Below are 144,179 nucleotides of genomic sequence, written 5' to 3'. Positions count from 1 at the left end.
GTGGATATCCTCATCCTTAATTCAAACTTGATAGTACCCAAACCTCAAATTTATTTTCAAATTATCATAACACCTCTCAACTAGTTCAACAAGTCATCGATTCTAGCTAGAGGGTACTTGTTCTTTATTGTGGCTTATTTAGTTGCCTCTAGTCACTACACAGCTGCAGTGTGCCATCTTTCTTCTTCACTTATGTCATTGGGGCTCGCCAAGTAAACACATTGGGTGTGATATACCCTTTGTACAATATTTATTTCAGATGTAACTTTAGCTCCACTAGCTTTAGTGTACTCATGTGATATGGGGCTTTTGAATTTGGTACTGATCTTGGCAATGATGCTATAAAAAAAAAATCTCCCTTGGGCAATGACCCTAGTATTTTGTTTATAAATACATCACCAAGTTGTTTTAACACTAGGTTCTATTCCATTTTGTCCCTATTATTTTTTGATTCACTCGTCACCTAGACCACATACAACACACAGCCCTTCCTGTTGCACCTTTTTACTTGTAGCATTGTTATTTTCCTAATGGTGACGAGTTTCTTTATCCCTTGCAACATCACCTTCAGTCCTTCATCGTTGAGATATTCCAGTGACTTTCCATAGCAGTCGATTTTAGTTTTATGGGTTGCTAGCCAATCCATGTCGACTAGCACATCGTAAGAACCCAACGATAATTGATTGAGATCAACTGATGTGAGCATATCGCTTACGATCACTGGGCATGATTTCACCAGTATGACACTCACTTTTTACTTCTCATGGTAACTGAACCAACCACGATTTTTGATGGGTTCTCTTATGTAGAGCGCACTTCTTTACAACTTTTAGGTTGACAGAGTTGAAATTAGAACGTGGGTCAATAAAATCGAAATAGGTTGGTTAACAACCACACCTTCCATCTAAATCATTGGAGCTTGATGGGCATCCTACCTATTGTCCAATGAGGCATAAATTTGTGGCACGTTTTGAGCCATGCCATTCATTATTTCTGCTTCTTATACATTATACAATCTTGGGCTAGTCTACTGTTGTTAAGGACAATATTTTCGTAAGTGGTTTTCTCCACACATCCAACATTGTATGGGCCCAAGACCAAGACCAAGATTGCCACAAAGACCCCAAGCCAACCCTCCTTCAAGTCTCCTCAACAAGTCAAAGTCAACAAAAGTCATCGTTGGTCAAGCCTCTAAAATCTGGTCAACTCCTGAAAATTTGGGCCTGCAATACCTTAGAAAAAATAGTAGAACTAGGGAAGAAAACTCGTTTTCTTCTCCTCTCTCTCCTTTGACTTTGGTTGTCTGCTTCTCTTTGTTTTGCACATAAATTGAGTTGATGATGTGAGTGAATGAATGAGCTCTGAATATATAGATATATATATATATATTATATATATATATATATATATATATATATATATCTTCTCCTCTCTCTTCTTTGACTTTGGTTATATCTGTCTAAGAGGTCAAATAAGTGGCTTTTGGAGCCCAAGCCGACTTGGTCTTGTGGATGACAAAATTTACTTTTTGACTCAAATAAAATGATTTTTGTTTTTCTTACAAATAGTCCAAATGGGACTTTGACTCAATAATATTTGTTTGACTCATGACAAATTTTCTTTTGACTCAAATAACCCTACAAGCATGAATAACATGCTTTGACTTGAAAATAAAATAACAATAACAATAATAATTTGTTTTTCTTATTTTTGCTTATTTATGAAATACATATTGATACAAGTACAATGATAATTATGAAGACCGAAACTAGTTACATTTCCAACAATGGATTATCTCCTTACTCTGTGAAATAGTTTACAGTCTTAACAAGGCAGTGGACTATCATATTCATAACATATTAGATAATTGAAATCACATGTTATAGCAGACTAATTGAGGGTCTTTAAGCAACCATGCATATTCATGTAAATACATATGTAGTTCAATATGATAATGACAATACATAGATCCATAAGTTTAACATAATTATGAAGATGCATAAAGCAAAGCATTCACCATGAACACACATAAATCTCAACATCCCTCCATAGGTAGTGCTAACCCATACACTTACATATCACATATCAAAAAAATTTCATTATCCGTAGTGAAAAAAGATACACATAATTATATTTATCTGTTTAACTTGAATGGTTGGCATCTAAAGGAGAGACTTCAACTCTCCACCCAACCATAGGCCAACTACGTTGCAATCATTCTTGTAGCTGACCACCCCCAACTAGTTTTAGAGTCTAAGGAGTTATTTGCTTAAGGGATTTTCACACCAATATTTAGTCAAACAGAAAAGAGGACGAGTCCACTGTCGAAGTGGTTTATCAATTGTTCTTTGGCAGTGAGCACCATAGTGACTCTCTACCTCTCTAAAATGAATCATGGGGATTCACCCAAGGCTTAGTTGAAGCACTTCTCGGTTCTAGGAGATTGAATGCACTATATAGGTAGTTTATCAGTTGGATTTTCAAGGAAAGCACTACAGGATTCTATAGTCCACTGTCCAGGTGGCTTATCAACTTACTTGGCTAGCACTAAGTGGTTTATCAACTTCCTTAGAAATCACTTAGTGGTTTATCAACACTTTTCAGCAAGCACCATAGTGGCTCAACTCACCTTCCTAGTGGTTTATCAACCTTCCAACAAGCACCCAAGTGGTTTATCAGTCCATTCAACAAGCACTAAGTGGTTTATAAGATTATCCAGTAAGCAGTTAATGGTTTATTAGCTTACTCAACAAGCACTAAGTGATTTAAATCTCCATTGAGCCTTCACTAGCCAATCAAACATAGGCACATGACCCATATCTCAATAAAATCACAAGGAATGTCTTCCAATCATAAAACACTATCTCATGGATACATTTCTTATTTTTCTACTGCTTTTCAAGCGCCTTTATCCTTTGCATTTTTCTCCCAGTTGTGTCTTGCTTCTCCTGCATGTTTTTCTTCCTTGCATTTTGCTCTTACGTTCTACGTGTTCTAGGTATTTTGTGTGTTCTCTCTTTTTTTCCTTCTTGTGTTTTTCCCTTCACATTATTTGCGTGTTGACTTCCTCTTTGATGGAAAATCGTCCTCTTTTCCTCACATCTAGCAAGGAAGGGGACAATATGGGCGCCACCCTCTACTCAGGTTGCCCATACCAAGACTTTACTATCCGCGGTGTAATTTGTCAGGGAGATAGGTAAAGGGAAGTACATGATCTGGATGTGGCTTGGCTTAAACACATCACAAGCAACATTTCCTCTTCAAATCTATAAATCCATGTCCTCTCCTTCAACCCTATCATAATTTGCATTTTTACATAAATTACATAAACAAATTTACATAGTAACAATTACATGGGGCGTAACAAAAAGTGTTGTTACACATTGAGGGAGAGAAGCGAACTCTTTCTGGAGAAACAAGGTTTGTGAGAGACAAGTTAGAAAGAGAAAATAAGAAAGGTGGTTAGGAAGATAATTAGAAAGCAACTGAGATATTATTGGGCCGAGATAATAATAATAATAATAATAAAAAGGTTCCCCCCAAAATTAACAATCCCAAAAAAAAAAGTCCCCCCAAAATTAACAATCCCAACAAAGGGAGATAAAACTAGTAACAAAAAATTCCAATGTCTGAGCTCAAAGTTTTTGTTGAGAAATTTACATTTGAAACACAATTCCAAATTGGAATGATAAGAAAACCAAACCTAAATTGACTATGATTGTTGTGAATTTCTATAATGGTGGAGATTCCTTATTTTCCTAACTTCCAACTAAGGAGCACTACGCTCCCAACGTGCCTAAAAGCCTCCATGAGTGTTACATGGAATTTGCATCTACGGATAAACACATCTTCCCTTGTTGGGTGACTACACCTAGAACAACAGAAAGAAAGTAGTTTAACCTTTTCTTATAGAAGATATATGAGATGGAGGAACGTACTTGTATTCTTTCACTTCCTAGATCTCTTTTGAATCGCTCTCGTCGCTCCCACTTGAACTCAATCTGGTCAAAAGGTACCTGAATCAAGAGAAACAAAAACAAGAAACAATCAAAGCATACATAATCTATCAACTATAAAACAATGGAATTGAAGACATTGAAACACAAAATCATCACAGATATGAACAATCATATGAGAAAAGGAATAAGCTCTTTATTAATGTAGAAGGAAGAATATCACCCAATACAAGTTTGATCATGTGCCACTCCTCCAACTTCAGTTCAAACCTCACCACATCAAAAGCACACAAATCCAATAGCATAACATTGTTTAACATAAACACAATCCTCAAACCAACAAAATTTCCTTACAAACTTCAGATTCTAGCCCCTTGATCACTATGATGAGTGCTGAATTTATAGGAAATGGAGGTGGTTTTGTCATAAATGAGGGTATTGAATGGCCTTCCAAACTTGGAGTTAGTTTCCTTGGAGAAAGTGATAAGAGGATATGAGGTGAATGGATCCTTAGCCTATCCAATTTCGAGCTCATAGGAGGGGATAAGAGATGGGAACCTTCTAGAATAATCTAGAATCAAGGAATATTCCTAGAACCCTCTGCAAATTTCACCCAATCTCGTCAAGCACAGGCTAAAGAGGGCTTAAGTACATTGTAGTGCAGGCCATAGTGGGCATACCTGCTCTGCAGTGCAATGTCTCAAGGCTTGGGCTGCGCTGGTGTCCCAGGAGGCATTTCAGGAAGGCTTCAGGCCATGAAACTTTCATAGAAGGAGGCATTCAATGAGTTGACTTCTCTAGGGCATGTAACAACTAAATTAGGGTTTGATAAGCCCTAAAAGTATTGATCTGAATGTCGGGAGTGATGTGCCCAAATAGACCTGTAACATTTGCCCCCTAAAGCATGAAGTCGAAAATGATAATGTCGAGTGATATGCTTTACGATGTGATGGAGAGGAACTGAAGCGAACGGTGACCTGCATCGATTACAATACATAACATCATGATATTTTGGAACTTTTCATGAATTGTTGAGGGAAGGAATACCCATACTCAACATATAAACTTTCATTACATGTACATAGATAGTTGTCTACATATATAGACCCATGATGGGATGACCATCAGTGTAAAGCCATCATATAGATGATTTAGTACTCTCCTGAAATCGCAGCCCAGATGGATGAAACTAGATTCGAGGTCTTCTATATCATTCAATAATTCGCTCAAGTATGAGTCTAACCATGTGAATATGTGATATGAAGTCATCATGGGAAGACACCATCTGATTACCAGCCAATGATGTAAGTCGTTAACAAACGTGAAAGAGATCACCGATAATGATAATGATTCTCAAGGTACTGCAGTACATTCTACATGGTGTGAATAGATGTTTTGATGTCGAACACCATACAAATTCTTTCAGTCGAAGGCCAGTGATATCAACCTATCGCCGGAAGTGAGAAACTTTCCATTGATGTATGCAAGCCTCAAGGTACTGAAAGGGTGTTTCTAAGTCAACTTCTTGGATAATGTGCTGATGTTGACAAGAAGCGACTCATTGCAGGAGGGCCTTGATGTATCCCACACCAACAACACAAAACAAGTGTAATGATTTTGGAGACAGAATGTGACTAACGACACAAGGTTCAAGAATGGCGGTCATGAAAATGAAGGTTTATGAGTATTGCAAAGGATGAGTTTTACTGAGTGACTTCTCTTGAACATGTCGGCGACACTGAATGAATTGGCAGCATTGACCCAAAACCAAAGTGATGGATGGTGTGATAGACCATAGGTATGATAATCATCAAGCAGATAACCCAACCCAAATAGTCACAGAGATAAAGTGAAAGTGTCATGTTCAAGAGCGACTTGCTACCATAAAGTGATTTATCCCTTTTCCCATTTTCCCCAGTCATTGCTGACCAATACCTCTTTATTTTTTAGCAATCTTGAGGAGGATAACATATGCTTGTAGTATAATTCCACCCTTCAGGTGAATCCATCACTATGTGATGTTTTAATGAGCCTAGTGAAGGTGAAACTCGATCTTGTCATGATGGACAAGTTTGTCACTATTTGATGTTTTAACGAGTTTAACAACAATGAGAACTCGATCCTTTTCATGTTTAGAGAGTTTGAAAAGGGACAAAAAGAAAACTCCACAAGTTCTTTTTCATAAGTTGTCTCTCAAGTCTGAAAAAGCGTAAAATAATACAAGAGAGAACCTATTGACCATGTTCGATCAATGTATTCCTTTTTCGTAAATAATCTATCTCAGCCCGGAAAAGGGTTAAAGTTATACTGAGTAGATGTTGTTTCCAATCCGTTAACGAGTTGAAAAGGATAAGCGCTCGACAATCTTTTCATATTTCGAGAGTCTGAAAAGAGCTTAAAGAGGACTCTAGGGGGGTTCCTTTTTCGATGTTTAACAGAGCTCGAAAAAGCGATAAAAGTGTGTTGTGTGGTCAAAAGTACAATTCATGATCGTACATGTCAAATTCACTGTATCAGTTGTAAATCTGTTCAAAGAAATACCAAACGGATTAAACGTACCCGTTTCATTGGTAAAAATGAGTAAAAAACTATAGTTTATTCATTAAATGACATGAAATAACCATAAAACAAGAATTTACCAAGTCATTTTCACCATTTGATATTTACCATTCAATTTTGTGCTCTGAACTAGTTTTTTACCTCGAACTTCAGCAGCTAATTGCGAGAGATTCTATGGATCATTTGTTGCGCCGTTAGGACCAAGTAGGAGATCTACCTTTTCTCTTCCCTTTAAGTTCATTCTTTTGTAGTTTCAAGCAATTTTTTAAGGTTTTTGGGGTCCCTAGGGTAAATATACTTCGCCCTGGGATCAGCACAACTTATCACATCGAAAACTGTGCTGCATTGCACCCAAACATAAGGGTATCTGCTCTGCAGCGCACTATCTCTAGGCCTGGGCTGCGCTGGGCGCAGTTGATGAATTTGTTTCTCTTGTTTTACCCAAAAATCCTTCAATTTTTTGCATGAAATGGATCCTAACTAAGCTTATGGTTTAATTTCAGGCTTTGATCAGATTAGAATGACTATTACTTGGTGAGAAAGAGAGCATGAAGAACAAGATATGGTTGCCCTTAATGATTTGGGTATAGTTGAGGCCCTCAAAGACTGTGGGTTACTCAAATACTTCATGTTGTCTGGGATGAGGCAACAACTAGAACTATTGCAGTTCCTAGTTCATTCATGGGATCTAGCGGATCAGGCTTTTCACATAGGAGGCAAAGTGCTTCCTATATTGATTGATGGGTTTTACTTCCTTACAAGGTTGTCGAGATGTGGTGCCCCCATATCTCTTTTAGGTTCTACGCGTGGGGGTGAATCAATGAGGGACTGCATTCGACAGTTCTATCAGCCAGGTACACAGCCTAGCAAGGATGGGAAGATCAATATCAGGAATGTTCGTGATTTGCCTTTATGAACAATCCTTTTCACTAACACAAAGTTGGCAGGTAGTGCGACACTTCATCTGGCGAACAAATCATATATGCAATTTGCACTTGAGTGCCTTGAGCCAACTACATTCAACTAGAGTGAGGCAGTTCTCTCTTTGATAAAAGAGCAGCTGAACAAGGTAAAGAACGGTAAGACGAAGAATTTTAGCTATGGTTCGATCTTGATTTCCTTTACCGTAGAGATAATTCCATTGATACAACCTCAGTATGTCACACTGAGTTTGGCTGGTCCTAGAGATCCATGGATGCGGAGATGGGTTGAGTTGATGGCTTGACATGCTGGTCAATCATCAATCTTATTTCCTCCTACATTCTACAATTGGCTCAGCCGACAACACCTTGTCATTGAGGAGCATCCGTATGCAAGGATGGACTTTCGTGGAGATCCAGATATGAGGTTACCAGTGTGTGCCCAATGGGGTGTTATAGGTAAATTGTTTTGACCAAGTGTTTTTAATTTTTAAGTTTCTACATGTTTTTGTGTTTTTGATGTTTCCAAGACTAAACTAAAAATGTACTCATGCATGCAAAAGTTGGTATTGTTCAACCTATGGGTCATCAACAGGAAGTGGGTGAACCAGTGCGGAGAAATGTTGGAAGAGCAATTCTCCAGGATTTGGATTTGATCGAGACACTGGTAGAGTTACAGGATCATATAAAGGGGTTGACTCTCGATATTCCAGATATCCAGATCGAGGAGTTACCGATGAGGCTACAACGCCATACTATTGGTGTACCTAGCCGTTGGATGAGGCTATTGCGCATGATAGCTCAAGTTGTGACCTGTTATCATGAGCATCATTAGGTCTACTTAGGATGTTTTTCTATATGCATTTTTAGTTTCGAGGTCAGATGACCAACATGTCTTGGACACAAATTTTGTAAAAACTTTAAAAACATCTATCTATTTTTTTGTTAGTGTTTTTATATATGGTTATGTGCAATCCTATTCAACTATTGATGTGAATTGAAAAATTTACTTTTACATGTGTCGCAAATGTCTGTTTAACACATAGTTCGCTAATGAATTAGTTAATGTGTTAAAGTTCCTGGAAATGTGTTGATATTGCATGCAATCAAAATGTCTTTCCAAGATATGAACTCTGAGGAACATGTGATAAATTGTTGGATTTCGAACGGTATAAACATTTGTTAGTTGCAGTATGACAAGTTGTGAGTCCAGCCTAATGATGATTCGGCGAATTCCAAGTGAAATGGCATCAGAGAGGAGTTTGATCAATGCGCTATACTCAGCGATATTGTTCGTAGAACGACTGATACAAATCCCTTGAAAACTCACTAACTTGCCACTTGGAGCGAATATGGCCCATGCTGCAGAAGATAGGTTCTGTGTACTACAACTAGCACCATCGACATAACCAACAAATGGTTCCAAAGATTCTGACATCTACAACAAATGAAAAGTGGATACTAAACCACATAAACACTCTAAAAGTCACACTGTAACACACACACACACACACACACTCAAAGTATATATATAATGCTTATTACTACGCAAAATCAAGCATAGTAACGTTTCAAATACAACCCATTATGGGGTTGCGACAATGGAATTCCATCATAATCAACTAACTCATAAGCACCTTTTTCCAAAACATGCTTGACAATATAGGGGCCCATCCATAATGGTTCAAATTTCCCTGCTCCTAGTTTATCAGCTTCCTGATCATAAAGCAAGACCAGGTCTCCTTCTGAGAAAATGTGAGGCTTGACATTTCAGTCATATTGCGCCTTTATTCATTTCTTATGTGCTTCGTTAGCCAATGCAGCTTCACGACGAGTTTCATCTAGATGGATGAGCTCTAAGAAACATGATTCTTCTTCAAAAGTGTCGGGTAACAGGTCAATCGCGAGTTTTAATGATGAAATTTCACATTGTACAGGCAAGATTGCCTCCAGACCATACACCAATTGAAAAGGTGTGAATCCAGTTGCATTTCTCACTGAGGTTCGGTAAGCCCACAAAGCCGAGTACAGGATTAAATGCCAGTTTCGTTTATGAACTCCTATCATACGTTGGAGCATTCGCTTAAGGATTTTGTTGATGGCCTCAACTTGTCCATTAGCTTCCGAATAATAAGGAGTATAACTATCATGTGAAAGTCTTAACTTGGCAGTGAATTCAGTCATCATCTGGTTGCAAAAATGCGACCCATGATCTATAACTATAGCTTGTGCCACACCAAACCATGCAACCACATGGTTGAAGAAAAAAAGAGCAGTTGTCTCACCGCTGTTGTTTAATGTAGGCATGGCCTCGACCCATTTCGTAAAATAGTCCATAGTGACAATTATATACCCATGCCCCCCGGCCGAGGTAGGGTTACATGTCATAAAATCAATGCCCCATTTTGCAAATGGTCCAACAACGATGATAGGATGCAGTGGTGCAGGTGGTAATCATGTTTTGCGGTCAAAAATCTGGCATGCATGACAACTTCTGACAGCAATAATGCAATCATTGAATATAGTTGGCCAGAAGTAACCAGCATGGAGAATCTTCTGTGCAGTAGCATAACCAGATAAATGTCCACCACAAGCACCATAATGGCAATCATTCAAAACTTTCTTGGCTTCCTCATGAGTGAGGCACCTCCGTGAAATCATATCGATACCGCGACAGTAAAGGGTGTCACCAATGATCAGACAATCTTTGGCTTGGTAACGAATATGTCGTTATTGCGAGCGAGAGGTATCAGGCCGGAAAGTTTGGGTCTAGAGATAGATCAGTATATCTCCATACCACGGGTCAGATGACGAAATCAGGAACAGAGACTCATCCGGAATTGATGGTTCCGTTGTTGAATCGATGTCAGTAGAGGGAAGGTCGCAAAGAAGCTCGACGAAGACTAGAGATTTCTTTGATTTGGATTTGATGAATTCCAAATCAAACTCCTGCAAAATGACGTTCCATTTCGAATATTTGCCCCCCAAAAATTGATGTGACATAATGCATGTCATAGGGAAATCTGAAATGACAGTGGTCTTTCGGAGCAGGATATAGTGGCAAAATCTCTGTACAACTTGTACTGTAGCTAAAGCTAACTTTTCAACATAAGAGTACTTAACTTCTGTATCATTAAGATTGCGAATCAAGTAATAGATTAGATGTTCATTCCCATCTTCTTCTTGGACTAAAACCATAGCAATGGTTGTATATGCAGTGACGAGATACAAGAAATAGTCGTTTTGATAATTAGGGGCATACATTAATGATGCTCGAATCAAGGTATCTTTGAGAGCATCAAAGGAAGCTTGCGCAACCTAATCCCAATGGAAGGGTATTCCCTTTTTCAAAAGACGAGTAAATCCTTTAGCCATTTCAACATAGTTGGGAATGAACCTCCTTATAAAGTTAGCCTTCCCTTGGAGTCTTTGTAACTGTAGTAAATTAGAAGGTGGAGGCAGATCAAGAATTGACTTAACCTTCAAAGGGTCGATTCAAATTCCTTCTTTAGACACTACGAAACCAAGCAAATGACCATAACCAACACAAAACACACATTTATGTGGATTGAGTCGAATTTTGTAGTGTCGGCACTGTAAAAATATAGCTCTCAAATGTTGCGGGTGATCGACCTGTTTCCATGAATGAGCAAGTAAATCATCTAGATAGGGTTGAAAAATGTGTTTGATGTCATGGAAGGCATAATTCATTACCCTCTGAAAAGTTTCCCCAACGTTCTTCAAACCAAAAGGGAGTTTCTTATACGCGAATGTGCCCTAGGGACAAATAAAAGCAGTTTTATATTGGTCTTCTGGGCGGATATTGATCTGATTATAGCCTGAAAAGCCATCCATAAATGAGAATATTTCACATCCGACATAGTCTTCGATTATCTAGTCAATAAAGGGAATGGGATAGTTGTCTTTTGGACAAGTGTTATGTTAGAGAATTATATATTACAGAGCAATGGAATACATAAAATATTGCAGAAATATAAACGCATAAAACAAGAGAGACACAGATATACGCGGTTCACCTAGTTTGGGCTATGTCCACGGAGAAACAGCCAGTCCTTCTTTTTATATTATCCAACAAACTGAAGAGATACAACCTACAGTAGATCCGTTGTAATTCCCTCTTCGCTCTCAATCTCCTCTCTCTTCCTCACTCAGAATACAAATATACATAGATATAGCGAGGGGTTGCCTTCTAGGGCAAAAAACCCTAAATTAAACATAGCTTCTACCATCAGATCTCCGCCTAATGAACGACCCAAATTGACTACAAAATTACAACATTTTACAAGGCAATTTTACATCTATTCTTAGCTTCGGCCCCCTCGGACCCCCCTGTAGCAAATATTTTACGGGCGGCTACAAACTGGGGTCCAATGCAGCGATACCTTTGAATACAAAAGATAATCAGCCTCCACACCCAACACATTATTAACATCCCTATAATCAACGCACACTCGTATTGTTCCTTGTTTGTTCATGACAGGAACAATATTGGAAACCCAATCGGTAAGAGGAACAGGGTAAATGAAACCAACATGCAAAAGTTTTTCAATTTCTACTTTAATGGCAACAGCCTTATTTGGATGAATAGGACGAAGGCGTTGTCGTACCGGTTTGACATCAGGATACATTTTAATTTCATGTTCAACTATACTAGAATCAATTCTTGGAATTTCCTCATATGACCAGGCAAATATGTCGCGGAATTCACGAAAAAGAGCACAAGAAGTTTGAAGTTCAAACAGAGAACAAGATTTGCCAACATGGATGTTCTCTACAATTCTAGGTTTGGTTGAAATGTCGATAGAAATGGTTTCTTCGATATTTGACAAGTTTCGTTCGGAATCGACTATGTCTATAAATACAGAATTCGAAAGGAAATCAACAATTGAAAGGTGATTTGGTTCATTTGAAACATCTTCTCTGTGATCTGGAAGATGGGATCGATGATGATAATCTTCCCATGGTTCTTCTTCTGTCATCATTGATTGGATGATTCCTTCATTAGTAGAAAATGTACATGAAAAAGTGTTATGAAACCAGCTTAAGAAAAGATAGAAAAGAAAGATCAACGCCTTAGAATTCAGCTTCTTCGAGGGGCCAACCTCCTTTACATTACATAAATGAACAATTCTTGGATGATACAAATGACAAAACCTCCTTTCTATATATAGGAGTCTAAGGAGTCACAATATAATCCAGCCGACCTAAAAATAATAATATAAAGCCACAAAAATAACAATAGAGGGATTCTATGGGGCACAGAAATAACAATATGGGGGTAATAGGGGCACAACAATATAAATAAGGGGTATAACTACAATAGTAATGGGGTAATCACTAGTATTATAGGGACCCAACATGCCCCTCTCCTTCAAAAAAGTGTTGTCCTCAACGCTTGAGTAGTTCTGGATACTTCTGCATAAAATTCTCATCCTCCCATGTGGAATCTTCAGCGGATAAGTTCTTCCACTTGATAAGATACTCTGAAATTGATCGATTTCGTAGCTGTCGAGTTCTTGTTTCTGTGACTGCTTCCGGTTCCAATATAATTTTTCCTTCCTCGTCAAGTTCTGGCAATATTGTTTGAATTGGGAGCTTGTCACCTATAACCTTCTTTAAACATGAAACATGGAAAACTGGGTGCAATCGAGAAGCTGCAGGAAGCTCCAATTTGTATGCCATAGTACCAATCTTTTGCAACACCTTGTACGGACCATAATACTTTGGTGATAATTTATTATCCTTCTTAGCTTGCTTTAGGGACATTTGCTTATATGGTTGTAGCCGTAGGAATACCCAATCACCTACATCAAAACTTCTTTCACTGCGATGTTGATCTGCCTGTTGTTTCATTCTATTTTGTGCCAACACGAGGTTATCCTTTAAGAGTTGGAGGACTTGTTGTTGATGTTCGATGTGATGTTCCACTGCCTGAACCTTAGAATTTTCTCTTAAATATGATGTGATGGATGGTGGTTGATACCCATAAAGTGCCATAAATGGGGTCATTTTTGTTGCTGTATGGAAGGAAGTGTTATACCACCATTCAGCCAGAGGCAACCATTTGACCCATTGTGTCTGTTTATCAGATACAAAGCAACGAAGATATCCTTCCAAACATTTGTTTACTATCTCAGTTTGCCCATCAGATTGAGGATGATAAGATGAGCTATGAGCTAACTGAGTACCAAGACAAGAAAATAATTCTGTCCAAAAATTTCCAGTGAAAATGGGATCTCTGTCACTTACAATAATCTTTGGGTTTCCATGTAGCTTTTGAACTGTTTCCATAAATGCAGTAGAAACTGTACTGGCTTTAAATGGATGTGATAATGCACAAAAGTGTGCATACTTGGTAAGTCTGTCAACTACCACCATGATGACACTCTTTCCCTCAGACTTGGGTAAACCTGTGATAAAATCCATTGAAACCTCCTCCCAACGTTGGCTTGGAATGGATAAAGGTTGTAATAGACCTGGTGTCTTAATTGTTTCAACTTTATTTTGTTGGCAAACCAAACATTCCGCCACAAACTTTTGAATATCTGATTTAAGGCCATCCCAAAAAAATTCCTTCTTAACCCTGTGGTAAGTTTTTAAAAATCCTGAGTGCCCTCCTAAGGGAGAAGTGTGCAATTCCATAAGAATCTTTTGTTTTAGCTGGGAATTCTTACAGAGGTATAAGCGATCTTTGTACCATAACGAATCATTTTTCCAGCTAAATGTATCAGAAGTACTGGAATCTTGTTGTAGCTTTCGAATAAGTGCCCACACTTCTTCGTCATTCTTCCATTCCTCCCTTGCTTCGTTTATCCAATCTGGTTGGATAATAGAAATGGCACACAACAATGCTTCCACATCCTCATCCTTTCTTGAGAGTGCATCTGCCACCACATTTTGCTTCCCTTTTTTGTAGATGATTTCAAAGTCATAACCCAACATCTTTGTGACCCACTTTTGTTGCTCTTCAGAGGATAATCTTTGTTCTAAAAAGTATTTAAGGCTATCATGATCCGTTTTTACCTTGAAGTGTCTTCCCATTAGGTAGGGTCGCCATTTCTTAAGTGCATGGAGTATTGCCAACATTTCCTTCTCATAAATAGCTTTGCTTAAAAACTTTCCCTTGATTGGACGACTTTCAAAAGCAATGGGTCTTTCATCTTGCATTAGAACAGCACCAATTCCATTTCCTGAAGCATCACATTCCACAATAAAGGTTTTTGTGAAGTCCGGTGTAGCTAAGACCGGTGCTTGGCACATTGCCTCTTTAAGATGTTCAAAGGCCTTTGTTGCTTCCGGAGTCCATGAAAATGAATCTTTCTTCAATAATGTTGTTAGAGGTGCTGCTATTCTCCCATAATTCTTAACAAACTTGCGATAATACCCTGTCAACCCAAGAAATCCTCGCAGATGCTTTATGGATGTGGGGATTTTCCATTCCTTAATGGCTTTAATTTTGCTAGGGTCTACCTTAACTCCTTCATGAGATACAATATGACCCAAATATTCCACCTCCTGGACTCCAAAGAAACATTTGGATCTTTTTGCATATAATTGTTTCTCCTCCAATAGTTGTAGCACCCTGTCAACATGTTCAACATGATCCTTCCAAGACTTGCTGTAGATTAGTATATCATCAAAAAATACTAACACAAATTTTCTAAGGAATGGTTTGAAAATTGAATTCATCAAACCTTGAAATGTTGAAGGTGCATTGGTAAGGCCAAAAGGCATGACCAAAAATTCATAATGACCCTCATGAGTTCTAAATGCCGTTTTCGGAATGTCTTCAATCTTCATTCTGATTTGATGATATCCCGAACGAAGATCCAACTTGGTGAAGTAAATTGATCCATGCAATTCATCCAGTAATTCATCAATAACAGGAATGGGGAACTTATCTTTAATAGTGAGCTTGTTGAGCTCCCTATAATCCGGACACATGCGCCATGATCCATCCTTCTTGTGCACCAATACTACTGGAGCTGAGAAAGAACTTTGACTCGGTTGAATTATACCAGCCTCTAGCATTTCTGCAACCATACGTTCAATTTCACTTTTTTGGACATAGGGATATCTGTACGGCCTGATGTTTGGAGGAACACTTCCTGGAATCAGATGAATAGCATGATCATGATCACGCATAGGTGGGAGACCTTTGGGAGTCTCAAATACCTTGGAATGATTGTCCAGGACTTTTTGGAGATCTGGAGAAATAGATGATTCCAATGTGGAAACATCTAGCGAACATAATTGTGCAATTACACCTCTTTGCTCCTTTTTTAGAAGCTTTGTCATGCCATTAGAGCTGATTATCTTTCCTGGTTTCCCTGCAATACCCCTTAATTCAACTTCCTTTCCTTCCGTAGAAAATTTGATGAAAAGTTCTTGAAAATTAAAAGCTATTGTACCCAAGGATTGTAGCCATTGGACTCCTAGTACAACATCAGCACCTCCCATTGGAATGGAAAGCATTGGGCTAGTCAATACATATTCTCCCATGGATAGCTTGATATTATGGCACTTTCCAGAGCAATTTATTGTTCCTCCATTTGCAATCATCACTTGACACTCTGGTGCTGGATATAGGAAGCAATTCAATTCTTTTGCTACCCTACAATGAATAAAATTGTGGGTGCTTCCTGAATCAATCAACACTATTACCTTTTTCTTCTTGATTTGTCCTTCTATCTTGATGGTTTGAGGAGTGGTAATTCCCGCCAATGCATTACAAGATATGGTCGGATTTATTTGTTCTTCATCTAGGCTTTGTTCCTGGAGTATATCTTCTTCTTTTGACCTTTCTTGCTCCTTTTCTTCTTCCTCTTCACAATCTATGTAGAATAATTTCTTCTCAGCACACTTATGACCTTTAGTGTATTTGCTATCACAACTGTAACAAAGCCCTTTTGCTCTTTTTTCTTCCAATTGTTGTGGTGTCAACCTTATAGGTTGTGGAAGACTAGGGGCAACAACACTTCCGTCTTTATAGTTGTGAGTGGTATGCTTCCTGGTTGCCATAATTTTGCTTTCCATTTTTCTTGCTAACCTGAATGCCTTCTCTAATGAATCAGGTTCCCAAAGGCGAACATCATGTTGGATATTATCCTTTAAAGACCCTATGAACACATCAATCCTATGCTCCTCTGGAATATCTTTTACCCTTATGTTCAATTTTTGGAACTCCTCAATGTGCTCCATTATTGAACCCTTTTGTTTGAGACTTATCAATTGGCTAAAAAAAGTGTTGCTTTTTGTATCTTCATAATGTGCTATCAATTCTTCCGTAAAAATTGCCCAAGTGATAAATTGTTTACGAGAGCAAAGCCATTGATACCATACAAACTGATTTGGTTCCAAATATACAGTTGCCATACGTACCTTTTGTGTGTTTTGCACATTATTGAGATCGAAGAATTGCTCCATCTGTAATATCCATGTGGCGGGATCCTTGCCATCAAACTTCCTCATATCGATTTTTGGAATATGGTGATTCTTCGATCCAACATTAGCATCTATGGAATCATGATTAACATTTCTTTTGTTCTCATCATGAGTTTCCTTTACTACCTTTTCACCATTAGTGACCCTTTCTTGTAGAAACTTCTTCAATTCTTCCATGTCTGTCTTCAAATCTATCTTCAAATTTGCCATCGAATCCTCCATCTTAGCTTCCATGCCCTTGATCTTAGATTCCACACCATTTATCTTAGATTCCACGCCATTTATCTTAGATTCCACGCCACTTATCTTAGCTTTTGTGAGCGTGACATTTGTTGCACTTGTTCTTGTAATTTTGATATATCATGTAGCATTTCTTCCTCTTCTTCATGAGTCATGCTAGAGCTTTCAGGTTCCTTACTAGGTGTTTGCATTTTCTTTCCTCGGGGCATCAGTTACCGATAATAATGCTTTACTATGCCCTTTGAATTCCGTTAAACCAAGCTTACACAAAAATTTAAAAAAAAACTACACACCTTTTTTCACTTTATAGAAGCCTGATATTGAATCTGATGTATCTCTGTAATTTCGGATCATCCAGTTCTGAAATTGCTACCTGTAGTAGCCTTCTGCGTCCTCTTTCCAATGCCACAAGTCTGAGCCAAATTGGATTCTCCAAGGAAGAGTTATGTGAAATCTCCCACAGTGACTTGCTTTTAGACTGGTTCAGTAGAGCGAACTTGTACAACGTGCCACGAGTCACTGTTTCAACCTTTGAATCTGAAACACCCACACAAGAAACTACAGTCCGTCCTCTTTCTGTACCTTCTTACGAAATTTCAATCTGATCCCCAGAGAGAAAGTTATGACGATTTTCCCCAGGTCACCTGTTTTGAATGTAATTCAGGAGTCTGCAAAAAGACCAACTTCCTCAGATCATATCTCCGCAAATATAGCGCAAAAAGCTCTGAAATTCGGACCCAAGGTTCAGCACGATTTCTTCTCAAATGGGTTTTTTTTGCAACTTCTGAAACGTCACAGGAAAAAAAGTTATAGCGAAAATGCCACGATGACCTGTTTGGAGCAGCGAAACCCTAGAATCCAAAGCTCTGATACCAAATGTTATGAAACCAGCTCAAGAAAAGATAGAAAAGAAAGATCAACGCCTTAGAATTCAGCTTCTTCGAGGGACCAACCTCCTTTACATTACATAAATGAACAATTCTTGGATGATACAAATGACAAAACCTCCTTTCTATATATAGGAGTCTAAGGAGTCACAATATAATCCAGCCGACCTAACAATAATAATATAAACCCACACAAATAACAATAGAGGGATTCTATGGGGCACAGAAATAACAATATGGGGGTAATAGGGGCACAACAATATGAATAAGGGGTATAACTACAATAGTAATGGGGTAATCACTAGTATTATAGGGACCCAACAAAAAGGATCATAGGAAGTACCATATTCTAACGAACGATCAACCCATACAATTGGTGATGATGGATTTGGGTTTGCCACACAAGCCAAAAAGATTGATTGGTATGCAAGCTCAATGGGGCTTAACAACATGATTTCATTACTCATATCATCTTCAGAATTATTGGGAATCTTCCATGAATCAGATGAAGTGGAAGATATCATGTTGCAAGTCTCAACTTTTGCCACTTCCGCCATTTGTGATGGTGATGGTAGCGAAAAAGTACCCATTAGGGAAGGATCTTTAAAGAGACATACTCCAATGTTCTAAAGAGATATCGGGGGTCTGTGAACTAACGGAATGCTTCCAATAGCCTGTGAACTAGAGGCAAAGAAGCCAAGTTGATCAATTACTGTGATTCCACCTTTATGAGGGAAAGTGATCATATGAAAGTATGTCGAAACCACAACAACCATAGCATAAAACCAAGGTCTTCCTAGCGAAATGTTGTAGTCAAGGGGCCCATCAACGACTTCAACTTCAATAGTTACAGTTTATCCCCCTAGTTCAATCTGCAGGTTACTCAAAATTCCACAAGGTGTATATGTGCGACCGTCAAAAGCTTTTAAAGTTGTAGGTGACCATGACAAAGGCGGGGAGCCAAGTGTTTTCTAGCAACTCATCGACATGATACAAGTAGAAGCACCCTCGTCAATGATGGTTTGATGAATGAGTTTATTCAAAGCCTTTACTTGGATTAGGAAAGCTAATTGAGCTGGTAATTGTGGCGTATATCCCGCATGGTTAAAAACCACAAGATTAGAATCCGTTGGATCAATTCCACCAATTGCTGACAATAAAGCCTGCTTTTGGGAGGGACAGTTTTGAAGCACCTCAAGCGTCGACATAGCAGAAGGTGACTGAGCCAAATCTTCTACTATGTTATATTTTTGCGCTGCTTGAGCTCGAGGGTTGAATGTAGACTTATGTACAACTCCTTTAGGCAGTTTTATTGTTAACTCTGGTGCAATAGGTGGTGGAATAGGATCAGACGAAGTCGAAGTCGAAGGATTTGGTTGATCTGAAGCCTGGTTATTCGACGACAATGATGGATTACCATAATATTTACTTCGTGTAGACACCAAAACATCAATTTTAGGCTTAGAGGCAGATAGCATAAGCACTTGTGAAGTGGAAGCATGATTTGTAGCAACCAAATGAGTCTCTGGATTCGGAAAAGGGTCTGTCAACACAGCGGATGCATTAGAAGTCTTAAGAAGTTTTGAGACTTCGGAGCGGTGAGGATAGTCTCACGTAAAATGCTCCTCGTTACAGTTCAAACATGGATAATGAGGTTGCCTAGCCGGAGAATAGGAATCAGATGATTTATCTTAAGGGGGAGGGTTTTGTTTCCTTTTAGTTTTCCCCTTTTTCTTGCTTCCAGGTTGCTTTTCATTCTTGCCTTTGTCAGATGACATGACATTTATTTCGAAAGCAAGAGTATTATCAGATGCAGTAGAAGTTTGATTGGAAATAGCAAGTGTTTGACCAGATGGTCTACCTGCTATTTGTGTGCTCGAAGAACCAATCACACCGTCATCGGCATGAGATTCCTTACTCGATGGGGGTGGAGGAACAGTAAAAGCTGGTCTGGGTGCATTTGGAATTTTGTCATAGAGTGTGCCAGACTGGGTGTAAATCAAGTCTAAGTATTGGGCATGAGAAATTACTTGCTCTTCAGTGACAACTCCTCCTTTAGCCACATCCTCGGTGATAGATGGAAACAACGATTTTATAAACCACTCAACTAAAAGCTGATCAAGAACACCATTCGATAACGACGACACCACTCATGAATATGATCAGAGATGTGAGTAATAGTAGTCTATTTAAAGTTGGTCAATAGTTCCGTTCCAGTTTCATATCATATGGGTAACTAGAAGTGGGTTAAAAATGTGGTAGCTAAGGATGTAAATTTATCAAAGGAAGCTCGTGGTAACTCAATATACCACTTTGCAGTCGGACTAGTAAGTGTTTTCCGGAAAAGGCGTAGTCTAACTGAATCATCATTAAGGGAGTTTGATGAACGCCATAAATGAAAAGTCATAACATGGTTGGACGGGTCTTCTCCAGGGTTTCCATTGAATTTCATAATATTAGAAGGCAATTTATGAGGAATCACCAGCCACCAAGGTGCATAAAGAATTGGGTCATTGGTAAGCCAATTTAAATATGGTAATTCAAGTGTTGCAAAAAATGGAATTGTCTATTGAGGTCAGGTTGAGCATAACGAGGGTAAGATGGAATTGCTTGGGCAATGGGCCTTTGCATACCAGCATAAGGCATCTGCTGCTGGTAACCTTGATAGGGGTAAGTTAGTTGAACAAATCTGGTATAAGGTGGTTGTTGGGCACCAGGATAAATTTGTTATTGTCCAAACCCAACATAGGCTTGTTGACCAAGTCCAAGATAAGTTTGGTATTGCTGGAATTGTTGCTGTTGATATTGTGACTACCATGGTTGTTGATTTAACGGTTGTTGTCCACCAATATAAGTTTGACCAGGTTGTGAATAAACTAAACCAGTGTAAGTTTAAGTCATTCCAGTAAATGGTAAACTGGCCTGAGGTTGTTGGATTCCAGGCACAAACGGTTGTTGTAAAATGGTATGAGAAGACTAAATCTGTAAACCTGAAACTTGGGGGTCAGAGGTTGAAGGACCAACTTGCAAAGGTTGAGATACAACTAACTGAGCTTGTGACTGTGGTAAAGTCATAACGACAAGCGTAGTAGGTATGGATGAGACAGATTGCATTGGTTGCGATGGATACACAAGCCTTGGTTGAATAGGCATTGTTGGCTGCCACTGACAAACAGTCATTCCAGGTTGACCTAAAGATGATGGCATACTGCCATATGGTTTCCCCCCAGAAAATGGAGGATAAGGAGATTGTGCATATTGTTCTCCATATGGGGGTAATCCAGTGTAAAGCGGATACATTGGATGGTAACCAGATGAACCAGCTTGATATTGACTTGATGGATCAAGCTATTCAGTATCCGTAAGTGAAGAACCAGGTAAAATTCCTGTAGAGGACATGGGTGAAGACCATGGACTAGAAGCAACACCTGAGTGGGTTCCAGATAAAGATTGGTAACCTGGTGGGACGGATGGAACACCATATAAATGTGACTCAGGTGTCGTGGTAAACATCGAAGAAGTAGCAACAGAGGATTCTGCCACAGCTGTAACAGATGGTATAGTTTGGGATGTTGATTTTTCCATAGTCAAATGTCCTAATAAATTTCTTAACGAATCAACGGGAGTCTAAAAGTAATCAGGATCAAAAGGAGCAGTAAAATGAGGAGTATGAGGATAAAGATAAAGTCCAGGTCCAAAGCGAACTGGAGTTCTAGGTTTTTCTTCCTCAAGTTCCTCTTCAATCGAAATCAAACTAGGTGGAAGGATTTCACCGTCGGGTCCATAATAGATTTTCGGTATTTGTTCCTGCAGTAAAGGGGAAGTCTCAACAGTCATAGATGTTTGAGGATAAACCAGTCGATCATCTTCCGGTATGGTAACAACTTCTGATTGTTCAACTTCAAGATCCAAGTGTTTTGGTAAAAGAACAACAAGTTCAAGTTGGGCTTCTTGAACAACTTCTGGTTCAGAAGTAACTTCTTATTGAATAATGATAGGTTCAGGATCAACTTCTAGTTGAACAGATTCAGGTTCAGAAGTAATTTCTTGTTGAACAAATTTGGGTTGAGAATCAACTTCTTGTTGGAAAACTTGGGTTACCATTTCACTAGGCTCACTTTTAGTGTCCTCAAATAATTGTGAAGATTCCACTTCAATAACAGATGTACCAGTAATTGTAGGAGTAATTGGAGTCACAATACTTACCGTTATAGGTGACTCTGGTAATTCAGATGAAGAACCAAAAGTTTGTGATGTACTGGATTCAGTCAAACAAGACTACTTTTGCAGGCTAGTTGTAGCTTTAGAAGGTAAAGGCGATTTACTTGTTGTCCTCCGCGAACGACGGGGTAAGGGTTGATGTTCCTCCATGATTACTGATTGATTTTATTACAAAAAGAAATAAACAAAATGAGGGTAATCTAAGCAAAAGGATTACCAAGAAACTGAGCTGCAATATACTGCCTCAGTAAACCAACGACTTAACATACGTGCAGGAAATCTCCCGAATGCTGTGTTCGGTGTATCACAGTGTACAAGGCCGCTAACTCGGTTACCTATGGATGGATAGCAACCTAATGTAGTCCTCCCATATATACCCGAAAGTACGTGGAGGCCTAATCTGTGTTAGCGTTGTCTAATTCGAAACTGCACAGTGAGAGCATTCCTTTATACTTTTCGTACTATAACACTGCCTTGTATACTCGAAGGTACGTGGATGAGCTACGATATACTTACGTACGTGGAATGAGGTATCACACTCAGAATGTATCACAGAAAATTAATGACAACTGCTATGTTTTACGATGCCGGAACTCGTCTCTAGCCTAGAACCTATAAATGTTATTCGTTAGGTGACAATGCTCCATTAGGTTAATTGTGATAACTTTTAAGTTGATCTTGATTAAGAGTTTGTCTTTCAGGTTCACTGCGCAATGTCTTTGAGATTCCTAAAATGCAACTATGATGAGAAAAATTCTTTCATTTTATTTTGAACAATGAAAACCTTAACTACAATGGATAGAGCAATCAGAATATTTAATCAAAGAGAAAAGAGCACATCTAATGCAATTTCCATATACTATTCCTATAAGCACACACAAACTTCTAATTGCATAATGCAAGTTTTTCTTTTCAATTCCCTTAATGTTTAGATGAACAAAAAGGAAACTAATGCACATACAATCAATCAATATTTTTTCAAGAAACGAAGACTTTATGACAGTTCCTATTCGAAAGAAATGAAGATTTTACGAAACTTCCTTTTTAGAAAATATTAATCGACCATAAGCTAACTTTGAAAATGAATTGATAATGATAAAGAAATCATTTAAGAAACACTAAACAATCAAGGACAAAGTAGGGCTAGGAAGAGAAATACAACTTGATTTCAGAACCACAAGAATCATTGATCTTTCAGCAAACAACAAGAGAAGCAACTTTGGAAAAATCAAACCAAAGGTGGGTTTTTTAGCCTAAAAGGAATCAGCGCAGGCCAGAGAGGGAGACAATGCGCTGCAATGCATTGTCTCTAAGGCAGGGGCTGCTCTACAACGCACTGTGTCAAGACAAACACTGCGCTAGTGCCAGAGAGTCAATTCAAGAGACATTCAAGAACAATTTTTGACTAAAAACACTTCAAAAGATTGAAATAAGATCAATAAAGCTAAGCAAAGTCTACTAGGGTGTAATATGATGAAGGTAATCCACCAAGAATGATAGTCGTTCCCCAGTATGGTCACCAATTTGTTACATGGAATTTGCATCTACGGATAAACACATCTTCCCTAGGTGGGTGACTACACCTAGAACAACAGAAAGAAAGTAGTTTAACCTTTTCTTATAGAAGATAGATGAGATGGAGGAACTTACTTGTAGTCTTTCGCTTCCTAGATCTCTTTTGAATCGCTCCCGTCGCTCCCACTTGAACTCGATCCACTCAAAAGGTACCTGAATCAAGAGAAACAGAAACAAGAAACGATCAAAGCATACATAATCTATCGACTATAAAACAATGGAATCGAAGACATTGAAACACATAATCATCACAGATATGAACAATCATATGAGAAAAGGAATAAGCTCTTTATTAATGTAGAAGGAAGAATATCACCTAATACAGTTCGATCCTGTGCCACTCCTCCAGCTTCAGTTCAACCCTTGCCACATCAAAAGCACACAACTCCAGTAGCATAACATTGCTTAACATAAACTCAATCCTCAAACCAATAGAATTTCCTTACAAACTTCAGATTCTAGCCCCTTGATCACTATGATGAGTGCTCAATTTATAGGAAATGGAGGTGGTTTTGTCATAAATGAGGGTATTGAATGGCCTTACAAACTTGGAGTTAGTTTCCATGGAGCAAAGGATGAGAGGATATGAGGTTAATGGATCCTTAGCCTATCCAATTTCGAGCTCATAGGAGGGGATAAGATATGGGAACCTTCTAGAATCATCTAGAATGAAGGAATATTCCCAGAAACCTATGCAAATTTCACTCAATCTCGCCCAGCGCAGGCTAAAGAGGGCCTAGGTGCATTGCAGTGTAGGCCACAGTGGGCCTGCCTGCTTTGCAGTGCACTATCTTAAGGCTTGGGCTGCACTGGTGTACCTAGGAGGCATTTCAAGAAGGCTTCAGGCCATGAAACTTTCATAGAAGGAGGCATTCAATGAGTTGACTTCTCTAGGGCATATAACAACTGAATTAGGGTTTGATGAGCCCTAAAAGTACTGATCTGAATGTCGGGAGTGATGTGCCCAAATAGACCTGTAACAATGAGTTAGCCTGTCAGGCCAAGCAACTCTACAAAAAATCTCTTGGTGGCCCATGGATGGTAGATTAGCCTCATGCAATCACTGATTAATAAGGTGTATTTAATATCAACGTGTCATCCTGAGTCATTATGCCATCTCAATTTTCCATACATTGCCATTATATCACTTGAAATTCCCTTGTAGGTCAATCTCTGGACTAGTTTTCCTTCCCTTGAGATCTACACATTCGAAACCAAGTATACTGCAAGTTCTCTTAAACTAGATTTAATGTTTTCCAAGGTGTGGTGTACGAGTGGCCATGTAGGTGACCATTTGGAGGGCATACTCCCCCCTTCATTTATGCCATTGACTCTCATCATGAGCAGAGAAGGAAAACCCCTCACATGGACACCCACTGTCACGCGGAATAAGTTGATCTTGCGGACAAGATAGACCTTCCTAGAATCTAAAGAAGACCTAATGACAAGCAAACAAACCAGACACTATCTTTCTCTAAATATACTTTGATAAACAATAACAAACAAGTGTTTTTAGGGCCTACCTTGGGTCCAACGCAAGCTTGTGGATGCCCTCGCTTCTTCGATCCAAATGAGCTCCTTTTCGCGAATCTGCAAACACAAACAAGGCAAACAAATTAAATAGCACCTGAAAAGCCAATTGCAAAAAACATATTTAACATGAAAGTCAAGAGTCCATGAAACAATAACATAAGATACTTGTTGAGAAAAATGAGTTTGATTGTATTAATTCAAAAGAAGAAGAACTTTACAACCTTTGCCTTGACGCTGTACAAGCTCCTCCCAGGGTCCAGCAAGAAGTCTCCTCTACTTTGACAAGTTTCACTCACTCCCCAATGAATCCAAAAAGATGTGTGATCTCTCCTCTTAAGCTCAACTAGGAAGTCTTGATTTCACTATCATTTACCCTAAAAAATGTTCAGCTTCTAACCTCCCTAGCAACCAGCCCAATGCCTGTATTTATAGTGCAATGGAGGGAGGTTACTAGGTCCTCCTTCAAAGGGATAAAGCCCTCCTTCAAAGGGATAGCTCCTCTCATCAAGGGATTAGCTCCTTCTCTTTTGGGATGCATGAACCACCTCAGAGCGAACAATCCACGTCAAAATTCCTTCTAGAAACCTCTAGAATTAACCCAAAGTGAGTTTTTTAAGATAAAACTTGCGCCTTTTGACTTTCACAGGGATCCGCACCTACACCGTTAGGGACAGAGCGGGCAGGTCCGCAGTTTTTGTACACAGAAGGTGCGGGACCGCAGGTGACCATGAGAGAAAGTGCGAAACTAGAGTTACATTGATTTTTAAAGTCTTTCTCTCATTTCCAAAGCTTGATTTGAAGAACTGAGGTCTGAGACTTGCTTAGGAGGACAGTACAAGTGATGATAGACCCATACTGACTGCAAATAATCATGGTGACGATATTTTTGTGTAACACCCACTATGGGGAAAAGTCAACTAAAAGTATTGAAAGTGTTGACTGAAATTTGATTCTATATTCCCTGCATTAGCAAGGATTAATAATAACATTAAATAAGAGTTATGACTTTTCAAAGGAAGAGAAAAAAACTATTTTTTATATTGTACTTTTGACTTATCTCCTTATCGATTTACTCAAATATCAAGTGTAGGTAGTTGTTGGAAGAATGATTAAATTTTACATTAATAAGTATCCACTTTCCATACTTTGGATAAACACACAGTGAGAGCATCTCGAAATATATCGAAAAAGATGTTTCCAATTGATCTCACTATGGGGTCTATAAAATGTATACAAAGTGGTTATTCGTTGGATGCAAAATTTAATTATGTGTCCAATAAGTGCTTACAACTAAAATTTGAGTAAATTTGTAAGGAGATAAGTTGAAAATATAATTTCAAGAAACATGTTTTTTTATGTTTTTTCAATTTATCTCACCATGGGTCTATCAAAAGTACGTAAAGTAGATACTTGTTGCAAGTGGAATGTAATAAATTTCAGATTCAATGAGTGCCTACACTTGACATTTGAGTAAACTTATAAGGAGATGAGAAGATAAGTAAAAAATGAAATTAATCTGTGTGTGCACGTGCACGCATATATATGTGCATATGCATATGCATATGCATATACACATACATATACATATACATATACATATACATACAGATACCTTGAAAACTATTTACTTTTATGGTTGAAATCATCATCTCGACTCTTATTGGGTCTTTTAAATTTGATGTTCAAAGCACATTAGGTCAATTTTTAACCTCAAAATTTCTCCAATGAACGTTGCTCCTACCCACGAGGAAAATCAACATTTAGGCAATTTTCATAAGAGTTTTGATATTTCGTTATTATTCACACCAATTTGAATAGTTGCAAGGGGTACTGAGTAGAAGGACAATATGTATATAAGTGGTTTATAGAGTTATGAGTTAATGAGGCACAACAAGTTGGACCTTGAAACCCTTGCATACATTCTTCAAAATAAAAATTATGCACCAAACATAACTTATAGATTCCTAGTCATTCAAGCACAATGACATAAACCTTAAAACCAAGTTAGGAAGTAAATCCCAAGATCTTGCTCCCACCCACAAGGAGAAAGAACACTTAGACAAGTTTGGTAAGAATATTTTGATATCCTATAGTTATAAATTGTTTTCCCTCACAACAATTTGAACACACTACATAAGGACATAATGTAAATAAATGGTTTATAGATTATGAGTCATTCAAGCTCAAAGAGATGGACCTTGAAGCCTTTGCTTGCACATTTCTCCCAAGAAAAAATGTTGTGCCAAGCATCATCTATAGATTATTAGTGATTCTAGCACAATGAGATGGACCTTGAAATGGAGCGAGGAAGTAGACACCACAATCTTGCTCCTACCTACGTGAAGAAGGAATGATTAAGCCATTTAGTAAGAGTGTTTAGTGATTTATAGATTACAAATCATTCAAGCACAATGAGATGGACCTTGAACCCTTCCTTGCATATATTCTCCCAAGTAAAATTTCCATGCCACACATGGTTTATAGGCTACTAATCATTCAAACACAAGTAGATGAGATCTTAAAACAAAACTAGGAGGTACACCCCACAATCTTTTGCCTACACATGAGGAGAATGAACACTTAAGCCATTTCTTTAAGAATGTTTTGATATCTCATTGTAATGGAATATTTTCCCTCAATATACATCCGTAGTGTGAGAGGTATTGAGCATAATAACTCAACACAAATAAATGGTTTATAGATTATGAGTTAATTGAATATAATGAGATGGAACTTAAAACCTTTGTTTACATAAGACATATTTAACTCAAGTATGCATTCATGTCACCAACCACAAAAACAACAAATTCAACTATTGAATATATTACTTGAGGGTCCACTTAATGACATTTCAAAATATGACACATTCAACCATGCATAGTGAGTTTACATTTGAAAATTATATTTTTATTCCCCATAAAATTACCATGCCAAAAATATGATTTAAAATGAAATGAAATTTTAACGTCCACAAGACTAGATATAGTATATGAGACCATTAGCTTCCTTGCTTTTCGCCTTTTGCAATTCAATCCATTTATTATTCAAATTAATGATGAGTTGACCCAACCTTCTAACAGTCCCCTCACTGAAAATACAATGTCAAGGAATTGATGTTAACATACTACTATAACCATCTTTGATGTCTTTGAAAGCATCACATTCCAAAATGAAATGTTTTTCTGATTCCACTGCCCAAGAAGTGCAAAAAGTACACACCCGTTCTTCCCAAGCTTCCTTAGGTCTCTTCCACTGACCTGTTTCGCACCATAGTTGATGCGATTTAGTTCTTAATTGAGCAATACGAATATTTTCTCTCCATGGAATGCTAGCTCCAATGTACTCTTTTTGTTGGAGATCACAAGTTGTGTTGAGTTCCTGAAGATAATACTTCTTCTTTCTACCCAACTCTTTTCCCCATATATGCTTACGAAACTTCTCCATAACAAAACTCTTTAAATCCTTGCTATTTGTGGGACATGCATTGAGGTAAATATTCCATTTTTGCATCCATTTATTGTTTTGCCTCATCCATGATTTCTTTCTTTCACTCATTCCTTCATTGAAGATAACTTTAGGTCATCTACCTTCTCCCATTTGCGCAATTCTTTGTAGGTACCTTATGAGATGCACCACAACAATTGCTTCAATGGAAGTTTCTCCTGTTTCACTCAACATTATCTCATAAGGAACCGAACTTTTTTTTTTAAAACTTGCTCATGATCAAGCGTTTTTGGATTTTCTCAATTTGCTTCCATTTTGAGACAGGGCGTTTCTAGCCCATAGTTCACACCCATATAATATCACTGGACAAACTAGGAACCCAAAAATCACTTTAATCGTTTTCCAATCCCATAACTCTGCCTCTCTACAAATGTTTTGAAGAGCATATAATGCTTTCCACGCTCCTAAAATTCTCTTCTTTCTGCAGTCCTCCCAATTAAGCTTGTTGTTGAAATTAATTCTGAGGTACTTGTATTCATTTACTTCTTCAAGAATGTTGCCTTCAAAGAAGAACGCATGCTGGCTCTGCTTATTTTTATTTAAGAAAATCATTATTTTGGTCTTGCTAGTATTGACGTGCATCCCCACTGCTTTACAAAAATGCTCAATGGCATATAGGTGCATCTGCAATCCCTGGGCCGATTTAGCAATCAACACAAGGTCATCATCCTATAAAAGAAGCTTTATCACAAACTCCCCCAGTTGAACACCATCCCCACTTTGCAGATTTAGCCACTCTTCCAATTTATCAATATATAAACCAAAAATAGTAGGGGATAAAGGGCAACCTTGCTTGACTCCGATGTCACTTCTAAAGCTTTTTGAAATGCCTGCTAAAGTTCTAATTTTAACTTTCACCTCTTGATAAAGCCTATGGACAACGGTTCCATAATGCAAAGGAATTTCAAGTTCTTCCATTCTACTCCACAACTTATCTCTAGGGACCATGTCAAATGCCTTTTTGAAGTCAACAAAGCAACAAAATACTTCTTCTTTACCCCCCCAAACCTTTTCAATAATGTGTCTCAATGTGATACCATGATCTACTATAGAATGTTTCAACCTAAAACCGGCCTGCCCTTTTTGCCCTCTTTTCTTTTACTTCCTCCCACTTACTGATTCTATTTTCTACCATGCCGCTGAAGAGCTTTGCAAACAAATGATTGATCATAATGGTTCTATAGTTGGAAGGATTATTAATGTCTCCACTTTTAAAAAGGGGTATTGCTAGACTAGTTGTCCAATCTCTTTGGAATCCTTGCCAAATGACGTTGTTGAATATTTCCATGATGTGCGGTGCAAGAATGTTCATTCCCCACTTTAGATATTCTGCTTGAAATTCAACCAAGTCCTTTGACTTTCCTGTTTTCAACTTCTTAATTCTTGTCTCCACTTCTTGTAATGTGAAAAGAATTGTAGTTGTGTTGATCCTGGGAGGAGGCTCATCCTCTGATTCTTTCTCATAGAGTTGTCTTGCATAGTCAAACCATTGATTGACTGTAATATTATTTTCAATTTGCTTCTTCCTTGGTTGAAGTTCTTGCCAAAAAAGCTTTGGGTTATTCTTGCCTAGATATATTAACTCTTCTCGCCTTGTTTGCATGAACTCATCTTTTTTCCTTTTTAAAATCTTCTTATATAACTTTAAATTCATCTTTTCCTCGCCTGCCTTTTTCAAGTTTTTCCTTTCCTTTTGCATTCCTCATTAAACCAAGCATTTACACGAAAACAATTTGAATCAAATTTCCTATTTTTTGCTCTTTTTCACTTCTCAAGTGCACTCTGAATTATATTTGTTAACTCATGACTCTAAATTATATTTGTTAATTCATGACTATTGATGCTTTGGGAACCACTCTTCCCCTTCTGAATTGATCTCTCCAACATTGTTTTGAAGATAGTGCAATTTTCTTGTTTTACAAGAATTTTGCCCCTTGATACCGATTGTCGCAAACATTGGGTTTTCCTCTTATGTTGCCTTTCTTCTAACCAAGATAGCTTTATATGAATTGGGTTATGGTTTGATTTTAATTCCCACATATGCTCTCCAATCTTAACTTCATCTATCCTTTCTATCAAGCTTTGTGAACAAATAACGTAGTCAACAACACTTGCCCCATTGTATGTATTGCAAGTGAACTTCCCAGACCTTTTCCATCTATCTAGACCATTGCAGATAATTAAGTTGAAAGCACCACACAACGTGAGCAACTCTTCTCCAAAATGATTGCTAACTTTGTCATCTTCTAAACATCTCAACCATTGGGGATTCTCCTCTTCAATAAGCAAGATAGGATTGTGATCCTCTTTGCAACAAAAAATACTAGCTTGTTGATTTGTTGTTCTAGCATTGAAATCTCCCACTAAAAGAACTTCTCCCTGTTGAGAATATACAAAAATATCTTGCTTTAAAGCTGCATATGGTTCTTTGTTGTCTAGCCCCTTATTTTTGTAAGTTTTTGAGACTTGAGGTGTGAAATAACATGTTTCAATTCTTATGTGGTTCTCATTCTCTGTTATTTTGAACCATAAATATTGTTTATTTGTATCTTCTTTCACTAACTGAATGTGATGACCTTATTTTTCTTTCACTAAAACCAGTATTCCTCCATACCCTTTGCCATTTTTTGTTGCCTCATTCCAAACTGTTGATTTCAAATAACCATCAAATGTAGGAGTTTTACAACCATCATGTTCATGAGTTTCTGTGAGACAAATGATGTCTCTACTTTATGCCATAGGCCCTATCCCAGGTCCCCTCCTCCAAGGGTAACCTATACAGTTCCAAAAAACTAGACTTAGGTAGACCTGGGTAGGATTTTATTGCTACATGACTTGGCACACAAGACTCAAATTTGAGTCTTCACCCCTTTTCATCCATTTTGATCCTATTGTTTTCCTCCCTGTTGTAGAATTAACTATTTTTTCTTTACTGCCAGCTTGCTGCCCTACTTTGTCATAAGGCCCAAATAGTGCAATATTTGCTTTAACATTGTACAACCATGCTCTTTTCCCTTCATTTCTTGCTGCTCTAATTTTCTCCACTTATTCTCTTCTCTGCTCTTGTTGTTTTCTAGTTAGATCTTCATCTAAGAAGAAGTGTGAGCCTTTCAAGAGTTTTGTTTTACTTAAGAGACAATTTTTGTCTTGCACACTTTCCATGATGACTTTTATGGGTCGAGGCCTCTCTTCACATATCTTTCCCACCCTCCTTGCTTCGCAAATTTTCCCTCTCCAACGTAATTTATCTTTTGAAATGTCTCTTGTCAAATTGAGGGTGCTTTCATTCTTTCCATAGTCTCTTATTCCTTCGATAATAAAGTTTGTTTCCCTATCTTTTATGTCTTTGTGTTCTCTTTCCTGTGCTCTACGAGCACTTACATCTTCTTTTTCCTCCATCCTTATGTAACCATATGTTATGTAATCAACTCATAAAATAGAAAAAAAGATAGATCAATGACTTCAAAATCAGCCTCTTCGAGGGGGCAACCTCCTTTACATTACACAAATGAATAATTCATGGATGATACAAATGACAAAACCCCCTTTCTATATATAGGAGTCTAAGGGGTCACAATATAATCAAAGGCGACATAAAAATAATAATATAAGGGCACAAAAATAACAATAGTGGGCTTCTATGGGGCACACTAATAACAATATGGGAACAATAGGGCACAACAATAATAATAAGGGATACAATGACAATAGTAATGGGGGAATCACTAGTATTATAGGGACCTAACATGCCCTTGTCCTTCAAAAAAGTGTTGTCCTCAATGCTTGAGTAGTTCTTGATGCTTCTGTATAAAATTCTCATCCTCCCATGTGGAATATTCAATGGATGAGTTCTTCCACTTGATGAGGTACTCTGAAATTGATCGATTTCGTAGCTTTCAAGTCCCTGTTTTTGTGACTGCTTCAGGTTCTAATATGATTTTTCCTTCCTCATCAAGTTATAGCGATATCGTTTGAACTAGGAGCTTGTCACCTATAACCTTCTTTAAGCATGAAACATGGAAAATTGGGTGCACTCGAGAAGCTGTAGGAAGCCCCAATTTGTATCCCATAGTACCAATCTTTTGCAACACCTTGTACGGACCATAATACTTTGGTGATAATTTATTATCCTTCTTAGCTTGCTTGAGGGACATTTTTTTATATGGTTGTAGCCATAGAAATACCCAGTCACCTACATCAAAACTTATTTCGTTGCAATGTTGATCTGCCTGTTGTTTCATTCTATTCTGCGCCAAGGTGAGGTTATCATTTAAGAGTTGGAGAACTTGTTGTTGATGCTTGATTTGATCTTCCACTGCTTGAACCTTAGAATTTCCTCTTAAATATGATGTGATGGATGGTGGATGATATCCATAAAGTGCCATAAATGGGGTCATTTTTGCTGTAGTATGAAAGAAAGTGTTATACCACCATTCAGCCAAAGGCAACCATGTGACGCATTATGTCTGTTTATCAGATACAAAGAAATGAAGATATCCTTCCAAAAATTTGTTTACTATCTTAGTTTTCCCATCAGATTGAGGATGATAAGATGAGCTATGAGCTAACTGAGTAACCATACAAGAAAATAATTATGTCCAAAAATTTCCAGTGGAAATGGGATCTCTATCGCTTACAATAATCTTTGGGTTTCCATGTAGCTCTTGAATTGTTTCCATAAATGCGGTAGCAAATGTACTGACTTTAAATGGATAAGAAAATGCACAAAAGTGTGCATACTTGGTAAGTCTGTTAACTACCACCATGATGACACTCTTTCCTTCGGACTTCAGTATAAACCTGTGATAAAATCCATTGAAACCTCCTCCCAACATTGACTTGGAATGGATAAAGGTTGTAATAGACCCGGGGTCTTAATTGTTTCAACTTTATTTTGTTGGCAAACCAAACATTCCACCACAAACTTTTGAATATCAGATTTAAGGCCATCCCAAAAAAATTCCTTCTTAACCCCGTGGTAAGTTTTTAAAAATCCTAAGTGCCCTCCTAAGGGAGAGGTGTGCAATTCCATAAGAATATTTTGTTTGAGTTGGGAATTCTTATAGAGGTATAAGTGATCTTTATACCATAACAAATCATTTTTCCAACTAAATGCATCAGATGTACTGGGATCTTGTTGTATCTTTTGAATGAGAGCCCACACTTCTTCATCACTCTTCCATTCACCCCTTGATTTGTTTATCCAATCTGGTTGGATAATAGAAATGGCGCAAAGCAATGCTTCCACATCCTCATCCTTTCTTGAGAGTGCATTTGCAACAACATTTTTCTTCCCTTTTTTGTAGATGATTTCAAAGTCATAACCCAACATCTTTGTGACCCATTTTTGCTGCTCTTCTGAAGATAATCTTTGTTCTAAAAAATATTTAAGAATATCATGATCCGTGTTTACCTTGAAGTGTCTTCCCATTAGGTAGGGTCATCATTTCTTAAGTGCATGTAGTATTTCCAACATTTCCTTCTCATAAATAGCTTTGTATAAATACTTTCCTTTGATTAGACAACTTTCGAAAGCGATGGGTCTTTCTTTTTACATTAAAACAACACCAATTCCATTTCCTGAGGCATCACATTCCACAATAAAGGTTTTTGTGAAGTCCGGCGTAGCTAAGACCGATGCTTGGCACATTGCCTCTTTAAGATGTTCAAAGGCCTTCGTTGCTTCTGGAGTCCATGATGTCAACCCGAGAAATCCTCGCAGATGATTTATGGATGTGGGGATTTTCCATTCCTTAATGGATTTAATTTTGCTAGGGTCTACCTTAACACATTCATGAGATACAATATGACCCAGATATTCCACCTCTTGTACTCCAAAGAAACATTTGGAGCTTTTTGCATATAATTGTTTCTCCTCCAATAGTTTGAGCACCATGTCAACATGTTGGACATGATCCTTCCAAGACTTGTTGTAGATTAGTATATCATCAAAAATTACTAACACAATTTTTCTAAGGAAGGGTTTGAAAATGGAATTCATCAAACCTCGAAATGTAGAAGGTGAATTGGTAAGGCCAAAAGGCATGACCAAAAATTCATAATGACCCTCATGAGTTCTAAAAGCTATTTTCAGAATGTGTTTAGTCTTCATTCTGATTTGTTGATATCCTGAATGAAGATCCAACTTGGTGAAGTAAATTGATCCATGAAATTCATCCAATAATTCATCAATGACAAGAGTGGGAAATTTATCTTTATTAGTGATCTTGTTGAACTCCTTATAATCTGGACACATGCGCCATGATCCATCCTTCTTGTGCACCAATACTACTAGAGCAGAGAAAAAACTTTGATTAGGTTGAATTATACTAGCCTCTAGCATTTCTGCAACCATACGTTCAATTTGACTCTTTTGGGAATAGGGATATCTGTAAGGCCTGATGTTTGGAGGAACATTTTTAGGAATCAAATTAATAGCATGATCATGATCACGAATAGGTGGGAGGCCTTTGGGAGATTCAAATACCTTGGAATGATTGTCCAAGACTTTTTGGAGATATGGAGAAATAAATGATTTCGATGTGGGAACCTCTAGTGAACATAATTGTGCAATTACGCCTCGTTGTTATTTCTTTAGAAGCTTTGTCATGTCGTTTGAGATGATTATCTTTCCTGGTTTCCATGCGATACCCCTTAATTCAACTTCCTTTCTTTCCGAAATTTTTTTCAAGAAAAGCTCTTGAAAATTAAAAGTTATTATACCCAAAGATTGTAGCCATTGGATTCCTAGTACAACATCAACACCACCCATTGGAATGGAAAGCATTGGGCTATTCAATACATATTCTCCCATGGATAACTTGATATTATGGCACTTTCCAGAGAAATTTATGGTTCCTCCATTTGCAACCATCACTTGACACTCTGGTGTTGGATATAGGAAACAATTCAATTCCTTGGCTATCTTACAATGAATAAAATTATGGGTACTGCCCAAATTGATCAATACTATTACCCTTTTTTTCTTGATATGTCCTTCTATTTTGAGAGTTTGAGGAGTGGTAATTCCAACCAATGCATTACAAGATATGGTCGGATTCATTTCTTCTTTCTTTAGGGTTTGTTCCTGGTGTATATCCTCTTCTTTTGACGTTTCTTGTTCCTTTTCTTCCTCTTACTCATAATCTATGTAAAATAATTTCTTCTTAGCACACTTGTGACCTTTAGTGTATTTGCTATCACAACTGTAACAAAACCCTTTTGTTTTCTTTTTTTCTTCCAATTGTTGTGGTGTCAACCTTGTAGGTTGTGGAAGGCTAGGGGCAACAACACTTCCATCTTTATGGTTGTGAGTGGTAGGGTTCCTTGTTGCCATAATTTTGGTTTCAATTTTTCTTGCCAACTTGAATGCCTTCTCCAATGAATCAGGTTCCCAAAAGCGAACCTCATGTTGGATGTTATCCTTTAAAGTCCCTATGAACACATCAATCCTATGCTTCTCTGGAATATCTTTTACCCTTATATTCAATTTTTGGAAGTCCTCAATGTGCTCCATCATTGAACCCTTTTGTTTGAGATTTATCAATTGGCTAAAAAAGGTGTTGCTTTCTGTATCCTCATAATGTGCTATCATTTTATTTATTTATTTATTTATTTATTTTTTTTCCGTAAAAATTGCCCAAGTGACGATTTTTTTATGAGAGCAAAGCCATCGATACCATACAAACTGATTTGGTTCGAAATATAAAGTTGCAATGTGTACCTTTTGTGTGTTTTGCACATTATTGAGATCGAAATATTGCCCCATCTGTAGTATCCATGTTACGGGATCCTTGCCATCAAACTTCCCCATATCGATCTTTCAAACATGGTGGGTCTTCAATCCAACATTAAAGTCTATGAAATCATGATTAACATTTCTTTTGTTCTCATCATGAGTTTCCTTTACTACCCTTTCACCATGAGTAAGCATTTCTTGTATCAACTTTGTCAAATCTATCTTCAAATCTTCCATGTTTCATTTAATATTTGCTTCTATACCATCCATCTTAGCTTCCACGCCATTCATCTTAGCTTTCATGCCTTTCTTTAATCCATCCATCTTAACTTTTGTTACTTTTTGTGAGAATGAAAATTGTTGCACTTGGTCTCGTAATTTTGATATACCATGTTGCATTTATTTCTCTTCTTCATGAGTCATGGTAGAGATTTTAGGTTGCTTACTAAGTGTTTCCATTTTCTTTCTTCGGGGCATCAATTAAAGATAATTATGCCTCACTATGCCCTTTGAATCACTTCAAACTAATTTTTCAATCCAAACTTATTCAAATTAAAAAAACAAAAAAACAAAAAAACAAAAAAAACAAAAAAAACAAAAACAAAAAAAACAAAAAACAAAAAAAACAAAAACAAAAAAAACAAAAAACAAAAAACAAAAAAACAAAAAAACAAAAAAACAAAAACAAAAAAACAAAAAAAAATACAAACAAACAAACAAACTACACACCATTTTTTTTGCTTTGTAGGAGATCGATATTGAATCTGTTGTATCTCTGAAATTTCAGATCTCCAAGGTTTGAAATTGCGGTATGTGGTATCCCTTTGCATCCTCTTTCCAACGCCACCAGTTTGATCGAAATTGGATTCTCTAAGAAAGAGTTATGTCCAATCTCCCAAGATGACCTGATTATATACTTTTTCAATAGAGCGAACTTGTACAAAGTGCCACATGTCACTGTTTCGACCTTCGGACCTAAAAATGATACACAAAAAGTACAGTTTGTCCTCTTTCTATAACTTCTTATAGAATTTCAATCCGATGCTCAAAGAGAAAGTCATGACGATTTTCCCAAGGTCACCTGTTTGGGATATAATTTAGGAGCATGTAAAAACCCTAACTTCCTTAGATCATATCTCCCAAAATACACGAGAAAATGTCTGGAATTCATACCCGGGCTTCATCAAGATTTCAACTCAAATGGGTTTTAATTTAAGCTTCTGAAACATCGTAGAAAAAAAGTTATAGCGAAAATGCCACAATGACCTGTTTAAAACAACAAAACCCTAGAATCCAAAGCTTTGATACCAAATGTTATGCAACCAACTCATAAAATAGAAGAAAAGATAGAACAACGACTTCAAAATCAACCTCTTTGAGGGGGCAACCTCCTTTACATTACACAAATGAACAATTTGTGAATGATACAAATGACAAAACCTCATTTCTACATATAGGAGTCTAAGAGGTCACAATAATCAAAGCCGATGTAACAATAATAATATAAATGCATAACAATAACAATAGTGGGCTTCTAAGGTGCATGCTAATAACAATATGGAAACAACAATAATAATAAATGATACAATGACAATAATAATGGGAGAATCAGTAGTATTATAAGACCTAACACCATTAGTGTCCTCAACTCTAATTTTGTTCTTTTTTACTTCCTTTTTTTTCCTTCAAAAATAACTACCTACTAAAAAACTATAAAACATACCAACACAATGAGATAAACCTTCCGACCTTCCCTTCAAGCCCTTTCAAGATATTCTGCTCCCTCAGATAGCTTTACCAAAGAAGTTCCAATTGGGAAAATTTCAACTTAAAATATTGGTGAACACTAACTACCATACTAAAGAACTTGGGTGAAATATCATAACGAAGTAGTCTAACTAGGCAGAGGAATTGCCCGGTTTCTGGGGCCGCCCAGAAAAACTTCCAGCTCCGGAAATCGGGAATTCCCTCTACCACCCTACACCACTTTCACCAACTTTGCATTCCTCCGCCACCCTTCCACGTTAACTCCGACTGGTATCTGTCTGAAAGATCCTCCCATCCGGACGATTCGGGGTCACCTCGCACCGCGGGCATCTGCATTTGGTTGCAGAAATTCAAACTGAGGCCTCAACCACTAGTGGAGCCCCCATTGCCTGCCTTTAGAACTTGCAACCAGACAGAGCCTAAACCACTCACATATACTCCTAATTCTACATTTTTCACATCTCACAAAGATACACTAGATTCTGCATTTTTCCTCCACAAGTCACGTCGCTAAACCAAATTATTAAAGATCGCCATTTTTCCCAATTCTCACTCCTCTAAGCAAAGATCGCCATTTCTTGAGGAGTATAATCAAGGAAAAGTACATTATAAAGTGAAATTTGCATTATTCAGAAAGGCTTTGTTATAACAGTAAATATCACTATGAACGGTAGGTGAATAAGGCTCAACCTTGTAATATACTTTTGGAACGGTAGGTGACTGTGGCTTACTTCAAAATTTTCAAGAACTTCAAAGTTTAGGGAAAGGCTAAAACTAGAGCTAAAGACTAAAGCTAGAGCTAAAGTAACTTCAGTAAAAAAAACTTCGCATAGATATAGTTCTAACTTCTATCCATTTACGGATGGTATGAAAGTAGTCAACAGAGAGTACATGGGCTATGGAGTTGCTATAAAAGAAAGTTCGTCTTCTTTGAAATGGAATTGGCCTCTGGAATTGAACACATACTTTTTGGCTTCATTAAGAAAAGTTTGGTAACTTTGTTCAATTCCATCTATTGGGGCAAGGGTTGACTGTTTTATGCAACTTTTTACACAAAGCACAACTTGCTCCAAGGCTGATTTTTATAGTCATATCCATAGAGGTAGTGATATTTCAAGAAAATCAAACGAAATAGGACATTTATATTTTCTGGTTAAGTTCACATTGAGGTCTTTGCGCTGGTGGCAGAAGGCAACTAGACTCTGGCACAACTTGGTTCCTCTAGAAATAACTGCTTGTATATGTAGTACTGCCAAATAGAATAAAATGAAACAAGATGTATGGTGTATCGCTTTGCTAGGCTTCATATAGCCATAGCCTTCCAGCCATAAGCTTCCCAATTCTCACTCATCTAAGAAAATATCGCCATTTCCTTAGAAGTATAATCAAATTTACCCATTTGCAGTGACGCTCATCAGTATTTCACCAACTAAGAAATGCTTGAATTGTTATTTCTGTTGCTCAGATTTCAAATTGAACGATTTGGGTCGAATCATATTTCTCACAAACCTCATAACTCCCCATCTTCAAATCCCAATTTGAAAATGGCAAGACTGCATATTTGCATTATTAACATTAGACCTGCGAGATGCAAAGAAAAAGCCTGCTAGAAAAACCAGATGTGCGAGGACAGATAGTGTGGTTATCATGAAACATCTGGAAACCATTGTTGAAGGGAATAACTTCCTAGTTGATCCTAGTTCAAGATTTTGTTCAAGAAATATCACTCCATTTATCAGAATAACAAAGAATTTTCTAGGGATCTTCGATAGAGCATAATGTAGCCTCACCCATGTAGAACTGACCAAAAAAAAAATCTACCATCGAAGCTCGACTACCTAAGAATTTAGACTTCAAATTTCATACTCTGAAACCATCTTGGCTTCAAATTGTAGGTATATTTAAAGTCATCCAAATAGATAAGGTACGTTCGTAGGGTTATTCGTCATTCAAGCGTTTTGTAAAACAGTTTTCGTGTAGCTTTACTTTGGCATTTTATCAAACATAGCCTGCCAACCATAAGCTTCCCAATTCTCACTCATCTAAGAAAAGATCGCCATTTACTGAGGAGTATAATCAAGGAAAAGTACACTACAAAATGAAATTGGCATTATTCAGAAAGGCTTTGTTATAACAGTTAATATCACTGTGAACGGTAGGTGAATAAGGCTCAACCTTGTAATATAATTTTGGAACAAATTTCTATTTCATTGAACATAGAAAATTATGTGGGAACATAGAAGAATGCCTTACATGAATACACAAACATACATGTCCACCCATGCTTACAATTAACTATGAGAATGAAAATCCTAGAAAACATTGCACATAGAAGTGGATGAGAGGGTTACAATGGCACCTCCTATGTTTGAGACAAAAGAAGTGAATATGATCATCAATTCTAAAACCAAAATTAGGTCTCATGATGATGTATCCTAACCATCCTATTCACAGAGGTGACCGCTCATAGCTTTACACCTAATATGATCTATTCTTTTTGTTTGTCCCTGCCAGTTTACCTAATAACAAGCATACCAAGACTGCTTTTCCAATTAGTAAGGATAATTAGACTGTTTTTCCAATTAGATGAATTTGTAGTCCTCTGAAGTAACATATGTTTGGATGGCAAGAAAATTTAGGATGGGTAGAAAATTGTAAAATTGGGACAACTGGTACTCAAAGTTTAACCATGAAAAAAAAACATTAACCACGAAAACAGTAACGAACCTTATTCACTTAACCTAATATGAATAATATTTTTCTTATTCAATAATTAACATCCTTTGTTGAGCAAAGCTTGATTTTAATCTCATTCTTGCATGCTGCCATGCAACTGAAGGGGCAACAGGGCTTGGAAATGTTTATTGTTTACTGTGACTATGTCGTGTCGATGGTCTGTCAAGCCCTTCCTCCAACTAGTCTTGAAATAAAACCAGACAGGGGCATGCCCTCCAAACTTGATATTTGAACCTGGGTCATCATTACAAATTTGTGACTAGACCACAACCTAGCGGACATATTTTTTCACTTAATTATGAACATTTATGTGTTACTCTGCTTTAAAAAATTAGTACTGGCAATATATTTTATTTACAGTATTTCTTTTACCAATTGTATTTCTTTAAACTGTTCTTGGGATGGGGGTGGTGCAGTGGGATAATTTGAATCAGTGCTCAAATTGCCAAATTCTTCCAGAATATGCATGGAATTGGATTAACTGTAGGTGGCTTATACGCATACATGAAGTCCTAGCCAAGCCTACCACCAGATTGATAAAGATTACATATGTGTCATGTCACCTAAAGAAGTTCTGTTAAGTATGAGAAGTAGACTTTAAATCAATACTTAGTGGAACTCTCTTCAAAACAATCATTGAATACTTTTAATGTAAGAGCAATCCAACAGTGGAGAAATTCATCATCTATTACATGAATTCCTATTTTAGCAAGTGTGAACCTCTTATAGCAAGAGAAAAATTAGGAAGGGTATCTCTTCATCCTACAATAGGGCCTCATGGTCACACGTTGCTTAAAAGACAGAGTAAAGGTTTCTTCATCAGAAAATAAAGGTTCATCATTTCATATCGGCCTGAAAATTGTAGAGTGTGGGAAGAGCATTGATAAAAAATATCCTATCATTGTAGTCTCCTAGCGTTGTGCACACCCTCTATATTCTATTTACAATCCCAATCAAATTCTACATATGATATTTTTAATTACAGTGGGAAGAGACAAAATTGTGAATCTCTCCTCCTTACATGAATGCATGTAATAATGATTTAATGATGGTAGCATCTAATAAGCATCCATGTGAATCCAAACCATTATATACAAATATTAAAAGTTTTTCAAGTATATAGCAAGGGTTCATATAACCAATATAACACTAAGTGCAATCCAATTTGAACCAGAATACAACAACAAAGAGGCTTTGAATGCCCTCTAGAGTCCAAAAATAAAAATAGTATTAATTAATAAATATTAAATATAGTATACTCTAGACTATACAATCTAATCATAGGAGAGAATCATCTAAATTTTCATCATCTACATCTTCAACATGACTATATAGTAACTAACACCTCCTAATAGCAGGAAAAACATCTTCATAATAGTCCAAGAAATTATGAAAATCAACCATTGAATCACCTCCAAACTAGCCCAGGAAATTCTAAAATAAACCCTACAATCAGGTCCAAATCAGCACAAGAAACTCAGCTCAAAACCTCGCCAAATTAGCCCAACAAATTCTTCAAGACAACCCTTTAGGAGTTCAAAAAACACTCCAAATCAACCCAAGGCTCAACTCAAAAAATCCAAATTCCTCAATGAATTGTATGAGCGAAATGTAGGGTGGGGACCTCTTTAAATAGCATTAGCAGGGACCTAGGGTTAGGTTTAGTGTAGTCAATCACCACTTGGAATCAATCATTGGCTTCTCTGCTAGTCTCAATACCATCTAACCGACATCATTCTTTAGGATGAATTTGTAGTCCTCTGCCATGGTATCCTACCATACTCTCTCACTTACTACCGCCTCAAAACTAAAAGGCTCTACATTAATAATGGAAGATACCAAGCACCAGAATTAGGAAACTTCTTAGTAGGATGACTAATTTCAAAAGAAATCTTAGGCTCTCCTACTTATCCTTACGCTTCCCGTACTATCTAGGTAAACCATTTAGGCCTTCTTACTAAAGTGGAAGGCAAAATGCTCTCTATACATGCACCAAAATCTCATTTACAATCACATTTGTAAATGCTTCTTCTAGTGTGTTATCCTTCAATATTCCATGAGGAAACCTCAATAAATAAAACATAATAGGTGTTGCCTAATAATGAAGTCACAAGTATATCCACATTTGAATGTATTAGGTCAAGAATCTCTCTTGACCTATCCTTACTAATTGGAAATTGGTATGCTTGTTGAGTGCATGCAAACTAGTGTAGTTTTATATTCACTCACATGGGCCTTCAAGAAATCCACTTCATTTCTTAACTCAATATTCTTTTCGCCCATGGATCCCCTCTCACTAACTATCAACTCCAGGTGTGTTTGCAGCACTGCAAGATTGCCTTCCAAAATATTATTTTCCTCATCCCACAACTATTGATTATCTTAAAGTTTCTTGAGTAGTACTTGAGTCTCTCTCTTGGATTCATTCAAGTTGGTTTCCAATTAATTCAATTGAGAATTCAATGAGCCTACATCATTGCTAAGCTTTGTATTTTTTTGGGCTATTAATCCACTTTCAGTAGCCATCAAATCGAGTTTTTTCTGCAGCTTTGCAACAATTCCAAACTACTTGCAATAGCATTTTTCCCATAAAGCTTGCCATTATAATGCCTAAAAGGCTACTCCTAATGAAAACTCCCAATTTTTAAAATTAGACTACTGACACTGACTGACTAGCCATTTTTGTAAATTCCCACTTTTCTCTATACTGATTGACATAATTAAGCTAATTAACCTTGTTAGATTTCCTGACTGCCTTGTTCATTGATTCCCATCATTAGACTAATATTTTTGTCTTTTGAGTAATGAATACCAATAACTAATGTGAAGTTTATCATCCTCAACTTTTGTAACAGTCCCCCCAACTTGAATTTCTTTGCCCCCAAAAGCAATGGTAGTGATGGGTGTTGTAGGACATCTCGTCTTTTTGTGTTACCTCATCTGCTGGTAGAACTTTCCTCGAACTGGTGGTAGTCCATGGGGTAGTCCTTGGAAGAAATTTGCAAATTTTTCCAAGCAACATGAGTTAAAAATCTAAACTATCTTTCTATTGCAGAATGCCTGTAGAAGCGGGTTGATCGAGAACTTGCTGCTCAATAATTCTATTATCAGAAATAACAAATATCAAATACCAACCCGGATTCATTTCTCAAATAGGAACATGCCTTAGACAATCCAACCAATCATCATTAAAGCATTTGTGGCATATGAATAAGGTTGTTTTCTCATGAATAACTCATTCCTTCAAATCCAGTAGTGACTTTGTATCCCGAACGACGCAATAACTTGTCAGCTCATATTATTGTAGACACTGGTTCAACGTTTAATATTTTATTGTGCTTTTGATAAGATCTACTCCTATATTGAACAATAATTCTATGCTTTCCAAGGAGACTGTCCAAAGCATATTAACATTCACCCCATTCTTGCTTAAAATTGAAAAAGAAGCCATATAAAGTTGGCAGTCAGTGTACACCAATGCATGTGAAAAAACATTAAATTTGGTCGATTTCTGAGTTGATTGCTACTTTTGTAGCTGCTGCCTATCCATGAAGACATGGTTCTAGAAGAGCATCCTCATAGGCTAGTTGAGATACCCCTTGTTTACAAACGGTCGAACAGAGATGGTTAGCTTCTTGAGCAACAAGAGCTGTTCCAGAATCTCTAAACAAATTTTGGTTGACATCTGAACTCATTGAAATAATTAATAGCTTAATCATTATGTTGAACAAGGACCAATCATCATTAAAGCATTTGTGGCATATAAATAAGGTTGTTTTCTCATGAATAACTCATTCCTTCAAATCCAATAGTGACTTTGTATCCAGAACGACGCAATAACTTGTTAGCTCATATTATTGCAGACACTTGTTCAACATTTAATATTTTATTGTGCTTTTGATAAGATCTACTCCTATATTGAACAATAATTCTATGCTTTCCAAGGAGACTGTCCAAAGCATATTAACATTCACCCCATTCTTGCTTAAAATTGAAAAATAAGCCATATAAGGTTGGCAGTCAGTGTACACCAATGCATGTGAAAAAGCATTAAATTTGGTCGATTTCTGAGTTGATTGCTACTTTTGTAGTTGCTGCCTATCCATGAAGACATGGCTCTAGAAGAGCATCCTCATAGGCAAAGTTTATAAATTCTGTTAGAACCAATGCCATTTCTAGGCCTAAGCCATGTCAAATTCATGACAATGCAGATATGTCTATGATTTCCCCGGGACTCATTATTCTGGGGAAGATGGATTCATTTGGATTCAGAATGAATCCAACATAAATGTCACATTTTTGGGTACTCCAGAATATAAAAAAAATGATGAAAAAAGCTCATTAAATATACCTTTTGTGGAATTCTAGAACCTAAAACTCTGTTTCAAATAATTGAACCCCATCGATATTTTTAAATGTTGTCAAATTTTATAAATTTTGTTAAGGGAAATGAGCAAGGACAAAAATTCTTGGAACATTCATAAAGTGTAATCTAACATGAGATTTTGTAGTTCCTAGAAAATGCCTAAGCCATTTCAACTATCAAGGGCAGGTGGGTATAGGAATACTGTCATTACTATATGCATCACAGAGCCATTTGATCAACAACGGAAATATGGTGAAGGGAGCAGATTTCAAAGAATGAATCAATGTTTTCATTGGCATGTTCGAGGAACATAGATGGAATAGAGTGGATGCTTGCAAGGATCTTCCTTATTAGCTTAAATTGGTTAATTAATAATTTAAAGGGGTTACCATTGGAATGATAAGAACAGTTATCGCAACGGATCTGCTTTACTGCCATAAAAAGGAAGATACCAAAATGGAGTGGAGCTGAACATCAAAAGTTTGGAAATATAACAGATTGCTAGCAAGAAATTCACTACTATGGATTTCATTATATTCAATTTTTTACAAAATGCTAGAACTGTTTCCTCAAGACCGTGGAAACTGCCACAGTATTGATTAATACTTCCCGTGTGCTTCCGGAGCATCATTTCATGTAATGATGCTTATACAAAAGCTAAATTAATTTATCACAACTTTATCACTTGCTGTACCACTGGAAGTTGGAAAACCATGGACTAGATAAAATACAAGCCTTCAACCATGACCATCACTTCCATGATGCGTTTTACAACAAAAAATATTTGTATAGATAAACATTGTGTGCTTGGATGAGAATTGCATGCTTGGAAAAAGACCACATTGTGTGATTCACTGAGAATTTATGTCTTCCACATTGAGGTTCAATGCATGGACAATCCTGGTTGGAAGCAGAACTGTAGAACAACTTGAAAAAAAGAGCATCCACATTAAAATTTTCAACACCATCATTATCCTAGCACCACCACCATATAAAATTAATCAACACCATCATTATCCTAGCACCACCCCCAGCCCAAGCACAGTTTAAAGAAATACAATTGGCAAAAGAAACACTGTAAAGAAAAAATATTGCCAGTACTAATTTTTTAAAGCAGAGCAACACAAAAATATTCATAATTAAGTGACAAAATATGTCCGCCAGGCTGTGGTCTAGTCATAAATTTGTAATGATGACCCATGTTCAAATATCAAGTTTGGAGGGCATGCCCCTATCTGGTTTTATTTCAAGACTAGTTGGAGGAAGGGCTTGACAGACCATTGACACGACATAGTCACAGTAAACAATAAACATTTCCAAGCCCTGTTGCCCCTTCAGTTGCATGGCAGCATGCAAGAATGAGATTAAAATCAAGCTCTGCTCAACAAAGGATGTTAATTATTGAATAAGAAAAATATTATTCATATTAGGTTTAGTGAATAAGGTTCGTTAGTGTTTTCGTGGTTAATGTTTTTTTTTTTCATGGTCAAACTTTGAGTACCAGTTGTCCCAATTTTGCAATTTTCTACCCATCTTAAATTTTCTTGCCATCTAAAAATATGTTACTTCAGGGGACTACAAATTCATCTAATTGGAAAAACAATCTAATTATCCTTACTAATTGGAAAAGCAGTCTTGGTATGCTTGTTATTAGGTAAACTGGCAGGGACAAACAAAAAGAACAAATCATATTAGGTGTAAAGCTATGAGCGGTCACCTCTGTGAATAGGATGGTTAGGATACATCGTCATGAGACCTAATTTTGATTTTAGAATTGATGATCATGTTCACTTATTCTGTCTCAAACATAGGAGGTGCCATTGTAACCCTCTCATCCACTTCTATGTGCAATGTTTTCTAGGATTTTCATTCTCATAGTTAATTGTAAGCATGGGTGGACATGTATGTTTGTGTATTTATGTAAGGCATTCCTCTATGTTCCCACATAATTTTCTATGTTCAATGAAAGAGAAATTTGTTCCAAAAGTATATTACAAAGTTGAGCCTTATTCACCTACTGTTCACAGTGATATTAACTGTTATAACATAGCCTTTCTGAATAATGCCAATTTCACTTTGTAGTGTACTTTTCCTTGATTATACTCCTCAGGAAATGGCGATCTTTTCTTAGATGAATGAGAATTGGGAAGCTTATGGCTGGCAGGCTATGTTTGATAAAATGCCAAAGTAATGCTGCATGAAAACTGTTTTACAAAATGCTTGAATGACGAATAACCCTGCGAACGTACCTTATCTATTTGGATGACTTTAAAGATACCTACAATCTGAAGCCAAGATGGTTTCAGAGTATGAACTTTGAAGTCTAAATTCTTAGGTAGCCGGGCTTCGATGGTAGATTTTGTTTTTGGTCAGTTCTACATGGGCGAGGCTACATTATGCTCTATCGAAGATCCCTGGTAAATTCTTTGTTATTCTGATAAATGGAGTGATATTTCTTGAACAAAATCTTGAACTAGGGTCAACTGGGAAGTTATTCCCATCAACAATGGTTTCCAGATGTTTCATGATAACCACACTATCTTTCCTCGCACATCTGGTTTTTCTGGTAGGCTTTTGCTCTGCATCTCGCAGGTCTAATGTTAACAATGCAGATCTGCAGTCTCACCATTTTCAAATTGGGATTTGAAGATGGGGAGTTATGAGGTTTGTGAGCAATATGATTCGACCCAGATCATTCAAATTGAAATCTGAGCAACAGAAATAACAATTCGAGCATTTCTTAGTTGGCGAAATACCAATGAGCATCACTGCAAATGGGTCAATTTGATTATACTCCTCAGGAAATGGCGATCTTTTCTTAGATGAGTGAGAATTGGGAAGCTTATGGCTGGCAGGCTATGGCTATATGAAGCCTAACAAAGCGATACACCATACATCTTGTTTCATTTTATTCTATTTGGCACTACTACATATACAAGCAGTTATTTCTAGAGGAACCTAGTTGTCCCAGAGTCTAGTTGTCCTCTGCCACCAGTGCAAAGACTTCAATGTGAACTTAAACAGAGACTATACATGTCCTATTTCGTTTGATTTTCTTGAAATATCACTACCTCTATGGATATGACTATAAAAATCAGCCTTGGAGCAAGTTGTGCTTTGTGTAAAAAGTTGCATAAAACATTCAACCCTGCCCCCAATAGATGGAATTGAACAAAGTTACCAAACTTGTCTTAGTGAAGCCAAAAAGTTTGTGTTCAATTCCAGAGGCCAATTCCATTTCAAAGAAGACGAACTTTCTTTTATAGTAACTCCATAGCCCATGTACTCTCTGTTGACTACTTTCATACCATCTGTAAATGGATAGAAGTTAGAACTGTATCTATGCGAAGTTTTTTTCACTGAAGTTACTTTAGCTCTAGCTTTTGCCTTTCCCTAAACTTTGAAGTAAGCCACAGTGACCGACCGTTCCAAAAGTATATTACAAGGTTGAGTCTTATTCACCTACAGTTCCAAAAGTATATTACAAGGTCGAGCCTTATTCACCTACTGTTCACAGTAATATTAACTGGTATAACAAAGCCTTTATGAAGAATACCAATTTCACTTTGTAGTGTACTTTTCCTTGATTATACTCCTCAGGAAATGGCGATCTTTGCTTAGATGAGTGAGAATTGGGAAAAATGGCGATCTTTAATAATCTGGTTTAGCGACGTGACCTGTGCAGGAAAAATGTAGAATTTGGTGTATCTCTGTGAGATGTGAAAAATGCAGAATTAGGAGTATCTGTGAGTGGTTTAGGCTCTGTCTGGTTGCAAGTTCTGAAGGCGTGCGATGGGGGCTCCGCACGTGGTTGAGGCCTCAGTTTGAATTTCGGCAACTAGATGCAGAGGCCCGTGGTGCGAGGTGACCCCGAATTGTACGGGAGGATCTGTCACACAGATACCAGTGGGAGTTAATGCGAAAGGGTGGAAGGGTGGCGGAGGAATGCGGAGTTGGCGAAAATGGTAGAGGGTGGCGGAGGGAATTCCCAATTGCCGAAGCTGAAAGTTTTTCCGGGTAGCCCCAGAAACCGGGCAATTCCTTCGCCTAGTTAGACTACTCCTATCATAACTACCAAGGCCAACACGATTGCTTTCCATCGTTATCAAATCCGTATATGACATACCGGTCAGAATAAATGGTGGAAAAAAGGCACGACAAGAATCATCTACCTTACTAAAACAAATTATCCTTCAAAGTCCTCTCACAGGGAAGATTGATGATGACGTGGCACCTTCGACGAATTAGAGATGGTTCTCATAATAAATGGTGGAAAAAAGGCACGACAAGAATAATCTACCTGATTAAAAACAAATTATCCTTCAAAATCCTCTCACAGGGAAGATTGATGATGACGTGGCACCTTCGACGAATTAGAGATGGTTCTCATAATAAATGGTGGAAAAAGGGCCACAACAAGCATAATCTACTTTATTAAAAACAAATTATTCTTTTCCTCACCGGGAAGATTGATGATGACGTGGCACCATCGACGAATTAGAGATGGTTCAAAAGCGCAAACCGACAGACAGGGGACCTGTGATGATGACATGTCACCATCACGACCCAAAGACCGGTCAAAAGAGCAAACCGTACGTCTGGTAAATTGCCACGTCAGCCATATTAACAGCTTCTACGGCCACGGTTGTTTGTTTCAAATAGGAATGAAGTCCAGGAATTTTGGACAGAACGACTGATGAGCAGACTTAGGCTGCTGTTGGGCCTGAGGAAGGCGTTTTCGGTTTTCAGGAAGACGCCGTCGTCAGTTCCTTCGGTACAGTCCAGTGTCCAAGCAGAAAGACGAATGGTAACGACAACAGGGGAGGTGGAACTGGAGAAGATGAGAGCGTCGACGTGCATAGTGGGGAGCGGACCAGCGGCGCACACGGCGGCCATATACACAGCACGGGCGGAGCTGAAGCCCATTCTCTTCGAAGGATGGATGGCCAACGGAATCGCCCCCGGTGGCCAACTGACGACCACAACTGACGTAGAAAACTTCCCAGGGTTCCCGCAGGGAATAATGGGGATGGAATTGATGGAGAAATTCAAGGAGCAGAGTCTCCGTTTTGGGACGCGGGTTTTCACGGAGACAGTGGTCCGCCTCGATTTGTCAATAAGACCATTCAGGGTTTACACGGATGCGAAGCAGGTGGACGCTGATACCGTCATCATTGCCACGGGAGCGGTGGCCAAGCGCCTGGATTTTCCGGGGGCTGGCGAGGGAGAAGACGGGTTCTGGAACAGGGGTATCTCTGCCTGCGCCGTCTGTGATGGTGCCGCTCCCATTTTCCGCAACCGGCCTCTGGCTGTGATTGGGGGCGGAGACTCGGCAATGGAGGAGGCCAACTTCTTGACCAAATACGGTAGCAAAGTTTATATCATTCACAGGCGGGATGCCTTCAGGGCCAGCAAGATCATGCAGAAGAGGGCGCTGGATAACCCCAAGATCGAGGTCATATGGAATACGGTAGTCCTCGAGGCTTCTGGCAACGAGAGGGGTTTGCTCAGCGGGCTGAATCTGCGTAACACGGTCACCGGTGAGGTATCAGTGTTGGAAGTATCGGGGTTGTTCTTCGCCATTGGGCATGAACCGGCCACCAAGTTTCTGGAGGGGCAGTTGGAATTGGACTCGGACGGTTACATAGTGACAAAGCCTGGAACCACCCATACCAGTATTCCTGGGGTGTTCGCCGCCGGAGATGTTCAGGACAAGAAATGGCGTCAAGCAATCACAGCTGCGGGCACGGGTATGTCTGACATGTCGCTTTTCTCTGTTTCTAAAATCTATTTTCTTTGCATCAAATTCAACCTTGTTGCTTATGTCTCCAATGTTAAGTAGATCGTAGAAGGACTTGGTTCATTCGGATAGTGTCAACAGAGGTTGCATTACCAATTGGCTCAAAAAAATGTCGATTGCTAAATAGTAATGATTATAATGTTTTCATGAAATGCTGGAGTTGTGAATGTAAGTAGGATAATTGTCATGTTGGGAGTTTGCAGGGTAGTCTCCAATAACAGGTAAACACAAAAACCTTAAATAACTCGTCTCAACGTTCAACGGCTTGGCTCTTTTCCGGTTCGCTGGCATAGAAAACCGGCCAGATTCAAATACCCTTGCTGCACTCAATTTATGCAATGGTAACACCTGATATATGCAATTTCATCAATTTAAAATGATTCCCTCCCAAATTTCAGGGAAAAATGCAGGATCATCTGTTATTTTGGGTGGCCCCAAAAGAGTAATTTCATTGGGCATTTACACTACACCCTAAGATGTCCATACAGTATGTGGATTTTATGCCGCGTTTGGCATATAAGATACTGGATACAAGGCGGAACAACAGTCAGCAATTATAACAGGGTGGTTTACCCTCCTGTTATTCTGGGTGGTCCAAAAAGGGCTATTACATTGGGTGATTAGATTACACCCTAGGATGTTTATCCAATCAATGGATTTTATGCCGTGTTTCGTACATAGGGCACTGATTACACGGCGGGATAATAGTCAGCAATTATAGCAGCATGATAGCCTGTAATTCATTTAATACCTTGAATGCCAAGTTTACCTGAAACAGAGTAGGGGTTGCTGTTCTAGAAATAACCCTCTAAGTATATATGAAAATGCCGTAGTCTAACTGTTATACTTTTTGGAGGTTTTTTTTGTCAAATTTATTCAGAATCTGACAGGAATTTGTTGGAATTACAAGTTTGATCTGTTAACTCTGCACAATCCAAGTGCCTTAGAGATTTTTCAGGGTGCTGAATCCATTTATGCATCCAAAAATAGATTTTAAATAACAAAAAAACACATCTAGCAAAAAATTGTTTTGCCAAATTCCGGGCAACAACTCCAAAACATAAAATAGTTAAACAACACCTATGAAAATATGGAATGGCTAGAATGCAGGAATATAGAATTATTCAAGTTTTAATGTTAAACATCTGTACCTGTCTGCGCTGTGGTCTTTCATCAAGGTTCGCTGTGGTCTTTCATCAAGGTTCGGAGTGCTAACTGCTGCAAGATCTAGGTAAAGTTCTTGGTATTTCTGATCTGGGATGGTAATTGGCTTGTTAATGCACAAGATCATCGGTGTAGATGCCAAACTTGTCGCCTGAACAAAGAGCGTACAGCTTTTTAGAAAATAAAATGAAGGCTAGCTTGCACTTTTCAATTTATGCCCAGCTTCTTTAATATCATTTCATAATTCCAACCAATCTTTTGTTTCCTCCTTTTTAGTTTCGGGGTGGTTGTGGTAGAACTCATTAGGAAACACAAGAGAACAAAAGATCTTACTGGCTTGCATTCACCATAAGACTGAGAAATGATTGACAAATGATTGGAACAATTTCTAGCTATGGGAATGTCCCAAGGCTTTTGATTAACAAATGGTCGGAACAATTTCTGGCTATGGGAATGTCCCGAGGCTTTCTTTGGCATTGTTAGGATTAATCGATGAGACCAAACCTCACACACATTATGAAAAAGCTTCCTTGAAGATGCACCAGACAGAGACAGGTTTAGTGTTCTAGAGAGAGCGCAAAAGCCAGGCACAAGTGTGCTGGAAATAGAAATGCACATGTTTGCACAAGAGAATGCCAACATAAAAGAAAAATGCGAAATATAAGTGCCCATAGGCTTATCACACTTTGTAAAATGGATCAAGAAAATCATGAGGTGAGTTGATACATACGAGCGCTTGAGTTGTGTATTTGTACACAACTCAAATAAGGTGCCCTCAAGGGCACACACCCCAATAGGGTTATTGGGCCCTACATATCAAGTTTGTTTAGTTTAACTTTAACAAATAGTATACAACAAATGAAATAAGATATCACCTTAGTCATAATTGCAAGTACATAATGATATATACAAATGGCTCATGGCCATGTGTACATATTACATTGATAGTTCCAACATCTCCCTTGAGTTGAACATAGCACAATTAAGAGAAGTCATTACAATACATAATTACATAATTTAATTATCCCCTTAATGCTAAGCCATATCACCCCCCTTGAACTTCAAATTGCTTCTTCATAGAGCCATCAAGATCATCAATAATTGAGATTGATTCATAAGGGATTCAGGTGGAAGCTGCTATAGTTTGAGAGGGACATCAAAAAACATAGTGATGGTCTATGGTGGAGAACATTCCTCTTGAGTCTCGATAATGCCCAAATGGGCTAGCAAGAAACTCAACTACATCATATTCTTCTTGTAAACAATCAACAATCTGAGCAAGAAGGGCTTGAGGCAAAATAATTTGTTCTTGATAGGATGTAGTTGTACCAATAGGAAACTTCATTGCATCAACAAGAGTGAAGTTAGCCTACTTAGGTATAGGTTGTGACCTTTCCCAAGGAAGAGCAGCTTGTGTAGGTGAATCATGCAAAAGTGTCACCATCTTCATCATTGAATAGTGGACTCAAGCTATCAGGAGAATCTAGATAGATGAGAAGGCATTTGCAACTTGATTTGTGGAAGCATGTTGAGATCCTTTTGAAGAATCTATTAGAAGTCGTCTAGGAGGGTTCTTGGTAGAGCATGAGTAGGAGCCTTGTTAAAGATGGTCTCTCTACATTCAACCACCATATGATTGGTAGGATCATATAAATGGTATCTTTAAAAATTTCATTGTAGCAAACTAGATTGTAGCGGGGGGTTTGGAGATCCTGATGTATTTTTCTTTTCATTAGGAGCATGGACCATGATCATGTTTTATATTGATGATATGGGTTGCCCAAACAATTGTCTCTTCCTAGAATGAAATATTCATTTTCTTGGAGTGAAGCATGTAGTGAACCATCTCCGTGATAACCCTATTCTTCCATTCTACTACTCCATGAAGTCTTTCCCAGTATTCAAAGAGTAATAATCTTTGGCATAACAAAAAAATTCATTAAACTCAACCTACTTATTTGTGCATCTCCTCCTTTAAAAGTCAACATTGCATATGGATTTAATATTAATTGTTAGTAGTGTGCCAAGGATGTAATCTCAAGATGGGATCTTATTAAGTGACCAATAATTTTTATAGATTCCTTTTCCGTAATTTCTATGTGAAATTGGCATATAATGGCTACATTGCCTTGGTGAAATTCAGATGGAAATCTAAGAGTTTTAAAAGTTTAGGTTCGACAATGATTAGGTTCGGTTCGAGTTCAAATTTTTTGATGAGGTTTAGATTAGGTTCACCGTTAGGTTCGTCTATATACATTTTCTATCTATACATATATTAAGTTTAAAATGAAATATAAGATAAAATAGTAAGATATCAACATCAATAAACATAAAAAATGCTATCACGAACATGGAAATTGTAAGGACAGATTACAAGCTTGAGTTGTGACACGAGGTTATGAGTTTTGATCTATGGACTTGGTCAATGGTTGTGAGGTTCGCCGAACCTCAATTTTTTTTCAAGGTTTGCCAAAATTCAAGCCTCAAGGTTGAAGTTCGATGAACCTTGTGACATAGTTTGAAATCCATGCAGGATAAGAACATAAATTTAGAGATTTGGAGGTTCCATTGTCTTTATTGGGATTCAGTCTTCAGAGGGTCTTATTTTAGTACCTAAATTAAAAGTATCTATCTTTTTTTATGAGGGAGGTCCTTGGTTTTAGATTTGAGGACTTTGTGAGGCCCTCCCCATTTATTCTTTTGGGAGGATCAATTCCTTCTTCTTAGTTGTTCAGCCTACTCAAGGTTGGATGTGACCATTGAATATTCAAACTTATTCAATTTTCATATTGGTAAGGCCCTGGACCTCTTCTTGAGGCTCCCTTTTGCCCTAGATGAGACACACTTCTTTATAGAGACTTTTGAGGAGCTCTCATCCTATATCCCATGTCAGATGTCGTGGGACCAACAAACAGTATAGTGCTACACTAGGAGATCTCAGAATCAATGACATACTAGTCTCCATGCTTCGTTGAGCATCTAATCATCTATTCAAGTTTTTCTTTTTTCACTTGGCCTTTGAGTGTAAGGAGTGGTGCAGCTCCTCACCCTAGGATCACACTAAGGGTTACATAGCAGTTGTCCCTCGGTCTCAACTATTATTGACTTAATCAAATAGTGCATTCGGCCCAATATAGTGATTGAGGACTCAAAAGGTGGATACTTCTCTCCCTTTTCTTCAAGTCTCTGGCTCCAATATCACTTGGCAGACTCCTTTCGATGGTGTTCTTGCTTTGGTTTCATTTGTTTTCATGTATTTGTGCTTTTCCCTTTTTTGAGTAGTTGCTTAGCTTTATGGAGCTTTTCTTTTTATTTATCTTTACTTACCACTATTAGCTTAGGTTTAGGAGCTACTATGATACTCACACTTTGTATTTCGTTGATGGTACTCTTTAAGTCCCATTGACCTACTTTTGATATCATTTGTTAGAAAAATAAATTATCTTATGTTACACAATTGCTTTATTAACATTAAAACCAACGTTAGGCGGTATTAGCTTTTGGGCTTACTTTTTTAGTTTTGTTAGAGATTTCCGGACTAACACTGTGTAATATGTGTGACATCATTTTGGACAAATCATACATATTACACAGTGTTAGTCCGGAAATCTCTAACAATATGATTGACTGTGGAGGTCTCCAATCACTCATATTTTCTTAGTGTTTATGCCATGCTTGGGGTTGCTTCATGTGAGGTGTTGTGCATTGTTTTATGGATGACCATTGGCTGTGACATGAAGGACATGCACATGGAAAGTAGCTTGCTTAGTGATTGCTAAAGCCTATGTGGATTCTTTTATGTCATTCTTCCGTGAGTCATACATGAAGACATTCTTTATGATGCGAACATGGGGAGTGGGTGGTTGTAACAACCAAAAGTTGTATACGACCACTGAAGCATCAAAACTGATAGCTTGTTGACTTAATGTAGAAATACACATAAGTATTTGTAATAAGAATTTATTACATATAAAAATGTATAAGTGATATAGATTTGTAGATTTATTAAGATGTCTACTCTTGTGATTCGGATGTAGATAAGGAATTTTTCTTGTTTGAACTTCCTTAAACATTTTTATGGCAGTTTCCTGATTTCCATCAGGCATTGTTGTTGTTGACTTAACTACTGAATCTTTATTTGGGCTGTCCTCTATTTGAACGACAACCTTTGAGTATGTTTTTACTTCAATAGGGTTTGGATTTGCTTGAACTGTGAGATTAGTGGTATTGATGTCTGTTTTTGCAGTTTGGACTGCTACATCTAGAGATTTTGATGTTTCCTTTGTGACAAGTTCTTAATTGAACCTATTCGTCAATGACTTATTTTCGTCCTCAAGTTTTTTAATCTGTTTGAGCAGATTTTGATTATGATTTTTGAGATGTAAGCATTCCTCATTCTTTGAGTAAACTTTATTTTGGCCTTCACGCTTCTCGTCTTTTAAACACTTGATTTGTTCTACTAATGTTTGGTTAAGGCTCTTTAAACATAAATTTTCTTCTTCTTGTTCTAATAAACACTCCTTGAGTTCCTTCTTTGATGCTTTAGCTTTCTTGACTTGTTCGAGTAGTTTTTCTTGGTGATCTCTGAGGCGTGAAATTTCTTTGTCTTTGTTGCAGATGACTTCTTCAAGCTCTTTTTGCTTCTTTGATATAGTTTTTTCGTTATCTTGAAACATCAAGTCTGAGATATCCTTAAGGTCTTCTAATGAAGATTTTATTGATTTTGATTTACTTGTTATGTCTCGAAACGTGACCATCTTCCCTTTATAAGGAAACATCAAAACTTGTTTCTCTATGTTTAACATGAATGTACCCAAATCCTTAAACCAGGGTTGACCAAGTATGATGTCTGTATTTTTATCCGTCCTTACAACATGAAATCAAGATATGTACTCATAATAACCTATTTTCACTTGTAAATCACTCATTTTATACTCTTTTTGGTCAAAAATATTTTTCTTTACACCAATGCTTAGATCTGGAATTAATAGTTGATTTGCCAAGTTTATGTTGATATAATTTTTATCGTTGCTTGGGCTGATAGCGACATTAACTTCTCTTCCTTGAATACTTTTTTTTAATGTAATCACTCTGTGATCTGTAACTGAAATACCATTACGGGAAAACCTTTCTTCCTTTGTCATTTTACAATTGAGTTCCATCAATTTTTTTTCAATGATTGATCCCATTTGTTTTGTCGAGATGACTTAAGGTATTATGCATTCTATATATATATATATATATATATATATATTTTTTTTTTTTCTTTAATTTGATTGATTGTGAACGCTTAGCTATCAATTGGAATATTCTCCAAACTCACCTTTTTATGTTTTATAAGAATATATATCTTCCCTTTAATCCACTAAGGAATACAATTTAATACTACCATTTTCTTATATTCACTTATATATATTTGAATGTTTCTCTTTATACCTAGGTTGCACGAAATGGGGAAAAGAATACGAGTTTCCGAAACGGGAAGCGATACGAAACGCCGCCTCCCCAAACTTTGGAAACGGGGAAATGCGAATATATGAATATATATATATATATATATATATATATATATATAGATATATGTGCAATCATAAAGCATAAATGATACATTATAATTTATTACACTTAAACATTAAGATTTAATTTACATCACATTTACTCATGAATGATCACATAATGAAAATAAAAATATCGGAATATCCAAAAGCAACCTTTATTATATATCCAAATTTCAAAATCAGCGTTTATTTATATTAATATATGAGGCTGCAAGTACAATAAAGACTATAAGGCTGCAAGAGAGATCCAAATCAGGATTTTCTGCATCCACATCCCATTCTTTAGAAGGATCACTGTTATATTGGGAGTCTCCTCCTACATAGTCGAACGACCTTAGTGCTCTTGATGAAATACAAGTTTCAGACCCTAGTACCCTACATGATCTTGATTATTGGGAGTTTCCCCTGCATAGAGGGCTTGGTTCTCTTGATTAAATACAAGTTCCATACCCTAGTACATGATAAAATCCAATGGAAACATTGCAATCCCCCTCATCCTGAAATCCTGAAAAACAGATAAGTCTGTTGGATTTTGAGTGAGATCTAAAATTCTACTTTCTCCATATGAAATCGAATGAGGGCGAGACCACTCTCAAACATCTTGAGTCATTTCAGGTAATGTTAAAAATTTAAGTAAAAGGATGAAATGAAAAAGAAAGGAGAATATCACTTTTACTTTAAGAATTTAACATTACCATGAACTGCATATGCCTCAAACTTCCTGATGAACTGCATATCAACACTAGGGCAAAAATTCACTTTTATAACTTTAGACACGCATCTAGAAGCAACTAGAAGTCACTAACATACCCTAAAAATAAATTAAAAAACAAATTAAAAAAAATTAAAAAAACACAAGTTAATGAGGAAATGTGGGTCGTACGGCCGTGAAATGCGTTTCCGGCCGTACTGGCCACGTTTCCGTTTCAGGAAACGTGGCAATACGGCCGGAAATGCGTTTCACGGCCGTACCAAACACGTTTCCGCGTTTCGTACCAGTTTCCGTACGGAAACGGACCTCTGTACCACGTTTCCTGCAACATAGCTTTATACTTATATAAAGAGATGCTTTCACGTAACCTTTTTATTTTTTAATATATATATTTTTAAACCTTCTATTCTCTCTTTTTTTTTGACTTGAACTTTTCTTTAAAATACCCCTTTATAATATAAAACTTCTATTTATATATCTTTTATTTATAATCTTTTATTTTCGTTCTGAAAAGTTACAACCCTAGTGAAACGCAGCTATTCATTTCTTTGGGGTATAATATAAAATATATGTCCACTTATGTTCCTTTGACTCAGTTAATTTTCTCCACGTAAAAGTAAAACTTACCACTCACATATATAGTTTTTGTATTCCTTTTGTTTTTCTTTTACCTTGAAAATACCATGGGCAATTACCATGGGTTGCTAAAACACTCAAGGTATTATGTAATCTAAATATATGAAATTTCTTTTAATTTGATGGATTGTGAACACTTAGCTATCAATTGGAATATTCTCCAAATTCACCAATTTATGTTTTATAAGAATATATATCTTCCCTTTAATCCACTAAGGAATAAAATTTAATACTACCATTTTCTTATATTCACTTATATATATTTGAATGTTTCTCTTTATACTTATATAAAGAGACATGCTTTCACGTAACCTTCTTAATTTTTAATATATTTTTTAAACCTTATATTCTTTCCGTTTTTTTGACTTGAACTTTTCTTTAAAATACCCCTTTATAATATAAAACTTCAATTTATATATCTTTTATTTATAAGTTTTTATTTTTCTTTTTGAAAAGTTACAACCCTAGTGAAATGCGACTATTCATCTCTTTGGGGTATAATATAAAATATATGTCCACTTATGTTCCTTTGACTCGGTTGATTTTCTCCACGTAAAAGTAAAACTTACAATTCACATATAGAGTTTTTGTATTCCTTTTGTTTTTCTTTTACCTTGAAAATACCATGGGTTGCTAAAACCACGGGCTTGTAAACCACTTAATGAAGAATCAAGATAATATTATATACTCTTCATTCTTGTTAAAATTGGCAACTAGGGCTAAACTCCATGTGGGTCATCTTATTAATGGCAACTAATATTTTTCTTGGATCCCCCTCATCGAGAGGTGTAGGATTGATCTAAAGATCATCCGATTCCAATAAGTATTCATGGAGATATGAATTTATTTGTGTTATGAGGCAATTCATCAAGGTTAGCCAACAACCAAATAAACCCCACTTGTGCTCAATGTTTTAATATAAATAAATGAGGACTTCAAGTCATTTAGACACACATCCTCTTGGTGATCTCTTCCTCTCCACTTGTCTTTGGGTTTTGGTGGGAGGAGAGACCTAAAGGGAATACGCTGCCCTGGAGGATGCCCTATCCTATACGCTGTCATGAAGGAGACCTCTACGCTGCCCTAATGAAGATCAAGCTTCAACCATGGAGAGATCTATATGCTGGACATCTAGACGTAGGCCCTATAGACACAGGCAAGGAGGATCCTTATACGCTATATAAAGGAGGCCTTAATAAGTCCTAGCCGCAGTCACAAAAGAGGCATAGCCGCAATTGGAAGGAGCTCTACTGCAGGTCCTTTTACGCAGCAAAAGGAGGTCTAAATACAACCCTATATCCGCAGTTGAAGGAGGCTTCTATACGCTGCACAAAGGAGGACTAAATGCTGTCAAAAGAGACCTAGTATATTCGTTGTTGGGGAGCCCTAATCCACAATCCTGAAGGAGGCTTGTACGCAGTCAAGGGAGGACCTATATGCTGCCTGAAGAAACTCCTCCTAAACGCTGTCAAGGAAAGGTCTTAGACACAATTTAGGATGATGCCCTAGCCACTGTTATGTGCAGCCCTTATTCCGCAGCAAGTAGACCTTATACGTAGCTCTAAAAGACCTGTTACAGTCATTTAAGCAGCGGTCATAATGCCACATTGTTGTAGGTGATAGCGTGGCCTATTTAAGGACTGTTTGGGCAAGTTAATGTTATTCTTGAAGGGCAGTAAAATCTGCAATAAGGAGGAACTAGAGATTGCTATTTTAGGGCTATTTGGATCCCTAAGGTACAACCAAGAAGTGCCCTAACCAGTCATCGAGACAGCATCAAACACTGTGTCATAGAAGTGTGGTAACAGTGTAGTGATGAGGCTGTTCATGAGGACAATTTATAAGGTTGTCATTACAATGAAGAAAACTGTCCTTGTGTATATTCAGATTGAGTCAATCTTGTTGGACTCAATAATCATAGGCTTAACTTGCTGCTGGGCTAGGCCGTAGGCCATAGCCAACAGCACAGTTTGATCTAAGGATCGCTCAAGTGGTAGAGCCTCACCTTGAAGACTTGCATTGTTGATTGTATGAAGGAAGAGCACTGAATGTTGATGACCTATCTCATAAAGCAGTGACAGCTAGTGCAGCAACATGATGTGTGCAACATGATGATTAAGAGCAACAAGTTGTGTACAACGTGATGAGGTACAACTCAACAGTGGAGCAGCATGGTGCAACTTAGGAACATGGTATGATGTTGTAGCATGGTGCAGCATGGTGAGGTGCAGCACATGGACGAGATGCAACACAATGATAGGTGAAGGAGTCACCTTGGAGAATTAGTTGAAGCAACATGTCTTCAACTGATCTCATGTAGAGATGATCGATTCTCTTATCTAGAAAGTCGAAGTGTTGACTTCTATTGTAAATGTATTATCTCTCTCTACTGAACTATTGAAGAACATATAAGAAGAATTGATCAAGGGTTTCCCCACATTGGGCTTTGTCCCTGGCTAGCGCCACATCTTGTGTCCTCTTGTCTTGGCTTGTCTTCTGGGATTTATGTTTATGTTCTATCTGCAGTTTACTTTAATGTTGACGTGATTGCTAATTTGGAAAAGATATTGAGCTAACTGTGAAAATTGAAATAAATTGCTCTAAGCATAAAACATACCTAAACTTAACATGGTATCAGAGCTGAGGTGAAGACAATGCCCAAGCAAGAGTGAAGGAGCTATCACCAAAGACAGTTAGGAAAGGACAAAAGGATCAATGGGTTCCTCATCCCTCTTCAAATTCACCGAGGGTGAAATCGAAGCAGAGAATATTATCAGTATGGCGCAACGGAATATGGCCTACCTAAAGATCACTTCATTGAGAAGATCGGATCTCAGGGTGGAAGGAAAGGCAGATAACTTGTTCGGCCATTATGCGAAGGAGTGTCCGAATGGCAGGGACACATCACTTGATGATGATAACAATCATTCCAAGGACATCTTCAATAATCAGAGGAATGACAGGTAATGCAAGTCATCAAGGAAATGGCCGACTCTTCAGAGAAAGCAAGGAACCCCAGGTATGGAGAATCAAATGTTGTTTCTGATAAGATAAAGTTATCTTGTATTAGCCCTCTCCTTCAAATTTTGTGGGAATTTGGCTTATTGATTATAGTGCTTCAAGACACTTCATCAGATAGAAGGGTGCTCACTCGAAATTGGTAAGAGATGGAAACAATCGTGGGATTATACTTGGAGCCGATGTCGCCTATCCCGGAAAGGGTATAGGGAATGTTACCCCTCAATTGGATGAGGGTAACTTGATTCACTTATAGAATCTCCTTTATGTACCTGATCACAAAAAGAACCTGGTGTCCATTTCAACAATGGAAGTCAAAGGTTACAGGGTGGCATTCATCGATGGAAAGGTACGTGTTTAAAAATAAATTTTTCTAAGATGCTTTTGAGTTTAGGGTTGGCAATTTGTATCAAGTCGCAGGATGGTCCATTGGGGACCATATCAATTGACACATCTCATCTATGGCACTGGATGTCTACTTATGGGGCCCTACCCGATGTGAGTCAGATGGTGACTCAAATGCTTGAATTCAAGAACAGCATGAAGGTACATGTCTGAGATGTACCAAAGGAAAATCTTACAAGGGGACCATTCCCCTCATGTAGCAGGTCCACAGGTTTGGAACAACCCGAGGGGTTTGAGATTCATGATCGGGAATCTCATGTATGTAGGTGGAAGAAAGCCCTCTATGGTTTGAAGTAAAACACCTCAGACCTAATATGAAGTCGAGATTCACTAAAAGTGAAGCCGATCCAGACCATTGTTTGAAGGTTGTGGATGATAGACCTCTCATACCGGCACCTTCTGAGGACGACCTATTTCTAACAAGTGCAGACCCTCTCATTTGCAGAAGTAAGAGGGAGTTGGATTCCAGATGTGGAAAGGTAAAACTGCAAGCCCGCGACTACCTCGTGGATCTTAACTTTCAGAAGTTATATGGTAGTGATGCCGGACCAGATTTGGGAAATGCCTCTGAGTTTCATAAACTCATTTGCATTGATGTTCTTGGTGAACTTCCGTCCGGATATATGTTTTGCAGTTAGCATGGTGAGCTCATATTTGATTGAGCCTCACTGGATTGGTGCCAAGAATCTTCTGAGATGTCTTCGGGGCACAATCTCTCATGGATTGAGATACACTGCCGGAAATATGAAGTTGCATGATTGTTCGGATGCTGACTAGGCAGGGTGTGTGGAGTATCTCAAGAGCACTTCTGAATGCTGATTCTTTTTGGGTTCTGCTTCGATATCATGGATGAGCAGGAAGCAAAAGTCGGTTTCTATAAGCACCACCGACACTGAATACATAGCTACGAGTATGATCTTGGATGAAGTTGCTTGGTTGTGGAAGCTCTTCAGTGAGCTGTTTGTACACATGATGAAAACCACCATGATCCTCTGTGACAACTAGGGGGGATTCGATTATTGAGGAATCCCGTATTCAATGATTGCTCCAACATATAGACATCAGATACTACCTTATCTGGGATATGATTAGTCGATGAGTGAGGAGGCTCCATCACATTGAGACTGATGTACAGGTCGTAGACACTTTGTCAAAGCCCCGGGGAAAGGTCAAATATGTGATTTTCCCGAACGACTTGGAGTCGTTGAGAGACCTTCATATAAGGGTCCTGCATGTTGCATGCATTGAGCTTTGGGGTACTTATTGGAGCGACATACGACCACAGGGCAACTCACCCTCCCTTGGTGGTGCGCTATGTACAGGGTGATAGGTTCAACCTTTCCATGTGATACCTCGTGGCGACTATGGAACAGGATGATTAGTTCTCTTATGGATTGGGATGATTAGTTCTCCCGTGGCGACTATGGTATAGGATGATTCGTTCTCCTGTCGAGGCATCCTACCCATGTAGTCTGGGACTCATGGGAAGTACCTCTCATCTGATCAGTGAGCAATGAAATGGGATTGGGGACCATAGTAGTACTATCAATGGACACATCGTTGTATCTACCGTACTCCCTATGCTAGGATGACCTCCATTGATCCGGGATCAATGTAACTGATCTGGGATCAATGTAACTGATCTAGAATCAGTATGAGTGATTTGAGACACTCTCTTGTGATATTGATTTGGGATCAATGTAACTGATCTGGGATCAGTATGAGTGATTTGAGACACTCTCTTGTGATATTGATCTAGGATCAATAAAACTAACCTCGGGTCAGTAAGATGAAACTGACTTTGGGTCATTAGAGAATGGTATGAGACGTTCTCGATCAATTCTTCTTCTTCATGGTTCAACAAAACTAAGCAGAGCTCCGCAGAGCAGTGCAGGGCACTGATGACAGAGATAGTACAGTCGGACATATGGATCAACGGATGGAGTTCTCCCTAGTTGAGAAGGAGTGTTAAAATTGGCAACTAGGGCCAAACTCCATGTGGGTCATCTTATTAATGACAGCTGATATTTTTCTTGGATCCCTCTCATCGAGAGGTGTAGGATTGATCTAAAGATCATCCGATTCCGATAAGTATTCATGGAGATATGAATTTATTTGTGTTATGGGACGATTCGTTAAGGTCGGCCAGCAACCAAATAAACCCCACTTGTGCTCAACATTTTAGTATAAATAAAGGAGGACTTCAAGTCATTTAGACACTCATCCTCTTGGTGATCTCTTCCTCTCCACTTGTCTTTGGGTTTTGGTGGGAGGAGAGACCTAAAGAGGATACGCTGCCCTAGAGGATGCCCTATACTATACGCTGTCATAAAGGAGACCTCTACGCTGCCCTAATAAAGATCAAGCTTCAGTCATGGAGAGATCTATACGCTGGACATCTAGACGTAGGCCCTATAGACGCAGTCAAGGAGAATCCATACACGTTGTATAAAGGATGCGTTAATAAGCCTTAAATGCAGTCACAAAAGAGGCATAGCCGTAGTTGGAAGGAGCCCTACCACATGTCCTATTACGTAGCAAAAGAAGGTCTAAATACAACCCTATATCTGCAGTTTAAGGAGGCTTCTATACACTGCACAAAGGAGGACTAAACGCTGTCAAAAGAGACCTAATCTATTCGCTGTTGAGGAGCCCTAATCCGCAATCCTGAAGGAGACTTATACGCAGTCAAGGGAGGACCTATATGTTGCCTGAAGAAGCTCCTCCTAAACGATGTCAAGGAAAGGCCTTAGACATAATTTAGGATGATGCCCTAGCCACTGTTATGTGCAACCTGTATTCTGTAGCAAGAAGACCTTATACGCAGCTCTAAGGGACCTATTACAGTCATCTAAGCAACTGTCATAATGTCACATTGCTGTAGGTGACAACGTGGCCTATTTAAGCACTGTTTGGGCAAGTTAATGTTATTCTTGAGGGGCAGTAGAATCCGCAATAAGGAGGAACTAGAGGTTGCTGTTTTAGGGTTGTTTGGATCCCTAAGATACAACCAAGAAGTGCCCTAACCAATCACCATGACAACATCAAACACTGTGTCATAGAAGTGTGGTAACAGTACAGTGATGAGGCTATTCATGAGGACAATTTATAAGGTTGTCATTACAGTGAAGAAAACTGTCCTTGTGTATATTCAGATTGAGTCAATCTTGTTGGACTCAATAATCATAGGCTTAACTCACTGTTGGGCTAGGCTGTAGGCCATAGCCAGTGGCACAGTTTGATCTAAGGATTGCTCAAGTGGTAGAGCCTCACCTTGAAGACCTGCATTGTTGACTGTATGAAGGAAGAACACTGAATGTTGATGACCTATCTCATAAAGTAGTGACAGCTAGTGCAACAACATGATGTGTGCAACATGATGATTAAGAGCAGCAAGTTGTGTACAGCGTGATGAGGTACAACTCAGCAGTAGAGCAGCATGGTGCAGCTCGGGAACATGGTATGATGTTGTAGCATGGTGCAGCGCGGGAACATGGTATGATGTTGTAGCATGGTGCAGCACGGTGAGGTGCAACACATGGACGAGATGCAACACAATGATAGGTGAAGGAGTCACCTTGGAGAATTAGTTGAAGCAACATGTCTTCAACTGATCTCATGTAGAGATGATCGATTCTCTTATCTAGAAAGTCGAAGTGTTGACTTCTGTTGTAAATGTACTATCTCTCTCTCTCTCTCTTTGCTGAACTATTGAAGAACATATAAGAAGAATTGATCAAGGGTTTCCCCACATTGGGGTTTGTCCCTGGCTAGCGCCACATCTTGTGTCCTCTTGTCTTGGCTTGTCTTCTGGGATTTATGTTTATGTTCTATCTGTAGTTTACTTTAATGTTGACGCGATTGCTAATTTGGAAAAGATATTGAGCTAACTGTGAAAATTGAAATAAATTGCTCTAAGCATAGAACATACCTAAACTTAACAATTCTCTTATGTATAGTTTTAAAGATATTTGGAAAGATTCCCTCTTAACTTTATCATGCACTTTTTATCAATAATGTAGAACCTTTTTATATATATGAATGTTCTCCTTCAAATTTTACACCAGACTATATATATCTTTTTTTTTAATAGTATATTTTTATATGATTTTTTTCTTTAATTTTTTTTTAATCTTTATATGTACTTTTTTTTCTTTGACTATCTTCTTTTTTTCTTTATTTTTTTGTTTAATGGCCAAAGGCCTCTGACGAATTAGCGACGGAGAAACTCCCAAAAGTGTAGCGAAACGCTTCAATCTTGACGACAACAATGTTGACGAAACTTGGATGGCCAAGGGCCTAGATCGGAGAGCGTGACTCTCTGCAGTGGTGGAGCGGCCAGAGGATCAAGCTGCCTTGATACCAATGTAACGACCAAAGTCATATACGTAGTGAAAATAGTAAAATATTTCTTAGACAAAGACATCCATCGTAGGATAGAATTTGTAATTGTATATTGTATTAAAGAATTGATGTAGGATGATACAAATGAGAATGAGGGTGTTTGTCTGTGCAGCGGTGGAGCGGCCTCAAACTGCCCTAATACCATTGTAACGACCAAAGTCATATACATAGCAGAAATATTAAAATACTTCGTATACAAAGACATCCATCGTAGGATAGAATTGTAAATTGTATATGTTGATGTAGGATGATACAAATGAGAATGAGGGTCTTGTTTATATAACCAGGTAGGTACCCTTTCACGAATAGGCATGTCTCTAAGACATGCCTTTTCATAATTAACTAACTAATCATTAGTTAATTTAATTATTATTTTTATATTATTATGATTATTATTTATTATCTATTTTTATTTATTTTTACACAATTTATGTTCATAACAGTGGTTTGCTTAGACAAGTGTTGGGTATCCAAGAGGAAGGCGTTCAGTGCTAGATGGCATGGTGATGCTTGATTGCTTGCATGGAGGCTTGTGCTTGACTTGAGAATGCTTGAGTTGAGGGAGTGACCATGTGAGGGGGTGGACCCAAAGGAATGCATGGCATTGGCGAGCATTGGAGCTTTGAAGGCTTGAGGAGGTGGAGCATTGGAGATATATCATGGAGTGCTCATGCCTTGGAGCCTTGCTTGTTGGATGTCTTTACCTTGGAGCTTGACATGTGTCACTTGCAGAGGGAGTGCTTCACATGTACTTATGTCTTCTTGTAGATTGGTTGTTTGTAGTGGACTAGGTTCATTTTGTATTGTTGGTGTCTCTCACTTCTCATATAAATTGAGGGAGGAGAGAGTCATTTGTTCATACTCAATCTTACGGATTCACTTATCACTCATTTGTAGTAGAGATTTGAGGAGTGGAGCACACTAGTCTCTCTTTCACATTGTATTGTCATTTGTTCATACTTATCTTGTGGATTCATTTATCACTTTTTTGTATTAGAGATGTAAGTAGTGAAGCACACTAGTCTCTCACTCTCTCTCATTGTATTCTTCATTATATTATTAGTCTTTGTCTTGTAGTGCTAGAGTTATTGGAGAAGTTCAAGGGTAATTCTAAGGTTAGGGTTACACCTTAAGGATTAGTGCTACTTGTTATGCTTGTTGAAGAGGAGAAGAGGCGACACTTGCAGGATGCAAATGTAAGAGCTGAGGATGATCTTTGATGAAGAGATAAAAGAATTTGGTACAAATAATGATAAAAGTTATACATAGCAACAATACACATAAACCATGCACACCATGATTTACCCTGAAAAACCCTAATCAGGAAAAACCCAACCAATGATAGATCTATTATTATCTTATAGTTTAAAAGTAGATATGCCTTGATTTAAAAGCAACCAAGCTAACCAACATCCTGGCTTGGCCAAGTGAGCCCTCCATTCAACTTAGGAACATTATGATGGAGAATCCCCAGGCCTTTTAAAGCCTTCATCACATGTAATCCATGGGATCTAATATCATGAGCCAACAAAACCATGTGCTCGAAACCACCATTGTGGACTAACAAATTTGACTTCTTTACTAGATATATGTGTTAAAGCCTCAATGTGGGGAAAGATCCATAGGATGTTAATTTCTTTGTTGTTCTTCAGAACTCTCCAATCTTACACTTGAGAGAACCTCCACAAATGTTTTACCCTTTACAAATATAATACTTTCATGTTCATATATGTCATGGGTCTCTTTTACCTCTATTATATATACCAAGAGATATGGATAAATTACATCTCAATAATAAATGTGGGATAAATTTAATTTCACCTCTTTCAGCTGAGAGACGTTCTACAACCCAATATGAGGGTAGATCTCACATAAACATGTAAACGTAAATGTAAATGTGATCTCACATAAACATGTAAACGTAAACATTTAACATTCAACATTTTTAATCTAATGTCGACCATATTTAGAAATCAATCTAATTATTATTATGTATAAATACAATATAAATTTAAAATATAAAGAGGTTTATGAACACTAAAAAAATAGGTATGGTAAATAAATAAAAATATAAATAAACTGGAGGTATGGTAAATAAATAAAACCTCTTTTTATACTTACTCCAAAGGTATGGTAAATAAATAAAAATATAAATAAATTAGAGGTATGGTAAATAAATAAAACCTCTTTTTATATTTAGTCCATAAACCTCTTTATATTTACGAAGACTCAAAAAAGAGGTTTTATTTAGGTGAAGCCTATGGGCCAAATACCATTTTAATACCATGGGTCAAATACCATATTTATAAAATAGGTATGGTAAATTAATAAAAATATAAATAAACCAGAGGTATGGTAAATAAATAAAACATTTTTTTTATATTTACTCCATAATTCACTTTATATTTACGAACACTCAAAAATGAGGTTTTATTTAGGTGAAGCCTATGGGCCAAATTATTATTAATACCATGCAAAAAAAACATTATTAACCTTAATATTAATATTAATAAAAATAAAGATGGCACATGGTATTGACCCATGGTATTCACGTGGAATGTAGCCTATTTAAAGGGGGAATTAAACCAACATAGATCCATCTTTACTTTGGATCTACTAAGTGCCGAGAGGGATCAAATCTTTTTTCACTCAAATATCCTAATATGCTAACTAGCATAGAGTGAAAAAAAATTTGATCCCTCTCCTAATATGCAAACTAGCATAGAGTGGAAAAAGATTTGATCCCTCTCGACGCTTGGTAGATCCAGAGTAAAGATGGATCTATGCTGGTTATATAATAAATGATAAGCCTCGAGGGTTAGCTCAGTTGGTTGAGCCCCCATCGTTAAAGCACCTCTGTTATTGAGAGGTCATGGGCTCAATTCTCTCAACATTCTCGAGGTCAAACTTCGTGGTTGAGTTGGCAGGAACTGATCGCTTTAGGTGGATCTTTTTGATACAAATATTTTGTGGACAATAGCGGTCACCGATCTCCAGGGACCATGAACCATAGAGAAAAAAATGATAACAAGATTATTTTACTCCATGATTAATGTGGGATAACTCTTTCACATAAAATTACAACTTTTTTAGGAATAAGACTAGACACTATTACCTTCCAAAGTAACACATTCCAACACTCCCCCTTAATGATGACTAGGGAGAAGGAGCACTTATGGATGAAGATGGCATTACATCAACACTTTCCCTTGATGAGAACTACCCACATTCCCAACAACTTTTGAAGTCGCACAAACTTTGTTTCTATCATGGAATTGGTGAAGATGTCTGTTGCTTACAACTCCGTGGAACAATACTCCAAAGAAATAACAACATCCACAACGAGATCTTGAATATAGTGAGTGTCAAGATCAATGTGTTTGGTTTTGGAGTGATAGACTGGATTATATGCAGGCTGAATTGCACTATGGTTGTCACATATTAACTTTGTAGCTGATTTCTGAACTAGTCCAAGCTCAGTAAGAACATGCTGTAACCAAACTGTTACTTTGGCTGCTTAGTTGCCTTATCCTTTGCGTCACAAAAAGAGAGAGAAAGAGTTTTCAACTTCATATTGGACCATGAAATTGAACTTGAACCAAGCTGAAAGATGTACCCTGTAGTAGACCATCTATCTTAATTGTCACCTGCCCAATCAAAATCTGTATAACCAAGAAGAGAAATTGTAGCCTTGCTTGAATGGAAAACACCTTAATTTATTGTTCCTCGTAAATATTTGAGAATTCTCTTTGCAGCTTGCTAATGACATTCATAAGGCTTGTGCATAAATCTTGAGACCATACTAACAACAATGGAGGTATTAGGCTTCCTTTGTGTTAAATATATGAAATTGCCCACAAGTTGATGGTAAAGAGTAGCAATAACAATAGGTGTAGTACAGTCAACAGTTAATTTTATGTTGGACTAAAATGACATTGGTGAAGGCTTATAGTCACTCATATGGAACCAAGCAAGTAAATTTGTTGTATACTTGGGCTATGAAAGAAATATACCATTGGACATATTCCAAATTTGAAGATCTAGAAAATGTGCAAGATACTTAAATTTGTCATGACAAATTGATTCTTAAGATTATTCTTCAATTTCTTTGTAGATTCAAGTTGGCCGCCTGTTTATAAGATCATCCACATATAATACAACAATGATGACTTCATCACTAAAGTGCTTTACATATAAACTCAAATCTGATATACACCGTGTGAAACCATTCATCAAGAAATAAGTATCAATTTTCTCATACCAAGTTCTAGGTGCCTGCATAAGACCATATAAAGACTTGTTTAATTTGCATACCAAACTTGAAGTTTCAACAGTGATAAAACTAGGTGGTTGTTGCATATAAATGTCTTCACAAAGATCACCATTCAAAAAGGCACTCTTGACATCCATTTGGTGTAGTTTCCATTAATAAGATGCAACAAGAGAAAGAATAGTTCTTATAGTCTTCATTCTAGCAACTAGAGCAAAAATTTCATTATAATAAATACCTTCTTGTTGAGAGAAACCTTTTGCCACTAAATGGGCTTTATGTTTTTCAATCCGTCCTTCTGTGGTAAATTGTTCCTTTTGTAGTAAACTATTTTATATATATCCATTTACAACTAATTAAATTTTGTCCAGGAGGTAGGGCAACAAGAGTCTAAGTCTTGTTCTTCATTAATAAGTCGTACTTTGCAATCATTGTTTTTTCCCAATTAAGTTTGTGTTTAACTTGAGCATATGTGGAAGGATCATTTAGCCAAAACTTTAGTCACAAGAGCAAAGTTAGATCTATTTCGACGAGTATCAGAAGGAATACCTTTTTTAGAAGTTGCAAATTCAAGAGTTTTCTAGGTCCAAACAGGAAGAGGGGTAATAGTAGGAACCACTCTATTATCTTCGAAACATTTAGGAGGATCACTTGAAGAGGTAGGTGAACTAGGATCAAGATTTGGTACAAAGCTGGAAGAAGGGATAATCTAGATGGGAGTAATAGGAGATGAAGGCGAATTGTAACATGAGGTTTAGAAAACTCGGGGAAACAAGAAAGTTCATTAAATTGAACATTTCAGCGAATGATATCACCTTGGGTAAATGGATCAAATAACTTGTAAGCTTTAGCAAGTTCACATCTTCGTTTAAAGCAAATATTTTTAGGATGGTTGGTTTTGCCACAATACCTATAAGGATTAAACACTTTCTTTTTGCTAGCATCATCACAAGCATCATTAGAAGAGTATTAGATCCTTTAGTATGTGATTTAGGATATTTATTATGTGCCCTTCAAGCTTTATTAGGAGTTAATTGTTCTGAAGCAATCAACCTTTATTGCCCATTAATTAAACCTTTACAAAAATCTTCATAGCTAGGTGTCAGATTCTTTAGACATTTGAATTGCTTTATTCTTAGTTTGGATAAACATATCTAAAGAAGGAGGTAATTTGTGTTCTACAAGAACTACTAGGGTTATATCAGTTTTCTTGTAATCTTCGCCACAATTATATAGTTTTCCATTTAGGTTTTCTATTAAGCAAGAAATAATTCTATCTTCTTAAAATCTTTAGGATCTAATACATGGATTATTTTCAAGGTAGTGAGTAGATATATCATCATATTTATCAAAGAAGCTAAAGTGTTTCATACCTCAATTGGGCTAGGCTCTAGCTTCAATCTCATTATGTATCTAAAGACAATCTGAAACCATTTGACCAATGAGTCCTCTTGCTTGATCACATCATGCTTCCCATATAGTCAAGTAGGTTTCTAATGTTCACCATTAACTAATCACCATAGATTCTTACTCCTGAGAATATCAATCATCTTTCTCTTCCATCAAAGGTTATTAGAACCCATTAACTTATATAAGCTACTTCTGAAGTCATTATGATGAATAAAACAAGAAACTAAACCCTAAAAAAACAAAGACCAAAAACTTATGACTAGAAGAAAAAATGAATAAACAATTTTTTCTTACCTATGAGGAATTTAGAAGTAACTTACCTTGCTTACAAATTTCACAAAGATTTTGGACTTTGAAGATCACGATGGAAATTACTTGCAACAAAAAGGACCGTCGATTTGGCACTCTCACAGCACTGCGATGGAATGAGACCGCAACAAGACTTAACCTAGTTATTTGTTGAATTGTTGCAAGTCTCTCCCATGGTAAATATAGTTGTAAATAATAACTGTGCTTCATTATGCACTGCAACCATAGATATATTCTCAGCGGCTCTAGAAGAAACATAGCCACCAAATCCAGCAAGAAGAACAACATGTATGTTTTAGCGACCTTAGAAATGGCCTTTGATGAGATGAGATCTATAGGACTGAAAAATAATAATCGAAGATATTCATACTACCCGATTGGAACTTCTCTGTTGGACAAACACTTTGCAGTGAGAGCTCCTCAAGCAATATCCCTTAAACTTGTGGCTTTGTGACTTGCAGGTCGACCCTTCAACTTGCATCTAAGAGCTTGGTCAATAATCTAGATGCGAGGGTTGCCAAGAAAACTGTGGATTGAGAAATCCTTGGCTAAATGGGTGAAATCGCCAACCATACGATGCGCAAACAACTGAGTGAAGGGGTCGAGCAACCAGACAATGAAAAAAAACGGCCCACCAAATTTTTTTTCACATAAAATAGTCTCTTGAATCAAAAGATATTAGACTCAGAAGAAAAACTAGGTTGGGTTAAAAAATAGGCTTGGTACCTACCAAACCTAAAAAGTGCCCCCAAAACTTTAGGTTGTAAATTCATTTCCTAGGCTACGCTAGGCAAGTTAATTCAATTTTGGGCAAACCAAAGCCAAATTTAAGGAACACAAAGTCAAATTTAGCCAATTCCTTTGTCCTAGAGAACGATGATTCATAATTTTAAGAAAACTTCAATCTTGTAGTAAAATGCTTAGATCTAAAAAGAAGCCTTGATGGCTATTAGATTTGATGGCAAAACTAAAAAATAAGAAGAGTTCAAAGTGTTGGAAAATCTAACTAGGTTCAGTCTTAATTAAACGTATTTGAGTCATCTTGTAATGTACTTGTCAAAAGAATAAAGAAAAGAATTATTATTATTATTATGACTTATTAAAGCATGGGTTTTATGCTTGGGTCATGTTTAGGTCAAAGTCCCCATTGAGGACTTCTAGGATTTATTATGAGTCAATAGAGTCATTGTACTTTTAAAGAGACCCTTCTTGGGCTTTTGAATCATGTAAAAAGGTTAATTATTGAGTCAAATATGAATTAAGTTGTCTCCACACCAAGTCGCTTTAATATGATAAAGTCTGCCTCAAAGGAGGCTATTTGACCTCACCAAAGGGCTATAAATGAGGCCGTTTGAATTCCATTTGAAGTACTCTCTCACAGAAGCAAGTTCGACCTCTCTTGAAGCCGAAAGAAGTGCGAAATAGGAGGAGAAGGAAGTGCAGGTTGGTCTAGGAGAAGGAGAAAGGGAAATCGAACTTTTGGTGCAACTATCTCTCTCTCATGCCTTAGTTTGGAAGATTGAAGTTCTCTTATTGATGCTGTACCCCGTTTCCGTGTGATGTTGTCACCTCAAGAAGCTGTATTGGGCCAAGATCAAAGGTTCTAAGTAAAGATCGAACTCTTTCAGTGAAGATTGAAGGTTATAAGTAAAGATCGAAGTCTTTCAATGAAGATCGAAGTCTCCAAGGCTAGGTCAAAGTTGCTGGGTTGAAGAAAGTGTTGCCGTTGAAGAAAGTGTTTGCAAGTAAGGAAGAAGGCTGACTTGGTTTGGAGGAAAGTTTGTGTCAAGGTCAAGAGTCTTGGAATATATCCGGAAAACAATTGAAGGAAGAATTAGTGACTAGGTTTTCCCCTCGAGGGGGGTTTTCCCTAGCATAGTGCCTACATCCGGTGTCTATTGTTTTATGTGCTATTGCTTTGGTAATTTCTTGATGAACTAAAAGAAAGAAGATATAAAGAATCATAATAACAAATCAAGAACATCACAAGTAATTATCAAGAATAAGAAAATCTTTCTGCCTTTCTGATTTTCTAACATGGTATCAGAGCTTTGGTGAAGAAAGAAGAAAAATGCAGTCTCAAGCACTTGATCAAGGAACCATTCAAAAGGATTATCTCAGGGAAGGAGTCTACTATATTCAAGGAAGATGTCTAACACAATCAAGGGAGAGAACAAACTTGAAGGAGCCTCAAACTACAGGTCTTGGAAGAAGAGGATTGACCTCATCCTTGAAAAGAACAAGGTACTAGACTTGGTAAAAGGAAAAGTAAAGAAGCCTATAGATGACTCTAGTGATGCTGACAAGGTAAAATTTAGAGAATTAGAATTGGTGGCCATGACTCTAATGGTAGAAGGAATAAATGACAACCTTGTCCCTTTTATAGCCAACACTAATCATGCTCAGGAATGTATTAAGCCTTGTCAAAGTTAGTCACTATTAAGAACATTGGTCAAGTGGCAAGCTTGAAGAATGAACTAAGGACCACAAAGATGACTAAAGAAGATATAGCGGCCTCATTCTTTGTGAAGATAGCAAGAATCAGAGATGATATTTTGGCCATTGATGAAATTGTTCCAGACAAAGAACTTGTGATCACTGCTTTATTAGGATTGCCACCTACTTGGGGTGCATTTGTTGCAAGTCTTAACAGTTGGAAGGAAGCTCCCACTTTTGAAGAACTATGGACTACCTGCAGTCATGAAGAATTGAGGGTCTAATTGGTTGCCAATTCTGAAGATGTTTCAATTGCCTACATTGCTCAACATAAAGGAAAGAAATTGAAAGGACCAAGGAAGAAAGTTGACATGTCCATGGTAGAATGCTATCAATGTCATAAGAAGGGTCACTACAGGAGTGACTGTCCCGACAATCCAAGAAACAAGAAGAGAGAAAGAGATCAAGCCAATGTTGCTGAAGAGGAAGACCTAAAGAAAGCCGAACTCGAAGAATTTGACATAAGGGACTTACACTACTAAGTCCTTTGCTTGTAGCCTTAGATATCTTATTTTATATGTTTCAGAATTTATGGTTTTTAACATGTTTTTGGAAAAAGACATATTTTGTTTTTGTAAATTTATAGGTATCCCTCAAGCTTTGGAGGGAGCCCCCAACAACTCCCAAAGATAAGTATCTCATTTCCTTTCAGTTTTTGGTTTCATGTACTCATTTAGTTTTGATTATATTAAATACTAATCATCATTCTCCCTCTATTGTCTTGATTAGGAAAACATTTGCTATATTCTCAAGGAGTATGAAAGAGGACCTCTCAAGACAAGGTTTGTCAAGGAACAAAGGTATGCTTTAAAACATTTATTTCTTTATAATAAATGTTTATTCATTTGACAATCTATTACTAACATTGTTGCGTATAGCTATAATGAATCATATTGATTCTTATTTTGGGTGATTCATCACTTGATAAATCTACCCCACTCCTATTCTTAACTGATTTTATAGAACCCTAGACAGGGCTTAAGGGTATGCTTATGGTAATGTCTGAAACTCTAAACTTCTTAGGGTTATTGAGAAATGTTATTTGAAGTTTTTATTGATGATGTCATGTTTGGGATTTTGGTATGATCAGGAAAACCTAACTTGTTAGGATTGAATGATAAAGTCTAAAATCTCGAACCTTTGAAAGATTTGGTAATCTTGGGTTTGCTATGTTGAAACCATAAATCATTAGGGTTTGGTGGAATGTGTAAGCAAGACCCTTATAATGTCTTAGAAATGATTTCCTTGGTATGTGTGTGTTTCTTTGATCAAACCCTAGTCTAATCAAGTTTGTTGTATGTCTAACTCTTATTGATCTTTGTGAAGTTGGGTTTGACTAACACATGATATGAAATGCCTATGCATGATAATGAAGTCCTAGATGTATGAGTTGACCTATTTGTCGGTGGTCATGAATCCTAGGGTTTGGAACTAAGCCCTAGTCAAAGTTTGTTTCTTTAGGATGATAGTATTTGTGAAATTCTAGGGTTTTGGAGTTGAACATTAGTAGAAGTAAAAATCTTTGATGTATTATGACAATGTGATGATTTGAGATTTGTGCAATATTGATGAAATCTAAAAGTTGTTAGATACCTTGTAGATCTATATTTGTTTGAATTGTTTCTAGGGTTTGCTATATAATGTAGTAGGGTATGTCACACCTTTGAAAGAAACATTGAAACCCTAGATGAAATGAAAGTTGTTATGAAGTAGTCTAGGGTTTATTACAAAGTCCCTAGCAAAATGTTGAAGAATATGCATCTCTTGTTTATATTTAAGTTTGGGTATTTGATATATGCTTTCGTGATTCTGACATGGCTAACTTCATGCTTCTATAAATTTGGTTGTACTTGCTATCTAAGTTGTGCAGGTACACAATCTTCAATAGGGTGAAGATGTTCGTTGATGTGATAAGGATGATGATAACTCTGATGAAATGGTTGGAAGCCACGAAAGATTCTCCGATGACGAAAAGAAGCTGATCTCCCTGAGATTAAGAGGGAGTCTGGATAAAACGATGCTCCCTGTTTGCGAGAGAGAGCATAGCTTGGTTTTGATTGAAGAATGAATTTCGAAGGATATGTTGCTGCACGAAAAGTAGGAAAGGAAAGTGTATGATTGAGGAATCTTCTGTCAGAGATTTGGTCGATAGTCCTACTATGAAAAGTTGAGAAGCAACATCAAGTTGTCTGAAAGAACCCAAAGGTTTTTATTTGATTATGTACATATGAAAGTATATTATTTATTGGGGTTTTGTTTGTACAGGTGAATCTCTTGAAGGTTTTGATAGCATGCTAGTTACTAATCAATTTGATTGGGAGAGATTGGTTATCCTCGATCTGCTGGTTCAGGGAGTGTTGAGGCTTTGTGAGTGAAGCATTTGCTTGGGAGGACATCTAGCTGACACTTTGTGTTGATATCTAGGTCCGGAAGTAGGGATGGTGGCATGGGTCATAGAGCTCTGATCATGGATACACACCTAGGTCCCTGGGTTGATGGTTGGTAAGTAAGCTTGATGGTACCTAGAGAGGCTGAAAGCTTGAGTCCATCTTATTCCCTCTTGGATTGATTGCCCTGGTCATGAATCTAGTCCATGGCATTGTGATGCCTAAATTGTTGAGAGACCAATTGATAGATTTCCCTGCTCAGGAATCTAGTCCACGACATTGTGGTGCCTAAAGTTCTTCATGTTTCATATAGTTGAGATCTTCCTTGTACTTGACTATGATGAATACTGTTGGAAATACTGAGAGGGGGGTGTGTGAATCAGTATTCCTTTCAATTAGTATTATTATTAATCTTTCAGAGCATTAGTTAGTCTTCAATTATTATCAGTGTTTGTACAATGATAGCAGCGAACAAAAGGAACACAAATGCACACAGTTTTTAAGGTGGAAACCCCCTCTGGGACAAAAACCACTTGAACGCTTTTCTAAGAATTCTTTAATCTTCAACTCCGATTGAGAAGAAAGGTTGAACTTCCTAGAATCTAGAAAAACATTCTTCTCCAGCTTCGACTGGATGGACGCTCCAACGCCCGAGATTCTTCAGTAGTCAATTAAACGGATGCCCCAACACCCAATGAGCTACACCTCACCCTAGCACCACCCTAGCACCCTGAAGTTTTCACATGCTTGAACCTGTTGGTGACTTCATGCACCAACCTAGCACCACCCTACCATGCTATAGAAGAATAAAAGAAGAATGGACTCCCGTACCAGGGTAAATGGTCCACTTTACAATGGTATAGAATGATGTAGAAGAAGAAGACGCACTAGACCATAACCCTAACTATGACACAACCACCTAATGATGATCCCAGACCTCCCGACATTGCCTCTTCAACTCTTGGCAGATAGACACTTGTACAACTTTTACAATGATGCCTTTTCAATGACTCTGTACAATGATACTTTTACAATGACTGTATGCAGTGCTGCCCACTTGAAGACTTCATGTGGTGAGCTTCTCGCTGCTGTTCTGCACCTTGATTGATGCTTTTGTCATGCTACCCTTTCTCACTCTTCATTGAGTCTTCTCTTGATGAATATATAATACCTGCAAAATGTCTTCAAGGAAATAACCATGACATGATAATAGCAAAACTTACCTCATCCTGTAGAGCATATGTCAGTGCTAAAAAAAAAACAAATTAGAATACAAAGAACCTAATGCAATTAAGAGATGAACATGCATATACAGAAGATACTTACATGGAGCTAACCTCTGCATCATCATTTTGCTGCAATTTGCTCTTTGCTGCCCTAGAAAGTCTCGTCCTTTGCACCCCTTGATAGCACTTGATCTAGTTTTTTTCTTGCCTTCTAGGAGCACGATATTGAATCTGATGTATCTCTGTGATTTCAGATCCCCAATATGTGATCTTCGGTCTTGTAGTAGCCCTCTGAGTCTTCTTTCCAATGCCACAGGTTTGACCCGATTTGGATTCTTCAAGGCAAAGTTATGCCCAATCTCTCACAATGACCTAATTATGGACTAGTTTAGTAGAGCGAACTTGTATGGTGTGCCATGTGTCACTGTTTCCTCCGTCAGCTCTGAAATTGATACACAGAAAACTACAATCCATGCACTATCTGCCACTTCTTATAGAATTCCAATCCGCTTCTCAGAGAGAGAGTTATGACGATTTTCCCAAAGTCACCTCTTTGAGATGAAATTCGAGAGCCTGCAAAAACCCTAATTTCCACAGAGCATATCTCCGAAAATATAGCGAACCAAGATCTGAAATTTGGTCACGACGTTCATCAGGATTTCATTTTAGCATCTAAGACTTCATAAAAATAAAGCTATAGCGAAAATGCCACGATCACTTCTTTTGGAGGATATATGAGATTTCTTTTTATAGAGTTGAGAGGGGTTTCTATAGAGAATGTTGGAGGGATTTTAGGAGCTTAAAAAAAAAGTTATAGCGAAAATGCCACAATCACTCCTTTTGGAGGATATTTGAGATTTCTTTTTGTAGAGTTGAGAGGGGCTTCTATAGAAAATGCTGGAGGGATCTTAGGAGCTTAAAAATTATTAATTATTGACTATTAAATGACCAAAATCAATGATAAATTCCATGCCACAACCCCATGGGGTTTTAGCCCACTAATTGGGGTTACTAACTTCAATCTTGAATAACTTACAAACCGTGAGGAATTACGAGGAGAGCTATATATCGATAGAAAGATATTTTTGAGTAGAGTATTCCTATAATGGTTATGAGATGAGAAACCATGAATGATGATGCCAAATGTGCCATGGAAGTTCAGGGTCATCCTTGGTGCTGCTTAGGTTGACATCAATGACAACTTTAGATCAACAAATACCTCCCTAGTTAAGAGGGAGTGTTGGAAAATGTAACTAGGTTCGGTCTTCATTAAATGTATTTGAGTCATCTTGTAATGTACTTGTCGAAAGAATAAAGAAAAGAATTATTATTATTATTATTGACTTATTAAAGCATTGGTTTCATGCTTGGGTCACCATGTTTCAGGTCAAAGTCCCCATTGAGGACTTCTAGGTTATTCTGAGTCAATAGAGTCATTGTTCTTTTAAAGAGACCCTCCTTGGGCTTTTGAATCATGTAAAAAGGTTAAGTATTGAGTCAAATATGAATTAAGTTGTCTCCACACCAAGTCGACCTTAATATGATCAAGTCGGCCTTAAAGGAGGCTATTCGACCGCACCAAAGGGCTATAAATGAAGCCATTCGAATTCCATTTGAAGTACTCTCTCACACAAGCAAGTTTGACCTCTCCTGAAGCTGGGAGAAGTGTGAAATAGAAGGAGGAGAAGGAAGTGCGCTTTTGGTCTAAGAGGAGAAAGGGAAAATCAAACTTTTGGTGCAACTATCTCTCTCGTGCCCTAGTTTGAAAGATCGAAGTTCTCTTATTGATGCCGTAGCCAGTTGTCGTATGATGCCGTAACTAGTTGCCTTGTTGATGCCATAGCCAATTGTTGTGTGATGCTGTCACCTCAAGATGCTGTATTGGGCCAAGATCGAAGGTTCTAAGTAAAGATCGAAGTCTTTCAGTGAAGATCGAAGTCTCTAAGGCTAGGTTGAAGTTGCTGGGTCGAAGAAAGCGCTGCCGTCGCTACTGCGGCTGCTAGGTCAAGAAGGATCATCTGCAAGTAAGGAAGAAGGTTGACTTGGTGTGGAGGAAAGTTTGTGTCAAGGTCAAGAGTCTTGGAATATATCTGGAAAACAATTAAAGGAAGAATTAGTGACTGGGTTTTCCCCTCGAGGGGGGTTTTTCCCTAGCATAATGCCTACATCTGGTGTCTATTGTTTTATGAGCTATTTCTTCGGTAATTGCTTGATGAACTAAAAGAAAGAAGATATAAAGAATCCTAATAACAAATCAAGTAGCATCACAAGTAATTATCAAGAATATGAAAATCGTTTTGCTTTTCTGATTTTCTAACATGGTATTGGAGCTTTGGTGAAGAGAGAAGAAAAAGGCAGTCTCAAGCACTTAATCAAGGAACCATTCAAAAGGATTATCTTAGAGAAGGAGTCTACTATATTCAAGGAAGATGTCTAACACAATCAAGGGAGAGAACAAACTTGAAAGAGCCTCAAACTACAGGTCTTGGAAGAAGAGGATTGACCTCATCCTTGAAAAGAACACGGTACTAGACTTGGTCAAAGGAATAGTAAAGAAGCCTACAAATGACTCTAGTGATGTTAAAAAATTAAAATTCAAAGAATTAGAATTGGTGGCCATGACTCTAATGGTAGAAGGAATAAAGGACAACCTTGTCCCTTTTATAGCCATCATCAATCATGCTCAGGGAATGTATAGAGCCTTGTCAAAGTTATTCACTATTAAGAACATTGGTCAAGTGGCAAGCTTGAAGAATGAACTAAGGACCACAAAGATGACTAAAGAAGATACAATGGCCTCCTTCTTTGTGAAGATAGAAAGAATCAAAGATGATCTTTTGGCCATTGATGAAATTGTTCTAGACAAAGAACTCGTGATCACTTCTCTATTAGGATTGCCACCTTCGTGGGGTACATTTGCTGCAGGTCTTAACAGGTGGAAGGAAGCTCCCACTTTTGAAGAATTATGGACTGCCTGCAGTCAGGAAGAATTGAGGATCTCATTAGTTGCCAATTCTGAAGATGTTTCAAATGCCTACATTGCTTAACATAAAGGAAAGAAATCGAAAGGACCAAGGAAGAAAGTTGACATGTCGAAGGTAGAATGTTATCAATGTCATAAGAAGGGTCACTACAGGAGTGACTGTCCTGACAATCCAAGAAACAAGAAGAGAGAAAGAGATCAAGCCAATGTTGTTGAAGAGGAAGACCTAAAGAAAGCCAAACCCGAAGAATTTGACATAAGGGACTTACACTACTAAGTCCTTTGCTTGTAGCCTTAGATATCTTATTTTTTATGTTTTAGAATTTATAGGTTTTTAACATGTTTTTGGAAAAAGACATTTTTTGTTTTTGTAAGTTTATAGGTATCCCTCAAGCTTTGGAGGGAGCCCCCAACAACTCCCAAAGATAAGTATCTCATTTCCTTTCAGTTTTTGGTTTCATGTACTCATTTAGTTTTGATTATATTAAATACTAATCATCATTCTCCCTTTATTGTCTTGATTAGGAAAACATCTGCTATATTCTCAAGGAGTATAAAAGAGGTCCTCTCAAGAAAAGGTTTGTCAAGGAACAAAGGTATGCTTTAAAACACTGATTTCTTTATAATAAATGTTTATTCATTTGACAATCTATTACTAACATTGTTGTGTCTAGCTATAGTGAATCATATTGATTCTTATTTTGGGTGATTCATCACTTGATAAATCTACCCCACTCCTATTCTTAACTGATTTTATAGAACCCTAGACAGGTCTTAAGGGTATGCTTATGGTAATGTCTGAAACTCTTTACTGCTTAGGGTTATTGAGAAATTCTATTTGAAATTTTTATTGATGATGTCATGTTTGGGATTTTGGTATGATCAGGAAAACCTAACTTGCTAGGATTGAATGATAAAGTCTAAAATCTTGAACCTTTGAAAGTTTTGGTAAGCTTGGGTTTGCTACATTGAAACCCTAGATCATTAGGGTTTGGTGGAATGTGTAAGTAGGACCCTTATAATGTCTTAGAAATGATTTCCTTGGTATGTGTGTGTTTGTCTGATCAAACCCTAGTCTAATCAAGTTTGTTGTATGTCTAACTCTTATTGATCTTTGTGAAGTTGGGTTACACATGATATGAAATGCCTATGCGTGATAATGAAGTCCTAGGTGTATGTGTTGACCTATTTGTTTGTGGTCATGAATCCTAGGGTTTGGAACTAAGCCCTAGTCAAAGTTTGTTTCTCTAGGATGATAGTATTTGTGAAAATCTAGGGTTTTTGAGTTGAACCTTAGTAGAAGTAAAAATCTTTGATGTATTATGACAATGTGATGATTTGATATTTGTGTAAGATTGATAAAATCTGAAAGTTGTTAGATACCTTGTAGATCTATATTTGTTTGAATTGTTTCTAGGGTTTGCTATATGTTGTAGTGGGTATGTCACACCTTTGAAAGAAACATTGAAACCCTAGATATAATGAAAGTTGTTAGGAAATAGTCTAGGGTTTATGACAAAATCCCTAGCAAAATGTTGAAGAGTATGCGTCTCTTGTTTATAATTAAGTTTGGGTATTCGATATATGCTTCTTTGATTTTGATATGGTTAACTTCATGCTTTTATAGATTTGGTTGTACTTGCTATCTAACTTGTGCAGGTACACAATCTTCAATATTGTGAAGATGTTCGTTGATGTGATAAGCATGATGATAACTCTGATGAAATGGTTGGAAGCGACGAAAGATTCTCTGATGACGAAAAGAAGAAGCTGATCTCCCTAAGATTAAGTGGGAGTCTAGATAAAAATATGGTCCCTGGTTGAGAGGGAGAGAATAGCTTGGTTTTGGTTGAAGAATGAATTTCGGAGGATATGTAGCTACATGAAAAGTAGGAAAGGAAAGTGTATGATTGAGGAATCTTCTGTCAGATATTCGGTTGATAGTCCTACTGTGAAAAGTTGAGAAGCAACATCAAGTTGTCTGAAAGATCCCGAAGGCTTGTATTTGATTATTACATATGAAAGTATATTATTTATTGGGGTTTTGTTTGTACAAGTGAATCTCTCGAAGGGTATAATAGCATGTTGGTTACTAATCAATTTGATTGGGAGAGATTGGTTATCCTTGATCTTCTTGTTCAAGGAGTGTTGAGGCTTTGTGAGTGAAGCATTGCCTAGGAGGACATTTGGCCGACACTTTGTGATTATGTCTAGGTCCCGAAGTAGGGAGGGTGGCATGGGTCATAGAGCTCTGACCATGGATACGCAACTAGGTCCTTAGGTTAATGGTTAGTAAGCTTGGTGGTACCTAGAGAGCATGAAAGCTTGAGTCCATCTTATTCCCACTTGGATAGAATGCCCTGGTCAGGAATCTAGTCCGTGGCATTGCGGTGCCTAAATTTTTGAGAGACCAATGGATAGATTACCCCGGTCAAGAATTTCGTCCATGGAATTGCGGTGCCTAAAGTTCTTCATGGTTCATATAGTTGAGATGTTCCTTGTACTTGTATATGATGAATACCTCCCTAGTTAAGAGGGAGTGTTGGAAAATGTAGCCAGGTTCGGTCTTCATTAAATGTATTTGAGTCATCTTGTAATGTACTTGTCAAAAGAATAAAGAAAATAATAATAATTATTATTATTATGACTTATTAAAGCATGGGTTTCATGCTTGGGTCACCATGTTTCAGGTCAAAGTCCCCATTGAGGACTTATAAGATTTATTCTGAGTCAATAGAGTCATTGTAATTTTAAAGAGACCCTTCTTGGGCTTTTGAATCATGTAAAAATGTTTAGTATTGAGTCAAATATGAATTAAGTTGTCTCCACACCAAGTTAGCCTCAAAGGAGGCTATTCGACCTCACCAAAGGGCTATAAATGAAGCCATTTGAATTCCATTTGAAGTACTCTCTCAGAGAAGCAAGTTCGATCTCTCTTGATGCTAGAAGAAATAGGAAATAGATGAAGGAGAAGAAGGAAGTGCGAGTTTGGTCTAGGAGAAGGAGAAAAGGAAAATCGAACTTTTGGTGCAACTATCTCTCTCTCGTGCCCTAGTTTGGAAGATCGAAGTTCTCTTATTGATGTCGTAGCCAGTTGTTGTATGATGTTGTAACCAGTTGCTGTGTTGATGCCGTAGCAGGTGCCATGTGATGCTTCCACCTCAAGAAGCTGTATTGGGCCAAGATCGAAGGTTCTAAGTAAAGATCGAAGTCTTTTAGTGAAGATCGAAGTCTCTAAGGCTAGGTCGAAGTTGCTGGGTCGAAGAAAGTGTTGCCATTGCCACTGCAGCTGCTAGGTCAAGAAAGATCATCTGCAAGTAAGGAAGAAGGCTGAGTTGGCGTGGAGGAAAGTTTGTGTCAAGGTCAAGAGTCTTGGAATATCTCCGGAAAACTATTGAAGGAAGAATTACTGACTGGGTTTTCCCCTCGAGGGGGGTTTTAGCCTGACATAGTGCCTACATCTGGTGTTTATTGTTTTATGTACTATTGCTTTGGTAATTGCTTGATGAACTAAAAGAAAGAAGATATAAAGAATCGTAATAACAAATCAAGAACATCACAAGTAATTATTGAGAATAAGAAAATCTTTCCGCCTTTTTGATTTTCTAACACAAAGCCATATGAAGAAAATGTTGTTGTGTGAAATTACTGAAGGAGGTAGAGCATGGTAACTAACTTTGATACTAAATTAGAATAGTTGAGGGAGGAGAGAGTCATTTGTTCATACATAATCTTGTGGATTCATTTATCACTCATTTGTATTAAAGATGTGAGTAGTGGAATGCACTAGTCTTTCTCTTATTGCACTATCATTTGCTCATACTTGATCTTGTTGATTCATTTATCACTAAATCTCATTTGTAGTAGAGATTTAAGGAGTGAAGTGCACTAGTTTCTCCCTTTCATTGTACTCCTCTTCATTAAATTATCAATCCTTGCCTTAGAGTGCTAGAGTTATTGGAAAAGCTCAAGGGTAATTATGAGGTTAGGGTTATACCCTAAGGATGTAAAGAACCTAAGGTTTATGATAAACCCTACAAGTTAAGACAATCACTATTCTTATAGCTCTTGTTAGAGAAGAAGACTTAAGTTTTGGAAACATTAGTGCTACTTGTTATGCTTGTTGAAGAGGAGAAGAGGAGGAGACACTTGCAGGATGCAAATGTAAGAGTCGAGGAGGATTTTTGATGAAGAGATAAAAGCAATACAATAGAAATAATGATAATCATACATAGCAAATATACACATAAACCATGCACACCATAATTTACTTTGGAAAACCCTAATTGGGGAAAAGCCTATCAACAATAGATCTATTAATATCTTTTGGCTTAAAAGAAACCAAACCAACTGACATCTTGGCCGAGCCAAGTGAGTTCTATGCTCAACTCAGAACATTACAATGGAGAATCTCCAAGTCTTTTTGAAGGATTCATCACATGTAATCCATGAGCTCTAATACCATGGGCCATTAAAACCATGTGCCCAAAACCTGTTGAGAAATCAATGCTAGTAGAATTAGGGTTAAATTTCTCTTTCTTTATAATTACTTGTGAATTATGTTGGCTTCTTCTACTTATTTGTTATATTATCTCTCATCAAGCAATTACCAAATTATGTGTGTATGAAGATCACAAAAACACAAGACACAAGATGTAGGCACTTTGCCATGAAACCCCTATCTAGGGGGAAACCCAGTCAATATCTCTTCCTTCAATAGTTTTCTTGAGACTCTTCAACCTAGACACAAACCTCCTCCAACCACCAAGTCAACCTCCTCTTCCAACAATTTTGACCTATAATTTCGACCTTGAAGTAGCAGCACTTCAACCCAGCAGATGGCAGCAACAACTTCGACTATACAAGAAAAACTTCAATCACCGAGAGAAACCCAAACGAGAGAGAGAGAGGTAGCCCAAAGCTTCGATTTTCTCTTTTCCTTCCTCTTTCTCCAACTTTGCACTTCTTCTAGCCTCCTCCTCCTTTGCACTTTTCTAGCTCTTTCTTCTAGATATCGAACTTGTGAGTGAGTGAGAGTGTACTCCAAATGAACTCGATCTCCTTGTATATATAGGCTTGAGGTGAGGTCGAATTGCCCTGCTTGAGGCCGACTTGATCTCCTTGAGGCCGACTTGGTGTGGAGGTGTCAAATACCTAATTTGACACAATAATAAATCTTTTTACATGATTCAAAAGCCCAAGAAGGGTCTCGTTAAATGGACAATGACTCTAATAACTCAAAATAAATCCTAGAAGTCCTCAATGGGGACTTTGAGCTAAAATATGATGACCCAAGCATGAAACCCATGCTTTAATAAGTCATTGTGAAAATAATAAAAAAATTATTTTTCATTCTTTTGACAAGTACATTATATAATGACTCAAATACATTTATGAAGACCGAACCTAGTTACATTTTCAACACTCCCTCTTAACTAGGGAGGCATTCATAATAACATATTCAAGTACAAGGAAGATCTCAAACCAGAGAAACCCAAACGAGAGAGAGAGGTAGCCCAAAGCTTCGATTTTCTCTTTTCCTTCCTCTTTCTCCCACTTTGCACTTCTAGCCTCCTCCTCCTTTGCACTTTTCCAGCTCTTTCTTCTAGATATTGAACTTGTGAGTGAGTGAGAGTGTACTCCAAATGAACGCGATCTCCTTGTATATATAGGCTTGAAGTGAGGTCGAATTGCCTTGCTTGAGGCTGATTTGATCTCCTTGAGGCCGACTTGGTGTGGAGGTGTCAAATACCTAATTTGACTCAATAATAAATCTTTTTACATGATTCAAAAGCCCAAGAAGGGTCTCGTTAAATGGAAAATGACTCTAATAACTCAGACTAAATCCTAGAAGTCCTCAATGGGGACTTTGAGCTAAAACATGATGACCCAAGCATGAAACCCATGCTTTAATAAGTCATTGTGATAATAATAAAAAAATTATTTTTCATTCTTTTGATAAGTACATAATATAATGGCTCAAATACATTTATGAAGACCGAACCTAGTTACATTTTCAACACTCCCTCTTAACTAGGGAGGTATTCATAACAACATATTCAAGTACAAGGAAGATCTCAAACCATATGAATTATGAAGAGTTTAGGCACCGCAATGCCATGGACTAGATTCCTGACTAGGGCAATCTATCCAAGGTCCTGCAACAATTTAGGCACTCACAATGTGATGGACTAGATTCCTGACTAGGGCAATCTATTCAGGTGGGACTAAGATGGACTAGATTCCTGACCAGGGCAATCTATCCTGGTGGGACTAAGATGGACTAAAGCTTTCAGCCTCTCTAGGTACCATCAAACTTACTTGCTAACCATCAACCCAGGGATCTAGATGCATATCTGAGGTTAGAGCTCCATGACTAATGCCACCCTCCCTACTTCGGGAACTAGACATCAACACATAGTGTCGACCAAATGTCCTTCGAGACAATGTGTCTCACACACAAAGCCTCATCAAATCTCTTCCAAACTTTTATCATCATCAACAAGATTAGCAATATCAACTAAACCAAGCATATGCTTCTAAGATATTCAAACTTTTTATTAGGAAGAGACTTTGTTAGTATATCAGCTACTTGATCGTCTGTCGGGACACACAGTAGCTTCACGATCCCATCCTGCACCAAGTTCCTAATATAGTGGAACTTATTGTTGATATGCTTCGTCCTAGCATGAAACACGAGATCTCCAGACATCTTGATGCAACTTTGATTATCACAGTTTATCACAGTAGGATCTAGAGGCTTAACAAATCTGTCAGAAGCTTCCTCAACCATACATCCTCCTTTCCTACTTCACATGTAGACGTATTTTGATTCAATACTACTCAAAGCAACGGGATCTTGCTTTCTACTCATCCATGAGATCATGGCAGATCCCAAACTAAAGCATCCACCTGTAGTGCTTCTTCCATCGGTCTCACTGCCACCCCAATCAGAATCTGTGAAGCCAATCAACTTGACTTCCTTGCTATTGTACTTTAGGCAGTGATGTATAGTGCCACGAAGATATGTCAACATATGCTTGGCAACTATCCAATGATCATGACGAGGCTCCAATTGAAACTGATTAAGAGTGTTCACAGCGAAGTATATATCCGACCTAGTATTTACTGGATACATCAGAGAACCCACCAACTAACGATAGGAGGTAGGATCCACGAGATTTGAGTTAGAGCTCCTCAACTTTTTGAGATTGGTGATCATAGGAGTAGTCATGGGCTTGGAGTCCATCATCCAAAATTTCTGCAACAAATTTGATGATATACTTTCCTTGCCCCAAATATATCTCCCCCAGATTTTTCCATACTTCTAGACCTAGGTAATAGTGCATCAGTCCTAGATCATTCATCTCAAATTCGAATGCCAACATTTTCTTGCATTCTTTTATCCTTCGCTCCACACCTGTAATGAATAGATCATCCACATATAATAAAATAATGACTGGCTCATTGTCCACAACCTTGATGTAGAGCTTTGGATCAACAAAACTCTTCACGAACACAATTCTTAGAAGGTATGCATCCATTCTTGCATACCATGCCCTAAGAGCTTGCTTCAACCCATATAGGGTCTTCTTGAGTCTGCAGACGTATCTTTTCTATTTACTTCAAATCCTTTGGGTTGCTCAATGTATACTTCCTCATCGATGGTCCCTTTTTGAAATGTTGTCTTCACATCCGTTTGATGGATATTCCATCCCATTGTAGCAACCAATGAAACCAAAGATCTAATGGTAGCATACCTTGCAGTGGGTGCAAAGGTTTCTTCATAATCTATGCCTTCCTTTTGAGATAAACCCCTTGCAACAAATCTGGCTTTGTATTTGTCTATACTTCCATCAACAACGTGCTTGATCTTGTAGATCCATTTGGAGGTGACAACTGATTTGTCACTAGGTCTAGGAATGATTTCCCAAACCCCATTCTTCATGATGGATTGATATTCTTCCTGCATAACTTTCTCCATACTTCTTGATGAGCAACTTCTTCGATTGTAGATGGTCCGACTTCAATTAGTTTTGTCATATATGCAGCATATCTAGAATATATCTTCGGCCTTTTGCTTTCTCTAAAGGTTCCTTTCGCAGCTCCATGTCCTTTAGCATCTTCAAGAGTAGCTTTTAACCAATTTGGCCTCTTCCTTGTGTTCGGTATGATCACAGGTTGAATAGGCTCACTTGGTCCTTCTTCTTCTTCTTGAATTGTAGATGGATTGTCGGGTTGTACTTCTTCTTCTTCAAATATAGGTAGATCTTTGTCATCGAAATCAATAGGAATGTCCTTGGATCTTTTGTAGGCATGATTTTCATCAAATATAACATCCCTGCTTACTTCAATGTGTCTCCCTTCCTTGATGTAGATTCTATATGCCTTTGAGGAGAGACTATAGCCAACGAAGATCCCTTTGATGCTTGTAGAATCTAACTTCTTTCGTTTGTCCTTTGGAATGTGGATATAGGCAGGACTCCCAAAGATTCAGAGATGGTCCACACTTGGCTTCTTCCCTGTGAATGCTTCCTCAGGTGTCATATTTTCAAGAATTCTTTGAAGACTTGTATTTTGAATATATATGTCTGTCATTGTTGCTTTTTCCCATAGAAATTTTGGTAAGTCTTGATGAAGGAGCATTCTTCGTATACCTTCTTCAATTGTCCTATTCTTTCTTTTGGCCACTCCATTTTGTTTGGGATAGTAGGGAACAATAAACTCCCTCTTAATTCCTACTTTACAATATGCAATCAATTCTTTAGAAGTGTATTCCCACCATTGTCGGGTCTCAAAGTTTTTATTTTTCTTTCGGTTAGGGTTTCCACTTCACATCTAAAATCCTTGAATTTCTCAAATACTTCATCCTTTTTCTTGAGAAGGTAGAGCCATGTCTTTCTAGAGTGATCATCAATGAATGTCACATAGTAAAGATGACCTCCAAGTGATTTGTCAGACATAGGCCCACACACATCAGAATGTATGAGGTCTAATATTTCTTTAGACCTTGTTTCACTATTTGAAAATGGTTTTCTTGTATGTTTTCCCAAAGAGCATCCCTTGCAAACTCCTTCACAATCTTCTTTGATATTGGGGATGCCATGAACTAGTTGATTAAGAGTGGGAATGACCTTGTAGTGAATATGACCATATCTTCTATGCCATAGCTCAATGGGATTGATTTCCATATGAACTAGGGCTTGAGGAGGTGGTGTAATGACTCTATATAAGCTTCCTTCACGAACTCCAATAACCCTAGCTTTATCAATACTTGAATCTTTTCCCTAAACCAAGACCTTTCCATCAACAAAAGCAACTCTATCCCCTTGTCTTCTAAGCAAGAAATTAAAAGCAAGTTCTTTTTCAAACCTGGAACATATAGTATGTTGTTGAGATGTAGTTTTGCTCCATTCTCTAGCTTCAAAGATGTTGATCCTAGACCTCTAACAACATAGCTTTTGTTGTCTCCCAATTCCACTGCATGAGAAGATGGTTCCTTTGATAGAGTTTGAAGTTGTTTACTTTCCCCTGTCTTATGCCTTAATGCTCCACAGTCAATGATCCATGTATTATCATCATCATTAAGTGAACCTGTAAGTGCAACTAAGAACCCTTGACTTTTGACCTTGTTGAATAAGTAGTAGAAAATCTTCTTGATCCAACTTCCTGCAATATTGAATCCCATTCTTATCATAGAGGGAGTAATCATTTCCTTCAAGCCAACGAAGTGATCTTCAATCTTCTTTGACCTTAGCTCTGATACCATGTTGAGAAATCAATGCTAGTAGAATTGGGGTTAGATTTCTCTTTGTTGATAATTACTTTTCGATTATGTTGGCTTCTTTTACTTATTTGTTCTATTATCTTTCATCAAGCAATTACCAAATTATGTGTGTATGAAGATCACAAAAACACAAGACACAAGATGTAGGCACTCTGCCAGGGCAAAACCCCTATCTAGGGGAAAACCCAGTCAAAATCTCTTCCTTCAATAGTTTTCTTGAGACTTTTCAACCTAGACACAGACCTCCTCCAACCACCAAGTTAGCCTCCTCTTCCAGCAATTTCGACCCAGAATTTCGACCTTGAATCTGCAACACTTCGACCCAATAGATGGCAGCGACAACAACATCATCTTCGACTATACAAAAAACTTTGATCTCCAAGAGAAACCCAAACGAGAGAGAGAGAGAGAGAGAGAGAGAGAGAGAGAGCCCAAAGCTTCGATTTTCTCTTTTCTGTTGAAATTTGGTACCGGAGGACAGGTGGTTCCCTTAGGCTTTGATCTTTGGCCTAGGGAAAAGTGTCCAAAAGAATTTAATTTTTCTCCTAAAGTGACTTTATAATTTTATAAAGTTAAATCTAATTTAAAAGTGACTTTAAGTGATAAAGTTATTAAGTCTAATTTTAAAGTGACTTTTATAAAGTCAATGAAAAATTAGAAAGGAAAAGTGACTTTGGAAATAAATGACTAAGTGGGTCTTTATTAAAGTGGGGTGAATTAAAAAATAGAAAGTGAGATTTAAATGAGCATTTAATCTCAACCATTGATCTAAATCTATTTCAGCCATTGGATTTAGAGATCACCCAAAAGTCACTTGGATCACCCAAAAGTCACTTGGAGTTATATTAAAGGAGGAAAAGGAGGAAAATGTCATTCATTCTTTCATGAGCAGATTGGGAGAAGGAGAGCAAGAGAGCAAGAGAGATTTCTGAGCAGGAAGGAGAAGGAGACAGCAGCTTGGCACACATTCCAAGGCAGCAGTTGAGCAGATTTGTACAGCTAATTCAGCACATAGTGAAAGGCAGATTTTTGCACAAAAATCGAAGAGCAGTTTGCTGATTTTTCTGCACACAAAACGGAGGTCGTACAGCATTTATTGCTGTCCTGTTTGCTGTAATTTCCAGATTGCTGTGAGGCACGGGAAAGGAGATAAGTTGTAAATTTGCTTGCTGATTTTTGCTGAATAATTCTCACTGTAAAAAGACAAATTTCAGAAATAAAGAAGAGCTCTCAAACTGGTTTTCCCCAAGAGTTGTAGGGGGTTTTTCCAGGGTCAAGTTGACCAAAAATATCAGTGTTTTAATGTGTTTTAATGGCTGTTTTTAATTGCTGATTTTTAATTCTGCAATTTCCAGCATTCTGAAAAATTTCCAGAATTTGTGTTTTCAGCAATATTTATTTTTTCAGTCTGTTAAATGTATGGTTATGGGAATGGGCATTTAACTACATGGGAGAAATAAAGAGAAACTGAAAACCGGGGTGGGAAAACAGAAATTTTTACATGGTATCAGAGCTTGAGTGCTGAAGGACAGTTTGGGACAGCAAAAGGAAAAATTGCAGTTGCTGATTTTTCACTCAGAAAATTCCAGCAAGCTGATTTTTTCATAAACAGCAGTTTTATCTTTACTACAACAGTGCTATTTTTCAGTTTTAGGACAGCAGGATGTCATTGGGATTGAGGGTGGAGGATAGGTTGGATGGGCATACAAATTACAGCGTTTGGAAGGAGAGAATGCAGAGTATCTTTGAGGAGGCAGAAGTCTGGGATATCATGGTGCATACCGCACAGAACCCTGTTGTTGTGCCCACTGATGTTACTCAGTTGGCTGAGTATAAAAAGAAGAACAATAAGGGTAAGAGGCTGATTCTAGACGGAATCAAAGACCATTGCATTCCTCATGTGAGAGGAAAGAGCAATGCCCATGAGATGTGGACAGCATTGTCCAATCTCTACCAGAGTACCAATGAGAACCGGAAGATGGTCCTGAAGGAGAAGCTAAAGAACATTAAGATGGGTAATGATAGTGCAGCTGGATATCTCACAAAGATTACTAATGTGAGAGATGAGTTGGCAGCGATTGGAGAGGCCATTCCACCCACTGAGTTGGTGCGGATTGCAGTGAATGGCCTCCCCCGTTCATGGTTGAACTTTGCTGATGGGGTTTGTGCACGTGAGACCCTTCCCACATGGGAGAGGTTTTGGGATGATTGTATTCAGACAGAGATCAGGAAAGGGCAACTTGGGGCAGCCAAGCCAGTTGAGCAGGATGAGGACGTAGCACTGGTGGCAGGAGGCAAGAAAGGCAAAGGGAAGAAGCAGGCTTCCACAAGCGGTGGTGGAGGCAAAGGCAAAGGTAAAGGTAAACAGGGGAACACACAGAAGGACTATTCCAAGGTGAAGTGTTGGAATTGTCAAAAGATGGGACACTATGCAATTGTGTGTCCGGAGAAGAAGAAGAAGAAGGGGAAGAACCAGGACGTGGCAGCTTCAGCAGAGATTGAGGACTTTGCTGGTCGTTTTGACCGAGAGTTTGCGTTCACTACATGTGAGTCCTCTAGTGCAGGATCACCTGCCAAACAGGTTCAGAGGGAGCATGCTTTTCCCTCGATTAGCGGAGCATCTACAGGTATCTGGTATGTGGACAGTGGGGCTTCACGTCACATGACAGGAGTCCGTGAGTACTTCTCAGAGCTTTCAGAGAGTGGTATTGATATTGAGGTAGTACTCGGTGATGACAGAGTTGTTAGAGCAGTCGGGGTGGGGACAGTGACATTTCAGAGGGAGTCCAAACCTCCCTTGAAAGTGTCAGAGGTTCTTTATGTGCCAGGGATGAGGAAGAACCTCATATCCGTCTCAGCTTTGGAGGACAGAGGATATGAGGTACTGTTCAGGGGAGGACAAGTGTTGATGTATCCCAGGGGCGCTCCAGCTGATTCAGCTAGAGTGATAGGTGTACGCCATGCAAAGGTGTACAAGTTTGCATTTCAGCCCCTTTTGGCATTGAGCAGTAGTACCGACAGCAGAGCTAGCAATTCTGAGCTGTGTGAGATTTGGCACCGCAGGATGGGACATATGTATCATGGAGCCTTGAGGACATTGCGGGAGATCACTACAGGTGTGCCAGATTTCAGTACTGATCACTTTGATACTTGCAGAGGTTGTGCAATGGGCAAGTTTGCCAAATCCCCTTTTCCCAGCAGTGACAGCAGAGCGACGGGGATACTTGATTTGATTCATTCCGATGTGAGCGGTCGGATGTCTCATGTTTCCTTGAGTGGATATGAGTACTATGTTTTATTCATTGATGATCACTCCAGGAGGACCTGGATTTATTTTTTGAAGACCAAGAGTGAGGTCTTCAAGCGGTTTCAGGAGTTCAGAGCTCTTGTGGAGACTCAGACAGGTCGAAAGATCAAGTCCTTGAGGTCGGACAATGGAGGAGAGTACACCCTTGGAGATTTTGTTGACTATTGTGCGGAGGCAGGCATTAGGAGGGAGTTCACTGTTCCTTACAACCCCCAGCAGAACGGGGTTGCGGAGAGGAAGAACAGATCCATCATAGAGGCTGCCAAAGCCATGATACATGATCAGGGGTTGCCATTGTTCTTGTGGGCAGAGGCCTGCAACACAGCTGTTTACTTGCAGAACAGGAGTCCGCATCGTGCTTTGGGGCACATGACTCCGGAGGAGGCTTTCTCTGGGAAGAAGCCTGATATTGGTCATCTTCACATCTTTGGATGCATTACATACTCCTATATACCCAAAGAGAAGAGGACCAAACTAGAGCCCACCGCAGAGAAGGGTATCTTTGTGGGCTACAGTGAGACCTCAAAGGCCTTTCGGATTTACATTCCTGCACAGAGGAGAGTTGTTGTCAGACGGGATGTGAAGTTCGAGGAGGACAGGGCCTTTAGGAGGTCACGGGAGTTAGAGTATCTGGATCAGCCAGACCCTCAGCAGCAGTTGAGTCAGTCGCAAGGATCCAGTGGGCAGGGATCAGGAGGATCCGGAGGTACATCTATGAGGATGTCAGGTCCATCAGTGAGCAGTGGCTCATCGAGCCAGAGGGGTGGTGCTCCGGGCAGCATGCAGAGCAGTTCACTAGGGAGTCCACTGATGGACAGTTCACACGGTACCTCAGCTTCTACAGGTTCAGGTGCAGGCAGGAGGACAGCAGACAGACAGTCAGGAGTTCAGGCTACTGATGATGATGAGGAGGAGGAGTTTCATTCTCCGGTGGAAGAAGTGCGCTCAGGGAAGAGGAAGCCCAAGTGGCTTCAGGACACCTTGAGAGATGCCACATCTGTTGCTGAGCCGAAGAGGCCGGTCAGAGAGAGTAGACCACCTGAGAGGTTTTGTAGTTATATGGCGATGGTTACCAGCATCCTTGACTCTGAGCCTTCTAGCTATGAGGAGGCAGCTAGCCAGCAGGTCTGGAGAGAGGCCATGCAGGAGGAGTATTCTTCTATCATGAAGAATGATGTTTGGGAGGTGGTGCCGAGGCTTGAGGGCAAATCCGTGGTTACTTCCAGATGGCTTTACAAGGTAAAGCATGCTGCAGATGGCAGCATTGAGAAATTCAAAGCGAGGTTTGTGGCTAGAGGGTTCTCCCAGGTAGAGGGAGTTGATTATGAGGAGACCTTCGCTCCCGTGGCTCGATATACTTCGATCCGCTCCATTATATCGATAGCAGCAGAGATGGGTTGGAAGATCCACCAGATGGATGTGAAGACCGCATTTCTCAATGGCTTCATACAGGAGGAGGTGTACATTGAGCAGCCACAGGGCTTTGAGGTGCATGGGAAGGAGTCCCATGTGTGCAGATTGAAGAAGGCCCTTTATGGCCTGAAGCAAGCTCCCAGAGCTTGGTACTCCAGGATAGATGCATACTTGCAGGGGATGGGTTTCACAAAGAGTGAGGCAGATCCGAACCTTTACTTTATTGTGATTGGTGAGGAGCCTCTCATTCTGGTGCTGTATGTGGATGACTTGATCATTACAGGTGCAGAGAGACTCATAGAGCACTGCAAGAGAGATCTTGCGGCGGAGTTTGAGATGAAGGACATCGGCTTGATGCATTACTTTTTGGGTTTGGAGGTGTGGCAGGAGGAGGGGCATTTCTTCCTGGGGCAGGGGAAGTATATTGTGGACATCCTTAGCAGATTCCACATGGAGGATTGTAGACCCATGTCGACACCGATGATCACCAACTGGAAGAAGCTTCATGCTTCGGATTCCGAGTTGGTGGATCCCACATTGTACAGGCAGTTGATTGGTTCCTTGATGTATTTGGTCAACACTAGACCAGATATCTGTTTTGCAGTCAACACGATGAGTCAGTTTATGTGTGAGCCTAGGAAGGTTCACTGGGTGGCTGCAAAACACATTTTGCGGTACTTGCAGGGGACAGTGGATTATGGTCTGGACTACAGGCAGGGAGATGGAGTGAGATTGGCAGGATACACTGATTCTGATTGGGCAGGTTGTGCTTCTGATAGGAAGAGCACTTCAGGGTGTTGTTTTGGGTTGGGTTCAGCAGTAGTGTCATGGTTCAGTCGGAAGCAGCAGTCAGTAGCACTGAGTTCAGCGGAAGCAGAGTATATGGCAGCCAGTCTAGCTAGTTGTGAGGCTATCTGGCTTCGCAAGATGTTGTTTGGCTTATTTGGTCAGCCGTTGAGACCTTCAGTGATTTACTGTGATAATCAGAGTTGCATTAAACTCACGGAGAATCCAGTATTTCATGACAGGTCAAAGCATATCGGGATCAGATATCATTTCATCAGAGACTATGTTCAGAAGGGAGCTGTGAAGCTTGAGTATATTTCCACTGATGAGCAGGTTGCAGATATCCTTACCAAAGCCTTACCACGGGGCAAGCATGTCTACTTCAGAGACAAGATGGGTGTGGTGAGGAACACCTTCCTCGGTAAGAGGGAGTGTTGAAATTTGGTACCGGAGGACAGGTGGTTCCCTTAGGCTTTGATCTTTGGCCTAGGGAAAAGTGTCCAAAAGAATTTAATTTTTCTCCTAAAGTGACTTTATAATTTTATAAAGTTAAATCTAATTTAAAAGTGACTTTAAGTGATAAAGTTATTAAGTCTAATTTTAAAGTGACTTTTATAAAGTCAATGAAAAATTAGAAAGGAAAAGTGACTTTGGAAATAAATGACTAAGTGGGTCTTTATTAAAGTGGGGTGAATTAAAAAATAGAAAGTGAGATTTAAATGAGCATTTAATCTCAACCATTGATCTAAATCTATTTCAGCCATTGGATTTAGAGATCACCCAAAAGTCACTTGGATCACCCAAAAGTCACTTGGAGTTATATTAAAGGAGGAAAAGGAGGAAAAGGTCATTCATTCTTTCATGAGCAGATTGGGAGAAGGAGAGCAAGAGAGCAAGAGAGATTTCTGAGCAGGAAGGAGAAGGAGACAGCAGCTTGGCACACATTCCAAGGCAGCAGTTGAGCAGATTTGTACAGCTAATTCAGCACATAGTGAAAGGCAGATTTTTGCACAAAAATCGAAGAGCAGTTTGCTGATTTTTCTGCACACAAAACGGAGGTCGTACAGCATTTATTGCTGTCCTGTTTGCTGTAATTTCCAGATTGCTGTGAGGCACGGGAAAGGAGATAAGTTGTAAATTTGCTTGCTGATTTTTGCTGAATAATTCTCACTGTAAAAAGACAAATTTCAGAAATAAAGAAGAGCTCTCAAATTGGTTTTCCCCAAGAGTTGTAGGGGGTTTTTCCAGGGTCAAGTTGACCAAAAATATCAGTGTTTTAATGTGTTTTAATGGCTGTTTTTAATTGCTGATTTTTAATTCTGCAATTTCCAGCATTCTGAAAAATTTCCAGAATTTGTGTTTTCAGCAATATTTATTTTTTCAGTCTGTTAAATGTATGGTTATGGGAATGGGCATTTAACTACATGGGAGAAATAAGGAGAAACTGAAAACCGGGGTGGGAAAACAGAAATTTTTACATTTTCCTTCCTCTTTCTCCAACTTCACACTTCTTCCAGCCTCCTCTTCCTTCCTCGCACTTTTCTAGCTCTTTTTTCTGGATATCTAACTTGTGAGTGAGTGAGAGTGTACTCCAAATGAATTCGATCTCCTTGTATATATAGGCTTGAGGTGAGGTCGAATTGCCCTGCTTGAGGCCGACTTGGTGTGGAGGTGTCAAATACCTAATTTGACTCAATAATAAATCTTTTTACATGATTCAAAAGCCCAAGAAGGGTCTCTTTAAATGGATCATGACTCTAATAACTCAGAATAAATCCTAGATGTCCTCAATGGGGACTTTGACCTAAAACATGATGAACCGAGCATGAAACCCATGCTTTAACAAGTCATTGTGATAATAATAAAAAATTTCTTTTTCATCCTTTTGATAAGTACATTATATAATGACTCAAATACATTTATGAAGACCAAACCTAGTTGCATTTTCAACAAAACCATCATTGTGGACTAACAACTTTGACTCTCTCATCAGATATTTGTGATCAAGCCCCAATGTGGTGAAACATCCACGTGAAGGTAGTGTCTTTGTTATTCTTCAAAAATCTCCAATCCTACACTTGAGAGCACATCCACAAATGCTTTACCCTTTACAAAGATAATACTTTCATGTTCATATATTTCATGGGTCTCTCTTACCTCTATTATATACCAAGAGATATGGAGGAATTACCCATTGTTAAGAATGATTGATTTTTTAATATACTAGTTGGTTGTATGAGCTAAGGGCCACCTTGAAGGGCACCATCTCCATCTTGTTGGGACAAAACATCAAACGAAAGTGGCCTCTCGTGAGGAATGCTACCTCTATGTATCTTACAACTTCTGATTCTTGTAGATCCAACAAAGAATAGTTTGTAAGACAACAACAGTCTTGTGCATATGCAAATTGATATATTTTCAACTTTTTTTAGTATTCTTCAGGAAAGTTCTATGCCATTTGTTGTTGAGGTTCCATCTCTTATATGGAGAGATCCATCTTTTGTTGGTTTGAGTGCAAACTTCCTCTAATTCTACTTTGAAATAGTCTTCTCATGTCAATAAAAGGGAAGGCACAAGTCCTCATACCATGTCTTCAAGTTGTACTTGTCTTCTTAAGGGTTCTACGGTGTAATTGTATTTGGAAGGTGTTTGTATCCCCTTTCCTTTGGACTACTGCTAGGGGATGTTTGCAACGAAGGAGAAAGAGAACACACAAATTTCCTTTCAATCTTGATTATAACTTGTGTCTTAATATTGAAGCATAGAAAGGTTTTTCTCTAGAACATGTTCAAGATTCCATCAGATTTGTTCAAGATTTGTTGTGACAAATTGTTCTAGTGGAATATAATGATTTATAAATCACGTGGAGAACCTAATCCTAGTCTTGAAGATTTTAATCAAAAGTATTTTTGAATTCTTCTAGTAGTGGAGGCAGTGTAATGTGTGCATTCTTTGATGCTACATCTAGAATCCTTTGCTCCTTTGATAGTTCGAAGCCCAGACCAAATCAACTCTCTAGAAACATATCAAGAGGTGTGTGCGGTACCCATCCTTGGAATATTAAAAAAACCTTTAGTACTATCAACCCTAGCAATCACTATGTCTAATTTCACTTCTAGTGCCTATTGTCTAGCTTCTTGACATTGCATGTGTTCCCATGTTTGTCTTTACATTGCATGAAGAGTGCAAATCTGTACTACAATATTGAGCACGTTTCTTGTTCCATTTTGAGATTCCACGAAGAGATTTTCCTTTCACATTTGATGCCACTAACTTCATTGTAGGGTTGACTTAATCACCTCCTATTATGCTTTGGTTAGGCCTTTCTCAAATATTTGCATATGCCTTCGAAGGTCTCTTAGCTCAGGAATCACACATCTTTGGCTGCATCAACGAGCCATACTCGCTTTAAAACATAAGTGCACCCAAAGCAAACTTGGCTTTCTCCACCTTGATGAGAGATTCACCTCCCACACTACAAACTTGCATAGGGAAGATTGAAGTCGAGAGGGGTGAAGCCTTTGGAACCAAAAGATCATACACTAAGCCAAGGGGTCACACACTAGATACCATTTAACTTCACACATCATTGCTATGGAATATAATGAAAGTGGTAGGTAGGATATCCATAAATCACCATCTTGTGTACCATGCAAGATTATCCACATGTCCTTTGCCATTAAAACTTAATAAGTGCATGATTAAATCAGGGAAGGGGCACAAGGATTGGTGCCCCTCCTTTTACATTTATATAACCTTCTTTTAATCGAGTTCCCATATTGGCTAGATGATTGATCATTGGCATTTTTGTTGAGCACTTCGAGTTCCCATATTGGCTAGATGATTGGCCTTTTTGTTGAGCACTTGTGTAACTTGAAAATAAGACGTGGAATCAAATTGCGCAGCTAGGCTCAAAATTTTTGAAGGATTCTTTTTAATCGTGGCGAGCAAGGAACAAAGATCTTAAGAAAAAATCAAATAATAGTAAGAGTCCCAATAAATTTGACGTGCATGGTCCCAATTGCCTTGGTTTTTTGCAATCCTTGAGATAAGGCCAAGGCTTCTACCTCATTATTTGTAGCAATCCCTAGACTCTAGGGATAATCGAGTTCAACATTCCCTTTGGGATCAATGAGGATCCACGCCTGCCACCGCTAAAAAGATGTTAGATTCAAAGTCGTCTTATTCGTAATATATGCCATGATGTAGAAATTGGCTAAAACTTTTTTTTCCCATGTAACAAAAGCACCACTCCCTCTAGCCATAGGCAAGGGTAAATTATTTTTTAGGGCTCAAGACTATTCCAACAACAAGGTTTGAAGCCATTACAATAATATATTCAATATGAACTCATCATGTCACTTGCACGAATTGAACTTGGGTGGACAAAATAACAATCATTCCTCCCAACCACCCAAGATAAACCTAATTAACTAGCTAAAGGTGATTTATATTTAGATGTTAGCATGGTACCTTTAGTTTCTATTAATGAGAATCGCTGTTTGGGTTCAAATCTCGTTCTATGCCAATGTAACTATGTGTTGAGTTGAGGCTTTTATCCACTAGTAATTAGCTTGACAATGCTATGCTAAATGAATAAAATGACAAACCGTAAGGAAAGAGTTAAATACTAAGAAATGTAAAAATCTAAACAATGGCCTTCTTGTTGGCCACTATAAGATTGCCAAAATAAATATATGGTAGGACAAGCTTTTATTGGCCACGATTAGCTCAAGGAAAGGAATGCTCTTTAAACAAAAATGAAGATTATGAAGCATGTGATAATAACCGAACTTTTCACCATATGCTTGATCTCTAATTCCAAGAGGAAACGTTAAGCTTCCAGAGCATAATTTGGAAAAATATCTATTCAATTAAATGCAACATCTCAAGCATGTCTAATTCCAAGAGAAAAAGATAAGCTTCCAAAGCATAAATTGGCTAAGAATCTATTCAATTAAATGCAACATTTCAAGCATGTACAAATTTGAGGAGTTCGAGGGCAAATGTATCTGTTATGGAAAAACCGAAGTTGATGATCTTACACATTGGGGAATTATTTAAAGATATGAGCTTAACTAAATAATGTGATTTGAAACAAGATTATCTCTTGATGCAAAATGATCTCTTACAACTAATTTACCTCACCTCACATCAATTGTGTTTTTAAACCCCATACTCCCTTATCAATTTGGGCATGCATTTGTAATTAGTAAAATTCCATGATTTAGATCATACCTTGGATCCTAAACCACTTACAAAGCAAAATAAGTGAAATCGAAGCATTCAAATCATAGCAGGGGCATTTTACATCTAAGGGCTAAGTCACATGACATAAGGATGCAAGATATGCAAGACCTATGGATATGAGTATCTAATACAAGACATGGTCAACCCTCGAAATGCGACATGGGACATGTTTCATATATATATATATATATATATATATATATGAAAGATAGATATAAAGGTTCAATATTTTTAGAACATGCACAAAATATTGATACAACTAGTTATTACATCAATGAAGATCAAATACAAGAAATTAAAATATTCCATACACAAAATAAAAACAATGGTTCAGAAATAGAACCATCAATTGGAGTTTTCTAATTAAGTCGTTTGATGCCATTAAAAATCAAAATGTATTAGATAAATATTGAATTATTGGTATCACTGAAATATAGCAAGTCCAAGTATTTGTTTACTTTGCAGGTTCAATGAGGAAAACACTTCACATTTCTTCTTGCATTGTAATTTTTCACAAAAACTTTGGGTCGAGGTTTAGGGAGATTTTGGGTATCCAGTGTCTTTGGTATGTGAATCCATAGTTACATGCTATAATGTTTGGTTTATTCATCGTGATCTAAAGTGCTTTAGGGCAATGTCATATTTTGTTTTGTGGGGAATGGATAGATAGAAACTCCATTTTGTTTGAAGAAAAGGTGATGCCTACTTTTCAAATAGTTTCCAAAGTTGATGCTTTACTTGCACATTATGAGGTTATTCCAAAGATTAAAACATAGAAAAATCTATCGGAGATACAAGTGGATAAATCTTTAGTGTTGGGATATTTTGATGGTTATTGTCAAGTTACAAACTCTATTTGTGTGATTGGCTTCATTCTATATCATTCAAAGACATAGAATTTAGGTCAAAGGTAATTTAGGAAGAAGAACAAATAATTAAGGTGAATTCAAGGCTTTATTCAACTTACTAAAATTTACTTAGGACAAAGGGATTGATAAGCTTCGGGTCATGTGTGATTCATGTATGGTCATTAATTGGATGAAAGGAAGACTCCAAATACAAAATAATTCTCTCCTTCCATTAGCACAACAATTAAAGGCAATATCTAGTTTGTTTCTTTGGCCCTGTTATACTCATATCTATAGAGAGCACAACAATATTGAAAATCATGTAATGTATTTGGCCATCTCGATGCCTATTGGGATGGTGGGGCACTGGGAAATTTCATAGTTTCCCTCTGAACTTACCTGTAAATCTTGTAGTTTCACATAGAATTACATTTAATTCGCACATATAACAACATACACACCCACAACAACAATGTTATATAATTTACAACATTAATAATCACAAAGAACATAGCATTTTTTAGTTATCTTTTTAAAAATCCATCAATTGGCTATAGATGTCAGATGTTCCTCCCAGGGGTAGACTCTACTGCTCTAGTTCTTTTATTAGTAGGTCATTCTCGTGCTAGGGCTATGACTCCACCAGAGAAAAGGCTCACCTCAAGTTAGCTATGGTCTCACAACGGTGTAGGCGTTCTCTAGCCAAAGTACCAAACTCTAATAGCAATTCCAACTTACAACCTCTCATTCCCCATCAACTTGCACAACCTAATGAAGTGTAACCCCTTCTTCACTTTGCAATCCCTTAGGTTGTACCACTTCCCTTTAGGGCTCTAGGATAGGTTGACTAGGAAGTCTTAGAGTATTGTGGCTCCAGGAACTCCAGTTGTGCTCGTGAGTCTCTAGGTAGTAGGTACCTTGTAGGCTTCACACTTTGGGAAACCAGCGAAGTAGTTCTCACTCTAGGGCTCCAAGCTTCATCAAGGCAACCCAATGAAAATTATACATTGAATCCCCAACAGAATCCACTTAGAATTTAAGGGATTCATTGACAAAATAGGGTTACAAAGCTATGTTAGCTCACCATCAACTTGGTTCAATAGTAGCATACAAGTAATGGTAAGGGCGTTGGGCATGTCATGGAAATCATGGAGAGAAAGGGTAGAATAGTGATTTAATTTCTATTAGACATTGTCTTCAGTGTGCATGGCCTTTCTGCAACACTTGGCACCCATACAACCATTTCCCCCACTTTAGAGCCTTGGGATAAACAATAAGTGATGACTTCGGGCTTTTTAATGTCATGCCTTTTTGACTTTGGGTTATATTTCATACAGTGACTTGAGGAATATTTTAATATTTATTTGGCTTAATAACCATGCCTTGTTTTAGCCCCCTTACCTTTCCCTCTCATGGATTCGTAGCCCCCTATACCCTTTTCGTCCTAATGGTTTGCAACCATGGTATTATTTTTATTAATTAGCACATATGTACAATTTTCCTCGCTAGGCTCACTAGCCTATAAAGGCATTATGGGCACACTAGCCCAAAAAATATATTGGCTCACCAGCCTAAAACATTATATGTACATATACAATTACAACCAAATTTAGGGGTATACAAATAACCTCTCAAAAGCACTTCATCTACTTAAACTTTATGGTTCCTTGAAGAAGTACAAGATGGCCAAATGACTGTTTACAATAGTTTTTTTTTAACGATTTCTAAACTCCTTTTGAATCTGTAATTTGTCAATACATGGAACTATTAAAGTCTATTGTTTGTTTCCCAATTATTTTGTAGATAGTATATGTGATATTATTAAAGTTGTGGATCTTTATGGATTTATAGTGGAAGATTCCAATGTGGAAAAACGTCGAAGTCGGGATTAAATTGGCAAGGGTCCAAAAATTGAAAAATTCGTTAAAGTTGGGAGGTTTTTGAAAAAGTCGACAAAATTAAAAAAAATACAAAAATATTCATTTTTTTTTAAGTCATTATAGAAACTACCTCACTCACGATTTTTCGGAAAAACTAACAATTTTTCAGTTTTTTTTTTTTTTGGAAAAGCTGATTTTATCCTGACTTTTTTTATAGAATCCTGTTTTTTTCGTTTTCCAAAAAGTTGCCAAAAAATCAGCTAGCTCAAAAAATTGGACTTTGCCAATTTTATCGGGACTTTTTCCACACTGGAAGATTCTAAAGAGATTTATATCTAGATGGCCTTTTTTAGATTGTGCCTGGAGGACCTGAGTATTGTATTTTTGTTTATCTCAAATAAAAATATGTTTTGTTTTTCTCGGAAATAATCATTGATACCATAGGTGGAATTGCAAATGCAAACACAAAATACGGTAGATACTAGAACTTTAGATGGAAGGATCTCATAGCTTGTCAATGGTTACTGTTTCGTGTTAGAATCATCAAAACCACTACCACTACCACTGTGCTCTCTCTCCTCCTCTATATTCAATCCAAGATCTGCATTCATTGGTGTGGAAGATGACCCTTCAAGAGGATCACCATCATTGAAGTGACTGGTTCTAACAATGATTCACTAAGTTCCAGGTTGGTTAATGCCAACTCAACATTGTTGTCCAAATACATATAATTAGGGAATACATCCCATGTCTTTGTCTTTCCCTTCAACCACTTATTTTTCGTCTTGTAAATAAGATGGAGGTTGGAGTGCACATGCACCATTGTTTTTGCTTTGGACTACTCAAGCATGCTCTTTTTCAAAGTGTGCAAATTTCCATATGTGCACCAATTACTCTTACAACAAGAGGATGATGACTAATAGAGGAGCCTCATGGTTAACTCTTATGGAATAGTGCACGCTGCCCCATGAGTTTCCCATCAAGCACCCCCACCAAGCTTAGGGCTCCTTAAGCTCTTTCTGAAAGCACATCATAGCCTCCAAATTTCCTAGTGCTGGTGGAAAACTCGACGAAGCCCCACACTGCCTCATCAAGGGAAATCTCTACTAAGTGTTGATGTCCAACATGTTGGGACCTTGCTAGGGCATTTGTCAAACATTCATTTGGCATGTGCCCTATTTTAAGACATGTCAAATATGTGTCCAACATGTGTCATTACATTTCATGTCACTGACATGCATTTCATTTGACATGTGTCCTATTTTAATACATGTCAAATGTGTCCAACATGTGTCATTACATTTCATGTTTCTGACGTGCCCCTGTTTCCTAGCCCAAGTGGCTTTTTCGTACGAATTCCATTAAAAAGAGTGGAAATGTCATATTACACGATTCAAGAAAAATGTTTAGTGTTATTTACTATATGGAAGTACAAAATTGGGGACTCACAGAATTGCAATCCCCAATAGCAGTAAACTAAACCAATCCATTCCATGCTTGGAATTCAGTGACTATGTACCTTTTTTGCGCAAGGTAAGGTTGATATAGCTGCCCAAATTTTGCAGTATTCTAGTCATGGCGACATTCAAATTTTCTGTTTGGTATTGAGTTTGAATTTGTCATCTCTTGGATACTACGGAGATTTGCATTTGTTTGGTATAAACGCAGGCATATATGGTATGCCTCACTTTCACTTTAAAGATGACAATATGAGCCATTTAATGTTGCATCATATACAATGTTTAAATAAGTTTTGGATGGAATAAAGGAAGGACACCTAAAATGTGACTACAGAGATTTGCATTCGTTTGGTATAAATGTAGGCATATATGGTAAGTCTCTCTTCCACATCAGAGTTTAAGGATGACAATATGAGCCATTTAATGTTGCATCATATATAATGTTTAGATCTATTTTGGATTTTTATCAATTTTGAATTTTTTTTCTTATGCCATGACTGCAAAAGGTAATGGTGCTCAGTATCGACAAAATCTTTAAATTTTGAAGCCAAGTCTATTTTCTTTCTCCTTTTCTGGCTATTTTATTCTCATGATTTATTTGAATCTATCACACAGGCTGCATGGCAGCATTGGAAGCGGAGCACTATTTGCAGGAGATAGGGGGACAGGAGGGAAAATATAGTTGATTGTGCTGGAAAGCACAACTACTCTTACTTGAGAAATCAACAGTTCTTGAATAAAGGGATGGCCTGTATTAGTGGTATTTATGCAAGTTTGCTAGTTTTATGTGTAGGGCTTCTATTTTTTTAATTAGCCCAATTATTTCTACTTTGGTTTTCTGGGAGATGAGTTCAAATAGGCATGGATAGTAGCATTGAATGATCATATGCCAAGAAGTGTCCAATTTGCCGGCATATAAAGTGCTTGTGTCGATGACGTTAACTTTGAAAACGGGCTTGCTCTGCCTTTCATTGTAATAAGAACTTTACGAACTTACAAAGAGCGTGGTCATTGTTCGCTTTGTTTACTTCACCATATTTCCTAAATCAGTACTGGGATATATGCATTTCAAAGAAATCCCCACGAAGAATTTGTCGACATTCGTTAATGTAGATCAGTAGGCACGAGAAAGATCTATGTAAGGAGGGGTGAATCTTGGAAATTTCTGTAACGGCCACGACTGTTTCACCTGGTATTTGTTTTGTTTGAATCATTCACTTTTTATTACTTAAGGCAATTAAGTCTATTTAACCTTTCTTGTTTGTTGCATTGTTGAAAGCACCAGCCAATAAATATTTGTTTCAGTGGTGTTTTTTTTGGGAAATTTCTTGTATGTGCTTGTATGGTTGGTTCACTTTTATGACTTCAATGAGCTTATTTTGGCCAGTTGCTCTCGAAGACATAAGGTGGCTTTGTGATGAAATATTTTGTGCCGCTAATATGGGAATGATTCAAATGCTAACAATATTTGAGAGTGTGATGAAATAGAATATGGGAATGATTCAAATGCAAACAATATTTGAGAGTGAATATTCACAAGCATAATAGCTGTTCTTTCATCCTTTCCTTTTCTCAAACTTTAATTATTTATGGATCTTTATATTTTAATGAAGAATATATGTGTTTTGGTCACTCAATAACAACTTTTGAAGGATTACTCATACTCCACTAATTATAACAAAGTTCGAGTATATGTGTTTTGGTCACTCAATAACAATTTTTGAGGGATTACTCATACTCAAGTAATTACAACACTTTTAAGAAATTATTTGTAAGAATTGAACCTAGATAGGGGAGGCTAATAATCATTCTTTTCAACCACCTAAGATAATCTTAATTAATTATTAATTATTAATTACAACAAAGTTCATCATTCTTACTTGTAAGAATTGAACTTCATCATTTGTACTTGTAAGAATTGAACCTAGATGGGGAAGCTATTAATCATTCTTCTCAACCACCCAAGATAATCTTAATTAATTATTAATTGAAGCTATTCTAATTTAAGTTGAATTTAACGATAAAATAAGCGATTTATTTAAATATTCACATGGTCAATAAAGAAGATGAACATTTCATCAAAATACAGAATACTCTTTACATGAATAATCTGCAAATTGAACTTAAAAGGAGAATTTTCACACAGAACAAGAGTTTGCAATCATATATTGTATTCATCAACGCTTTGAAAATATCTCCTTTGCATAACTTCTCCAGGCCTTAACTCCAAGGTTATTTGTTTGACCTAGCACTGGGTGGAAAATCTCCATGACTTCACACTAAGTCCACATCCCAAATAAAAGCGTTAAAGCTTATCTTTGCTTGACCAGAAACTTCTCGTCTCCACGTTTTAAACCATGGACTTCCACAACCTTTACAACTTACACTAAGTCCACATCCCAAATAAAAGCGTTAATCCTATCTTTGCTTGACCGGAAACTTCTCGTCTCCATGTTTTAAACCATGGACTTCCACAACCTTTACAACTTCCTGAGATCCCAAGAATGATAGCCCGAAGGCCCGAGAAACATAGACATGAATGCAGACAATAAAGGTTCTTCCAATGATTGACAGGACTTTCATCGATTTTATGCACATAAACTTCAAATGCCTCGAATTTGATTACACCAAGGGAATAGGACTTTCATCGATTTTATGCACATAAACTTCAAATACCTCGAATTTGATTACACCAAAGGAACAATGCACACAATTTTACTTGATATTAACAGTGATTAGAGGAACAATTTAGCTGGGGGATTACAAAGTTCATTCACATACACTTAATCAGTTTTGCAACTTTAATAGGCACATTGAATCCAACTCTTTTTTAACTCAAATGTTATCTTAAATACATATTCGACTTCCTTTAGATCCACATAAATTAGATTGAATAAGCCAATTTAGGCTTATGATCAGACTCGATCCTTCTTAGGTTGAAACTTAACAATTTATTAAAAATAATTTATTACATGACAATTCAAACCTTAGTTAGCCTAATCTACTCAACATAATTCAATTATTAATGAACCAACTCCCATGATAAAGGATTTCTTTGACCTTGTAAAAGTCAATTCAGATTTTCACTGATGCCCATGCATCATACTCCCAAGGAAACAATTTCTTCATGGGCTCTTGGATGTGAGGTCTCCGATTGAACTGCCACTTTTTTTCTGTAATAATGCAGCAATCATCCAAGTAGCATCTACTATTGGATGGTTCTTCCACTTGACCAAGTACTTTTTTTTTACTCTTTTCCCCTTACCCTGTTAATCACTTTCTTATCCAAAATCTTCTTAGTTGTAAAGGCTCTACTGCCGACAATTGCTTTTGCCATTGAATTTGTTGTTTTTCAATTTTATATGTTGTCTGGGTTGCTTCTTCTCCTTGGTACTTGTATAAATTTGCAACATTGATGATAGGAGAGATGCCAATCCTTGATGGCAAACTCTATTTTGTAAGCATTAGCTGAAAACTTTCTGAGGATTCTACAAGGTCCTATTTTTTTTAGCTTCAACTTGTTATACTCATCCTCGGGAAATCTTTCTTTCCTCAAATATGCCAAGACCAAATCACCTACTTCAAAGTTTTGTTCTCCCCTTTCAGATCTACTCTTTTTTTATATTTGAGGCTGCGTTCCTGTAACTTTTGTTTTACATGTTCATGAATTTCTTGCATGGCTTTGTCAAAATCTTCCCCATTTGCACTTTATATTTTCTTCTTGTCCCAAATTTCGAAGCTCATGAACTTCCCTTTGATGCATTCCATATGTAATTTGAAATGGACTTTGACTTGTACTTCGATTCAGTGAGTTGCTATTATGTGAACTCTGTTTGAGCAAGCGCTTGATCCCACTATTTAAGATGCTCTCCAACCAAACTACTTAAGATATTCCCCAAGCTCCCGTTGACTACCTCCTTCAGTGCATTCGTTTGTGGGTGGTAAACTGAACTAAAGCTCAAATTTGTTCAAATTTTCATCCATATTGTCCCCCAAAAATGTCCAAGAAACTTAGTATCTTTGCCCGAGACAATACTCTTGGGTAACACATGTAATCTTACTACTTCTTTGAAAAACAGATTTGCAATATTAGTAGCAACGCTTGTTTTAAAACAAGGAATAAAATGAACCATCTTTGAAAATCTATCACCACTACAAAGTTAGAGTCGTTACCTTTTTGTGTCTTCGAAAAACCCAACACAAATCCATACTTACCAAATACCAAGGTTTGTTTGGGACTGGTAATGGGGTAGACGAACTTGTATTTTGGCTCTCCCATTTTGCATATTGACAAATTCTACAATTATCCACAGATTTCTGATCATCAATCCTCCTCTTTGGCCAAACATAAAAATGTTTCAGCTGCTTATAAGTCCTTAATTAAGTTTTGTTTCATTGAACACCTTGGAACATAAAGTTGATTGCATTTAAATAGTAACCCATATTGTAGTATATAATCAATCCACTTACTCTTGTGCATGACCACTGGATTTTACATGCCTCATAAGCCTCTTTGAAATCTACATCATCCTCATACATTTCGTTCATAAAATCAAAACCCATTACTTATATCAGACTTATTCTCCTTAAAGCATTTGCAATTTTATTAGCTTGGCCATTGATGTGTTTTAATACAAAAGTAAAACTCTTTAGGAACTCTATCCATTTAACATGTTTTTGACTCAATTTTGGTTGTTGCATTATGTATTGTAAAGCATGATTATCTGAATACAAAAAAAATTCTCTAGACATTAAGTAATGCCTCCATTTTTTTAATGCTTGTACAACAACATAAAATTCCTTGTCATAAGATGAATACTTTTTCCTCTCCTCATTTAGTTTCTTGCTAAAATATGCTATGGGTTTCTCCTCCTGATCTAACACAACTCCAACTCCAATTGCTTCACCACTTGCATCACATTTCACATGGAAGGGTTTATTGAAATCTGGAAACACTAAGATAGGTTGCTCTATAATCTTTTTCTTCAACAATTGAAATCCTTTCTCTGCTTCCACGGTCCACTAGAATGGTTGTTTACCATTTTTTTTATAGTTTCTATGATTGGAGCACTTATCCCACTAAAAATTCCTAATGAGTTTTCTATAAAAGCTAGCCAATCCATGGAAACTTCTAACTTCAAATATATTCCTAGGAGAAGACAACTCTATGATTGCCCTTACCTTCTCAAGACCCATCTTTAAACCATTTCCAAATATAATAAAGCCCAAATAGACAAGTTTTGGTTTCGGAAATGAACATTGCTTGTATGCAACCTTGTTTGGTAGACTTGCTCCAAGTATCAAATCAATTTTATGACTTATGCTTCTACAGGTTGTAATTCATTAGGCAGGACATCCACAATATCACTATACTCATTCAACATTTCCTGGATTTCCATAGGAAGATATTCAATTATAGTTGTTGTAAGTATTACTCTAGGCTTGCATACTAAAGCAAAACTTACCTTATTTTCCTCAACTCACTGCAAAAACTCCTTTCCACTCATCAACGATGTCTTTGGGTCATTATTTTGTGCTATACCTTTCTCCTGTAATGGGACTAGTGTATGATTTATTCAGTCTTTATGAAACTTGTATGTATTTCTATTTCCAGCATGCATCACATTTCTATCAAACTACCATTCTAGCATATGAAGTTCTAGTGGTGCGATTGTAGAAATTTTGAATAATATGACACTTATTCACATAGATTATTCTGATTATACACTATTGCGGAATGCATGCATAATACATAACCTCCTCTACGTGGATCATCAATTTGCAGAATCAAAACATTCACATGCGCACATTGAAACACATCAATAACACATATCAACACAGTGTGTAACCGGGGAAAGCATACAGCGGAAAACCCCCAACTATCTGTATATTATATTGATTGAGAACATGTAACAATACATAGTACAATACTCCTCACAAGTACTCAGTACTATCTCCACCTGTTACACACAAACTAGCTCAGATCTGAATCAATCATGGGTTCAAATCTCCTCCACTGCTTGCCTGCCTCTACTGCGCAATCTAATGTGAGAATAGGAATGATCCAAGTTCGAATTCCCTTTTGTTGTACTACGCAATCTTCATTGGAAAATCTCTACAGCGGCATGTGCAAATCTCATGCACAGCTATAGTCACAACTGATAACAGTCTCACTCTTTCACCCACCTCTAACACTTGTCTCCACTGAACTGTCCATGCACTGAGTTAACTGATGTATTCTTTAGTTGCTTTATGAGTTAATAATTAGTGAATTAATTAATAATTAATTCACATCACTCATCACTAGTGTATTCTGCAGTTAGACTAAATACAACTAGTTCAACCAAGTCGAACTGAACACAACTCCATCAACTCCTCAATCAACTCCACCACACTCAATCACTTGAGTTCTAACTGAAGTCCATCATGCAATAGCTCAACTGACCCATAAGAAAAGCGTATTTCCTTCTGGCAGTTGCATGTGCCACATCCGTAGCTCGAACTGAAGTGCTCAAAGAGGATAAGATAATGTTTATAGTCCAAATATTATTAAGAGCTAATAATATTCGACTGTTCTATTTTTAGCCTAGTAGTCTAAAAATAGACTCCACCCATATGTCTAAAAATAGAAGTCCATCTATTTTTACCAACATGCCCAATCATCCACAAATAGCATCCTGCAATTCACAGACCATGATCCATATGTCCAAAAATAGAAATAGTCTAAAAATAGACTTTGCGCCAAAAATAGCTTGCGGGCCCACTTAGTGAAGACGACTCCTTTCCACTAAGCTCCATAAGTTTGTTGCATTTTCAACACTCCCTCTCAACAAGATATGGATTATCTGCAACCCCTATCCTGCAACTTTGGAATGTTCTGCATGCAACACATTTGACCGGTCCACTTGCTCCAACAATACTTGGAACAAAAACACTCCCAACTGACCACTTTATTGGGCTAGGAACATACTCTGATGCTGAAGCTCTACCTGCTGCTGATAAGTGCTCATTCTCTGACATCTGCGCTACTGCAACATCTCCATGCATCTTGCACCATTGCACACCTCTCTGTGCCACCTAGCACTGTGCAAAACACTTGTGCCTCTCGCATTACTGTAGCCTGCTAGCTATGCGCTATCCTGGGATTCCCTACACTGTTGCTCTCTCTGCCGCTCCATCCGCATCTGTCTCTACCCAATCAGTCAGTTCCTGCTACTCCACATCGGGGCTCCTGTAGCAAGGTCTTATCCAAGAGGTTGGGTACCTCAAGGATCCTACCCCTCCTCCTTGGGACGATCACTCTATATTGCCCCACCTCCTACCTAGAGGTATGGCTGCATGTGATCCCTCAGCGCACCTGGCTCGAAGTTTCCCCCTACTGGAGGTCTCTGCATGAGTAGATGTCTCTACTCGATCTCCTCTCAGCTTCCCTTGTTGTGGCTGCTCCACAACCTCCTGAAGCTGCTGCACCAATCGTGGCTCCTCCACAATCGTCTGAGACTTCTTTTGGCTCTGCATGTTGAGAGGTAATATACGCTTCCTCTCAACCACCAAGTCTCCATCAGTTGCCTCGCTGCTCAAGGCTTTGCATGCATCTTGAACCTCAAGAGCATACAGGTTCTTGACCCGTGAACCAATCTGCTTCACCTATCTAGTGATGATGTGTCTAAGGAAAACCTTTCCCTCACTGAAGACTACATCATAGCCTTTGTCTTCCAGCATCGCGATCGACACCAAGTTTCTCTTCAATCCTGGTACATATTTGACATCGGTCAAGGTAAGGCGAGCTACATGCTCCCTCTGAAAAATAACCGTGCCTACACCTGAGACACTATACTTCTCATCATTACCCATCGCTATGAGTATCTAGAGATCTTTCTCCTCCAAAGTAATGAACAAACTCTTGTCACCGGTCATGTGGAAAGACGCTCCACTGTCAAGAAACCAACCACTTCCCACCATGGATGAAACCATGCATGCGAAGAGTGTGAAATCCAACTCAAACTGTGAAGCAAATGCCTCACCTTCAGATCCTTCCCCAGATCCCTTCTTAGATTTCCTTCGTGGACAATTTGCATCATAATGGCCCACCTCATGACAACGAAAGCATCGCACTTTCGATTTTTCAACCTTCTTCCCATCATTGGAAGAACTGGATTCGGAAAGAGAACCCTTCTCCTTCCCCTTCTTTGCTTTGGCAGCCAAAGCGCAATTTTCTTCACCAGATGCCTTTGATGAAGATCCGTCCCTGGTATTCCCCCTAATCTCCTCCTGCACAAGCTCTGACCAAAGTCTCTCCCATCCTGGCAATTTCTCCTGACCATTAACAGAGTCCTGATAGGAATGCCAACTCTTTGGAAGACCAAGAAGAGCCAAGCTCACCAAGTCCTCATCATCGACAGTCACCCCCACACTTCCCAGCTCATCCCGGCATTGAGTGAACTTCGTGAGATACTCGGGCATACTGTATCCATTCTCACACTTAATGTTTCTGAGTTTATCCTTGAGCGCCAACTTCCTCTAGTCTCTCTTGCTTTGGAATAGATCTGTCAACGCTTTCCACATCAAGTATGGAGAAGCCTTTCCATGCAGGCTGGATACAATGTGATCCTTCACGCCCTCCAACAGAATCCTTCGACACTTTGCTGTCTTCTTTTGCCAAACCTCAACGTGAGCAGCATCAGTAGGCTTTGGGACCTCAGCCTCTATGAACTCCTTCAGGCCATTGTCATCTAACACTGCTTCCATCCTATCTTTCCATGCAATATATTTCGAGTTGCCTTCAAGAGCATACTTCAATCGCAATCCGCTGAAAGACATTTCAACTTTGACACCAAGAAAACACTGCTGCAAATTCGAATTCCACCAGCTCAAAACTCAACCGCCTCTGATCTAACATTCATGAGAACAAAGTATTTCTCGTACAGAGATTGACTGTATGGGCTTTTATCGGATATCTCACCTTCCAAAGGAAGGATGAATCCAGAGGCTACCTGGCCCGATTACAGACTATGGTTGAAGAAATAAAATGTAAGCACTTTCTGAATAATAGATCTGATGATCAACAACTCTGATACCATGTATAAATTTTGAATAATATGACACTTATTCACAGAGATTATCCTGATTATACACTATTGCGGAATGCATGCATAATACATAACCTCCTCTACGTTGATCATCAATTTGCAGAATCAAAACATTCGCATGCGCACATTGAAACACATCAATAACACATATCAACACAGTGTGTAACCGGGGAAAACATACAGCTGAAAACCCCCAACTATCTGTATATTATTTTGATTGAGAACATGTAACAATACATAGTACAATACTCCTCACAAGTACTCAGTACTATCTCCACCTGTTACACACAAACTAGCTCAGATCTGAATCAATCACAGGTTCAAATCTCCTCCACTGCTTGCCTGCCTCTACTACGCAATCCAATGTGAGAATAGGAATGATCCAAGTTCGAATTCCCTTTTGTTGTACTACGCAATCCTCATTGGCAAATCTCTACAGTTGCATGTGCAAATCTCATGCACAACTATAGTCACCACTGATAGCAGTCTCACTCTTTCACCCACCTCTAACATTTGTCTCCACTGAACTGTCCATGCACTGAGTTAACTGAGGTATTCTTTAGTTGCTTTATGAGTTAATAATTAGTGAATTAATTAATAATTAATTCACATCACTCATCACTAGTGTATTCTGCAGTTAGACTAAATACAACTAGTTCAACCAAGTCAAACTGAACACAACTCCATCAACTCCTCAATCAACTCCACCAAACTCAATCACTTGAGTTCTAACTGAAGTCCATCATGTAATAGCTCAACTAACCCATAAGAAAAGCGTATTTCCTTCTGGCAGTTGCATGTGCCACATCCGTAGCTCGAAATGAAGTGCTCTAAGAGGATAAGATAATGTTTATAGTCCAAATATTATTAAGAGCTAATAATATTCGACTGTTCTATTTTTAGCCTGGTAGTCTAAAAATAGACTCCGCCCATATGTATAAAAATAGAAGTCCATCTATTTTTACCAACATGACCAATCATCCACAAATAGCATCCTGCAACTCATAGACCATGATCCATATGTCTAAAAATAGACATAGTCTAAAAATAGACTTTGCGCCAAAAATAGCTTGCGGGCCCACTTAGTGAAGGCGACTCCTTTCCACTAAGCTCTATCATCTTGTTGCATTTTCAACCGTGATGACTATAGTAGTTTTTCACAATCGATAACTACTTTTGTTGATATAAATTGTTGAGATCACAGTAGACAATGAACAATAGACAAGAGACACCAAGATTAGGCTCACAACCAGGGAAAAACCCACAAGGGGAAAACCCAAAATTCTTTCCTTATGAGAGAGAGATTCTGTCCATCAATAGTACATTAGAATGCTTCAACAAATCCAAATTAGTCATCAATCAAAGTCTTCTCATTGAAGGAGAGAAAAACCACTTCTTTCTAATAAATAAGGTCTGCATAAAGATGCCAAAACTTAGGTCTGTAGATATTGTTATAGGAGGCCGAAATTCTCACTATAGTTAACATAGAAGATGCCAATGAACTGGCCAAAAATTCGGTCCAAGATTACTATAAAAAATATTGGTCAATTTAGGCGAATATCACATCAAAAGAGTGAGCTACCAATCATATTCTTCTATAGATTTTGACCTCAAAAGATGAAGAGAACAAATGCCAAAAGATGCTGAAATTTCCCAAGTCAGGAATAGTCAACAAAAGGAGTCAACGTAGTTGAAATGAAAATCCCTTATCTGACCTTCACATGCGTAGAAAGTTTTGAAATTGTAGACCGAATTGTTGTGATTGATGGTTGACCACATGAGGATCAATGAGGTCTAATATATATACGTCATGTGAGGGCTAATTAGCCCTAATGGGGCTGGCATGAAGTCTTCTTAGCGCTGACTTGTGGGGCTTAGTTGAATTGACTTGTATGTGTCAAAAAATTCATTTCTTCTCCATGTTTACAACGAAAAATGCCGACCATAGCTACATTATTTTTCAACACTCTCTTAGTTAGTTAGGTATTTTTTCGTTCTCTCTCAAGATCAGTCTTCTGAACTAATCCATAGGTCTCACGGTCCACAAACTAAGGAAGAGAACATGTTATCACTCAGAAATAACCGCGAATGTGGAGGGAAATAACTGAGGTAACCACTAACCACTTTGGATTGAAAGCTGACCCTTCGATCTGGAGAGGGATTTCTCCTTAAACTAAACTACCCAGTGTCACCTCAATAATAGGTTATAAATTTCATTGGCCAGATTTAACTTGTATGGTGAAATTGGTTTGGAAAGAAAAAAAACAAGGATCATTGGGCATTGAGTCCTTGATATAAAAGCCGATAGCCATAGGTTATATGAACAATTTAACAAAGACAAGATAGCTTATGGTTTTTTAGACAAATCATCATTTATGTATGGTAGGAGAAAGTAGAAAATAAATATAAAAACAGAGCAAGAAGAATTAAGCTGAACAACACATAAGTATTTGGAAAACCTAAATATGAACTTTCAGAAAGAATTAAAATTCATTCATTTTTTCCAAATACTGAAGACTTATTGATCAAAGTTTTGACTTTGGAGAAAAATACACAACAGAAACACTGACATAAAACCATTCACACATGAATTTAAGAAAATATGCACATGTAAACCTGCATGTAGAGAATTATATTAATATCAAAGCTAGCCACACAGTGTTTCCTTTTTAAAAAATTCCCAACCTCTGTTACATTACATAACCTTGCTTAAATAATAAAAATAATATCCCAAAATGTTTCTATCTTTTTGGAACAAAATCATAATAAATAAATAAATATGGAAGTAGTTACAATATGTATCGAATGGTTAAACGTGGTTGGTCTTGAATCCATTTAAATTTGAAATGTTGATTTGATTGTTGATATTTAGCTTTGGAAAGTTCGATGTGATCTTCAATTGCTAATTTAATGAGGTGACTCATCAACAACTGTCCATGAGCTTTTCTTTAGCGAATTCCTGAAAAATAGGCTTCAAAGAGCCATTTGAATATCCAAAACCATGATAGTTGTGTAAAATCTGAGGGAGGTTTTTGTTAATGGGTCCATTCCCGACAAAAAACTCTTTTTCTTTTCAAAAATTTGTTCCCATTTGTTCGGAAACCATGCTCGAAGTTACTGTCTTTTACAGGAAAAAACAGAGTAAAAAACAAAGTTTTGTCAAGTGAAAACAAAACATGCTTTGGCAGCTTTTCCCTTTGACTGCTGAGTTTGTGTCATTATGTTTGAAATAGTAACCTTGCCATGAAGCTCATGCCAAATTCACCAAAATAGGAGTCAACTAATTGATCAACGCCAGTTGCCGAATGATGATAGGTTGTATGGGATCCTAATTTGTCAGTGCTCGCTTGTCTACAAAATCTGCGTTAACAATCCAACTTTCAGTGCCTTTAGTTTGGTGTTTTTCTTTTTTATTTTGCGCTGACAATACAACCATCAACGCATTTATTCCACATTTTCAAATTAGTGCTGACAACCCAACTGTCAGCGCGCTTGAATCTTTCGAATAAAAATTTACAATTTATGAACCTTATACATAGAAGCTAAACTGAGATAACACCTGGCTCCAGTGGGGATGCTTCCCTCCCTATGAGGCAGCAAAGAACTAGTTGCTCTAGTGCTTGATCCATTAGGAGGATCCCAAGCTCTGAAACCTGTGACTTATTTGGTTGAAACTAACCCCACAATGCAAACCATTGCTTTACAAACTGAAATCCAAATGCCAAACTGCAAACCAAAATCTAAATACTTGAAATCAATTGTTACTGCAATCAAATCTACACTCGAACTCTACTGTAACATGAAAACCAACTATTGAAAACTGAAAAACTGAAATGCCAGTCCTTTGTACAAACTAGAATCTAAATGCTTGAAGCTTATTCAATACATCCTACTCTAACAGCTGAAAACAATTGTTGTATCAAGTGATACAAAATTTCCAATGCAACCAATCAAGCAGCTGGATACTTGACTGAAGCATGCTTTCAACTTCTCCAAGTAGAAATAAAAATTGTAAATGTGACAACTCAACCTGCCATCTGAAACTAATCCCTCTGCTCATGAACATCGTAAAACTAATATCCTATGACGATTCTAACAGAAATGCAAAATGGTCTTCAAAAATCTTTTGTTGATTAACAAGAAGAAAAAAGTAACCATAATATTTAGATACTGCTCCTTGTTCAAGTTTTTCATTGTAAACTTCAAGATCATTCCCAAATGAGAAAGAAATAGTCTGCTTATCATTGTTCTTATTTATGAGGAAAAACTTTGAATATTCTTGGAATATTTCAAAAGGAACAACCACATCATGTTCTACAGGAATGTCCAAAGGTAACTCTTCATATGATTCAACAAGAATATCATTCTGGCTTTCCATAATTTCTGAATCTGTCACTTCAAGGGGTGAAATTTTTTGAATAACATCTTTATTTTCATTTGAAGGTTGCTTACTAATTGAAAACTCATTTTCTATAGGAAGAATTAATTTTGGACTATTAACCCTAGGCTTGAGATCATAGTGCTTGTGAAAGTCAGCCATTGCAGCCTCATATCCTTTTTTATACTGTTCTGAATGAATCAATAATGCTTCATCTACTCTTGACTCATACTCTTCTTGTTGTTGATAATAGGAATTTTCAGACGAATTGGTCTGATGGGATAGGTCTTGGGACATTTTGTATGCTTCTTGTTCTATCTCAATTTCTTCAACAAGCATATCTAAACAATTAATTCTGTCCTCTAGATTAAAGATGTTGCGTGAGTCTAAAAAAGAAAATAAGGCAGAACAAATATCTTTGTACCATTCATCATTAGAAAACATACCAGTGCATTCTCTAAAATCTTGAAGAGAAACAAGGTCTTCCACATACCTTGTCATCTTGACTGATGAAGCAACTGGATCAACAATTATGCTATGGATTCATCAGACAATGGAGTCACCATTCATGTTTCAAACTTTGGATCGTTTGACAATGGAGTCACCAGGTGAATGATGCACGACTTGTGTATGTATGACTATTGTTCACCATAAGCAATCAGATTTGGATCTATGCCATTCTCTCCGTGAAGATTTCACCTTCGCTCCCCAAAAACAACGTTAGAATGTTATCACCCAAAAATAAACCCATCTGTGGAGGGAAATAATTAAGGTAACCTATAATCACTTTGGATTGAAAGTCGACCCTACAATCTGGAGAGGGATTTCTCCTTAAACTCAACTATCCAGTGTCACGTCAGTAGTAGGTTACTAAGCTCATTGGCCATATTTAACTTGTAGGATGAAATTGGTTTGGAATAAAAGAAAAAGGTCATCAGGCATGGAGTGTTTGATATAAACGCTGCTAGCCACATGTTTTATGAACAATTTAACAAAGCCAATATTGTTGATGGTTTTTAGACAAATTATAATTTAGGTATGGTAGGAGAAAATAGAAAATAAATATAAAAAACAAAGCAAGAAGAATTCTACTAATGATATTTATGCTGAACAACACAAGTAGTTTGGAAAACCTAAATCTAAGCTTTCAGAAAGAATTCGAATTCATTCGTTTTTTTTCTAAAAATCAAAGACTTATTGATAAGAGTTTTTACTTAAGAGAAAAATACACATTAGAAACAGTGACAAAACCATTCACACATGAATCTCAAAAAATCTGCACATGTAAACATGCTTATAACGAATTATATTAATATCAAAACTAAACACACAGTCTTCTCTTTTTCAAAAATTCCCAACCCCTGTTACAATACATAGCCTCACTTAAATAATAAAAATAATATCCCAAACTGTTTCTATCTTCCTGGAACAAAAATAAAATAAAATCATAATAAATAAATAAATATGGAAGTAGTTACAATATGTACCAAATGGTTAAACAATGTTGGTCTTGAATCCCTTTAAATTTGGAATGTTCATTTGATTGCTGATATTTAGCTTTGGAAAGTTCGATGTGATCTTCAATTGCCGATTTGATGAGGTGACTCATCAACAATTGTTCATGAGTTTGTTTGTTTGTTTGTTTGTTTTTTTCTCTCTCTTGCGAATTCCTGAAAAATAAGCTTCGAAGAGCCATTCGAATCTCCAAAACCATAATATTTGTGTAAAATATGAGAGAGATTTTTTTTAATGGGTCCATTCTCGACAAAAACCTCTTTTGGTTTTCAAAAATTCGTTCCCATTTGTTCGGAAACCGTGCCCGAAGTTACTGTCTTTTACATGAAAAAATAGTCTAAAATAAAGTTTTGTTAAGTGAAAACAAAACATGCTTTGGAAACTTTTCCCTTTGACTGTTGAGTTTGTGTCATTATGTTTTAAATAGTAATCTTGCCGTGAAGCTCAGGCCAAATTCACTAAAATAGGAGTTAACTAATTTATCAATGCCAGTTGTCGAATGATGATAAGTTGTATGGGAAATTGATTTGTCAGCGCTCGCGTGTCTAAAAAATTAAATATTTGCTGACATTTGATTTGTCAATGCCTTAAAACTTGATATATATATATATATATATATATATATATATATATCCAACTGTTAGCGCCTTTAGTTTGATATATATTTTTTAATTTGTGCTGACAATCCAACCGCCAAAGCATTTCTTCCACATTTTCAAATTAGTGCTGACTATCCAACTATTAGTGTGCTTGAATCTTTTGAACAAAAAATTAAAATTTCTGAACCTTATACTCTGAAGCTAAATTGAGATAACAAAACACAATCCAAGTTTCTCTCTCTCAAACCCATCATAATGAAAGATACATAACATCCATCTCAATGCATCTCCTTGACCATGAGGTCTCATGTCACACAACTTAAGGGATAAACTAACGAAAAATCTCCCATACCACAAGGTTTCATGGAACACAACCTACATGACGAATCATCAATATGTCTCCCAGACAACAATGCCTTAGGACACATAGCCTACAGGAGGAATCATCAATACGTCTCTCGGACAACAATGTCTCACGACACAACCTACAAGAGGAATCATCAATACATTCACTACAACAAAACCCTGTGATTAGCATCCCTTTTTGCTTCTTTTTTTTGTGTCTAGAGCCCATTTTTGGTGCTATTTGTGTCCATTTATCAAATATGGTGCAAAAATTGATGCAAATTTTGCACCGAGTTTTGCACCAAGTCTTACATCAAGTTTAGTACCAGGTATTGTAATAGGTTTTGAACCAAATTTTACATCAAGTTTTACACCAGGTTTTATGCCAAGTTTTGTGCCATCCTTTGCACCATGTTTTGCATCAATTTTGGCACCTAATTTTATTTCACCAACTTCTGAATCCTCTATTGCATCCACTTTTTGCGCCTACACTTTCATCAACTTTTGCATCATCTCTTGCATCCTCTTTTGCATCATTTTTTAAATCATTTTTTGCATCCATTTTTGCATATTTTTTTAATCCCCTTTGTGCCAAGTTTTGCATCGAGGTTTGTCTCTAGTTTTGCATCTAATTTTGAATCTACTTTTGTTGCATTGGCTTTTACATCTTGTTTTGCCTCCATATCTACATCCTCTTTTTCATCTGTTATTGTGTCCACTATTACATCCATTTTTCTTGTGCCCAAATTTGCATCCACGATTGCATCCTTGTATACATCTAGGTTTTCATCAACTTTTACATGTATTTTTAAACCCTTTTCATATCCACTTTTGCATCAATAGTTGTATCAAGTTTTATGTCTCATATTGCATCTACTTTTGCATAGAATTTTGTTGCATTAACTTTTGCATCCTATTTTACATCCATTGTTGCACCCATGTTTACACTTACTTTTACATTGCTTTTTGCATCTTATTTTTCATCTTCGTTTGCTTCTTTTTTTGCATATATCATTACATCCACTTTTGTTGTGACACAATTTGTGCCATGTTTTGTACTTACTGTTGTACCCACGTTTTCTTCCAATTTTGCATCCGTCTTCGCATCCTCTTTTGCATAAAATATTGCATCTATTTTTGCATCCACTTTTCTGTTGGGTTTTGTGTCTCATTTCGTATCTTGTTTTGCATGTACTTCCATTGCATCCATATTTTGCATCCAATTTTGTTTCTCATGTTGCACCTATGTTTGCATCCACTTTTACATCCCTTATAGCATCTTGTCTTGCATCTAAGTTTTCATCTTTTTTTGTGTCTATTATTACATCCACTTTTTTTGTGCTACGGTTTGTACCATATCTTATCCCTATCATTGCAACCCACATTTTCTTCCATTATTGCATCCACATTTTCATCCTCTTTTGTGTCCAAGTTTGCATCAAATATTGTTTATGTCTTTTGCATCCCATTTCGAATCTACTTTTACATCCACTTTTGATTCGTCCAATTTTGAAACTAATTTTGTGTCCATTATTGTACCAATCTTTGGCCCATGTTTACATCCCCTTTTTCCTCCAAGTTTTCCTCCTTTTTGCATTCAAGTTTGTGTCTTTTTTTTTTACATTCATTGTTGTATCCACATTTGTTTCACCACAATTCATGCTAAGTTTTATGCCTACTATTGTTCCCATGTTTTATTCCACTTTTTCATCCATGTTTGAATTATATTTTGTGTTCAAGTTTGCATCAACTATTGCATCTACTTTTTCATCCACTTTTGTGTCAATTTTTCTATCTTGTTTTGCATCTACTTATGTTGTGTCCACTCTTCATCCAAATTTACATCTATTTTTACCCCCATTTTTTTGTTCACTTTTGCATCCCTTTTCCAATGCACATCATATTTTTTGCATTGATGATATTTCTTATGACATTGAAAATTATGAACAATTGATGACAATGTTAATAATTATAATGATGATGATAATGAAGATGATGACGATGACATGAACTGCAATTATTATGATAATGACAATGATGATAAAGACGATGGGGGTTACAATGACAATGATGATGATGATGCTAATGACCTTGGCCATTCTTCCCAACTTTTAAATGTTGTCATGGTCATAATCATAATAATTATCTTTGGTGTCATCTTCCAAGTCATCATCATATGATCATCATTATCATTATTTTCATCTTGGTCATCATCAACAACAATAATGGCATGAATGATGATTATGATGTTCATGATGAAGATGACAACAATTATGATAAAAATTATATTAGTTATGATGATGGGGATGATGACAATTATAATGACGATGATAATGGTAGTGACGATGATGATCATCAATCATCTCTAAAAATTAAAGTTGTTATTTCTCTTGTATATATATCATGCGTCCTAACAACCCTTTTCGAGCACTCGTAGCATCTTTTAGGTTGATGATATTTCTTATGATACTTATAATTATGAACAATTGACGACAATGTCCATAATCATGATGATGATGATGATGATGATCAAGACATGAATGGTGATTATGACGATAATGAAATGATGGCGGTGATGGTGGTGATGATGGTGATAATGAAGATGATGAACCTCCCTCTAAACTAGGGAGGTACTCATAATGAGACAAAAAAGTACTCTCAATTTGAAATATTCATATAAGAAGGGATATGGATTGATAAGCATCAATGATGGTGTACATCATCATAGCCAACATTGTCAAAATAGTAATGCCTTGACTAACAAGTTTATCTCTCCATTAGATCAGAGCACAATGTTGAGAGGCATAAATTTGGACACCACTGCCTCTCTAGGCACTTACCCCACTAGGATGTTCACTAGGTATGTCCTTACATGATCATTTCCTAATCCACTATCATAATATTTGACACCAGGAAATGTAAATCCTCATTACTATTCTTATCTTGGATTAGTGTACTTGACTTATGATGATTAGTCCTAGTCAAAGTCCAAATTCTCAAAGAATATTGGTCACAAATGTTTATCCAATCCACCATTCTCCCTACTAGTGCCCTTACTAGGCTTATGATTGTTATTCCTAGGCATAGTACATGACACATGGATAATATGGTGTCCACCTTCATTCCCTCTCAACCAGAGAGGAGACATCCACAAGCATAAGATTTTCTCAATAATACCCATCATTTTCATAGAGAATAACATCATTAATTTGTTTTCATTGCGTGACGCCTTTATGATTAAGCATTCATAGATCTGTGGAAAAATATTTCCCCTTTTGTCATTTGTGATGAAATAATATCAAAAAGTGAAAGCCAAAATCATCAAAGATACACTATATTGATTTATCTAAGTCTAAACTCTAAGGTTTAAGTGAAAATTCATGTAAATCTTATATCTATGAGTTGTGCCAAACTTATGAAAACCTTATTCCCTAAGTCATATATATAAGAAAAAGAAAAAGAGAGAAAAATAAGGCCCAATGAATGGTAACTCATGTATTGACTCCCTCTTTGGAAAATATATGAATATATACACTCCTAGTCACACTTGATCACATGTTTGTGATGGTTAAATCATGAAGTCTTCTTTTCCCCTTGTATTTTCACTTCATCATTTAAGCACCTAATTTAGGATCTAGAGAATGTTTGTTGCCTAAGGGTTTCATGTCTACTCTTGGTTTACTTATGTCACACTACTGTCAATTTATGTGACAGAGTGAAATACATAAGTTTGTGGAGTTATTAGAATAGTGTATTAAGTTAGTCACCACACACACATGTATTACATCTCATTGATCCACATGTGTGGGTTGGAGACTCATTTCTTGAGAACATTAATGGAGACTACTTTATGGCTTTAATGGTATAGCTTACAAAATATATTGTTAAACATTGTGATTCATCCTTTGTTTTCCTCGAGACACTTGATAATATTGAAGTCACTCCCAAAAATCCATGGAGATGGGGAGTATAAATTACTTGTGCTAGAAATAGAATTGATAAATAGAGGTTTTCCATTTGCAATATTGGAGTCATAGACATTGGATACATGGTAGTAGTCCTCGATGTCAATTAACTAAAATTATATTGTCATAATGTGAAAAGAGGTAAACATATTGGTAACCTTGATGTGTTGATCATTTCAAATAATAACCATTCCACCCAAGTATCTCTAAGCATCAATCACTACTACTCGGAAATTCCTCCCCCATTTGCTAATTATATGAGGTAGAACCTCACTTAATATTTTTGTTTCTTATATCAACATTATTGATGGGTGCTTTGCATCCCATTTTTCTTTTAAGTGTTTTTGTTTTCCATTACTATTTAGGCCCCTCATGTTCCACGAGACTATTTTCATCGAGAATTCACATAGAAATGAAGTATAATGTGACTAAAAATAAACATGTCTCAAGATTTAAGTGCTTGGACAATTCCACTTCATGACCCCTATATTTCCTTAACCTGGGACCGAATGCTGAACTTGATGGCCTTAAGGGAAATTGACCAATGAAAATCTAAAAAAGAGGTTACTTTTGACTTTATCAAATACAATTTAATATAATATAAAAAATATCCATAACAATTTCATCAATCAATGAATCATTAAAAAAAAATATCCAAAACAATTTCATCAAGCAATGAATCATTGCATTATAAAATACAATCTATAAACATTTTGGGAACGTTTTGCTAAACCATGCTAAAAAACCAACATATTTAATATTAATATTGAAAAATAATATGGAAAATAACACATTTTGATAAGTTAAATAACATATTATCAAGCCTAAAAAATGTCACTAACAGAAAATTATAAAGTATGCAACTAAGCGAAGTGACCACTCAAGGCCACCATAAGACAATTAATCTATTAAGATCAAGATTAATGGGGAGAAAGATCTACAAAGAACAAAGGAAAACCTATTTTAACTTTATTGTTTTATTAGCCTGGTTCAAGATGAACATTTCAAGATCTAATGAAGAACATAATTAGTTTTATTGCATTAAGAAAACCCAAGCACATTGTATAACTGAGCAAGGAAGAGATGTATAACAACCATCTCAGCGACACAACACATGGCATTAAGTTACTTTTTTACATATAATTTAAACTCCTATCATAAAATCACAAATTTAGCATGAATGGAATGTTTAAAATCCATTTTTATAAAAACAAAATATAATTTTTCTTATAGAAAAAAAATACCAAAAAATAAATATATTTTTTTAGAAAATATAAAAAAAAATACTAAAAGTATATATATATTAAAAAACAAACTAAAACATAAGCAAACTAGAATTTGAATTTGACACTCTTGTTCACTTTTGGAAACTCATATGGTGGAATGTGATCTTTATCCTCATATTTAGCTTTTTCCTAAAAAATAAAAGCATATAAAAGCGGGAAAGAGCCATAAAGCATGGGAAAGCTTTTTCCTAAGCACAAAAACATCTAAAAAGTGGAAAAGGCCATTTTTATATGAGGAAATATTATTCACCCAAAAGCTTCTTCCCAAATTGAACTAATGAGGAATTTGGGAAATCTTCATAGCCTTCACTTTCCTATATATTGGAGGCTTGGCCATTCAAAAAATGATGGGAATCCTTGTGTTGCTGAGATCTATGGGAGAGTTTTGGAGCTAGGAGTTGGGGGATGTGTTCTTGCAACTACATCTGATTGTTGTAACTTTCCTCCAACTCCTTTATTAATATAGATAAGTTGTTCTTCCTTCCATATGTTTCTATTCATTCTTTACTTATTCTATTTAACTAATGAATGTATGGGATTTTGGTTTATATTTATTTATTCAATAATATTTATATGTTTCTGATAGTTTTGATTATCAAGATATTATGCTATGAAGGTTGCTTTATTCTCTCTCTTATGTGTAGGACCAAGCTTTGGAGCTAGCTAGGAGCACTTCCTAGCTATACTAAAAACTCCAAGAAGACCTGCATGCGAGGACTCACAAGAATTCCTTCTCTTTTTCTTTTCTATACTCTATATCTTGATCTACTAAGAATCCTGAGCCTTAGAACAACCTTTCTCTTAATTGGTTTGTCCTAGGTTTTAGGGATAAACTGAGAGGGTTTTATGTTCATCTAACCGTGCATTAAATCCTATAGAAAAATGATATTTAGAAACTTTAATATATTTCACTATGTAAATGAAATTAGTAAAATGAACCCATAGAGGGTGGAAATAAAATGAAAACTCTAAACAAGAAGCCAAAAGTGGATTTAACCATGGATACAGAATTGAGAGTAGAATTGGATGTTAAACTAGCCATCAAAACAAGATGCAAACAATGACACAAAAAGGGTTTTAAAGTAAAATTAAAAAGGGTGCAACACTAGACACAAAGAAGGGAACAAAATAGGGCATATGAAAGGATACCAAATTGGGCGCAAAAAAGATGCAAAAATGGACACCAAAATGAGGATGCAAAGAATGGTGTAAAATTAGGATGCAAAAAGGATGTAAGAAGAGACACAAAACAACATGCAAAATGGGACTAAAAAATGGTGAAACCAAGGATGTCAAAAATGATGCATAACTAGATGAAAATTCAAACTAAAATCTAGGTGGATGCCAAAAAAGATGCAAAATTAGATACCAAAATGGATGAAAATTTGGACATAAAAAATGGTGCAAAATTTGACACAAAAGAAGAAAAATGGTGCGAAAATGGGAATACAAATTGCTCATATTTGGATTCAAATTGAGATGCAACATTGGATGTAAAATGAGGTGCAATGAATCATTCAAAACTTGGTGCAAAAACAAATGCAAAAATAGACGAAAAAAATGGCTCAAAATTGAAAGTGACAATAGACACAAAATGGGATGCAAAGGTGGATGCAACATATGGTTCAACATAGGATGCAAATTTAGATGCTCAAAATGATGCAAAATTGGATGCAAGAAATGGTGTTAAAAATGATGCTAAATTGGATGCAACAAATGATGCAAAATTAGATGCAAAATATGGTGCAAAATAGGATGCAAAAAAGGGAGACAAATAAAATGCAAAAGTGGATGCAAAAAATGGTGCAAAAATGCATGCAAAATTTGGCATTAAATCAAATTCAACATATGGTGCAAAATTGGATGGAAAAAATGGTGTAAAAAAGGTAGAAAAAACCGGCACAAAAATAGATGTAAAAATAAGTACAAAATTAGAAGCAAAAAATGGCATGAGACTAGATGCAAAACTTGGCACAGACTGGATGTAAAAAAAGGTAGTAAATCAGATGCCAAAGATGGTGTAGAATTAGATGCAAATTACAACACAAAAATAGAAGCAAAGAATGCCACAAAAGAGGAAGAAAAAAATGATACAAAAATAGATGCAAAAAATGGCAAAAAACTAGAAGCAAAACTTGTTGTAAAACCAAATGAAAATCTTGGTGCAAAATGTGATGCAAAAAATGATGGAAAATTTGGTGTAAAAAAGATGCAAAATTTGGTGCAAAAAAGGACGCTTTAAAAATTGTACAATAGAGCCAGATTTAGCACCAGGCTGCTCATCCTAATTGAGAAAAAAATGCACTAAAATCTGGTGCTAAATCTGGCACAAATTGCCTGTTTTGTTGTAGTGATTTACTAGAAAATAATGTATCACAACACACATCCTATAGGAGGAATCATCAATACATATCCCAGACAACAATGTCTCACAACACATAGCCTACAAGAGGAATCGTCAATACATCTCCCAGGCAACAATGTGTCATGACACAACCTACGGGAGGAATCATCGCCACATCTCCCGTAAAAAAATGTCTCACAACACACAACCTATGGGAGGAATCATCAATAGATCTCCTAGAGAACAATGTCTCACGACACAACCTACGGGAGGAATTATCACCACATCTCCTAGACAACAATGTCTCATGACATAACCTACAAGAGATGGTGCATAATATGATGCTAAGTAATCAATGTTCCCTCTTTAAGGGAATTCTCAGTCATTTCTGTTTCTTCATATAAACATCATCAACCTGTTCAACATCAGAAATGTAACAATGGTGGATCTCAAACACAACAACATTCAGTTGTTCATTCAGCTTTAGCCAAAGCTTCTCTCAGAATCAAACATTAACAAATATCAATAGACAATAATAGACCTTAGTAGTGGCTTCTCACAGACACAAGCGTCAATAGCCATACTAGAATCCAACAGATAACATAGACTTCAACATATAGATCAACAAACCAATCAGTGAATCAACCAAGTCAACATCATTAGAGAAATTTTGAGGGACAAAATGGGCCTCAAAGCAAAAATATACAACCAAAATCAACTTTATAAGAACTAATAGGATTCAAGATGATGATGTCAACCACGTGGGATGATTCAATTAGATCAATGAGTCCACATCACGAGTTCACATTACCAACAAGCCTACATCCTTTTCATCTTCCTCTTAATCTTAGTATTCTTGATTCTATTATAAAAGAGTCCACATCATTAGTAATGATTTAAAACTAAAAACAAAGCACAAAATACTTATCTTTTCAGATCATGCCAACTCCCTCTAATTTTTTTACATGTTTTATCACCATATTGCAATGAGGTTCTGCTTCAATTTTCAATAAATATGTTTCATCAACTGGAAGCTTCAACATTATGACCATTAAGGTCCCTATAATTTCCTCTTTCCATCATGCTCATCATCCCACATGGTTGACCTTGATGGTGGGAAGAAAAATGAGAAATATATGAAAAACGTTATTGCAATCACATTTTTCATGTATTTTTTATTTTTGTGTAGCAAGGTCCATCAACAGTATTCAAAATGGGCACTCATTGGATGAGGAATTAAATTTTTCATCCAAGGAGTTCTCCCTCTCAAAATTTGAGTAAAACCATAGCGAGATAAGTTGAAAATACGAGTTGAAAAAGTAGTTTTTTATTTTTTCCCTCTAAAATTTGATGATGTAATGTAATCTTGTTTTATTATTTCCACTATTATTTTATAATATTCTTTAGGAAGCACATTCTATAACTCAAAATTTCCCTAATGCATAAGAGTCTTCAGCTTCTTCAAATCATTCATCAGTGTAGTCCATTGTGCCAAAGATATCACCAAGCTCATGCCTCAAAAGAAACCCCCTCTTACACAGAAGTCATCTACATAGAAAAATCACAGGCTCATCTTTAGCATGTCTAGATCAACATCGGTCTTCAAAAATTCTAGCCACCTTCATGGAAACATGTTTCAATCAGGCTAATCTTGTCCGCTCCCTCTGAATACAGAGCCTATCACAAGTCTTTTTGTCACATTGTTCTTATGTCATTCCCAACGATTGCCACACCTTGGCAATCTCCATTATGTACCTGAAATATTCACTAGGAGGCTATCGAAGAACAAGAACAACCAAGCAAGCCAAGTGACTCATAATAAAATAATGAATAGAAATAATCAAGATAATAATTATCTTTTAAGAGCGTGTCAACTCCCTCTTGATCTTAACCTTCTCGGATCGAGTCAATCTCATCACATCATCATCAACAAAGAGTTCACATCATTAAGGAGTCCACATTATCAAGGAGTCCACGTTATCAAAGAATCCACATCATCATTAAAGAGTTCACATCATCATTAAGGAGTTCTCATCATCAACAAAGAGTTCATGAAGTCTAAGTCATCAAGGATTCCACACCATCATCATCAAGGAATCTACATCATCAACAAGTCTACATCATCATCATCATCATCAAGGAGTCTACATTCTCACCAGGTCCATGTCTTCATCATCATCAAGTAGTATACATCTTTAAGGAATAGTCATCATCATATCATCATGAAATCCATGTCATCATCAAGAAGTTCATTGTCAAGGAGTTCATGTTATCAAGGAGTTCTTGTTATCAAGGATTCCACATCATCAATGCATAAACATCATCAACGTATCCATATTATCAACACGGGGTTCACATAATTATCAAGGAGTCCATATCATCAACGATTCCACATTATCATCGAGTCTATATCTAGTCCAATTCATCATCAACGAGTTCATGTCATCAACGAGTCCATGTTATCATCATCAATGAGTCCATGTAATCAATGAGTCCACATTATCATCATTAACATCATCAATGAGTCCACGTCATCAACAAATCCCATCATCAAGGAGTCTAGTCCAGTTCATCATCAATGAATCCATGTCATCAACGAGTCCACATTATCATCATTAACACCATCAACGTCATCAACAAGTCCACATTATCATCATTAACATCATCAACATCATCAACGAGTCCATGTTATCATAAAAAAATTCTCATCGATATCACGAATCCACATCATCAATGAGTCTTCATCATCTTTATCATCATCAATGAGTCCACATCATGAGTTCACATTACCGACAAGCCTACACCCTTTTCATCTCCTTCTTAATCTTAGTACTCTTGAGTCTATCATCAAAGAGTCCACATCATTAGTAACGATTTAAAAATAAAAACAAAGCATAAAAATACTTATCTTTTCAGATCATGACAACTCCCTCTAAATTTATTTGCATGTTTTATCACCATATTGCAACGAGGTTCTGCTTCATTTTTCAATAAATATGTTTAAACAACTGGAAGCTTCAACATTATGACTATCAGGGTCCCTATAATTTCCTCTTTCCATCATGCTCATCATCATCTTGCTTCCTTCATAGTGTATCTGTAATTTTCATTGACAAGTACAACCAAGCAAAATATACAAAAACAAGAGCATGATTGCAATTCTGACAATCCAAGGTTTTTCATGATTTCTCAAAAGTGCGCTTCTAGGGTTTTGGGTACAAACCCTAGATATCCCATGACCTATCCTTGTAGGTTTTTGAATTTCAGTAGAAACATCTAGCCCTAGGGATTTGACTTTCAAGCCCTAGGTTTCATTATTACTTCAACCCTTGCTAGGGTTTTACCACATTCCCTAGATTATCCTTTCAAAATTTAGATCTTGCAAACCCTAGATGTTATTTTCCAAGAGCTAGGGTTTCTTGAGAGGGAACAATCAATTAGGATTAAGGTTTTCACTATTCTAGGGTTTTCCAATCCAAGTCCCATCAAGGGTTTATGAACCTTGGACACCAAAAGCCTTTAAAAGAAAAAATAGGATCTACAAGCCCTAGATTCTTATCAAGCAAAGTAAGCTGCAAAACCCTAACTTTAAAACAAAATTGTACATACCTCTTCGCCTTTACTTTACCTTATGTCTTTTTTCAAGGACCATTCTTCAAGGATATGCTTCACAACGTCTTGATCTCACAAAAAAATTTTGCCAGGTGCTTTAGAGATCACACTAGACTACTGTAATGAATGTGGGCTTTAGAGCCATGTATTAAATCATGCCACTATGATAACCCCAAGTCTGCATTGAAGCCACTATCTGACCATCATCATTATAAATTTGTACTTTGATTTTCACTTCTTTCTTTCAAATTACTATGATCTTATTCACAGAGATGGATCAATTTTATGCCCATAATACTAACATAGAGAAACCATATGTGGTCGGTCACAAACATAGATATAGAGGAGTCCAAATTTCTCATTGTAAGAACATAACAAGGTTGATGCCACAAAAAATGTATAAAATAACTCAAAATTTAGCAGCCCTAACCCAAGAATTCATACCATAGATAGGATCTTGATCTTTAGGAAGCTTGGACCATAAAGTCACAAGTAAATTCATCCTCTATATTGCTTAGATCTTTGATTTTCTAGCTTTGATACCATGTTGAAATTCTAGTGTCGCAATGACTAGAGTAGTTTTTCACAATTAATAGCTACTTCTATTGATATAAATTGTTGCTTCTTTATAATTTATTCAACAAGTAGTTATACATGAAAAAATTCAACCATTAATTCTTCAACAAGAGCAATAGAGATCAAAATAGACAATGAAAAATAGACAATAAGTAAGAGACAAGAGACACTAAGATTAGGCTCACAACAAGGGAAAAGCCCACAAGGGTAAAACCCAATTTTTTTTCCTTATGATAGAGAGATTCTGTCCATCAATAGTACAACAGAATCTTCCAACAAATCCAAATTAGTCATCAATCAAAGTTCACTCATTGAAGGAGAGATAAACCACTTCTGTCTAATAAATAAGGTTTGCATAAAGAGGTTGAAACTTAGGCCTGTATCTACTGTTATAGGAGACCAAAATTCTCATTGTAGTTACCATGAAAGATGTTAACAAACTATCCAAAAATTTTCCAGTCCAAGATTATTATCAAAACCCTGAGTCAACTTTAGGTGAATGTTACATCAAAAGAACGAGCTACCAATCAAATTATTCTGTAGATTTTGACCTCAAAAGATGAACAAAACAAATTCCAAAAGATGCCAAAATTTCCCAAGTCAAGAGTAGTCAAAAAAATGAGTCAACACAATTGAAATGAAAATCCCTTATATGACCTTCACACGTGCAAACAAGTTCTAAGATTTGAGACCAAATTGTTATGATTGATGGTGGACCACATGAAGATCAACGAGGTCTAATATTCATGTGAGGGATAATTAGCCCTAATGGGGCTGACATGAAGTCTTCTTAGAGCCAAATTGTGGGGCTTAGTTGGGCCGACTTGCATGTGTCAAATAATTCATTTCTTCTCCATGTTTACAATGAAAAATGTCGACCATAGTTACATTATTTTTCAACACCATCCACCATGTTTTTTTTGGCTTAGCAGTGTTGGCACAACACATGGGCTTAGACTCTCTCTATTCAGTCCTTTGTGTAGCAGCTCCTGAACTTGCCTTCTAATTTCTTCATTTTCCTAAGGGGTCATTTTGTATGGAACCTTGTTTGGTAGACTTGCTCCAGATATCAAATCAATTTGATGACTTATGCTTCTTACAGGTGGTAATTCATTAGGAAAGTCATCCATAATAATATCACTATACTCATTCAATATTTCCTAGATTTCAATAGGAAAATATTCAATTATAGTTGTTGTAAGTATTACTATAGGTTTGCATACTAAAGAAAAAATTACTTTATTTTCTTCAACCTGTTGCAAAAAATACTTTCCACTCATCAACAATGCCTTTGGGTCATTATTTTATGCTATAATTTCCTCCTATAATGGTACTAGTGTATGATTTATCCCATTTTTTTGAAACTTGTATGTATTTATCTTTCCATCATGCATGACATTTCTATCGAACTACCATGGATTGTCCAATAGAATGTGGCATACATCCATTGACATAACATCACATAAAATTTTGTCTTCATAGCTTCCCGCCTGCAACTCTACTTCATATTGTTCATTCACTAACAATTGATGACCTTTTTGAAGCCAAGACACCTTATAGGGTTTTGGGTGTTTGACCTTCTTCAAATCCAATTTTCCACCACTTTCATGGACACTAAGTTATCTGCGTCACCGCTATCAATAACCACCTTGCAACCCTTTCCTTTAACTTTATGAACAATCATAACTAAATTTTTTCTCTAAGCTAGCTCAATGACTTCTCATTAGAAGAAATTTCAGCCTAAAAGTGCCCATAAAAATTTCATGTAATTTCCTTGTCATAATATGTAAACCAATCAAAATCCTTTAAATTTAAAAAGAGGTACATGTAAAGTTTTGGAGGGAAAAGAAGAAAACTACCTTTTTTAAATTGTATTCTTGGCTGATCTCCATATAGGTTTACTCAAATTTCATGTGTAGACACTTGTTGGATGCAAAATTAAATTCAAATGTAGACACTCATTAGATGCGGAATTAAATTCAAGTGTAGACGCTCGTTGGATGCAGAACTAGAATTTTGCATCCAACGAGTGTCTACAATTAAAATTTGAGTAAACCTATAATGAGATAAGACAAAAATACAATTAAAAAATATAGTTTTCTTGTTTTCCCTCCAAATTTATAACTCTTATTTGATTATTATAACTATTATTTTATCATTTTTCCTTAGGAGGCCACTTTTAGGTTGAAATTTCCTCTATTGTTTTTCAGGCTTCAACAACACTTTCTTCAACAATAGGGACTCCCTTGTCTCAGGTACATTCTCTGCTTCGTGTGACTTCACCTTTCTTTCCTCTGTTTGAGCAACAATACCATTTTTCTAACTTGTACCTTCATTATTTGGACATTGAAATTATCTATCTCCCATCTTGCACACTTGTAACATCTAAACTCTCTTCCTCTACCTCTACTTCTTCCTCTAGAAAAGGTTATTGTTCCTTTGGAGTCACCTTCTGATTGTCCCTGCTAACTTGGGCTACTAGCTCCATCTCTTTGTGATGTAGATCTTAATGTGCCAGATTGTTGTCCTTTTCCTCTGACATAACTCTTCCCTCTACCAGATTGTTTCCTTATGAGTTTGTCCTTAACTTTAAGGGAAAGTTGGTATGCTTCTTCTAAGTTTTATGAGACAATATTCTTATTTCATCCTGTATGTCCAACCTAAGACCATTTATGTACCTATATATCTTCTTTTTAGTGTCTTCTAAATGAGATGCTCTTATATCCACCTTATCAAACTCCTTTGTGTATTCCCTCACAGACATTAATCTTTGCCTAAGATTCTGAATTTTTATAAACAAAGAGAGTTGATAATCCCTAGGCAAAAACTTACCTATGAGTTTTGCAACCATTTTGTCCCAACTATTAATCTTCTGCTTGTTCTTTCTTTTCCTCTAAGCTTACACACCATCCCACCATAAAGTTGCATGTCCCTTTAAATTGGTGACAAAAAACTTAACCTTCTTTTCATCATGCATCTCCTCATATTCAAAAAGCTTTTCCATGTCATTGACCTAATCCATAAGCTCTCAAGGATTCAGACTGCCACTATAAGTTGACACTTCAAGCTTGCGCCTCGAAGTAGATCCAAGAACTTCTTTCAATATTTTAAGTTCATCTATCTCTTAAATTGCTACTTCTTCTTCTAGAGAATCCTCCTCTAACTCACTCACATCTCCAACTTTAGGAACTATCCATCTATTAGCTTCCATGGCATCCAATCTTGCCTCCAATAACTACATAGCTTCAATTACTTCAACATTGACTAAAAGCCTTATTCCTCTTTGATCTCCTCTTACACAAACTCTATGAGCCATTACTCTTGTTCTTGTAAGTTGATGTGGGATTTGCTTTGATACCACTGATGGTGCAAGTCTTAACTCCAAGGTTATTTGTTTGTCCTAGACCTGGTTGGGCAATCTATAAAACTTTGCGCTAAGTCGAAATCCCAAATAAAAGTGTTATGCCTATCTCAGCTCGATGGGCAACTTCTCGTCTTGACATTTTAAATCACATACTTTTGCAACCTTTATAATTTCCCAAGATCTCGAGACTGAGATCAACATGGTAACTAACAAAAACTTTCTCCGCCTATTGGATCGTTAAATGACAGATTTCACTAATGGTTCTCGGCTTGAAATCTCAACCTTTCACATCACTTGTCCTTTCGAGGTCTTGAGACCGATATTGTAGTTAACAAAAAAAATATTTCTGACTCTGTTAGTTAACATATCGCACAACCGTAAAGATATTTCTTGACGGTTTAAGGAATACTCAATAGCCCGAAGGCTTGAGAAACATATACATGAACAAATATGGAAAAGGTTCATTTGGTGATTGACAAGGGTTTCGTCAGTTTTATGCACAAAGAATTCAAATGCCTCAAATTAGATTATAGCAAAGGAATAGAGCACACCATAATGGATCAACACATACAATTTTACACGCTATTAACAAAAATTATAGGAACAATTTATCCAGGGGATTACAAAGTTCATTCACAAACAATAAATGCACATGGAATCCAACTTTCTATTAACTCAAATTTTGTGTTAAATACATATTTGACTTCCTTCACATACACAAAAATAGGTTAGAAAAAGCCAATTTAGGCTTATGATCATACTTGAGCTTTCTTAGGCTAAAACTTAACAATTTACTAAAAATAATTGATCACGTGGAAATTCAAACTTTATTCAAACTAATCTACTTAACACAATTCATATTTTAATGAACCAACTCTTGTGGTAAAATATTTCTTTGACCTTCTAGAGGTCAATTCAGATTTTATCGATGCCCCCACATCACATATGTTGAAAAATGTGTAACTAGGTTCAGTCTTCACAATTATGAAATGTACTTTTGATTCTTGTAAATTTTAAAATGAAAGAAAATTGTTATTATTATTTTGGAGCATGGGTTTCATTCTCAAAGTCTTTTATTTTATAGGTTAAGCACCCATTGAGTTCTTCTAGATTTGGTCCTAGGTCAAGAAGTCAAAAGAGTCATTGTCATAAGTTGAAGACCCTTAAGCACCCATGAAGATGAAGGTCCTTGTGAACCAATACAATATGTGGTAATTCTCGAAACTAGAAAAAGACCTAACTGGTTGAAGTCTACACTTCTAGATGTAGAAGGTCATGGAGCATCTCAAGGTACATTCAGGGAAAGAAAGAATCCCAAATGATATTCTGGGTATGCAACCTACATGAAAAAACTAATTGAAGCAGAGACATCCACTTTTGAAGACGCTGTTAATCACCAAGAATGGAAGGATGGCATGAATGAAGAATATCAATCTATAATAAAGAATGGAGTTTGGGAGATCATACCTAGGCCTGAAGACAAATTTGTGGTAACTTCCAAGTGGCTCTACAAGATCAAACATGCAACATATGGAAGTATTGATAAATGTAAGGCAATATTTGTGGCTAGGGGCTTCTCTCAAGAAGAAGGCATCGATTATGAAGAGACATTTTCTCCAACATAAAGGTATACAACTATTCGTTCGTTAGTCTCTTTGGCAACATTGATGGGATGGAACATCCACCAAATGGATGTCAAGATTGCAATCCTAAATGGCACAATTGATGAGGAAGTCTATATAGAGAAACTCGTGGGATTTGAAGTTAAAGACATAAAGGAATATGTTTGCATATTGAAGAAGGAATTATACGGCCTCAAGCAAGCACCAAAGGCATGGTATGCTAGAAGGGATGCATACCTACAAAGATTATGCTTCTCAAAGAGTTATGATGATCCAAACCTTTATATTAAGGTTGTGAAGGGAGATTCGGTAATCATTCTTCTGTATGTGGTTGATCTTCTCTTGACAAGTGTGGGAGGCTGAATTGAAGAATATATGAAATATCTAGCATCAACATTTGACATGAACGATCTGTTGAAGAATCTAGGGCAGTGAGTTAATGAGATTATTCTTTCACGACAACTATTTGTGAGGCATTTTGTCTTTAAATTATTAGCACAATCTTTTGCTTATTATCATTAGTGTATATATTTCTTACTTCAACAAATAGTTATCAAAGTAAAGAGACAAGAGCACAAGATATGTCATTCTGCCAGTGCCAAAACCTCTCCCTCTTGGAGAGGAAAACCCGCACAAAATTCTTCTTATAGAGATTCCAATTGATGAACATAAAGACCATGACCCTTAACTGACTGAGCCACTCCAAGTCCAAGACACCAATACTCCATTTTGATAATGCTGAAGTCATCATCATGACTGCACCACGAAGACATTCATTACTGCTACAACATCACTGATAATATTACCGTGCTTTCACTGAGAGACTCATCATAGCTATGAGCTTTACTGCTGCTGCATCATTACAGAGATCACAAATCCTCTTCATTTCAAATACACCAAGACTATAAGACTGTGATTGTTAACATAGTGGTTATGTTTATAGTATATGTAAGCTAAGACAAAGTTTGATATAGATCGTTCTTGTTGAGGGCTTACATACTTGTGACTGCATTTATCGTAGCACTGCAATTTGTTTCTATATGCTGAAAATCTTACAATTGATGCATTTATATACCAATGATACATATTGAATGTGTTTCTCCATCCACGAGTATGATGAGAGTATATATCATAGGGACATCGTTTATATGACTGCGCTTGAATATCAAGAGTAAGTTACCCATAGACTATGTCACGTGATTCTTCTTCATCACATATCTGCTGAGAGTAGTTACTTTGATTTGTACGATGAGAGCATCCACCGAGCACTGAGACAAAGCTTTTCACCGAGATCATAAATCAAGGTTCTGTTACTGTGTGTCACTATTTCGTATCACCAAGGTCATGTATTGAGTATGTTATTGTTTGTATTACCGAGATACTATCCTTCTTGTATCTTATGAAGTTTTAGAGTGATCCGAAGTTCGTATTTATTTGTTGATATATATAGTGACTTGACCATATATGAAAATTGACATGAGCCCGTAAAATGTTGTGTCCTTTTGTTGTGCCGACATTCCATCTTTATCTACTTTGAAGCTGACTTGTCTTTCTCATCGTTTTTGCAGGCAAACTTCTTCTTTGGAGGATGGTGCTTGTCTTGGAGGGATACTTGACACTAGGTTGATACATGTACATTACATAAATTCTCAAGAATAGATTGTTAACATGATTTTGACTCTTTGACTTTCCTAGACCTATGGAATGACCAAGAAATTCATGCATATAATTTACAAAAAATTATATTTATTTTTCTTGACAAGTACAAAGATCAAAACTACATTGACAAATACTAAACCTAGTTACACTTTCTGCAACACTCCCTCTTAACTAGGGAGGTATTTACAATGGTACTTGGTTATTCTCAATCTGAAGAATTTCTCATAAGAAGAATCAGATTGGTAACCCATCTGTATAACATCATAGTAACCAACATTGTTTCCACAACAAGGCCTAGATTGACAACTCTATCTCTCATCAGATCAGAGCACAATGTTGGCGAGACCAACAACTATAGACACCTTCATCATTATCTCTCAAGGTACATACCCACCAAGTGTTCAATGAGTATGACCTTCTAGGACTATTCTTATCTTGGGTTCCCAACCCTCAAAGAATATTGGTCCTCTTGCCTACTCTTATCTTGGATGCCATACACATCCTCAAAGAGTATTAGATGCCAGATGATTACCCAATCCTCCCGTTCTTTATTCCCAGGTGAACACAAGAATGTTGTGTCTATCTCTCCCTCTCAATTAGTGAGGATACATCCACCATGTGTCTACATTTCTCTTAAATGCCTTCATTAAGACTTACGACTGTTAGTCCCGGTCTATTGCATTACACATGAAATAGAAAATGCAATTGTCACTCCTTTTTAATTAGGGGTGACCCAATCCAAGCTCCCTCTTGATCAGGGACTTGTTAGAGCTCCCTCTTAACAAGGGATTCTCCTTTTCATCAACAACTTCTTCTTCGTGGATCCTTCAACTGCTTGATCAACTTGTTTCCTTGATGTCATAAAATTCAGTTGAGCTTCTTTCTTGTATGGAATTAGCCATCGATCATTGCCCTTCTTGAATCGTCATGTCATTCCTTTCTTTATGGAAAGTGGCCTTCTTGATACATATCTAGAACCTTAGTCATATAGATACTTCTTTCCCATCATGCCTCTTTAAGGAATTTCCATCCACCACATGAATGCTAGTTGTACTTGTACTTACAACTCTTGTTCCACTAGCCTTCCATGTACTCATCCAAATATTATTCAAGAAATCAAAACATAACATTAAATCAAATCGCACCTTACTAGATGGCTCTTCATCATGACATCTTCCTATAGGTATCATCATCTTGCATTCATGTTGACACATCTCTTAAAGATATCCATTTTCAAGGGTCTCCTTCTTTTTCAGACTTTCATCATAGTCTTCATATCCTTCTGGGATATTTCCTAGTAAAATCTTCTTGGTCTATTGGATGTTGATTGCCTTCATCATGGTTGCATATCTCACAATCTATTCCTTCCTCACTCACAATCTATTCCTTCCTCACTCATTCCATTCCACGAGATTTCAATCAGAGTTTCTTAACTATATTCAACCACCTCATACTTCATTTGAGGACATATTATGTTGATTTCATCTTAGTGTGACTTTATGCCTTCCTACATCCTTTCATAGGAGGAGATCCTTTTTCTCTTGATCATGCTTCTCAAGATAGAAGTAATGATCCATGTTACCTGAAACCATATGACATGAAATTATAATATTAAACATAAGCATACATAACTCATTTTACCTTTAGGTCATCTAGGATTTTTTGAGTAGCTTCCTTGATTGAAAATATCTTCAATCCGTTGACCTGCTTTGTTTCTCATGTCATCACACCATCATCTCATGAATTCCATAAGTTGGAGTTTCTAATGAAACACTTTCTTCTTCTCTAGATTAGTGAACCCTCCGATGAGGATTCCATTAGAGAAACTTGAGGATCTTGCATATCCTTATCTGAAAAATGTTTCCTTCTTGATGTATGATGAGCCTTGTCCTGGATGACTTCTTCCTTTCCTGCAATGTCCAATGAGGTTCCCAAGAGCTATATCCTTCAAGTTTGACTGCCATGGATTTTTTCCTTCATGATTCCCATGGTGATGTCACGAGCTCTTGTTCCTAATGCTTCCATGATGCCATGATGCATATTATTATCATGGTCATATCTATAACACAATATTTAGGAGATTTAGATAGGACCCTTTTGTGAGGGATACTATCTCAATCGTTGTTACTCCCCCTTTCCTTGACCCTTTTCTTCAACTTCCTCCATCTTTATGGTGATATGAGCTTCTTTTCATCATCTTTCCATAGCATTGAATCTTAGCTATAAAATTCTGTCTTGTTTGAGGACCAACCTTCCCTTTCCTTTCTGCACATGTTTGAGTTCTTTAACCTTCAATGCTTTTTCCATCAACTTATCTTTCTCTATCTAGCATAGAGACCACAAATTGTTGAATGAGGTAACCTTCCTTGTCTATGGACATTTGTTACCTTGCTTATGATGATCATCTTCTTATCATCTCTCCCAGGTCTCCCAATTGAGATCTTATGAAGATATTCCTACATCCTTTGATACCTTCAATCAAGTCTAAGTGATATGACCTTCTTAACTTCATTTCAGAGAGTATATCTTCTATCATTTCATATATCTCTTTTATGTATCCTTTCTTGCTACATAGGGATGACAATACTTTAAGAGTTCCCTCCCATGAATTCAAAGGAGATCTGTTCATTGATTTCTCTCATCTGTGAGGATTGTGACATCCTCCTTATTCCATGCAAGGACCTTTGATGAACCATTCAATCCATATATATCCTTGCAGTCATGAATTCATTTAACCAAACTTGATTATAAAAATAAAACATACTTACTTGAAAAGTGAAGATGAACTCTTCTACTTGATCTCTTTGATGCTGGTTGGAGAAGATGTATTGGAGTTTCCTCTTGGATGA

At 37.2% G+C, this 144,179-nt stretch overlaps 1 protein-coding gene across 1 annotated transcript; it reads left to right on the top strand.

The window, feature by feature from the left end:
• The first annotated feature begins 50,139 nt into the window (after positions 1 to 50,139).
• LOC149154859 (thioredoxin reductase NTRB-like) lies at positions 50,140 to 108,232 on the top strand. Its single transcript, XM_089441220.1, has 2 exons — positions 50,140 to 51,217; positions 107,592 to 108,232. Exons 1-2 carry the CDS (start codon positions 50,164 to 50,166, stop codon positions 107,660 to 107,662), a joined length of 1,125 nt encoding a protein of 374 aa, XP_089297346.1. The 5' UTR covers positions 50,140 to 50,163; the 3' UTR covers positions 107,663 to 108,232.
• Positions 108,233 to 144,179: the final 35,947 nt, after the last annotated feature.

The sequence above is a fragment of the Pinus tabuliformis genome, chromosome 9, assembly GCF_031772625.1.
Source record: "Pinus tabuliformis cultivar Carrire ecotype Pingquan chromosome 9, CPIR1, whole genome shotgun sequence".
NCBI lineage: Eukaryota > Viridiplantae > Streptophyta > Pinopsida > Pinales > Pinaceae > Pinus > Pinus tabuliformis.
The sequence above is the reverse complement of the archived record's forward strand: the minus strand, read 5'-3'. Positions and strand labels throughout refer to the sequence as shown.

Bases quoted from the DNA above. Each gene is read 5' to 3' on its own strand.
- LOC149154859 (XM_089441220.1), top strand. From the start codon at position 50,164: ATGAGCAGACTTAGGCTGCTGTTGGGCCTGAGGAAGGCGTTTTCGGTT. The intron at 51,218-107,591 runs GTATGTCTGACA...TCTATCACACAG, and splicing joins AATCACAGCTGCGGGCACGG to GCTGCATGGCAGCATTGGAA.